At 41.6% G+C, this 105,999-nt stretch overlaps 5 protein-coding genes across 5 annotated transcripts; all 5 read left to right on the forward strand.

The window, feature by feature from the left end:
* Positions 1 to 4,547: 4,547 nt before the first annotated feature.
* Positions 4,548 to 12,309, forward strand: LOC134406597 (vomeronasal type-2 receptor 26-like). Its single transcript, XM_063138103.1, has 4 exons — positions 4,548 to 5,366; positions 7,643 to 7,870; positions 9,976 to 10,102; positions 11,408 to 12,309. Exons 1-4 carry the CDS (start codon positions 4,548 to 4,550, stop codon positions 12,307 to 12,309), a joined length of 2,076 nt encoding a protein of 691 aa, XP_062994173.1.
* A 6,364-nt stretch (positions 12,310 to 18,673) lies between these two features.
* On the forward strand, positions 18,674 to 27,216 carry LOC134406564 (vomeronasal type-2 receptor 26-like). Its single transcript, XM_063138048.1, has 4 exons — positions 18,674 to 19,492; positions 22,872 to 23,099; positions 24,438 to 24,564; positions 26,312 to 27,216. The coding sequence occupies exons 1-4, from the start codon at positions 18,674 to 18,676 to the stop codon at positions 27,214 to 27,216; spliced, it is 2,079 nt and encodes a 692-aa protein (XP_062994118.1).
* Positions 27,217 to 40,150: 12,934 nt separating this feature from the next.
* Positions 40,151 to 51,084, forward strand: LOC134406549 (vomeronasal type-2 receptor 26-like). Its single transcript, XM_063138025.1, has 4 exons — positions 40,151 to 40,969; positions 43,121 to 43,348; positions 48,516 to 48,642; positions 50,183 to 51,084. Exons 1-4 carry the CDS (start codon positions 40,151 to 40,153, stop codon positions 51,082 to 51,084), a joined length of 2,076 nt encoding a protein of 691 aa, XP_062994095.1.
* A 9,730-nt stretch (positions 51,085 to 60,814) lies between these two features.
* Positions 60,815 to 65,449, forward strand: LOC134405801 (vomeronasal type-2 receptor 26-like). Its single transcript, XM_063137054.1, has 4 exons — positions 60,815 to 61,636; positions 62,549 to 62,770; positions 63,746 to 63,872; positions 64,548 to 65,449. Exons 1-4 carry the CDS (start codon positions 60,815 to 60,817, stop codon positions 65,447 to 65,449), a joined length of 2,073 nt encoding a protein of 690 aa, XP_062993124.1.
* A 4,895-nt stretch (positions 65,450 to 70,344) lies between these two features.
* LOC134405802 (vomeronasal type-2 receptor 26-like) lies at positions 70,345 to 84,334 on the forward strand. Its single transcript, XM_063137055.1, has 6 exons — positions 70,345 to 70,556; positions 71,077 to 71,368; positions 75,628 to 75,759; positions 77,670 to 77,897; positions 78,466 to 78,592; positions 83,433 to 84,334. The coding sequence occupies exons 1-6, from the start codon at positions 70,345 to 70,347 to the stop codon at positions 84,332 to 84,334; spliced, it is 1,893 nt and encodes a 630-aa protein (XP_062993125.1).
* Positions 84,335 to 105,999: the final 21,665 nt, after the last annotated feature.

Genomic DNA, 105,999 nt, shown 5'->3' on the forward strand with positions numbered 1-105,999 from the left:
CAACCTGGTGAAATCTCCATTGGTGCAATTGTATCCATTTTCTATTATGTTTCTCCTGATATTTCATTTGCGAAACACCCTTCTGAGGAGTTCCTTGACTTTCCATTGTATGGAATTATGGTTATTTTCAACCACATACTATGATTATGGGTTTAATTTTGCTTTTTAAATTTGGCTAAATGTTGTTTTCATCTATCTGTCATCTAACTAATTACCTTCCTCTAAATTATCTATCCATATATGTATTTTCCCCTCTTTCTGAATGGATGGGTAGGTGAAGCTGGATGGATCGACAATGAGTTTTGTTAATACAATTAATGAAATGCTAAAAATCAATACATAGGGAAAATTGGATGTGGCATTTATTTCATGAACTGCATTGATGCAGAAGATTTTAAGAAGTGTAAATAATGGCTGAAATTAACCAAGCAGAACCAGGATTGCAAGGGATGGGTGCAACGTAACAGACCCTGACACTAGGCCTTCACATAAACCATTCTCAGGCCAAGAACCAACACTTGAAAACCTGAGGGAGGGTTAAATAAAACCTTTCCCCTAGCTATGAGGGAAAGTGGTTTAATATGGGATCTCTCAAAATATATTGTGGGAATACTCTGGTGTGGGTGTTTAATAACTGTAAGGCAGGTAAATAATGCCAAGCTGACACACGATATTGGGTAGCTAACAAAATAAAAATAAGTTTGTTGTTTAAAAGCTTTAAATCAAAATATAATACATTCAATCCTAATCTAAACTCCCCACACACCAACCACCTCACTCTCTTCACACCAATCCTCAGTCCCTAGAATTATTTAATTATTGATTTAAAACATGTGTATCCCACCCTATATCACTAGGATCTCAGGGAGGCATACAGATAAAATCATACAATATAAAACAATAAATATACACAGCTAAAAACAAATTAAACCATGAATCAAGTTAAAACCAGTTTATAATTTAAAAGCAGTAAAAACAGTTAAAACAATGTGCAAACTTTGTGAATTTAACCATTAAAGGCTTTGTTAAAAAGCCATTTTTTTCACTTGGTGATGGAATCCAAACTCTTCTTACTCTAAAACTAAACAACTCTCCTCACACACACTCAAACGGACCTACCTCACAAACACTCTTCTAGGGTGACCATATGAAAAGGAGGACAGGGCTCCTGTACCTTTAACTGTTGCATAGAAAAGGGAATTTCAGCAGGTGTCATTTGTATATATGGAGCAGGAGCTATACTAGAGTGACCAGATTTAAAAGAGGGCAGGGCACCTGCAGCTTTAACTGTTGTGATGTTTAACTGTTTAACTGTTAACTTTAACTGTTTTCACTGTCTAGCTCCTTCCTATCTCTCCTCTCTCATCTCACACTATTGCCCCGCTCGTGCTCTTCGCTCTTCTGATGCCATGTTTCTCACCTGCCCAAGGGTCTCTACTTCCCTTGCTCGGCTTCGTCCATTTTCTTCTGTTGCCCCTTATGCCTGGAACGCTCTTCCAGAACATTTGAGAACTACAAGTTCAACCGCAGCTTTTAAAGCTCAGCTAAAAACTTTTCTTTTTCCTAAAGCTTTTAAAACTTGATTTTGTTCTGACTTTATACTGCTAGTTTTACCCTACCCTGTGCCTGTTTGGTGCATTCTCTTCCCCTCCTTATTGTTTTATTATGATTTTATTAGAATGTAAGCCTATGTGGCAGGGTCTTGCTATTTACTGTTTTACTCTGTACAGCACGATGTACATTGATGGTGCTATATAAATAAATAAATAAATAAATAATAATAATAATAATAATAATAATAATAATAATAATAATAATAATGAAGCGGAACTTTCACCAGGTTCTCCATATATACAAATGACTCCTGCTGAAATTCCCTTTTCAATACAACTGTTAAAGATACAGGAGCCCTGTCCTCCTTTTCATATGGCCACCCTACCTTATATACTCTTTCTCCCCACCTATTACATCATAAACCACATCCACTCAGTTCTAACATTCCATACTTACCAGACATACTAATCTAGACATATACAAGGTAATCAGTTGTGGGGTAATGCCACAGTGTGAGAGCAGGTTGAACATCAAAGGTAGGCATAGTTGGGCCCCTGACAATGGCCCATACCAGAGCAGGGGTCAACTGACAAGGGCACTCTAGGGTAGCTCTTCCTATTCCCCATTGCATCCTCCTTGTTCCCCTGCCTCTCACTCTGGCCCAGACAACATGGCACTGTGAGAAGGTAGAGAAGCAGGTTCCACTGCCTGCTTGTTCACCGGTTCTCTACTTGTCAAGGAAGCAAGTGATAGCGATGATGAGAAAGAGGATGAGGAGCAATAGCAGCTACCGACAATTGTAGAAGAAGGTAGATTCACTGAGAGAGGTGGGGCCCTAAGGGGCAAATATCCTCCAACATCTAGAGTCAGCACTTTAGGCAAATTTACCCCCTTCTGCTTCTCATGGTCCCAATGAAAATATGCTAGCTGAATCGGCTATCTGCATAGAAATGGAAACCTCCTTTGTTGTCAGTGAGTGGAAAATAATATACCTATCCCTGATAATTGGCAAATCCCCTCTTCTTGCACAACTCCATTCACCACTGCCCAACTACTTAAACAGGTGCTGCTAAACTTCAGTGAGCATTTTCAGGGGGCTCTTGGGTTGGGCAAGTAGAGGATAGTAGGGGAAGATCAGTTTCCAACTACCCATGTTTGGAGGTGGGTCTCAGGATTTAATGTATGGCTGCTACTATGAGTCCTAAACATTTCAAATGTGAGATCTTGTATAAATGTCTATAGGTACATTCCATCCAATGTAAGCTATAATAATCAGAGTAGACTACAAATGTGATCAAATGGTTTGATAGTATGCATCAATGTCTTGTAAAAGGGGTATCTAACTCTATTTGCAGTATTTTTGCAAAGTTCTACCAGCACATCTTGGCATTGGTGTTTGCCATACATGAGATCAATGAGAATCCCAAGATCTTGCTCAATGTCACTGTTGGGTTTCACATATATGATAGCTTAAATAATGCAAGAATGACATACCGTACCACTCTGGACCTGCTTTTCAAATCACATGGATTGTTCCCCAACTACAAATGTGGCACCCAGAAAACCCTAATCGGAGTCATTGGTGGACTTGAATCTGAGACCTCCTCACTAATGAAAGACTTCTTAGGTCTTTACAAGAATCCCCAGGTAGGGTCTGTACTTGATCTCCTCCCTATGTTTCTCGGACAAGACAGTTAAGCTTTGCTGTTGTGAAAAATATTGGCTGTACTGCAAGCAGAAAGTAAACACATAACGTTGTAAGTGTGCTCAAATACTCTGACTTGAATGTTAAACTCTCCAACTATTTTCATATTATGTATTTCATAGGTTTGTTGGTTTATTTATTTATTACAAATCACTTGGGAGGTACACTGTACCAAGTAGTGACAAATATGGGATGCTTCTGTTAAGTAACATGGCTCAAGTAAAACACAGGGCTCATCTCCACCAAACAGGATATTCCACTTTGAAAGCAGTATGAAAGTGGTATATAAAAGGCAGGAGCCACACTACTGCTTTATAGCAGTATTAAAGTGCACTGCATGATCTAAACTGCTGCTTTATAGTGGTACTGAAGTGCACTGACAACTGTTGGGGCCCATGATACATCTACAGCAAGCAGGATATAACACTATGAAAGTGTCATGGACCCCAACAGTTGTCAGTGCACTTCCATACCGCTAGAAAGCAGTAGTGTGGCTCCTGCCTTTTATATACCACTTTCATACTACTTTCTCCGCTGTGGCACCCCGGTTGTGGAATGAGCTCCCTAGAGAGGTCCGCCTGGCGCCTACACTGTACTCCTTTCGTCGCCAGCTGAAGACCTTTTTATTCACTCAGTATTTTAACACTTAATTTTAACTTAAATTTAAATTATACTGTTTTAACTCTGTATTTTAACCTTATATCAATTTTGCTGCGTGGTTTTATCCTGGTTGTGCTTTTTATATTGTATTTTGTATTTGTATTTTTAACTTGTTGGTTGTTTTATGATGGTTTTAATTTTTGTGAACCGCCCAGAGAGCTTCGGCTATTGGGCGGTATAAAAATGTAATAAATAAATAAATAAATAATAAATAAATTTCATAGTGGAATATCTGCTTGGTGTAGATGAGCCCACAATCTATTTATCACTTCTCTTCCCATAACATTACCTCAAGCCATTATTATTATTATTATTTATTATTGCAAACCACTATCAAATAACGTTGTCTTAGAGAGGGAATACATTTGTACATGGTTTAATATAATTCCTTGACATGTTTTAATAACTTGAAAGGATTATTGATTTTTTTATATAAGTAGGCTTGGGGATAACCTTCTGGATAAATTGTTGGGATAGAATGTGCACAAGAATCAATGAAATGAATACTTATATCCCGTCTCTTGAATTCTGCATCCCATCTTTACCATCTTTTCTTTTTAAATAGTTTTCTTATGGTTCATTTGGACGAGCAATGAGAGCAGAAAATGATCTCACTTCATTTTACCGAATGGTCCCAAATGAAGAATTTCAGTATCAGGGAATAATCCACCTACTTCTGCATTTTGGATGGAAATGGGTAGGGCTCATCACAACAGATAACGATGCTGGAGAGCATTTCTTTCAAGTCTTGGAGTCAATGTTTTTTCAGCATGGAATCTGTTCAGACTTCAGACAACTTTTCCCCAAAAATCTCCTTCCCTCTGGCATAATTCACATTTTCCATCTCTTTCTCAGTTATATCCCACAACTCACACAGAGCAAAGCCTGTGCAATTATCATCGATGGTGAAAACACCACTATTACCTGGTTGATGGGTATTCTATTTGCAAAAATGCTGGATTCTCTAATGGCTGTCAATTATAGTAAGATGAAACCTGCAGGGAAAGTGTGGATCATGACAGCTCAAATTGATATCATGTTGCATACCTTTCTAAAGGGTTTTGATATGCAAGAACTCCATGGTGCTTTGTCCTTCACAATTCATTCAAAAAGGGTCCCAGGCTTTCAGGAATTCCTTCAGACTATAGACATTTCTGGGGCCAATGGAGATGGTTTTGTCAAGGGTTTCTGGGAGCAAGTCTTTGACTGTTGCATTCCAAATTCCCATGCCCCAATGAACTTGATTGAACCCTGCACTGGGGAAGAGAGCCTGGAGAACCTTCCTACATCTTTTTTTGAAATGAGCATGACTGGCCACAGCTACAGCATCTATAATGCTGCATATACTCTGGTGCATGCTTTCCATACTATGTACACATCAAGATCCAATACCAGAGCATTGAAATATGTGGACAGATTGGGACCTCATACTGTGGAACCTTGGAAGGTAGTGTCTCCTTAAAGCACAATATTTGTTTTAATAACTTGACATAGACTGGATATTATAATATTGACCACTACATTTCTGTAGAACTTGAGTACCCTCTTTCATTTCTAAAAAATTCAAGTGCACTAGTTCTGCAGTGTGGAACTCTCCTCCATTCCCAGGTGGCAAATCTGTATTGTCTACTTTCAAGATATGCTGATCTTCTCAAGAGCTATTTTAGATATAGCATGTGTTTGGTATTTTTTGTGCAAGAAGAAAATGTATTTTAAATATGTGCAACTCTTTTCTTACCTCTATTAATAAATGTTGTGCTCTGCTGGAAAGAGAGAGAGAGAGAGAGAGAGAGAGAGAGAGAGAGAGAGAGAGAGAGAGGTGTAGTGGCTATAGTATCAGACTGGGAGTTGGGAGAACTGGGTTCTAGTCCCCACTCAGCCATGGAATCCAACTGGGTGTTTTTGGGCCATTCACAGACTCTCAGCCCATCCTATTTCACAAGGTTGTTGTTGTGAGGATAAAATGGAAAGGAGGAGGAGGAGAATTATGTACACCATCTTGGGTTCCTTGGAGGAATAAAGGTGGGGAGTGCTCAGGATGCCAAAATAAATTCTTCCCAGTCTCTCCCCCATCCCAGATATTGATTCCTTAAACACCAATATTTAATGAAATAATAAGAATTTAATAAAACAAACAAACAACTAGGCTTATGCCTACAACACCCAGCATGCCTTGGGCAGAGCTCTCAGCATGCCTTGGGCAGGAGGCCAGACTTACCAGCCTTTGGTGGCCATTGTGAATGTACAGGCCTTCTTAGTTGTGAATGTACAGGCCTTCTTAGTTATGGATTTCTTTTTCCAAGACAGGCTTGCCTAGTGATTGCATTAATGACTTTCCATTGCCAAGTGATTAAAAAAAATAATCCCAAGGCCTTTTAACTTAATGAGATTTTTTATACTGCATTTAACTAAACCACAACATTCCCAGACAGATGCAGGAATTTCTGAATAAAGTTTATGTGTTTGTTTAGGTAAAAGCCTGACAATACCACTGAAAGAGAAGAGTGAATGGAGGAATGACTGATTGCTGAGGCTAGAATGGAATGGTGGGTGGGGTTAGTGGCAGCTGGAGAAAGTCAGTTACAAGGAGAACAAAGACAGTTAATGAGAGGTCAGGAAAGTGGGAGCTGAGTTAGGATTGAGACTTAGGCCTTAGCTAGACGAGAGGTGATCCTGCGCTGATACTCGGGCTCAGGCAGGGATCAAGCCTCCCTTGCCCCAGGATAATGGGCACCACTTTTGGCCCGATTTTCCCCACGGTGAGCCCAAGACCGTGAGCATGTAGCCCGTTCCGCCGCTTTTCCAGGCTACGTGCGATTATTCGTGTGTAGCCGGGAGAAGCTGTGCACGGGGCACAGTGCTCCCCAGGAGTGCTATGCCCATTGGGGGCAAGGTGGGGGTATCAGGGGCAGGGTGGGGGGATTGGGGAGAATGATTTTTTTTTAAAAAAAATACTTACCCGAGCGCACAAGCGTTTGTGCGCATCCGGCCCCTTTAATTTTTATTTAAAAATGGAGGACGCAATGGGTTTTTCCTTTAGCCCATTGCGCCTCACGTGTAGAGAAGGGCGAGATCCTGCAATACTTGCATCGCAGGCTCCCCCCTCGTCAGGTATGGATTTTAAGGTAGGTCTAGCTAAGGCCATAGTGACCTGAACGCTGTGCCCAGTCTGTGCCTTTTCCCGGCTACTCGCGAGTAAGCGAGTAGCCACAAAAAGCCATGGACCTTGCTAGACGTTCCGCAGCCCCGGCTGCAGAAAAGGCGCGCCATAAGCGACTTCGCTTATGGTGCGTTAGGGGAGGTTTTAGCGCGGCCTGAGCCCGGATTCCCCTGTGCATCATCTGGACACACAGCAGGGAAACCGGGCCTCACAGTGCGCTAAGACCTCATCTAGCAAGGCCCTGTGTCATGGCATATTAAACTCTACGATTCTATGCTTCTATGATTTTATGAATCTATGGTCTAGTATACCTGCTACCAAGAGCGTGAAGACTACTTTCCACTACCTTGGCACAGTAGCCACTCCCCCAACTGGTAGTGTCCTTACCAGTGTAGAAGAATAACAAAGTGCCAATAAATCATAATACTAACCCCCTCCACCTCTCATGACTGGAGGGTTACGATTGCACTCTACATTCATCTGGACAGATATATGAAGATTAAGATGTGAGATTATTACACAACTCTTTAGACTCCCTTGACTTTTCTCTCTTCTCTGCATAGCTTCACTCTTTGTTTCGGGGGATCTCATTCAACAACAATGCTGGAGATGAAATTACATTCAATGAAGGGGGAGAACTAGCAGCTGGATTTGATATTATGAATGTGATTACTTTCTCCAATAACTCCTATGGCAGGGTCAAAGTGGGCTGGCTGGATCCACAGGCTCCTCCTGGCAAAAGGTTCACCATAGATGAGGAGAAAATTCAATGGCATGGAGACTTCATTCAGGTGTGGAAACTCCCTACTTTCAATTTAAGCAATGCCATTCTTCATGACTAGTGTAATTCTTGGGGTTGCATGTTGTGGTGACAAGTAGCCCTCGCTTTCAAAAGAACCCACAATCCCACCCGCTCAAGTTCCTCTTCCTTTCAAATAAACAGTGAATGAATACACACATCACTATAAGCCACCCTGAAAATGAATCACCATGGGTTGTTCATTGGCTCGCCAACCCAACAGACCATTGGGCTCTGTGCGGCTTGTCATGGCTTGTCCTCCCACACACATCATCTCATCAGCTCTCCAGTCATCTCCCCTGCCTGTCCACTGGAATGTCCTGTTTCCACCTCATCTGAGGTAACTTTTCTGACCTCAGAGGGCACAGCATGCATGGTTCTGCCCATGCTGGCTGCAAGGGCACAGGGCAGAGAGGTCGATCTCTGACTTCCCATTCCAAGATAGGAGCACTGTCTCTGACCAGAGAAAAGTTTCTCTGAGCAATTCTATGGTCCCTGGGACACTCTCATTAACCACAGCATTGCTCCCTAAAATACATTAAAATAAAACTTTTGTTACAGATGAAAATTAAGAACTCGCAGTACCATAATTAATAGGACAGAAACAGTCTGTCACTGAAGGTCTGGGTAAAGAGATGGTGCCACAGTTGGCACCTCCTGAATAATGTGGGAAGGGCATTTCAAAAGGTGGGCAACACCACAGAAAAGGCCCATTGCTGCATGGCCACAAGATACCAGTACACATGTTGTGGTGCAAACAGCATGGTGTTCTCCAATCTGAATGATCACTGAGGTTTACAGCAGGGAAGGCAATCCTTAGTATTTACTGGGACAGGATAGAAGAGGGGGAAATATCAATGTTGCATGGAAGGTGTCTGGATTACAGGCTAGGCATGGATGAATTGGATTATCTCTATTATTATTATTTATTTATTTATATAGCACCATTAATGTACATGGTGCTGTACAGAGTAAAACAAAAAATAGCAAGACCCTGCCGCATAGGCTTACATTCTAATAAAATCATAATAAAGCAATAAGGAGGGTAAGGGAATGCACCAAACAGGCAGTATAAAAGTCAGAACAATTCAAGTTTTAAAAGCTTTAGGAAAAAGAAAAGTTTTTAGCTGAGCTTTAAAAGCTGCGATTGAACTTGTAGTTCTCAAATGTTCTGGAAGAGCGTTCCAGGCGAAAGGGGCAGCCGAAGAAAATGGACGAAGCCGAGCAAGGGAAGTGGAGACACTTGGGCAGGTGAGAAACATGACATCAGAGGAGTGAAGAGCACGAGCGGGGCAATAGTGTGAGATGAGAGATGTTACTTCCACATATATTCATCATAAATCCATTCAATCTCATTTTGGCATCAGGCCGTGTAATTTCCCCCCAAATCCACATTTTGTACACCAGGGATGGGGAAAATTAGGAATGTGGCCTACTGTACCCTGCAAAGTTCCCAAACTGCCCCATGACACTTTCCCAGGCCAAGCCAAGCCACCCCTCCCTATTCTAGCACAATTGTTATCCCCTTTACAGTGGATTTGAGGGGGCAGTTTGGAACCCTCAATCCAATAAATTACACTTCCTTACAGATGCTGTAGTTGCAATCTGACTCTTGGTACAAAAAAGTCTCGCCTGTGCTATACTCATTCTCCAAACAAATGCATTTTAATGTAACTTCCCATTAATGTACATGTTTTTGTAGGCAATGTTTGACCAGAGAACAGCATCATAAAATTGGCAGAAGAGCACAATCTAAAGGATTTGTATTCCAATCTACAGATTAGGATGTTCAAGTTACATCACTTTGTTTGCTTCCATATAAGGAAATGGAGCTGGGGGAAGGCATGGATTCCCAAAGATAATGTGGTCATGGCTGGCCCAACATCACTGGGCTTTGTGAATCACCCTCTCCTCCATACATATGCCCATTACTCCATGCATCTTTGGAATAGAGGCAAAATCCACTCTCTCCCATTGCATGAAGCTGGCCCAAAGGATCAGTGTTATGGTCCCAAGTCATCACCCCTCGTATTTACCAGTAGATTATTTGTAAATCATACACACACACAATGTCTGTTCTCACTTTTCCCTTTGTAGGTCCCACCCTTCTCTCTCTGCAATGACAGGTGCCATCCTGGTTACTTCAAGAAAAAGAACGAGGGAGAGAAATTTTGCTGCTACGATTGTGAATCATGTCCGGAAGGGAAGATTGCAAACCAGGAAGGTAGGAGACACATTGTCAAGAAAAATGAACCTGATTAAATAGTTAGACAACTGTGTGGGAGGGATGACAAGAGGCACAATCACAAACATCTTCAAAGGTGTCTTATTGGTAGACTTTGGTGCCCCTGGAAACTGTGAGAAAGAGGTTTTCTTCAGCCGTTTGCTTAGCAGTTTGGAGAAATAAGTGGGTACTTGAAACAAAAATTCTCACAAATTCCTCTGCTCTTAAGAGAAGATGCTTTCCTATTCTATGTGTTAGTTTATAATTGACTCCCCTGAAAGTTTCCCATCCCATGCTACAAGACACAAAAGGCTGAGGAGTTCTAGACACTGGGAAATGGATGCTTTGTCATTTCACACATCCTTTTTGTCTTCTGATTTTTCTTATTCTTCTTTTATTGTCCCGATGGACACTCCTTTTTTAAAAAATATTATATAAGACATTGGAGCTCATAGATCCTGTTGTGGGCTAATTGGGGAGGGGAGAATGGAAAACCTTGTAGAAGATAAAAAGCCAATCAAATTCCAAATTACCAAGGTGGTTCCATAGGTAAAGTTGGCATCAGCCTAAATAGACCAGTTGCTGAGGAACATGTGTGGAAGGGTGCTGTTACACCATGTCCTGCTTGTGAGTCATAAGAACATAAGAAGAGCCCTGCTGGATCAGACCAAGGGTGCATCTAGTCCAGCACTCTGTTCACACAGTGGCCAACCAGCCATTGGCTAGGGATGAACAAGCAGGACATGGAGCAACAGCACCCTCCCACCCATACTCCCCAGCAACTGGTGCACACAGTCTCTGGTCGACAGCTATGTGAACAAAGTGCTGCACTAGACAGACCCTTGTTCTGATCTAGCATGGTTCTTCTTATGTTCTTGAAGTCAATTCATAGGCAAGGAAGGTTTACTCATCCATAGAAAAGATGTTTAAAACCCACAAAAACCTTCATATCAAAGGAATCAAGCAAAGTGAGCCATGATCCTAGCCCTCTGAAATGAGAGGTGTGTGTGTGTGTCAGTATGGGGGTGAAAAATAAATGAACAGTTTATTGGTTCAAATGGTTTGAGAGAAAGCTGAGAGGGTTTTATTGATATGTATTTTGTTTACATTGAATTAGATTGACTGGAAAGCAATGGAGACTTTTTTCATTGTTCATGTCTTGGGGAAATAGAGGTGGGAGAGGGCAGATAGCAATAACTAGAGGTTACTAAAGTATATAATGTTAGGGTGATTCTTTTCCCCAACTGCTACCTCTCAGTCACAAAACCTCATAGTTCTAATATTAGTTTATCCTTTCCCTTTCAGATATGGATTACTGCATTAGTTGCCCAGAAAACCAATATCCAAACAAGGGCAAAGTCAACTGCATTCCCAAAGTTCTAAACTTCCTTTCTTTTGAAGAACCTCTGGGCATCAGTTTAGCTTGTTTAGCTCTTTTCCTCTCTGTCATCACAGCTGCAGTGCTTGGAATATTCATTGGACATCGGGACACTCCTATCGTCAAAGCCAATAACAGGAGCCTCACTTACATTCTCCTCATCTCCCTCCTTCTTTCTTTCCTCTGTACTTTGCTCTTCATTGGGAAGCCCAATAAGGTGACCTGCCTCTTTAGACAAACTGCATTTGGAATCATCTTCTCCATTGCTGTATCTTCTGTTTTGGCCAAAACCATTACAGTGGTTGTGGTTTTCATGGCCTCCAAGCCAGGAAACATTTTTCAAAAATGTATAGGGAAAAGATTAGCACATTCAATCGTGTTGTCCTGCTCCCTTATTCAAGCAGCTATATGTGTGATTTGGCTGAGCACTTCTCCTCCATTCCCAGATTTGGACATGCACTCCGTGTCTGAAGAAATTATTGCAGCATGCAATGAAGGGTCTGTTACCATGTTTTATTGCATTCTGGGTTACATGGGCTTCTTGGCCATAGTCAGCTTCACAGTGGCTTTTCTAGCCAGGAAGTTGCCAGACACTTTCAATGAAGCCAAGTTTATCACCTTCAGCATGTTGGTCTTTTGCAGTGTTTGGTTGTCCTTTGTTCCAACTTATTTGAGCACAAGTGGAAAATACATGGTGGCCGTGGAGATCTTCTCCATCTTGGCTTCCACTACTGGCTTACTTGGCTGCATCTTTTTCCCCAAGTGCTGTATCATTGTGATAAGGCCTGATTTGAATAAAAAGGATCAGCTAACCAGGAGAAAATATTAAAGTTTCTTACAATCACTCTTTTTTCAATTGATGCCAATGTTTTGTTTGTACAGTATGTACTTGTAACAATTTTTAGAGCATAAAAGTGTACAAAGAATCTTCCAATGCAACTTCATCCCATCTTGTGTAATGATACTTCTCTGACACAAGTGTTAGTCAAAGGCCTCTACTTGAGAATAGGTGGAATAACAATGTAAAAGAACTACTTACTGGCAACAGCAGACCACATAACAATGTTCCAAAGAAGGTGACCAGAACATACAACAAACCCAGATGCAAACACACACACACCTGCAATCTTTTCTGGAAATACTATGACAAAAAAATAAAATTTGGGGGGTAGATTCAATTTCTCATCTTCCAAACTGATACATGCCATCTTCTGGCAGCAATACTCTACTGAATGGAATACTGAACTCGGCCATGAGAAAATTGTGGGATTTTCCCTGGTATAAATATGCTCAATGGCAAGTCTCTTTCACAGACCTTAGGTGGAAGCCTTGTACGTGCTTATGGACAGCTCTCCCACCCACACACCCCTAAAGCAGCTACTTACTCAGATCCCCATCTAGTTTGAAGCAGTTGGTGAGTAATTATGGTTCCGAGAAATCCAGGGTGCTAAATAATCCTCAGACAGTCAGCAGCAATAGCAGCTGGGCTATTACAGTCTAATGGAAAATCAATATTCCAGGAAACATGTGGTTTCCCCCATTTCATTGCTGCACCCATTTCATGCAGTTGAAAAACTAATAGTGAAAGTTTGGGGTCTGGAAACAAAGCCCTATGAGGAGAGACTGAAAGAACTGGGCATGTTTAGCCTGGAGAAAAGAAGATTGAGGGGAGACATGATAGCACTCTTCAAATACTTGAAAGGTTGCCACACAGAGGAGGGCCAGGATCTCTTCTTGATCATCCCAGAGTGCAGGACATGGAATAATGGGTTCATGTTACAGGATGACAGATTCCAGTTGGACATCAGGAAAAACTTCCTGACTATTAGAGCAGTACGACAATGGAACAAGTTTCCTAGGGACGTTGTGGGCTCTCCCACACTAGAAGCCTTCAAGAGGCAGCTGGACAACCATCTGTCAGAGATGCTTTAGGGTGGATTCCTGCATTGAGCAGAGGGTTGCACTTGATGGTTTTATAGGCCCCTTCCAACTCTACTATTATATGATTCTATAACATGAATCATAGGGCACAAAAATTGTACTTAGCCTAGGGTTCCAAAACTGCTTGAGATGGCCCTGTACTCTCTAGCAAGAACCAGCTACTTAGCAGGGATACCGTAAAAGGACCAGATCCTACACAAACCCGGAGGGCAGTTCTGCCCCCATAACTACTCTGAAATCACTACTGCTGTGTTGTCACCCTCAACATTAATGGTGGATGCTGCTACATTTCATTCATTCATTCATTCATTTTCAACTTCATGTATTAAAAGATAGTGTTTTAATATGAAGTGAGTGTTTCTGGGACTCACATCTCAACTCACAACTGCAGATCTAATCTCAGCCAGGCATTTCCTCACAGCTGATCAGAATGGGGGTGGGGGTGGGAATAGTTGGATTCATATGCTGCAACATGATTTTTATCTTCACACTCACAGGCACGAAATATATGAAAACACGTTTTCATAGCTGAATACTTAAACAAAGAGCTTGTGGGAATTATGTGGAGTGGGATTTGGGGGTGTATCTTCCAAAAATGTCACAAGCACATTCTGCTGATTTTGCATAAGACCTGACATGCTAATGCATATATATGCAAATTTAGAAAGAATTACTAGGATTTAAATTTCACATCAGGAAGTAAATTAATTTCCCATTCAAATCAATTCAAATACTTTGCACCCCAACACAGAACAACCAAATAACTTCGCCTTGTATCATAATTAATTTATCTCACTTTTTAAAGCTTACTGGGTTGTTGGCTTGCAGCTGTGCTGCTGTCATGGACCAGTGACACTCTGATCCATATGTGAAACAGAGAGCTGACTTCATTTTGCTGTTCCCCTCCAATGATTCTCTCCATTGCTGCCAGGTGGAAATCCTTATTTTCCCCAGGTGCCTTCACCAACATCCTGTGGGTCCCTTGCCATGGGCTAGTAGTTGTGGGGTGGGTGACCTATATAAGAGAGGGGGGAAGGAGGGAGAGATTGATCACAAAGTTTAAAACGAAACAAAAAAACCATGTTGACTACAAAACAGATTTGCTAATATAAAAAAGAAGGTTTTACATCTGAATTGATGCAACTCTCATGTGATGAAAAGCAAAGCCGTAGAAGTAATCTGGAAGCAAAATAAACAGAATTAAGTGCATCCAGCTTGGCCATGTCCCTATTTCATCCAATTTGCTTCCCAGTTATATCTTACCTTCTTATCAAGACCTCAGATCCTCTCTTATAACACCACTCATACAAAAAATTCCAGGTCGGTCAGATGAATTCTACCTAGAGTATCTCTTGCCAGACCTGAACTTTCAGGTCACAGCTAAAGTGGCTAGATTTTGTGCAGCAGCCATAAACTGTCATAGAGAGGTGATAAATTAAAATTGTTAAACATTCTACAGTTGGGTTTTCTCCTGTTGGTGCTTGTATATTTTGACTTTTAATCTCTCAATTTGCACTGAAGGGCCAGGGCCAGGCCGGGGCCGGTTTCTGGACATGAGCAGAGTGCCTCCCCTCCCTCCCTCCCTCTTAAGGGTGATGTCAGGATGGGGTGCCTTTGGGCATGTTCAGAATTCAGCCTCTCATAGTCATACCACTGTACTTACTTATGGTTTTAAGACCATGCATGGCGGATAGGCAGAGGCACCGCAAATGGTTACAGCCCATTTATGGGGGCTGTTTCCTTTTACGTGGTATTGGGTTGACTGTTTGAGACCGACCTTAGGAGTTGGGATTGTGAAAGATATGCAGCGGACACCCACCTGCATACTCACAATGGCCACCAAAGGCTGGTAAGTCTGGCCTCCTGCCCAAGGCATGCTGGGAGTTCTGCCCAAGACATGCTAGGAGTTATGGTGCAAGCTTAGATTTTTTATTAAATTCCTTACAGATACAAAACCCCAAAATGCATAGTTTTTAGAATTTTCTGGTACATTGTGCAGCCGGAACTCTCAGTGTACCAAACCTCAAGTTTATAACTCATCTGGAAGTGGGTAAAAAACATATCTGGACATACATCCCAGAAACATACTTTCAGCTTTATAGATAGAGATAATTGAAGCTGCCTGAGAATCTGTCCATTTCCTGTTTGATCCTATCCTGTGATTGATCCTGAACTCCCCACTCAGTTGCTATGTAACTTTTACAGAACAGAAGAACATTGTGCTGGAGTCAGACAAACATGTTTGTTTCAGTGAACTTGCAACTGATGATACCTCAAGGACCCCAAGGCTTCACAGTAATGATTGTCTCCTCTGTAATTATCAACATCACTTCTGTTAAGTCATCTAATGAAAATAGCAAGTCTTTCCGAGGGAAACTAGAAAAATAGCCATCTGAAATGGTTATAAAACATTCTATATGTCTTTGACAGCTAGGATTTGGAAATGCAAAGAGGCAGAGCTCTGTCAATTTGAATAGTTTTTACCCTTTCCTTGTGTATACCAGTGGTTACTCTCTATTTGAATGTAACATATTTGGACACAACTGAACTTAAAGATCAGGTTTTGAAGTTAATTTCAGAGCTGTAATGCCAGAGAGATCTGATATCCAACCTCACTTTTTTAATGCTAATGCTGTAGAGAAACGTATGGGAGATTTAAGAGGAGACTTTGATATTAGCATGCTGATGTATCTGATGCTACTGAAGCTCCTGTACCTCACCCGTGAAGTCCATGGTATTACGTGCTCTGGAAATCATCCTCTGCATATTCCACATGAGTGGCAGCATCCAGGGGAAATCATCATTGGTGGAATAGTATCAGTTTTCCAATATGTTGCTGCTGAAATTTCATTTCGCAAACACCCTTCTGAGGAGTTGGTAAACTTTCCAGTGTATGGAATTATTGCTGTACTCAACAATGTTTTGAGTTCATACTTGTTTTTAAAAATTGACTAAAAACTATTTTGTAATTTTTTTAAAAAATGTGGGTTTCTACCTCCCTACCTATGTGAATTGATGGATGCATGGATGGATGGATGGATAGAGATAGATAGATGTGATTGATACCATTAATGAAATACTTCCGAATAATTAGAGGTGTATTTATGGTCTTTGGCTTCCTTAACAATTCTGAGAAAAGGGTCAGAAACTACTCACTATACATTCTCCAGCCCTAGCCATTTATTTGCTTAATACTTTAGAGAATCATGTGAGTATGGAAAACAAAAATGTTCCAAGGTATCCCCAGCCCAAAACATTTCAGTGCTGCGGTTAGCCTGGAAGACGACCTGCCTTGAATTGACTTTTCCTGAAATATTTCTCTGCTTTGCTAAAAAGCCCAAAATGATGAGAGGTTCTTGAATGTGGAAGAAGGCAAAATGACCTTTTCCCAGTCCTCCCATTGCTCGGATAGACCAACGGATCACTGTCACCTGTGGGGAATGGAATAGAATAGACCTTCTGTGAGTATAAAAGGGGGTGCCTCTGCCTGATTGTTTCCCAAATCCCCCTTCCCATTCAGCCCCATATACAACTTCTCGCCCACTTCAACAGGTAATGCCTATAGTTTGGGAAGCATTCTTAGGGAGTGCTGAGAATTGGGGATAAGTCAGCTTCCAGTTACCAACATCTGCAAGTTGAGCTCCAGATACAACATTAGGAGATCTACATTGTTTTAAAACATTTTATATCGTACTTCAGAAATACCTTTCAAATATACATGTTTGTCAGTACAATCCAACCAATGATTACTATTCTACATTTCGTTATGAAGCTAAACCTCTCAGAGCAAGATTAGACTAGATAAGGGATCAATTAGTTTCATGTTATGCTTAAAGGTACTGCAAAAGAACATATAACTCTCTCCTCAGCGTGACCACAAAGTTCTACCAGCACGTTCTGGCCTTGGTGTTTGCCATCAAGGACATCAATGAGAATCACAACATCTTGCCCAATGTTACTCTTGGGTTTCACATATATGACAGCTTGCATGATGCAAGGATGGCCTGCCGTACTGCTCTGGATGTGCTTTTCAAATCACAGAGATTTGTCCCCAGCTACAAATGTGGCATCCCGACAACTCTAATAGGAGTCATTGGTGGACTTGACTCTGAGACTTCTTCACGAATAAAAGACATCTTAGGACTTTATAAGAATCCACAGGTACAATCTGTATTTGATTTGCTTCCTACATTTCTGGCCTGGGAGTGGTTGCTGTAAATCCTATGGAATATATGAAGGCCAGAAATTAAACACATAATTTTACACAACTTTTCAAATCCCTCAACCTGAATTAAAATCAATTAAAATCAATGACTACTTACAGTTTCTTAGATGGACTCGTGCAATAAGTAGTGGGAAGCATTTACTCTCTACCACATTCATTTACATACACATTGCTCTTGCTTCAGGTTCTTATAATGATTTGGATCAACACTACTGACTTCTGTGTAAATACATATAATTTGGACCAAGCCATTAATGCCAAATATAGAGCTGCTTCTGTTTATCATGGTTTATCATAGAAAATAGAATTATCCACCTCTGAATCTACTTTATTCCTTCACTTTTCCCAACCCAACCTTACAATTTTCTTTAATGCATGAAAGTTCTGGAGGGGAGTGTATAACGTAATGTTTTATAACTCCTTTCAAATTAGATTGGATGTCCTTCTGGTTGAACAGGTGGGATAGAAGATGGTAAATGAGGAAGTCAATTGGAAGATGCTAAATAAGGAAGCCCCTGCCAAAGAAAGTGAGGCAGGTGGCTACTAGGAGGAGGGCTTTCTTTGGTGTGGCACACCAGCTGTGGAACAAGCTCCCCTGAGAGGTCCGCCTGGCGCCTACACTGTATTCTTTTTGTCGCCAGCTGAAGACCTTTTTATTTTCTCAGTATTTTAATACCTAATTTAACTTAAATTTAAATTTTCTGTTTAAATTCTGTATTTTAATCCTATATCAATTTCTGCTGTGTGATTTTATCCTGGTTGTGCTTTTTATGTTGTATTTTGCTTTTGGGTTTTTAGATTATTGGTTGTTTTATCATGTTCCTCATGGTTTTAATTTTTGTGAACCACCCAGAGAGCTTCAGCTATTGGGCGGTATAAAAATGCAATAAATAAATAAAAATAAATAAATAAAAAAGTACTTTTGTTCCCTCTCTAAACTTATGTACACCTCCATTTCTTAAAGGTTTCTTACGGTTCATTTGAATCAACAGTAAGGGATGAAACTGAATCAATTCCCTTTTTCCGCATGGTCCCTAATGAAGAACTTCAGTACCTGGGAATAATCCAGTTACTTCTCCATTTTGGATGGAAATTCATAGGTTTCATCACAATGGATAACGAAGGTGGAGAGCACTTTTTGCGGACCTTGGAGGCACTGTTTTCTCAGAATGGAATCTGTTCAGCATTCAGTGAAATTATTCCAAAACATATTGCTCTTATTAGCACGCAGGAAATGTTGGATCTCTATCTCAATAATCTTCCTTCTTTCATGACAAGCAGAGCCAATGTAGTCATCATATATGGAGAAACAACGTCCATTGCATGGCTGATAGGTATTCTGTGGATAAGAATGTTGACCTCTGAAACAAGTGCTGAATATGAGGAAATGAGATCTGTCGGAAAAGTCTGGATTTTGACAGCTCAAACTGAGGTCACATTATCTATCTTTACCAAGGCGTTTGATATGCACATGCTCCATGGTGCTCTTGCCTTCACAATTCACTCAAAGAAAGTTGTAGGCTTTCAAGAATTTATTCAGACCATCCACCCTTCAGCAGCAGAAGGAAATGGTTTTATCAAAGATTTCTGGGAGCAAGTATTTGACTGTTCCTTTCAAAAGTCCAGGGACCAAACAGAATTAATGGAATCCTGTACTGGGAATGAACGTCTGGACAGTGCACTTGCACCTATTTTTGAAATGAGCATGACTGGCCACAGCTACAGCATCTATAATGCTGTGCATGCTCTGGTGCATGCTTTTCAAACCATGTACAAACTGAGGTCCAATACCAGAGGAATGGAAGTTGTGGACAGAATGTCCCCTCATGCTGTGGAAACTTGGAAGGTAATATCTCCATACAAACAAAGATCTGTTTCCATAATTAGATTACCTCATGTTAGCTTGACATGTTGTTGTCGGTATTATATTGACCTCCATATTTCTATAGGACAGATTCCTCCTTTTAGTTCTGTTATCTTTAAATAAACCGTACTTCACATTCCAGATATTGTTTCGTTTAACTCCAATATTTACTTATTCTCCAAAGATCAGCAACAACTGCTGTGAAAAGTCAATTTAACCCCCCTTTCATAGTTTTTTTTTAAAGTAAGTTATTATTAGTCCACTAAGCATTTCACACTTTAATGATGTGAATTCTTGAATTGTTTTTTCCTGCTTCAAATTTTTTAAGGTTGCTATGCTGTACATACTGTGTTTGCAGGCATACAGTTGAATTATCGAGGTTTACTTATTATTCAGTTCAATAGATTATTATTTTTTTGCCTTTTTTAACTGATTATATGGCTCCTAAGGATTGCTGTAACAATTAGACTAGAAGATGGAAACAAACCAATAAGGATGCTTACACTGTGATCTGTGATGAGACTGGGATCTTACATCTGCTTCATAGTTATTTTATTACCATTTGTCATTACTCTTATTGCAAAGACTCACTTTCACTAGGCATTCCATGTCAGCAGTTCTGGGCATTTTCCAATACCCTCCAACTGGAAAGAATGGGAGAGTTGAATTAAGAATGCTGGCTCTGAATTTACATAGTAGGTGGTCCTGCAGTGACTCTACATCAGATGAAATGTATAATAGTTTGACAGGTAGTGATCATTATAATATTGGCCACCATTTTTCTAAAGGATAGTTCCCTCCTTTTGTTTTAATCCATCCTTTACATTCCAGATATTGTTTCCTTTAACCCCAATATTTATTTATTCTCCAGAGATCATTTTAAGAATTCTCTGCAATCCTATGAAAAATCAGTTTAGCTCACTCTTTCATAGGATTGGTTTTTTTTCTTTTTCATGTAAGGTATTCTTATTAGGGCTGTGCACTGCTTTGGATCCGAATCCCGAATCCAAAGCAGATTGGGGTGATTCAGACCTCTCTAAAACATATCCAAGGCAGATCAGCGAGGTCTGAAATGATCCAAGACAGATCAGATTGGTCAAAATTGATTTGGATCGATATGGAGATTCTGACATTTTTTTCAAGGACTACACGTGGGAATTTACGAAAATGCAATCATCTCCATTATTTTTAAAGGTAAAGACATTAAATTTGGCACCATAATAGCACTGAAGGAGGGCTTTAGTCATGCCAAATATGAAGCACATTGGTTTTATCCCTGATTTTTAGGGTGTTTTTTTTAAAAAAGGTTTTAAAATTATTATTTTTAAAATACACTGTACATATATCCAGTCAGACTAAACAAAATAAATAATCAGCATTCAGCAAATTGTTGGAGAGGTTGTGGTGAAAAAGGAACGTATTTACACATGTGGTGGGAATGTAAATATGTGCAAAAGTTGTGGAAGATGGTGTTTTCTGAGATTGAAGAAATTGTTGGAATGAAAATAGAAGAAACACCAAGGGTTGCATTACTCTCACTACATGAAGATTTCAAAGGTAGTAAAGAAATTAAGGAATTGATAACGAATTTGCTGACTGCAGCAAGGTTGATTGTAGCTAGGAACTGGAAGATTCAAGGGGAATATAAAGAAATATGGGAGATTGCTATTAATGATAAATTGACATGTAATATTAAAATGAGAAAAGGTATAACAAAAACGAATGATTTTGAGGGAATCTGGAAACAGTTCCTAGTATTTGTGTTGTCTAAGGGAAGTGGGAAACCACCAGCTGAAGAAACTACGAGTTTTTGGAAAGAGGAATAAGGTCCCGAGGTGGAGGTAGATTAAGTTTGATTATGTTAATAGACTAAGCGAGAATATTAGATTTTAATGTATCGCAATATTATTGTATTAGGTTGTTTTTCTTTAATTGTATGTATTATGTTTAAGTAAAAAAATAATAAAAAAAATACACTGTCATTTTTAAAGGCAAAGACATGTACCTTGGCAACATGATAGCACCTATGAAGGGCTTTAGGCATGCCATATGTGAAGCACATCCCCTGTTTTTTAGGATTTTAAAAAAGATTTCCCCCACAATATTACTCCACCCATATTGCTTCCAACCTGGTAGTGTGTATTGCAGTCAGACTTCCCCTGGTTCTTATCTGAATGGGAAATGATGAGTTAACCTCAAAAGACACAGAGATTAGGAAGGCACAGTGTGTTCTGATTCTTGATTAGATAAGACACCTTCTGAAATTGCTCTTTGCACAAGGCTGCTTTGTTTCCTTGAAAAATCACATTTTTAAAAATTTATTATGACCAAACTGCTACACAGATCTTTCTGAAAATTTGCAGACATGACAAGTTATAGCCATTTATTATTTCTCCCAATGCAAGCCAATAGTGAAAAATCACATTGTTAAAAATTCATTGAGACCACACTGCTGCATGGGACTTTACACACATGACAAGCATGACTCCATCTGTTACCTCAACAAGTTTCATGTTCCTATCTTTAAAATTAAAAAAAAATATAGGCATTTATTTCTCCCAATGCACGGCTAAAGGGAAGATGTTTGATCCAAATCTAACTTAGGCTCCAGGTCTGAGGAAGATCAGGGGAGGTCTGGATCAATCCAAGGCACATCGGGCCAGATTCAAAAGATCCAAATCAGGCTCCGAAGCTGATTAGGGGGTCTGTGCACAGCCCTAATTTTTATTCCACAGTCATTTTAATGAACTGAATTCAATAATTCTTTTTTCCCCTGCTGCATATTATTTTATGGTGCAATCCTATACATATTTGTCATGAATCTTACACCAATAAAGGCAATAGATGTGAGGGCTCAGTTTGGTTATGCTTTCCAGCGGAGTGGATCTGGGCATTTTCCATTACCCTCCCACTGGAAAGAATGGTGGGGGTGGGGTTGAATTAGGAATGCTAGCTTGGAAATGGCATAGTAGGTGGGCCTACACTGGACTTAAACCAGGTTAACTGAGTAGAATTGGATGTAGCAGATACCTAGGTAGTTACTCCCCTCTATACCTCTAGAGCATCATATTTCCTGGTTTTCCACCAGCTACCACAGGTGAGTGTGGTAGTTCTACATCTGCCCACCCTGTTGTAAATCATGGGAGTTGAGAGATAAACAGCAGGTTAGAATGGTCATTACACAGTCAAAGGTCAGTATGCCAAAATTATCCATCAGAAGCACTTAAGCTTCATTTTCTCCTCCTCCAGCCCTCCCCATCAAGGAGTTTGGGCTGTGCTTTGAATTCAAGTGCATGAAGAAAGAAAGAGGGACTAATCCAAGACCTAATAATACCTTTGATTTCTTTCTCTTCCCAATTAGCTTCACACTTTTTTCCAAAGGATCTCATTCAACAACAGTGCTGGAGATGAAATCATCTTCAATGAACATGGAGAATTAGTAGCTGGATTTGATATTTCTAATTTGGTCACTTTCCCAAATAACTCCTACATCAGAGACAAAGTGGGAAGGCTGGATCCACGGTTTCCTCATGGTGCCATCTTAACCATTAATGAGGAGAGAATCCAGTGGCATAAAGTCTTCATTCAGGTGTGGGAATAACTACATTACTTCTCAATTGAAACAAGTCTGACCTATACCTTTCCCCCCAATGAATGCCTTTTATTCCTAAGCAACTTTCCATAACACACATTTTGATGCAAGTTTTGATTTGAGACCTTCATAGAAATGAACAATACAGTAACTGAGTTCAAATCCACAGAATAGAGTGTGAAAGTTAGATGATGATGCTTCAATAAGCACAAAAATGCATTTCTTATCCCAATTCCACACATTGGTGAATAACAGAGCAGAGATGTTTGCCATTATGCATTGCTTGTGAAATGCTCGGAGAGGTCCCTGCAGCCATAGAGTTGATGAGCAATAGAGATGATGAGCCATTGATAGTGAAGGCTATTAATGGCTACTAGCCCTGATGGTGGCATGCTACCTCCAGTATTGGAGGCAGTAAGCCTGTGTGCACCAGTTCCTGGGGAACATGGGTGGGAGGGTGCTGTTGCACCATGTCCTGCTTTGCTGGTCCCTGGCTGATGACTGGTTGGCCACTGTGTGAACAGAGTGCTGGACTAGAGGGACCCTTGGTCTGATCCAGCATGGCACCTCTTCTGTTTTTGTGTTCATCTGTCCAGTTATAATTGTCTTCAGGGATTGAATGAAATCTTTATTGCTAAAAGTGATAAGCCATCACATTTGATATAATTAGATAGATAAAATACAAATAAGAAGATGAGCTAATGTAAATGCAATAACAATAGTGAGTTAAATTATTCACATCTTTGAAATGTATACATTATTCTCTCATTGATTAAAATGTATTTGCATGCTGTAGACCATGTTTATTGTAGATTTTTTGGTCCATGAATCAAACTGCAAGCTGTCCATGTTCTGTTTGAAAGGTACAAACTTGTTAAATCCTCATTTAAAAGAATAAACTACAATGAATTTCTCATATATCTCTAGAGGCATGGATGGCTTGAGATAATGTAGGATACCTTTACCTACATATACTTTTTTTTTTAGTTCATGAGTCACAGGGAAAGTAGACTGCATCTGAGTCCTTCTGCCTGGAAAGTGCAAACTGGTTAAATCATATTTTTTTAATAAATAAATAAAAATAAACTACAATTATTTTCTCATACTTCCTGAGTTTCATAACTGCACTTTGTGAAACACCATTATCATCCTTACCTATGAACATATCATCATACACCTTAGTGGTGAAGGGGAAATCTACTCTCTCCCACGACAAGAAGAGTGTAAATATTGTGGTTCCATTTCACCAAACTTCTTATTTACAGACAGAGTATTTTCAAACAATATTTCTCAAATGTGATGTCAGTGCTCACTTTTGCCTTTATTCAAGGGTAGTTGCCTCCCTTCTCTCTGTGTAATGACAAGTGCCATCGTGGTTATAGCAAGAAAAAGAAGGAGGGCGAGAAATTTTGCTGCTACGATTGTGAACCATGTTCGGAAGGGAAGATCGCAAATGAGGAGGGTAGGAGATACATTGTGAAGAAATATATCAGTTGAACTAATTAGACCATGAAGTGGGAGTTAGGCAGAGGTGTAACCAGAAAGATGCTCAAATGTCTGCAATTGATGGACTTTGGGCTCCATAGCAATTGTGAGAAAGGAAAGAAAAGGAACCTCTCATGCAAGCACTTGAGTCATTGCTGACTCCTAAACGGACGCCTGCTTTCGCTGACATTTTCTTGGCAGATTTTCTAGCGGGGTGGTTTGTCATTGCCTTCCCCAGTCACAGTTACCTTTCCCCAGCTAGCTGGGTACTTATTTTACCGACCTCGGAAGGATGGAAAGCTGAGTCGACCTGAGCTGGCTGCATGAGAACCAGCTTCCGCAGGGATCGAACCCAGGCCATGGGGAGAGTTTCAGCTGCAGTAACTGCGGATTACCACTCTGCGCCACACGAGGCTCCTAACTGTGAGAAAAGAATTAAATAAATGGGTTCATTATACATTATCCAATTCTCTTCAGTTATTTGCTCAGTATTTTGGAGAAAGAATTTCAAGCAACTGTTATTGATAGACTTGGTCACTTTGGTAGATTTTCCCAGCCCTGGTGCTATGAAATGTCAAAAAAGGTTTCTTTATTTTTCTTATCCAAAATATAAAAATGTTCAAAAAACTTTCAACAGTTTGACAGAAAAATTTGACTGCAGACAGAGACAGAACGAACAAGATTGCGGTCTTGTAAAAAACATCTATAAAGTTTCAAATTTATAATTACTTTACTGTTACTTTCTACTGTTAGTTTTACCCTACCCTGTGCCTCCTTACCCTACCCTGTACCTGTTTGCATTCTCTTCCCCTCCTTATTGTTTTACTATGATTTTATTAGATTGTAAGCCTATGCGGCAGGGTCTTGCTGTTTACTGTTTTACTCTGTACAGCACCATGTACATTGATGGTGCTATATAAATAAATAATAATAATAATAATAATAATAATAATAATAATAATAATAAAAATAATTCATTTCATTTTAAAGCTCCTGATGAAGGATCTCCAGATCCAAAACATTGAGCATTGTACAAGTTTGGTTGAAAGTTTTTTGAACATATTTATATTTCAGATAAGAAAAATAAAGAAACGTCTTTTGACATTTCATAGCACCAGAGCTAGTCACCTCTTTTTCTCATAGCCTTTTTGTGGTGCTTTTCCCCCTCTTTTTCCACAAAAGATTTTCCCAGCCACCATTAGAGTTGAAGGGGAAAACCCTTCTCTTCCTCCCCCCAGCGACCACCAGTGCCTTAAAGGGCCTCTTAACGCAAGTGTTAAGAGGACGTTTCAGTCACTGATTGGTGTGGTGGGGAGGGAAGGGAAGGGACATTTTCCAGGCCTCCAGAAAGTGCACTGATTCCCCCTGTCACACCATTAACATGGCTGGGGAAATTTGTGCATTTTCCAGAGGCACAGAAAGTGCAATTTTCTGTGCCTCTATCCTTTCTCTTGCCCTTTGGGGCTGGGTTTTATCAAATTTATCAAATTATCAAGTTTTCAGCATGGTGGTGTGTGGAGGTCAGCAATCCTGGGATATTACTTACATTTCTGGATGTCATATGGAAACCAATGCAGACTTCTTTCATGTTCCACCCTCTTCCATGTATGGGGAGGGAAGGGGTCCACCAGGAAAGTAAATTTAATTAGGATAGATTTTTACGTTTGCTATAAAAATAGCTTTCATGATCTTAGTTTTACTACTCCCACATTTCTGTATTTCAGATACTGATCGTTGTGTTAGCTGCCCAGAAGACCAATATTCAAACAAGGGTAGAGTTCACTGCATACCCAAAGTTCTGGCTTTCCTTTCTTTTGAAGAACCTCTGGGCCTAAGTTTAGCTTGCTTGGCTTTTTTCCTTTCTCAGGTCACAGTTCTAATGCTTGGAATATTCATAAAACAACGTGACACACCCATTGTCAAAGCCAACAACAAGACCCTCACCTATATTCTCCTCATCTCCCTCCTCCTTTGTTTCCTCTGTGCTTTGCTCTTCATTGGAAAGCCCAGTAAAGTAAACTGTCTTCTTCGGCAAACTGCATTTGGCATCATCTTTTCCATCGCTGTTTCTTCGGTTTTGGCAAAGACCATAACAGTCATTATGGTTTTCATGGCCTCCAAGCCAGGAAACATTTTTCGAACATCGATGGGGAAAAGATTAGCACATTCAATCATGTCGTTCTGCTCCCTTATTCAAATAGGTATATGTGTGGTGTGGCTGAGCACTGCTCCTCCATTCCCAGATCTCGACATGCACTCCGTGTTTGGAAAAATTATCTTGGTATGCAATGAAGGCTCTTTTATCATGTTTTATTGTGTTTTGGGCTACATGGGCTTCTTGGCCATGGTCAGTTTTACTGTGGCCTTCTTGGCCAGGAGGTTACCTGACAGTTTTAATGAAGCCAAGTTCATCACCTTCAGCATGTTGGTCTTCTGCAGTGTTTGGTTGTCCTTTATTCCAACCTACCTGAGCTCTAGTGGAAAATACACGGTGGCCGTTGAGATCTTCTCCATCTTGGCTTCCAGTGCTGGGTTACTGGGCTGCATCTTCTTCCCCAAGTGCTACATCATTGTCATGAGACCTGATTTGAACAAAAAGGCTCAGCTAAATAGAAGAAGGATTGAATGATTCTAATAATCACTATTTTCTCAGATGATATTTATTTTTCTTCGAAGTGTATGTACAGATTACAATTTCCATATGGCAGCCATGTCAGTCTATTGCAGGAAAAGGAGAAAAATATATAGAGCTTTTGACACAATTACAACTTAAAGTCACTCAGCTTTAAAAATAATAATATATTCCTTATGCTGGACAATGAGATCTACCTCACACAGCTCTTCCTCAGTAGGCCTGTGCTCTCGTATATGCAGTCCCTCCCCTAAATGAGGAAGGGCTACTCACTAGTAACATAACAAGGAAACAAACAGAGAGACAAGACCCTGCAACAAATCCAGATACCAGCAATGTCCATATATCTTCTCCCAGATCGACCAGCCCATCTTATAAACCTGAAATTAAATTATATCCTTTATACCGGATAAAATGCAGTATGATCCATGAAAACTCATGCCATAATAAATGTTTATTATTTAAGGTGGCTCAAGAGTCTTTCTTGTTTAACACAGAAATAGTAAATGGGACTGCACAAAGACTAAGGCCATAGCTAGACCTAAGGTTTATCCCAGGATCATCCCGGGTTCATCCCTGCCTGAGCACTGGATGCCCTGTGTGGTACTTAGGTGAACAGGTTTGAGCCCAGGACAACCCTGGGATAAACCTTAGGTCTAGCTACAGCCTAAATGTGGGGTATTCCATTGAACTATCCCCATCTACTCCTCTCCTGTGTCCTGGAGAAATGCATCCATTATTATAGTGTCTGTCGATTGAAAATCTGATATTCTAATTTGGGGGACGATAACACATTCCTAGCACTTCATTAGTTTTGGGCCCCTGCATTGTCACCCACAGCACTTCTGTGGAAGAGTTTTCCATGTTTAGCTGCTGTAGTCTACTTGACACAATGCCCTCTTTGATGTACAAAGCATCACCACCACCAGTATGCCCTTCCCTGTCCTTCCTGTAAAGTTTATATCCAGGGATGACCCTATCCCACTGGTTCTCTCCATTCCACCAGTTTTTGTAATGCCCACTATGTCCAGGTTTTCCTTTGAAACCGAACACCACAATTCTTCCATTTTGGATTGGAGGCTTCTAGCATTTGCATAGAAACACCTATACACTGTGTCCCTCCCAGATGTCTCTTCCATATCCCTTTTTTCCTGTTGCACTTTAACCTCTTTGATTGTCTATCCTGTTCTATCATGTACTCATGGCCTATTTGCTCCCTTTCTACATTGGGACAATCAGAAACATGTTTTCAGATTCATCTCCTTCAGAGGATTTAACCCAAACTGGATGTTTCCCAGTTCCTGTCTGTTTTCCCCCAGGTTTTAGTTTAAAAGTTCCTCTGCCACCTTTTTTATGTTTAGCACCAGTATTCTGGTTCCAGTTTTGTTTGTACATCCCTTTTGTACAATCCTGGCTTGTCCCCAAATATTCCCCAGTGCCTAAAAAATTTGAACCCTCCTCTCTGCACTATCATCTCATCCATGCATTGAGACTTCTCAGCTGCACCTGTCTAGTTGGCCCTGCATGTGGAACAGGTAGAATTTCAGTGAAAGCCACCTTGGTGGTCCTGGATTTCCACCTCCTGCCTAGATGGTACATGATATCTGCAACCTTCGCACCAGGCAGGCAATTTACCATGCAGTCTATACACCCATCACAAACCCAGCTGTCTATGGCCATAGCTAGACCTAAGGTTTATCCCAGGATAATCCCGGGTTCATCCCTGCCTAAGCGCTGGATGCCTTGTGTGTCACTTCGATGAACAGGTTTGACCCCAGGACAATCCTGGGATAAACCTTAGGTCTAGCTACAGCCTATGTGTCAGTGACTGGATCTCCCACTACCAAAATCCCCCTCCCCCCCCCAGAGACACATCCTCAGTGCAAGATGATATTTGCATGTCTCCTGAGGAGTGGGAGACACCAAAATGGATGATGTTGTTCTTTTTGTTGTCAGAATGAGCTGCTGTTGTCCTTTACTTTAATTGCAACCATAATTTAAAAAATGCCCTGCTCAGTCACTATTGACTCTTTTGGAAAAGATAAGACAGGTGTCCATATTTAACCTTCATTTTTTTTTTTTACCTGTACTGCTTCTTTCAGCTTTAGTAATGAGATGACAAGAACATAATTTGTGGATAGAGCATTGGTGTGGGGAGGAAAGATTCAAATTCCCCCTGGGCCTGTTTAAAGTTGGCTTTGGGCCTATTGGGTTAATAGATGCAAATGCTTTGCCCCACATGTCTCAGCCAAATGCATCCTGACCTAACCAGGGGTTGGACTAGATGACCTTCAAGGAACATTTCAACGCTATCATTCCATGAGCATGGCATTGGTTGAAATTCATAATGGGGAATGGTAGTTTCAGTTGCAGATGCTCCAGATGTTTATTCCAGCAAAGAGTCACATCTGGGACTTGGGTCCAACATTCTGCAACTGACAACCTTCCAGTTCCAAGGTAGTGGTAAATCTCTACATATAAAGCGGAACGTATGTGTGTGGGATAAATGTCTGGAAATGTTTTACCTCTTCCATATGAGTTAGAAACTTGAAATTTGGAACACTGATAGGTATGGCTGTACAATAACAATCTAAAAACTCTAAATATTGGGTTTTAAGTATTTTAAAGAATTTTATAAAAACAAACAACTAGGCTTATGCCTTCAACTCCCAGCTAGCCAGACTTACCATCCTTTGGTGGCCATTGTGAATGTGCAGGCCTTCTTAGTTGTGGCACCCTGCTTATGGATTTCTTTTTCCAAGACAAACTTGCCTAATGACTGCATTAACGTCTTTCCAGTGCCAAGTGATTTTTTAAAAAAAAAAAAAAAATCCAAGGCCTTTTAACTTAATGAGATTTTTTATGCTGTTTTTTTCTGTAATAACTAAACCACAACATTCCAAAATAGATGCAGGAATTTCTGAATAAAGTTTATGTGTTTGTTTAGGTAAAAGCCTGACAATACCACTGAAAGAGAAGAGTGAATGGAGGAATGACTGATTGCGGAGGCTAGAATGGAATGGCGGATGGGGTTAGTGACAGCTGGAGAAAGTCAGTTACAAGGAGAACAATGACAGTTAATGAGAGGTCAAGAAAGTGGGGGCTGACATAGGATTGAGACAGTGGGCTCATCTACAAGCAGGATATTGCCCTATGAAAGTGGAATATAAAAGGCAGGAACCACATCAAGCAGGATATAGAAGTATGAAAGCGGTATATGGTATGTGTCAATGGGCCCCAACAGTTGTCAGTACATGACTTCAATAATGCTATAAAGCTGTAGTGTTGCTCCTGCCTTTTATATACTGCTTTCATAGTGCAATATCCTGCTTGGTGTAGATGTGCCCATAGTAATGTGGGGCTCATCTACACCAAGCAGGATATTCCAATATGAAAGTGGTATATAAAAGGAAGGAACCACACTACTGCTTTATAGCAGTTTTGATGTGTACTGCAGGATCTGCAAAACTGCCTTATAGTGGTACTGAAGTGCACTGACAACTGTTGATGTGCCCATGACACATCTATACCAAGCAGGATATAACACTATGAAAGTGGTATGAATGTGGTATATGGTATGTGTCAATGGGCCCCAACAGTTGTCAGTGTACTTCAGTACCACTATAAAGCAGTAGTGTGGCTCCTGCCTTTTATATACCACTTTCATACCGCTTTCATAGTGGAATATCCTGCTTGGTGTAGATGAGCCCCTGGTTTGCACATAGTGTCCTGGTTTGCAAACCCATGCTTTATTTAAAATCAGCCATTCTACATGTCTGTACTACACCTCCCAGCATGCCTTGGGTGGCCTGCAGGTGCCTGTGTCCACTGAGAGATGCTTCCCTCCTCTCATTGTGATGCTGTTCCTCGATAGAGCATTAAGGAGTTGCATCGCCAAAGAGGGGAGGCAAGCGGCTATCAATGGATAAGGCTAGCTCTGGGCAAGTCCTGATAGGACTGCATTGGCCTGCACTTCTCACCAACCAAGTGCTCCATTAGGAGCCTGTACTGAAGGGCCAAGGCCTGTTTCTGGACATGAGCAGAGTGCCTCCTCTGCCTCGCTCCCTCTTAAGAGTTATATCAGGATGGGGTGCCTTTGGGCATGTTCAGAGTTCAGCCTCTCCTCGTCACACTGCTGTATTGAGTTACGTTTTTAAGACCATGCATGGAGGAGGCACCACAGCAGCCCATTTATGTGGGCTGTTTCCTTTTACGTGGTATTGGGTTGACTGTTTGAGACCGACCTTAGAAGTCGGGGTTGGGAAAGGCACACAGTGGACACCCACCTACATATGTGCAATGGCCACCAGAGGCTGGTAAGTCTGGCCTCCTGCCCAAGGCATGCTGGGAGTGTTGGGGTTAGGTTTTTACCCACAGAAGGAAAAGGACTCTAAAGAGTTAAAAAGATGTCCTTGGCCAGATTGTCTCTGCCAGGAGAAGTCCAGTATGAAGCAGATTCTTCCCTGGCCTACGTGCGGTACGAGAAGTACAAGATGAAGAGACTATTGGTTAATTGGGCCAAGGAGAAAAGTGTATTTAAGAAGTCCATGTTGTAAGGCTTCTTACTGCTATGACATTATCTTCACTGCTACGTTGTGTTGCTGTACTGTTGGTGAAAGGACTGTATATATGACCATTTATTCTGTAAGTAATTTATTTAGTGTCAGTAAAAGTTTCTTACTGACCAAAGACCGTGAGTGCTCCTTTTTGTTCTTAACTCCAAGCTGAAACCATTTCCAGCTCCACGCTGCTGCTGCTATCTGCACTCTGCTATATTTTTGGGTAAGCAATTACCACGATAGGGAGTTGTGTTGCAAGCCTAGATTTTTTTTATTAAATCCCTTACAGATACTACCCCCCCCCCCCAAATTTGGAGTTTTAGATTGTTCTGGTACATTGTGCAGCCAGAACTCTCAGTGTGCCAAACCTCAAGTTTATAACTCCTCTGGAAGTGGGTAAACAACGTATCTGGACATAAATCCCGGAAACATACTTTCAGCTTTATAGATAGAGATAATTGATGGTGCCTCAGAATCTGTCCATTTCTGGTTTGATCCTATCCTGTGATTGATCCTGAACTCACCACTCAGTTGCTATGTAACTTTTACAGAACAAGAGAAAGTTGTGCTGGTGTCAGACAAACATGTTTGTTTCCGCGAAATTGCAACTGATGATACCTGAAGGACCCCAAGGCATCACAGTAATCATTGTTTCCTCTGTAATTATCAACATCACTTCAGTTAACTCATCTAATGGAAACAGCAAGTCTTTCCAGGGAAAACTAGAAAAATAGCCATCTGAAATGATTATAAAACATTCTATGTGTCTTTGACAGCAAGGATTTGGAAATACAAAGAGGCTGAGCTCTGTCAATTTGAATAGTTTTCCCCCTTTCCTTGTGTACACTAGTGGTTACTCTCTATTTGAATTTATCAAAAGATATTTGGACACAACTGAACTTAAAGATCAGGTTTTGAAGTTAATTTCAGAGCTGTACTGCTAGAGAGAGCTGATATCCAACCTCAATTGTTTAATGCGAATGTTGTAGAGAAATGCACGGGAGATTTAAGAGGAGACTTTGATATTAGCATGCTGATGTATCTGATGCTACTGAAGCTCCTGTACCTCACCTGTGAAGTCCATGGTATTACGTGCTCTGGAAATCATCCTCTGCATATTCCACATGAGTGGCAGCATCCAGGGGAAATTATCATTGGTGGAATAGTATCAGTCTTCCAATACTTTGCTACTAAAGTTTCATTTCACAAACACCCTTCTGAGGAGTTGGTAAACTTTCCAATGTATGGAATTACTATTGTTATCAACAATGTTTTGAGTTCATACTTGTGTTTAAAAATTGACTAAAAATTTTTTTGTTCTTTTTTAAAAATGTTGATTTCTACGTACATACGTGAATTGATGGGTTCCTGGATGGATGGATGGATGGATAGATATAGATAGACAGATCGATCGATCGATCGATCGATCGATCGATCGATAGATAGATAGATAGATAGATAGATGTGTTTGATACCTTAAATGAAATGCTTCCGAATAATTTGAAGTGTATTGATGGCCTTTGGCTTCCTTAAAAATTGTGAGAAAAGGATCAAAAACATGTTCATTATACATTCTCCAACTGTAGTCAGTTATTTGCTTAATACCTTATATAATCATGTGGGCATGGACAAAAAAAAATATGTTCCTAGCTATCTCCAGCCCCAAACAAGACTGCTGCCGTTCCAGTGCTGGCCAGCTTGGAAGAGGATCTGCATTACAGACCTGTGTGGATATTTCCTTTTCTGTCCCCCTGAATTGCTTTTTTCTTGAAATGTTTCCTGGCCATGCTATGAAGCACAAAATGATGAGAAGTTCTTGAGAGAGGAAGAAGGCAAAATGATCTTCTTCCTGTCCTCCTCTTACATGGACAGACCAGCAGATTACTTTCACCTGTGGGGAATGAAATGGAAAACACTTTCTGGGAGTGGAGAAGGTGCCTCTGCCTTATATTTTCCCAAATCCCCCTTCCCATTCATCCCCATACACCACATTTCAACCACTTCAACAGGTTTCCCACAGGTTTGAAGAGCATAGATACATGGGTAGATAGATAGAGAGTATTCATTGACATTTCTGAAAAAACGTGGGAGTGAAGATTAGAAGTGTAATCAAGGAGGAGTTTCAATGCTGATATTGATGGTCTTTGGCTTCTTGACAATTGTGAGAAAAGGGTCAAAAAGTACTCACTATACATTCTCCAACCCTAGCCATTTATTTGCTTAATACTTTAGAGAATCATGTGAGTATGGAAAACAAAAATGTTCCAAGGTATCCCCAGCCCAAAACATTTCAGTGCTGCGGTTAGCCTGGAAGACGACCTGCCTTGAATTGACTTTTCCTGAAATATTTCTCTGCTTTGCTAAAAAGCACAAAATGATGAGAAGTTCCTGAATGTGGAAGAAGGCAAAATGACCTTTCCCCAGTCCTCCCATTGCTTGGATAGATGAATGGATCACTGTCACCTGTGGGGAATGGAATAGAATAGATCTTCTGTGAGTATAAAAGGGGTGCCTCTGCCTGATTGTTTCCCAAATCCCCCTTAACATTCAGCCCCAAATACCACTGCTCAACCACTTCAACAGGTAACCCCCAAAGTTTGGGAAGCATTCTTAGGGAGTGCTGAGAATTGGGGATAAGTCAGCTTCCAGTTACCAAAATCTGCAAGTTGATCTCCTGATACAACTTTTCTACATTGTTTTAAAACATTTTATATAATACTTCAGAAATATCTTTCAAATATACATGGTTATCAGTAGGGCTGTGCATGGACCCCCCAATCTGGTCCGGATCCCAATCTGAAAGTTCCAGACTGGGTCTGCTACACCCTGTGTCGACCTGCCTATGGTCTTCTCCACTTCACTGTGGAGCTCCGCTTCGGAGCTCTGGGTTTTCCCCCCATAGACTTGCATTGAAATTCAAACATGTTTAACTTTTTTTACTGTAAATGTTACAAACCTCAAAATCAGCAGCATGAGAGCTTATTCATGTATCCACCTTCATGCCCAGATGGAAGCAAATCTGAGCCTCCACTGATTTTGGGGAAATTTTTGAAAATCCTACGCCCCATTTTCAGAAATGGGATTTACTCTGACATTTTTACAGATACAAACTTGCAAATGGGTACCCTCACAGATGCCACCTAGATCCACATTCATGGCATGTTTCAAGCAAATTTTAGTATGCTCTGATTTTTGGCATTTTTTTTTTCATTTTAAATATCACCCCCTAACCCCAATTCACACCCCTTTTGAGAACTCCATCAGTTTTCATGTTACAAACCTCAAAATTGGCACCATGAGAGCTTATCCATGTATACACCTTCATGCTCAGTTCGAAGGAAATCCAACCTGCCACTGAATTTTGGGGAATTTTTGAAAATCCTACACCCCATTTTCAGAAATGGGATTTACTCCGACATCTTTCCATACTTGCCCATAAGGATCCATTGCAAAGCGCTTGCCCATAGCAATCAATAATAGCACAGAATTCTCCATAGAAAAACCATAGGGATACATTGCAAAGTGCTTGCCCATAGCAATCAATAGGACAGATGATTTGGGGGAATTTGCGATGCTTCACCAGTAGGGGTGTGATCCGCTTCTCATAGGATCAGAGAAGCAACAGCAAATTTTGCTGATCCGCCTTGGCCTGAGGTAGAGGAGAAGCGAGTTGGGGGCTGGAGGAGCATGGCACAGAGAAGCAACCATAGGTGGAGCGCTCCTCTTTTCTAAGAGCGATCCACCCGCCATTTTGGATTTTTTCACCCATAGGATTGCATTATGGAAAAGATTAGTGGATAACTTTTTTGTTTTTAAAGCTATTTGAAACTTGGTGTGCTTAGAGAGTCGTGGGTGGGGGTCATTTTGAGCCTATTTTCAGCGCTCTGCATGGTGCGGTTTGCTTGCTATAATTTTCTAAAAAAATAGGGTAAAAAAGCGGGAAAGGTACCTTTTTGAAGTGCTGAGAGGCAGATTCAACTCCCAGTCATGATCACCTGATGAAGCATCCTCCAATCCCGAAGTTAGAGGGGAGGATAGGCAAAACGGGATACTTAGTAATTTGGGATACTGGGAAACTTCTATTTCTTAGTCTCTGAATGGACTTTTCCCTGTGTTTTTTTAAACAGTAGCCCCACCAAACGCACAAACACAACCTGAAATCATATACTAAGCAAATAAATAACAGATAGGAAACACAGCACTGCTACCCACCCTAACCTTGGTGAACAACTGAATAGATGTGGTGCAAGGAGATGAGGTCCCCTAGGGCATGTGGATGTGCCCAGTGCACTCCTTGGAGGATCATCAGAGCCCTCCAAAGAGTAACCAATGGAGGGAGACTGGAGTGGAGAAGCTAATGCCTGTCATGAGTTGAAATGACAGGTAGCTTCTTAAAGACTGGTACTTACTTAGGGCCAGTCAAATTGGCATATACCCTTCCCCCTGGGCACGTCCACTTCCCTCTTACTGGTAAAAGACAGACATAGCCTTTTTTAAAAAAAAATTCTTGTTGTTGTTTATTCAGCAACACTGCTGCTTTTAATTCCACCCCAACTTTTTTTGTTTATTTATTTATTTATTTATTCCATTATATATATATATACACCCCATAGCCCAAGCTCTCCTGGTTTTTCCTCTTCAGTGAAGTCAGGCAGGCTTTCATTGTGGTTCAACTCCTTATGGTTGTTGTTGTTATCATTATTGCTATTAATATTAATTAGTACTTCTATTATTAACGTTACTATTGTTGTTGTTTAATAATGGCTATGATCACAGTGCAGTCAATCAACTCTGAAGCAAGGATCACAAAGCTTTACTCTTATCCTCCTAGCCTCCTAGTTATGGGATGCAAAAGAAAAGGCATCTCTCTCTGTGCTGCTCCCGCCTCACAGGGATGGTTTGCATTACTGACTTTGAAACAATCCTTGGCTCACTTCCTTGTGCCCCCATAAATATCTCTGCCTGCCTCTCTGCCCGCCTGGTGCCTGGGAGCTGCACTACATGATGGGCTTTGTGGTTCGTGCCCACCAGCCTCCGGCATGCTTGCTGCCAGTCCTCCTCCTCTGTGCCCGCCTTGCAGGGTTGGTTTGCAATGCGTTACTGCTGGCTTAGAAACAAACAAACAATCCTTGCCGCACTTCCTTGTGCCCGCCGCGCAGGGTTGGTTTGCAATGCATTACTGCTGGTTTAGAAAGGAACAAACAATCCTTGCCGCACTTCCTTGTGCCTGCCTCACAGGGTTGGTTTGCAATGAGTTACTGCTAGCTTAGAAAGAAACAAACAATCCTTGCCTCCTCCTCTGTGCCCGCCTCGCAGGGATGGTTTGTGTGTGTCTTGCTTTGACTCAGAGGATAAGTCCTTCCTGCGCTCACTTAGACTTTTTGAAGTTCCAAATAAATTTTTCAAGTGTGGAAGAAGATTTATATTTAGCGTTATTTACTCCCCAATTCATGGCATGTTGGGATTTCCTTTGAAATGGCCCCATTGAGCTGTCTGTAGCTTTAAATCATTGAGATACTGGGGTGTCCGATTTTCAAAAATTCCCCCAAAATCAGGGGAGGCTTGGATTTGCTTGAGGCTTGTCATGCCTGTATGTATGTGCATGAGGTATCATGGTGCCTAATTTGACCTTTCTAACATGAAAATTGATATAGTTCTAGCATGGGACTTGATTTGGGGTGAGTTAAAAGGTTAAAGCCCCACCAAAAATCAGAGGATGATGGGATTTGCTTGAAACTTGCCATGAATGTGGATCTAGATAGCATCTGTGAGGGTGCCTGCTTCAAAGTTTTTTATCTGTCAAAATGTTGGAGCAAATCCCATGTCTGAAAATGGGGTGTCTGATTTTCAAAATTTCCCCCAAAATCAGGGGAGGCTTGGATTTACTTGAGGCTTGGCATGCATGCATATACATGGATAAGCTATCATGGTGCTGAGTTTAAGGTTTCTAACACTAACAGAAAAAAAGTTGTAGGCTTTTTTGGATTTCAATGCAATCCTATGGGAGGAAAAAGCGGAGCTCCGATCCGGATCCGGAGCTTCACAGCGAACTGGAGCAGACTATAGGTGGAGCTGAGTGGAGCAGACCTGATCCTGAAGTTGTGGATCTGGAAGAGAAGCGGATCGGGGGTCCATGCACACCCCTATTCACCAGCCCCCGACTGATTTCTCCTCCACTCCGCTATTGCTTCTAAGAAACGAAGAGAAGCAGAGTGCAGCTCTAGTTATCAGTAGAATCCAACCAATGATTACTATACTACATTTTGTTATGAAGCTAAAACTCTCAGAGCAAGATTAGACTAGATAAGGGATCAATTAGTTTCATAATATGCATAAAGGTACAGCAAAAGAACATACTGTATAACTCTCTTCGCAGCGTGACCACAAAGTTCTACCAGCACGTTCTGGCCTTGGTGTATGCCATCAAGGAGATCAATGAGAATCACAACATCTTGCCCAATGTCACTCTTGGGTTTCACATATATGACAGCTTGCATGATGCAAGGATGGCCTGCCGTACTACTCTGGATGTGCTTTTCAAATCACAAAGATTTGTCCCCAACTACAAATGTGGCATTCCAACAACTCTAATAGGAGTCATTGGTGGACTTGACTCTGAGACTTCTTCACGAATGAAAGACATCTTAGGACTTTACAAGAATCCACAGGTAAGATCTGTATTTGATTTGCTCCCTACTTTTCTGGCCCCGGAGTGGTTGCTGTAAATCCTATGGAATATATGAAGGGCAGAAATTAAACACATAACTTTACACAACTTTTCAAATCCCTTAACCTGAATTAAAATCAATTCAAATGAATTACTACTTTCAGTTTCCTACATGGGCTCATGCAACAAGTAGTGGGAAGCATTTACTCTCTACCACATTCATTTACATACACATTGCTCTTGCTTCAGGTTCTTATAATGATTGAGACTACTACTGACTTCTGTGTAAATATAATTTGGACAAAGCCATTAATGCCAAATGTAGAGCTGCTTCTGTTTATCATGGTTTATCATAGAAAACAGAATTATCCACCTCTGAATCTACTTTTTCCCTTCACTTTTCCCAACCAAACCTTACATTTTTTAAAAAAATGCAGGAAAGCATTACAGGGGAGTGCATAATGTAGGGCTGTTCACAGACCCCCCCAATCCGCTCTGGATCCAGATCCAGACCTCCCAGATTGGGTGTGCTCTGCTTCAGATCAATCTGCATCTGCTTCGCTCCACTCCGTTGCAGATCCAGATCCGGATCTCCATTTCCCTCCCCCCCCATAGACTTCTATTGCAAATGTAAATCACCTATAACTATTTTAGTTTTCAAGTTAAAAACATGAAAATGGGCACCATGATAGCTTCTAAATAGATTCTTAGTCATGGCCACTTTGAAGGAAATGGGATCATCCCCTGATTTTTTGGGAAATTTTAAATGATTTCCCCTATTTACAGAAATGCAGTTATCTCTGTTATTTTGTAAGCTACACACATGTAATTGGGCACCATGGTAGCTTACATGTAGGACCTTAGGCAAGGCTACTTTGAAGGAAATCAGATCATGCTCTGATTTTTGGAGGAGTTAGTTAGTTTTATCTCTAACTAACTCCTCCAAACAGAGCTCCAGAAAATTTTGCTCCTCACTGACCGAAGTCCTACCCCACAAACACAGAGAAAGAAAAGTTTCCCTGTATGCCTCTGGCTTAGTCCCACCCTCCAACATTGGGATTGGAGGATGCTTCACATGGGGTGATCACTTATCAGCATGATTGGGAGATGAAGCTGTCTGTCAATGCTGAAAAAAGCTTATTTTCCCCTCCTGCTTTTATTCATTAAATAAAAATTCATTGCAACCCAACTGCTGAACAGATATTTCTGAAAATCTACAAAAATGTCCCCCTATGAGCAATTTCTAAGCTCAGTAATTTTCAGGACTCTATCTTTAAAAAGTTATAGGCATTTTTTTCGCCCAATACAATTCAATACAAAAACCGTTCAAAATGGCGTCCACAGCTCCGGATCGAGGCGAAGCAATCCAAAATGAACTGAATGGCTTTGCTTTGCTCTGGAGGTCCCCAAAAATGAATCCGAATTGAAATTTAGCGGGTCCCCACTGTGTCGCTCCGCTACGGACTTGGGGATCTGGAACAGAGTGGAGCACAGCCCTAGTATAATGTAATGTTTTATAACTCAATTCATATTACTTTGGATGTCCTTCTGGATGAACAGGTGAGATAGGAGATACTAATTAAGCAATAAATTAGTACTTTTGTTCCCTCTCTAAATTTATGTACACCTCCATTTTTTAAAGGTTTCTTATGGTTCATTTGAATCAACAGAAAGTGATGAAACTGAATTGATTCCCTTTTTTCGCATGGTCCCAAATGAAGAACTTCAGTACCTGGGAATAATCCAGTTACTTCTCCATTTTGGATGGAAATTCATAGGTTTCATCACAATGGATAACGAAGGTGGAGAGCACTTTTTGCAGACCTTGGAGGCACAGTTTTCTCAGAGTGGAATCTGTTCAGCATTCAGTGAAATTATTACAAAACATATTTTTGTTATGAGCATACAGGATATTTGGGATCTCTATCACAATAATCGCCCGTCTTTCATGACAAGCAGAGCCAATGTAGTCATCATATACGGAGAAACAACATCCATTACATGGCTGACGGGTTTTCTGTTGATAAGAATGTTGACTTCTGAAGTAAGTGCTGAATATGAGGAGATGAGAACTTTTGGGAAAGTCTGGATTATGACAGCTCAAATAGATGTCACATTAACTACCTTCCACAGGGGGTTTGATATGCAGATGCTTCACGGTGCTCTCACCTTCACAATTCACTCAAAGAAAGTTGAAGGCTTTCAAGAATTTATTCAGACCATCCACCCTTCAGCAGCAGAAGGAAATGGTTTTATCAAAGATTTCTGGGAGCAAGTATTTGACTGTTCCTTTCTAAATTCTGTGGTCCAAACAGAATTAATGGAATCCTGTACTGGGAATGAGCGTCTGGAAAGTGCACTTGCACCCATTTTTGAAATGAGCATGACTGGCCACAGCTACAGCATCTATAATGCTGTTTATGCTCTGGTGCATGCTTTTCAGACCATACACATACTGAGGTCCAATACCAGAGGAATGAAAGACGTGGACAGAATGTCCCCTCATGCTGTGGAACCTTGGAAGGTAATATCTCCATACAAACAAAGATCTGTTTCCATAATTAGAGTACCTCATGTTAGCTTGACATGTTGTTGTCAGTATTATATTGACCACCATATTTCTGTAGGACAGATCCCTCCTTTTAGTTCAGTTATCTTCAAATAAACCATACTTCACATTCCAGATATTGTTTCGTTTAACTTCAATATTTACTTATTCTCCAAAGATCAGCAACAACTGCTGTGAAAAGTCAATTTAACTCCCTCTTTCATAGATTTTTTTAAAAAGTAAGTTATTATTAGTCCACTAAGCATTTCACACTTTAATGATGTGAATTCTTGAATTGTTTTTTACTGCTTCAAATTGTTTTAGGTTGCTATCCTAATGCATACTGTGTTTGCATGCATACGGTTGTATTATCAGTGTTTACTGATTATTCAGTTTGATAGATTTTGTCTGTGGCTTTTTTAACTGGTTGTATGACACCTGAGTATTGCTATAACCATTAAGAACTAGCAGATTACCCTCCAACTAGAAATAATGGGAGTGTTGAATTAACAATGCTGGCTCTGTACTGACATAGTAGGTGGGCTTGCATTGGACCTACCATAGGTGAACCATATAATAGATTGACAGGCATTCCAGATATTGTTTCCTTTAACCCCAATAGTTATTTATTCTCTAGAGATTTTTATAAGGATTCTCTGCAATCCTATGAAAATTCAATTTAGCTCCCACTTTCAAAGAATTGGTTGGTGTTCCCCCCCCACCACCACCACCACCCAGGTAAGCTATTTCTATTCCACAGTCATTTTAATGAACTGAATTCAAGAATTAGTTTTTTTTCCTGCTGCATATTCTTTTATGTTTCAATCCTATACATATTTGTCATGAATCTTACTCACACCAGCAAAGGCAATAGATGTGAGGGCTCAGTTTGGTTATGCTTTCCAGCTGAGCGGATCTGGGCATTTTCCATTACCCTCCCACTGGAAAGAATGGGAGGGTTGAATTAGCAATGCTGGCTCTGAAATGGAATAGGTGGGCCTACACTGGACTTATACCAGGTGAACTGAGTAGAATTGGATCCAGCAGACACCTAGGCAGTTATGCCCATCTATAGGGTGACCATATGAAAAGGAGGACAGGGCTCCTGTATCTTTAACAGTTGCAAAGAAAAGGCAATTTCAGCAGGTGCCATTTGTATATATGGGGAAACTGGTGAAATTCCCTCTTCATCACCACAGTTAAAGCTGCAGGAGCTCTACTAGAGTGACCAGATTTAAAAGAGGGCAGGGCACCTGTTGTGATGAAGAGGGAATTTCACCAGGTTCCCCATATATACAACTGACATTTACTGAAATTTCCTTTTCAATACAACTGTTAAAGATACAGGAGCCCTGTCCTCCTTTTCATATGGTCAGCCTACCCATCTAGTCCTCTAGAATATCACGTTTCCTGGTTTTCCTCCAGCTACCACGGGTGAGTGTGGTAGTTCTACATCTGCCCAGACACAGCAGTCCCAATGTGTCTTAAATCACAGGAGCTGAGAGATAAACAGCAGTTAGAATGTTCATTAAACAGTCCAAGCAGTATGCCAAAATTATCCATCAGAAGCCAGGGTAAACAACACATGATTTAGGGATGCACAGAAGAATGGTCGAAGTCTTTCCAGGTTCAGGTATAGTCCAAGTGGAGTCAGGGAGCTGGCAGAAATGCTACTGGGATAGAGCACCAGGAACAACAATTGCTTCCAGCAAACACACAGAATGAGGCTTGCTTTACATTGTGCTGATGATGATTGAGTGAGGCCAGCTGTGCTGGGCTGTGGCTTTTCCTTGCTCATGTGCTGGGCCCCTCCGCAAACATTCCGAAGTCCACCTGTTCTGCTTTCCTCCTTTATCCCAAATGGTGTTATCCCATAACACCATCCCTGTAATCTGGAGGTGTCCCTGCCCAGCAGATGAGATTGGTGGAAGGGCACAAAACCTACATTCACACACAACACCAGCCCTCCCCATCAGAAAGTTAGGACTGTGCTTTGAATTCATGTGTAATGGTGCATGAAGAAAGAAAGAAAGAAAGAAAGAAAGAAAGAAAGAAAGAAAGAAAGAAAGAAAGAGGGACTAATCAAAGACCTAATAATATCCTGGATTGCTTTCTCTTCCCACCTAGCTTCGCTCTTTTTTCCAGAGGATCTCATTCAACAACAGTGCTGGAGATGAAGTCACCTTCAATGAATGTGGAGAATTAGTAGCTGGATTTGATATTTCTAATTTGGTCACTTTCCCAAATAACTCCTACATCAGAGACAAAGTGGGAAGGCTGGATCCACAGGTTCCTCATGGTGCCACTTTAACCATTAATGAAGAGAGTATCCAGTGGCATAAAGTCTTCATTCAGGTGTGGAAATAACTACGTTACTTCGCATTTGACACAACTCATAATCATACAAAGCCAGCTTCAAACCCATCTTCTTTTGTGAGTGAGTGACAATATGAACATGACAACCAGAAGGAGAAGATGTAGCCTTGGTTTGTTCTTTCTTAGATGTCTGAATCCTCAGCATTCAGCTTAGATATTCTGAGTGTACTGGGATCTCCTACACTTTAACCTTCTTCAACGTGTACCAATTAGTGCCCTTAGGAGAGACACATTAACAATGTTCAGAAACATAAAAGGGTACCACAGAGAAGATGGTCAAGAACTATTTTCCATTGTCACAGAAATTAGGACCCAAAATAATGACTGTAGGTTACAGCTACCTAGATTTCAATCAAATTATAAGGAAAATCTTCCTGGTGGTAAGGTCTGTATAACAGTGGAATTATGATTCAGTCTACCTACAGAGGTTGTGGGTTCTCCATCTCTGGAGGATTTTAAGATGAGGCTGGATAGCTACCTCTCATGGATGGTTTAACTGGTTTTCCTGCACATTGCAGGGGGTTGGACTAGATGATTCTTGTGGACCCTTTAAGCTCCACAATTCTGTGATTCTATTATTGTACTTTCAAATGTTTTTCTTGCATGATTTAGAATATATTATTTTTATTGTTTGGGCTTCTTCCATGCATCAGACTCCAGGCTTGGTCTGAGAGATGAGGCAAAATCCCTCCCTGTGCTCTCATTTCATGTTGAAGCCCTGACTCCCAACCAAGAAGGGCATTTATTATTGATTGATTGGTTTGATTTGATTTATACCCCACCTTTCTACCAATAAAATTGGCCCTCAATGCAACTTACTATTATTAATGAGCTAACTGGGGGGAAAGGTAACTGCGACTGGGGAAGGCAATGGCAAACCACCCCACTACAAAGTCTACCAAGAAAACATCAGCGAAAGCAGGCATCCCTCTAGGAGTCAGCAATGGCTCAAGTGCTTGCATGAGAGGTTCCTTTCCTTTCCTTTCATTTCCTATCCCAACTAAGATGGGGGTTACTTTTGTGCCCTCTCTACTCCTTATCTGCAAAGTAGCTGAGGATGGTAGGCGGCCCACATTTCATGCCCAGTGTGATGTGCTCAACAGGAAGATGATGATGATGATGATGATGATGATGATGATGAAAATGCCTCTTCCTCAGATGATCTCCATGGATCAGGAGAGCAGCAGTGGTGAGAATGATGTGTGTGTGTGCACATCTCTCTCTGTGTTTGTATGATCAGAATGGTGTGCACAAATGGAGTGTGTATAATTAGAACAATGTATGTGTATTTTACTGTTGGTGTGTGAATTGCTGCCTATGAGTGGCTTGAATGAGCTGTGTGTGAGACAGAGCGATTGGAGGGTGGCCACTCACACATTGAGCTTTCCCCATCTCACTGCTGACATGTGACATCTGATACTTTCCTGATAGGAATCCATCTCTTGGGCAAAAAATTCTTCCCCAACCCTGTCCTATACCATTTCCCCCAATGAATGCATTTTTACCCTAAGTAATTTTCCATAATGCACATTTTAATGAAAGTTTTCATTTTAGACTTTCATAGAAATACAGTAACTGTGTTCAAATCCACAGAGTTGGGTATGCAGGTTAGACAATGTTGCTTAAATATGCAGACAAAATTCATTTCTTATCCCAATTCCACACATTGGTGACTAACAGAGCAGAGATGTTTGCCATTATGCATTGCTTGTGAACTTCTCAGAGAGCTCCCTGCAGCCATAGTGTCGTAGAGTAGATGTGCCACTGATAGTGAAGGCTATCGATGGCTGTTAGCCCTGATGGTTGCATGCTACCTCCAGTATTCAAGGCAGTAAGCCTCTGTGCACCAGTTGGTATGGGACATGGGTGGGAGAGTGCTGTAGCACCATGTCCTGCTTTGTTGGTCCCTGGCTGATGGCTGATTGGCCACTGTGTGTACAGAGTGCTGGACTAGATGGACCCTTGGTCTAATCCAGCATGGCACCTCTTGTGTTCTTATCTGTCCAAGAGAAGCTCTGTGTCCATCGGGGTGGGGGGTGGGGGGAGTGGGGTTGTTTTTTTTTTAAAAAAAAACACCCACTTACCTTCTGCACACGAGTGCTCATGCGCTCTGTCTTCTTTAACATAAAAGTGGCTGCTGCTATGTTGCACGCCACATGTAAACCATGGTGATGATCTCATGATCATAAAATTGTGAGGTTGCCTCCCTCTGAACCCCCTCATCTAGCTGAGGCCTTGCTTGCAGCCAAGGCAAATTTTGCAACCAAAGCAGTAATAAATACTAGTGGTGTGCACTCCACCCAGGAATTATATGGTAACCGTGAACTTCCATGGAGCATTCAATCTTCCAGAGCAGAGATTGTCCACTTCCAAACCCATCAATTAATATCAGAATGGAGACATAGGTAATTGGAGCTTCTAAAGTCTTCGGAATTATCCTGCTCTCTCTCTCTCTCTCTCTCTCTCTCTCTCTCTCTCTCTCTCTCTCTCTCTCTCTCTCTCTCTCTCTCTCTCTCTGTGTGTGTGTGTGTGTGTGTGTGTGTGTGTGTGTGTGTGTGTGAGAGAGAGAGAGAGAGAGAGAGAGAGAGAGAGAGAGAGAGAGAGAGAGAATGAGAATTCAATATCTCCATATTTGGAAGACAGTAAGTGGGGTGAGGGGTAGCTTTGATATTGACATCTGTTGCTTACCAATTAGGAATAGCCACAGCACTGTCCCTGACTGTGTTCTCCTCCAATCACAGTGTTTGGGGGAGTGGGAAACACTAACTGGCTACTGATTTTGGCCAGGTGCGAGAGAGAGAGAGGGAGTGTGTTTCTGTTCAGAGTCATAGAAGTAAATCATCCACATTTCTATAGTGTGGAAGTGCTACTGGGCTGGCTGGCTGGCATGGTGAGTGAGAATGCTTCTACACCTAAGTCAGGCACAGGCAGGCTCTTTTTTTCAGTGACTTGGTGCAGGGGTGGGGTTTGTCCAATAGATCTAGAGGGCACCAGGTTGGAGAAGGCTGGAGTAGGGAATTAAAAAAAAATCCTAAAAAATCAAGGCATGAATGGATCTGATTGAAACTAGTCAAGGATAAGGTCCTACTTTAGAGCTATCACATTGCCGTGTTTCATCTTTTTATCTTTAAAATTTTCACAAATGTAAGCATTTTTGTTAATTTCTATTTAAAAACTCCCAAAAATCAAAGAATGAACAACTGATTCAAGCTTGGCAGAGCTAAAGCCCTTCTTACAAGCTATCAGTATGCCAAGTTTTATCTCTTTATCTTTAAAAATGAGGGAGTTGTAAGCATTTCTGTTAGTACCATTTACTGAAATACGGAACGGTTCTTCGAAGGGTAATTCGACAAGGCGGAGAGAGAGGCGGAGCACTCTGAAATTGAGGCATAGAATCACTTCTATGGAGACCCAGATCAAATTTTGAGGGAGAGAAGACCCAATTTGCACACCCCTAATAAATACATTATTGCCAGCCAATGAGATACAGATTTACTCAAGTAGGCTGACCATATTTCGGAAACCAAAAGGGAAGACAATATGGCTGCCCTCAAGGATGCGTGCCCACCCCAATTTGCCCACCCCCTCAATGTGGGGCCAGCTTGACATGTCCGGCCTCCAAGGGGGTGTGGCCTTGGTTCTTTGTCTAATTCTACACTTCACAATTAAGACAAACTTGTTCTACATAATATGTTAATATTAAAATCACTGAAATAAAAAACATGTGAGACATTCAATGTATCAGAAATTAACATTTATTTTTAGTTGCTGTACAAATTTTAAGACTTTTCTTCCTCCCTATGTGTCCTGGAATATTTTTAACTGAATCTGTAAAACAAGGCTTAAATGCACACACACACACACACACACTTAAATGGAGCATCTTTAAAATTTAAAGGTACTGCCGGAAGAGGAGTCCTAGTGAATTAATCAGCTTTGGGACTGACATAGTTTTGCTACTTGACATTATTTACTATATATGAAACCTTGCACATGAGCACATTACTACACTTCCCAGGTGCACTCTCAGTTTATTTAAAGTCAGACAAATGGCACATATAAAAACAAGGAAACTTTTTCATTGGTGAGAGTATTATATGCTGTTATACTGTTCGCCACTGATTTTATATACCTGTCTTGTAATGCTAGATGGAAAGTATCTCATTCTAGCCTAAAAGTGAAATATAACCCACCAACAACATTTTACAGCTCTTCACTGCCCTTTATCTCATTGCAGAGTAAGTTTTATCTGACCACACTTGAAACAGAAGACAAATGCAAGCTTTAAACAGGCCTTTTGTTTAATATGAACAAGCATCTTTTCTTCTTACAACTAAAGCAGACAAAGACCACAGCTAGACCTAAGGTTTATCCTGGGATCATTCAGGGTTCACCCCTGCCTGAGCACTGGATCCCCTGTGTGGCACCTAGATGAACAGGTTTGACCCCTGGACGATCCAGGGATAAACCTTAGGTCTAGCCATGGCCATCGATGAACAGGTTTGACCCCTGGATGATCCAGGGATAAACCTTAGGTCTAGCTATGGCCAAAGTAAAGTAGGCAAAACTGAAACCAAAGCCAACCCCAGCAACTCCCAATATGTTTAGGGATGGGGAATGTGTGGGCCTCCAGAAGGTGTTGGAGTGCAACTCCTATCATGCCTGAGTATTGGCTATGCCTTCCAGGACTGATGGTAGTTGCAGTCCAAAACCAAGGTCAGGGCCAATGGGTGGATTCCTTTCTTTGGTCCCTTTCATCTGCCGATGTGGTAATTGGATCCAAAGGAATTCCCACTCGCTCCCAATCCAGCCCCATCAGAAATATTATGAAGAGTTTGATTGCTGCAATATTAGAACAGGCCACTGGGGGAGACATGGTTTTTTTTTCTGAAGATAAAGGGGCCACAGCTAGCCTTATGTTACTGGGCTTCATACCATAGCCTCACCATCCATGCCTATGCCTTAATGACATTGAACTTATGGGAAGGAGGCAAAATCCTCTCTCTACCACCACACAACAATGGCCAATGAGCAACAGTATTCTTCTTTCATGACATCACCCACCATATTTAGCAATAGTTTATTTTTAAAGCAATATTTTCCAAGAATCAAGGTAGTGCTCACTTTTTCCATTATTCAAGTATAGGCACCTCCTGTCTCCCTCTGTAATGACAAGTGCCATCCTGGAGACAGCAAGAAAAAGAAGGAGGGGGAGACATTTTGCTGCTACAATTGTGAATCATGTCCAGAAGGGAAGGTCGCAAACAAGGAAGGTAGGAGATAAATTGTCAAGAAATACTCATCTGATGAAATATTTAGACAATTAAGTGGGAGTGATGACAGGAGGTGCAATCAGGAAAGGGTTCAGATCCCTGAAATTGATGGTAATGATGTCATGGGCACCTGACCGGCTTTGGAGGTGTGATGGACTACTATGTGTCCACCCCTCAGTACCCAGTATGGTGCCATTCATCCCCACCCCCAGAGCCTCCATTGTGCACAACTCTGATGGATCCAAAACTTCAACAAAATCATCTCATCTCCAATGGCTAGTTCTTCACCCAGCAAAGTACAAAAGACATCACAAAAAAGTATATCAAAGCACTCACCCAATATTAGGTCTGTTACTGTTGGATGTATGGGTGTAAATCAGGCAGCTTTAGAAGGAAAATGGAAAAGAGAGAGTGAGGATCTCCAAGCTTCCTAGACTGCCCGCTAATCTGTATTGACTTTCCTTTTATTGCTGGACTGGTACTCTTATGGTTCCTGACCTCACTTCCCACTTATTTGTGCTCTTGTCTGTTGGAGAAGAGACAAATCTTTAGGTCTCCTTCCATCTTGAGTTGGGGACACTCCTATACCTAATGTATTTCCTGCAATGAAATGAAAGCTTTCTTTAATAATAATAATAATAATAATAATAATAATAATAATAATAATAAATTTATTTCCCACCTCTCCACTTGGATCGAGGTGGGGAACAACAGTGAATATAAAACACATTAAAACTGATTAAAAACATAGCATACATGATTAAAGCATCCTTAAAACATTCTAAAATTTCACTGGGTAGGCCTGATGAAATAGATCAGTCTTTATTGCTTTTTTAAATGCTAAAAGACTGTCAAGTTGACGAATCTCCTCTGGCAGGCCATTCCACAGTCTGGGAGCAGCAGAAGAGAAGGTCCTCTGGGTAATACCCATCAGCTTAGTTTTGGTTGACTGAAGTAGATTCTTCCCAGAGGACCTGAGTGTGCAGGGCAGATTGTACGGGAGAAGGGTTTTCCGCAGGTAGCCTGGACCCAAACCATGTTGGGCTTTAAAGGTAATAACCAACACTTTATACTTTACCTGCAAACTAATTGGAAGCCAGTGAAAAGCTTTTAAAACTGGTGTAATGTGGTCACCCCTAGGTGTACCAGTCACCAGCCTTGACACAGAACCTCCAGTGTTATTTATCAAGGGTAAAAAGTACTCCTTTAGCCAAGATTCCACACAACTCAGCCCTTGTCAGGTTCTTGCTGTTCTGCTAATGGTTAGTTCCTCCACCAAATGGGATGGCTTTGGTGAATTGGGTGGAGAAGGTAGTCTAGGCCTCTGAAATGGGTTTGGAAGTGATTTTCAGTGAGGTGATGAAAAGTTTAAAAAAAAAACAAAAAAAACCTATTTTGATTTGTACAAGTTCAAACAACATAGAATTATATCACATAGAAAGCAATGCAGGCTTCATATATTTTCCACCCACCTTCATGTCATCTACCAGTCATACAATAATAATCACAGCTTTAATATTGACATTTTATTCTGTTTCAGATATGGATTATTGCATTAGCTGCCCAGAAGATCAATATCCAAACAAGTTCAGAGTTCATTGCATTCCCAAGGTTCTAAATTTCCTTTCTTTTGAAGAACCTCTGGGCACCAGTTTATGTTTCTTGGCTCTTTTTCTTTCTCTGGTCACAGCTTCAGTGCTTGGAATATTCATTAAACAATGCGACACTCCAATTGTCAAAGCCAATAACAGGAGCCTCACCTACATTCTCCTCATCTCTCTCCTTCTGTCTTTCCTCTGTGCTTTGCTCTTCATTGGGAAGCCCAATGAGGTGACTTGCCTCCTTCGACAAACTGCATTTGGAATCATCTTCTCCATTGCTGTATCTTCTGTTTTGGCCAAAACCATTACAGTGGTTGTGGTTTTCATGGCCTCCAAGCCAGGAAACATTTTTCAAAAATGGATAGGGAAAAGATTAGCACATTCTATTGTTGTATTCTGCTCCCTGGTTCAAGTGGGTATATGTTTAGTTTGGATGAGCACTTCTCCTCCATTCCCAGATTTGGACATGCACTCAGTGTACGGCAAAATTATCGTAGCATGTAGTGAAGGCTCTGTTATCATGTTTTATTGCGTTCTGGGCTATATGGGCTTCTTGGCCATTGACAGCTTCACTGTGGCATTCCTAGCCAGAAAGTTACCAGACACTTTCAATGAAGCCAAGTTTATCACCTTCAGTATGTTGGTATTCTGCAGTGTTTGGCTGTCCTTTGTTCCAACTTACCTGAGCACAAGTGGAAAATACATGGTGGCCGTGGAGATCTTCTCCATCTTGGCTTCCAGTGCTGGCTTGCTGGGCTGCATCTTTTTCCCCAAGTGCTACATCATTGTCATGAGGCCCGATTTGAATAAAAAGGACCAGCTAAGCAGAAGGAAGCATTAAAGATTCTTATAATCAAACTATTTGCTCAGTTGATATTTCTTTCTCATAGGAAAATGATTCAAGACTATAATTCACCAAAGGACTGAAGCAGGATAAAGGATTATTATGACATAAACATGTATTAATTGTCTGCCCTAATGCCAGTGTTAGCAGCAGCAATTGTACTTTGAATGGCAATTGTCAACAATGTGATTGTCACTGCTAGTTCTGTCTGCATTTAACTTCATTCTCATCTCAATATTTATAATTCTTCAGATGGGTTACCTATATATGCAGGCTTCTCAAGGTCAGTGTGGCAGCATTGAGGTGGCAGTGCAAAGCTTCTTTTTTAGGGGCTGGAGGGATAGAATGAGGGGGTGGTGTAAGATGTGCTTAGACTCACTGTTTCCATGCTGTTTACTGTTACCAGTAAGCTTTTTTACATCTAGACATGTTTGTAATGTGTGGAATATAAATGTTATTTTGTTAAATTTAACAGCTAGAGACTTAAACTTTGACTTGATTACTTTTAGCTGTAGGTGTCTCTTAACTTTTTCATGATTTTTATAGGTCTATGTTACTGGAAGATCATTGTACTTTGGCCTGCATCTGTATTTCTAAAAGTATACAGAGACCGTTCTTGTGTTCATATTTCATGTTACTCAAATTTGCAATGAATTATGTTTGTTTAATTGTATTTGACTTTTTATATAAAAAAATAAAACTTCATTGTACATTGCTATAGAAGATAGCCTAAGTCTTTTTTTAAAAAAAAAACTTTGTTTAGATATATAAACCGCAGACATTGAATTACAATGAAAACTGTAGTTATTCCTGAATTCTTCATGTCAAGAGCTTTCCAATGAAGTGTGTTTCATGAGAATCAGTCAACAAGAAGGCAGAGAAAAAGGAATGACCATATATATATATATATATATATATATATATATATATATATTGTATATGTGATAGTAGGTGAGCTTGTGCAAGAACTAAATTCCCTGTTGAAATATTCCATCTGTTCCCCCTTGTGTACTGCTGCCATTATGAAATTGCCTGTCAATGGAAACTCTGATGTTATCATGGTTGGAAAACTGTTCTCAATGGGGTCGTCACTGATAAAGGGAGTAAATCAGGTCCCAGGTCTTTCAGCATATCCCTCATGCATCTACAGCTGCTGATCAGCTCCTGTGCATGGCCAGCAGCTATATTTTTTGGGTGGGGTAAGAGAACAGCACACTTCAAGGAGGAGAGGAGAGAGAGAGACCCAAAGTCATCAGCTAACCTTTCAATGTTGCCTTGCTACTGCTGCACTCATGACCTCAAACCTCAATATACCCCTGAGAACTGGAACAATGTTGCTTGTGCTTTCTTTCTACTCCAAGCAAACTATATTGAGAACCGCAGCATCATATAGTTTGAGGAGCTGGCTTTCCCTACAAAAGGGTAACCCTTTTTAGAGATGGCCAAACTCACCCATGTCTGATCCGTCAGATGGGCAGTGCTTTCTTCATTTGAGGCTCGGCTCAGCAAGTGCTCAGCCGCCATCCACCCTTGCTCCAGAAATTACTCAGTTCCCAAAATTGCCTACGGGAGCCTTCATTGTGCACAACAATAAACGACCCAGAAATGACACATCCACCCCTGTTGTTTTAATGGTGGCCGTATAGGGCCTATTTACGCAATGAGGGTGATATGAGTAAATTCCAGAGTGAGTGCAGATGGGTGCTAATCACTTGTCAGGTGCCTGATTGGGACCGTGTGTGCGTGTGAATACAGTGGGTAGGGTCTGTCGGACTCCCGGACACAGCCAGTGTCAACTTTCTCAGAAACCTCCTGTTGTCTTGGGAGACAATGAAGAGGCCTGCTAAGTAATCCACAAAGTTTTATTTAAGCAATAAACATCTCTTCCCACCTGAAGAGAGTCTAATCTCTTGGAACCTAGGAAGGAAAGGAAAGGAACCTCTCGTGCAAGCACTGAGTCATTACTGACTTTTGGAGGGACGCCAGCTTTCGCTGACGTTTTCTTGGCAGGCCTTATAGCAGGGTGGTTTGCCGTTGCCTTCCCCGGCCATTATTACCTTTCCCCCAGCTAGCTGGGTACTCATTTTACTGACCTCAGAAGGATGGAAGGCTGAGTCGACCTGAGCCAGCTGCCTGAAACCAGCTTCCACTGGGATCGAACTCAGGCCATGGGGAGAGTTTCAGCTGCAGAAACTGCTGCTTTACCGCTCTGAGCCACACGAGGCTCACCTTGGAACCTATCCCCTAGGCAAAACTATGCAAACTAAGTGAGGCAATTTTCCTTTCAAAAAGAACAGAAAGCCTTTTCCCAAAACACGTTAACTTCAGAGAGGCTAGTTCTGAGGCAGCTTCTGATGCGATGCGATGTGAACCGGATCAACTTTCTCTCGCCTTCCTTTTGCTCCACTTGTTTTAGCCTGCAGCGCACCCTAGGATCAGCTAGCCTGTTGGTGCTCTCTCCTTCAGAAGAATGTGGGCTTCTCACTGCCTGTGTATGATTTGCTCTTGATGAGATAAGCTCTGGAGAGAGTTCACCACCAGCTGAAGAAGAAACCATGAGAGCTTTCTCCCCCACTGGTCCAGGCTGGCCTGTGTCTGGCGCCAACTCCTCTACTTCCTAGTCTGATTCTGATTGATTACCTGAAACACCTTCTTCCAAAACAGGGGGAGCAGGGCTAGACATGACAGTCAGCCACCCATGACATCCCTAGCTGAAACTAGTGGACCAGTTGACCTGGAGAAAAGGATATGACCTCCCATCAATAAAGGGCATCCAAGATGGCTGAAGGAAAGGCCACCAGCATGGGTAGGGAATGGAAAGAGAAGGCTGGAGGAAGGGGCAGAAGACCATCTGCACTCATAGAGCAGCCCGGTTAGCAGGCAAAGACTGCAATGGGTGGTGTCAGCACCTGGCCCCAATTAGGTGGCCTGTGGTTTTGACAGGCCTTTGCTGACAGATAAGTTGACAACATGACAATATAATATTGCTGAAATACAGTTATTTGTGCCACACAGATCCTTTATTTGACACTGAAAGTCAGTTTATGGCCCCGTTCAGACGACACGCTAAACCATGCTGCTTAACCACAAAATGGTTAATGGAATGTATTGACCTTAATGCATTCCATTAACCATTTTGTGGTTAAACAGCATGGTTTAGCATGTTGTTTGAACGGGGCCGATGACTCCAGCTAACAGGAACAGGGAGCTTCTGATAATGTGCAAATCTTTTTTAAGGCAGTGACCAGGATTGGAGAGTATTTTTTCCTGGGTGCCTTTTTATAGTTCCCATATTTATTTATGTATTCATTCATTTTATTCAAAATCTTTGTATCTTCAACATCCCCATACAAATGCACACACACCTTTGCACCTCAATAGGCCAGTTAAGATGGGTTGTAAAAAAAGGGGGGGGTTACAAAGGGGGCAGAAATCTCTCAGGCCATCCTCTAGACAAGTCCAGTAATTGAAAGGGGTCTAGATGCTTTCAACCATCCCAAACATCCTTAGGGTGAAGTGGGACATAGGTGTTTCTTGAATCACATTCCTCATCTGACTCTGGAGTGCAGCAAGAGAGGCAGGAAAGGAGAGATCTATGCCAGGATGAGGGCACAGGTTCAGAGGGCACTCAACCTTGGCACATCCCAGAAAGATACAGATTGTGTGTGCCACCTGCCAGGGATTTCTATAGCTCATATCCTTTCCAACACTGATTTTCACTTTTCTGATTTGCTGTACTGATGTATTTATTTATGTATTTATTTATTTATTTATTTATTTATTTATTTATTACATTTCTATACCGCCCAATAGCTGGAGCTCTCTGGGCGGTTCACAAAATTTGCTCTGCAAGGTTGGAGGGCCTATTAAAATGGTCCATCCCCAGAGGCTAATGGACTCTGACGGATTCCAGAGGGCTCTGGAGGATTTTCCTGCTGGTATGGCAGGTGCTCCTGTCGAAGCCCAGGTTGCTCTGTGGAATGCAGAGATGACTCGGGTGGTTGACACGATCGCGCCCAAGCGCCCTCTCCCTCTGAGCAGAGCCCGGCCAGCTCCTTCATCAGTTCTGCTACAGTTGATTCATCATGGAATAATAATAAAAAAAAGAGCAGAAGTGTTTATCTCCCCTATAATTATAACATCACTATAATCAATTCAATGGTTTTCCAGAGAGAAAAAAATCAAGCAAGCCTGAAATATTTATGGGTCTCCCAGGGTCATAATAACAGCTAACATTCAGGTGATAAGAGAGGCAGGGTTCTGTCATTTTGATCAATTCCCCTCTTTCATTATATCCGTCACGCTTCAAAAGCTGTCTTCTAATTGCCATGCAAGCCATGCTTTTGCTACGCCATTGAGGTCATTGATCGAGAGGAGACATGCCTCTTTAATAAGTTCACTGGCAGAAGCAGCTGCAGCCTACATGGTTCAAATGTATTTATTTTTTTCTATCTTTATTAAATTTTTATTCTGCCCGATAGCCAATGCTCTCTGGACAGTTCCCACAAGCCAGACTAATGGTAGCCATGATATTGATGTAGAGACTGAGACAGGATGCCAGATGTTTAGAAGGGAGTTTGCCATCAGGATCGTGCTGCTTCTAATGCTACTGCTCCCGAGCATGGTATGCAAAGTGCCTACTATTAAGTGTGATGGAAATAAGGCTGCACAGATTCCACATGAGTGGTACCAGCCAGGTGATCTCCTCATTGGCGGGATGGTGTCTCATATCCATTATGAAGCCCGTGATGTTTTGTTCCACAGACAACCTTCTCATAAGTCGTTTAACCTTCCACTGTAAGGAATTCTCTCTCTAGCCTCTCCATGACATTTCTTTATATGTGTATGTCTGAAATCTGTTTGTTGTTGCGGGGGGAGATAAAAATAGATCTTTAGAAAGAATGGATGAATTGTTTCAGATTGGCTGACACTCCCATAGGGTGTGGGGCATGTTGAAACTTCCTTCCTCCATTCCAAAATAAAACAAGGGGGTATATGAATATAACTCTGCAATACTATATTAAGTTCCACATTAACACTGGTCTAGCTGGGTAGTTTCAGAGCCTGGGTTTTATGATTTTATGCAGAGTCCTTTAGACCTGTATCAACATTACTTCAGTTGTGATGAACATAATTAAAATTTATCTTAGAACATAAGAAGTGCCTTGTTGGATCAGACCAAGGGTCGATCTAGTCCAGCACTCTGTTCACACAGTGGCCAACCAGCCATCGGCCAGGGATGAACAAGCAGGACATGGTGCAACAGCACCCTCCCACCCATGTTCCCCAGCAACTGGTGCACCCAGGCTTACTGCCTCGAATACTGGAGATAGCACACAACCATCAGGGCTGGTAGCCATTGATAGCCCTTGCCTCCAGGAATTCATCCAACCCCCTTTTAAAGCCATCCAAATTGGTGGCCATCACTACATCTTGTGGTAGTGAGTTCCATAATTTAACTGTGTGCTGTGTGAAGAAGTACTTCCTTTTATTTGTCCTGGATCTCCCACCAATCAGCTTCATGGGATGACCCCAGGTTCTAGTATTTTGAAAGAGGTAGAAAAATGTCTCCCTATCCACATTCTCCATACCATGCATTATTTTGTACACCTCTATCATGTCTCCCCTAAGCCTCCTCTTCTCCAAGCTAAACAATCCCAGCTGCTGTAACTTTCTCTCATAGGGGAGATGCTCCAGCCCCTTAATCATTTTAATTGCCCTTTTCTGCACTTTTTCCAGCTCTATAATATCCTTTTTTAGGTGTGGTGCCCAGAATTATACACAATATTCAGTATTCGCACCATCAGTTTGAATAAGGGCAGTATGATACTGGCCATTTTATTTGCAATTCCTTTATGACAATGACAACAAAACTTTGTCAGCAACTCTGATTAAAATATTGGATTATGTGCAACCCCCCCACCCCACCCCATTTTAAGCTCCCTTAAATCATCATGATGGCTGCAGGAACAAAATGAAGTTTCCTTCTGCTTTCCACATGCCCTCATTAGCTGCCACACCCTGGGGTGCTGATCAGAGTCAGGATGGGGAACTGATGAAGAAGGAGGGGAGAACAACCCATGGTAAGCTTCATCATCTGTTAGACTCAACGTGGGTTGTTCTGATGACAGCCCATACTGGGAAACTGAGCAGATCCAGCTGGAGGACCAAGGGAGAAGGATTGGGATAAAAACCCATGGTAAGCCTGATCATCTGTCATATTCACTGTGGATTGTTCCAAGGACAACCCACACTGTGTGGCTTATTTGCAGGGTGAGTTATCACATCATGCAAGCTCACCTTTTCTGTGTAGCATTTTCAGGGGGCTGGAGGGCTTTTTTTTTTTTGGTAAAGAGGGGTACTGTGATAAAATGTTTTTGTCCACTTTTCAACTCTCTCACGTAAAAGCAAGTCACTTTCTTTGCAGTGTGGTGACAAAATTCTACCAACACATCCTGGCCTTGGTGTTTGCCATTGATGAGATCAATGAGAATGATAAGATGTTGTCCAATCTCTCTCTTGGGTTCCACATCTATGACAGCTACTCTGATTCAAGGATGACCTACCATGCCACTTTGGACTTGCTTTTTAATTCACATCAGTTTCTCCCCAACTACAAATGTGGCATCCAGAAAAATGTGGTAGGAGTAATCGGGGGACTTAGCTCTGATACCTCTTCACTCATGGCAGACATCTTAGGTCTTTACAAGATTCCACAGGTAGGGTCAGTGCATGGGAGTTGTGGGGAATCCCTCCAAACTCCTGTATCATTCACTCTTCTTTTCTCTTTCCTGTAGTAATTTGATAATTTGTAAGGATAGAGTAGTATTGGGGTTGTGGGGGGAGTAATAGGACCTAAAATATGTGGAATATTATATATATATATATATATATATATATATATATATATATATATGAGAGAGAATGGGGAGGTTGCAAAGATTGATGGTTGGATCTGGATTTACTCATACCTGGAGTAGTTCCATAGATTTCAGTGAGTATGCTTTAAGCATAACTAAAACTAGGTCCAACTCTCTCTGTTTTATATGCATAGAGAGAGATTGCTCCAGTGGTGAGAGGAATAAACATCAACTGGAATCAATGACCAAGTGTGCGTCCATGTACATGTGAAAAAGGTGGGGGATATTCTCCTAAAAAGAAGTAAGTTGGGAATGAGGGGTAAGATGCCAAATGCATTCCACAACCCAGTGGTGGCTGGTGACTCCACTGTCAGTGGGGCTGTGAATACATGCTAGGACTCAGTCAGAATGAGCCAGAACTCTAAAGGAGCTATCCAAGGTGATGAACCCTATCTCCAAAATGAGTTCAGTTCAGCACCTTGGTTAGCTCTTTTAGCATTCTGGCTGGTTCTAGCTAAAACCCAGAATAGATTCACAGCCTCACCAAAATCGGAGCCACCAGCTTCCACTGCTATAGCCAGAGAGCTTTCAAGCAGAAGTTTCAGGCATGCCCACTGGGTATGAGGACGAGGATAGGGAAATGCTCATCTGGGAAATTGTCTTGCCATTATCTATCCTCCTTAGTGGGCAGAGGTCCATGGCAGCATAACACTGACACCCATTCTGTTTCCCATAGCTGCTGCCTGGAACACCTTGTTTATAGATGGACAACCTCTGAAACTTTATGTGTAGGTTTAACCCTCCTCCTTCATCCTTACTAGCATTTCTTGTTTAACCCACCATTGACTCCTTTTCTCTGCCCAGACTGAGGCCTTAGCTATACCTAAGGTTTATCCCGGAATCATCCCGGGGTCATCCCTGTTCATGTAAATGACATTGCTCATTCAATTTGATAGAAAAGAAATTGCTTTTGAAAAGAAATTCAAAACAGAAGAAATTTTGGAGAAATTTTCATACATTTGGTCCAGAGCTTTTTTGTTTACAATTCTTATGAGATACCTGAGGAGTGTGTGAGAGTGCCCTGTCTTTCATTCTACAGTCACCTGACAGCCTGCAACCTTCTTGGCTTCCCACGCTTCCCATCCAGGAAGTGGGTGTTGTTGGGTTTTTTGGTATCTTAGAGTTTTTTTTTTTTTTTTTTTTTTTTTGCAGTGTCAGCACACACAAAAAAGATCCTTTGGAGGAAAAAGCGGTTCTACAATCTTTGCCAATGGCGAAGCTTACTTGTGAGAAATATTTGCAGAATTTCTCCTTCCTCTGGAGAAATTTGGTGAAATCCACCCCCCATTTCTCTATCTATAAATGGGTTTGGAGAATTTTGAGAGGCCAGTTGCACACAGCTCTACTACTAGGTGAATCTACAGCTGGCTGGAGAACTGTACTCCAAGAGTGTTTATCAATAGTTCTACATCAAATTGGAGAGAGTTGTGAAGTGGGATGCCACAGAGTGCAACTTGGGTCCTCTAGCCTTCAATGTTTGTGTTAATAATTTGAAGGAAAATGTGGAGGGGGAGGGATGCTTATCAAATTTGCAGATGACAGAAAATTGGATAGCGTAGTCAATACTTTTTTTTAAAAAAAAAAAAAAAGCAAAATGACCTTGATCTCTTAGAAAACTGGACAAAAATATAACAGAATGAAATTTAACAGATGCAAGTGCAAAGTTCTTTGTTTAAGGGAAAGAAACAATTACACTTGTGTGAGATGGGGGATACCTGACTTGACAATAGTACATGTGAAACGAATCTTGGACTTGTAGCCAATAGCAAGCTAAGTATGAATCAGCACATCAGTGTGATGCAGCTGCAAAAAAGGCAAATCAATTTTAGGTTGCACCAACAGAAGTATAGTTTCTATATGATGGGAAGTCATGGTTCCACTCTAGTTTGTGATGGTCAAACCTCATCTCAAATACCATGTCCAGTTCTGGATGCCACACTTTCAGAAGGATTCAGGTACATTGGCAAAAGCTCAAATAAGTGAAATAAAGTTGATCAGGGGACTAGAAATTGTATCCTCTGAAAAAAGATTAAAGAAACTGGGAAGGTTTTGCCTTGAGAGAAGAGAAGAATGTGGGAGGGATATGATAGCACTTTTCAAGTACCTAAAGGGTCAGAACACAGAAGAGGGCCTCAACTGGTTCTTTATCATCCAAGACTGGAAGACACAAAATAATGGGCTTTAGTTTCAGGAACACAGATTTTGGCTGAACATCAGGAAATGAGTTCCTTGTGGTCAGAGCAGTCAGCAAATGGAACCAACTGCCTAAGAAGACAGTAGGTTGTCTGTCACTAGAGGCATTTAAACAGAGACTGGACAGACAGCTATCAGGGCTGTTTTAAACTGGAGTCCTGCACTTAGCAAGGAGTTAAACTTGATGGCTTAAATGGCCCCCACTATATTTCATTACAGTGAAATATCATTTTCTCTGAACTAGATTGAAAATATACAGATGGTGCTAACTCCATGTTTTAAATGAAATGTTTAAATGACCTTGCAAATTTATGATTCCACATAAGCCACCTTGGGGATCCTTCTGAATTTAAAGTAAAGAAAACAATAATAGCGCAATCCTGTGCATGTCTACTAAGAAGCAAGTTCCATTGATTTCAAAGGGACTGTTTCTCAAGGAAGTGTGTATAGGAATGCAAACAAAATAAATTAAAATATAATGAGCAAATCAGATACTCCTCACATTGAATATCTGGCCTTTCTTACTTTTTCTTTTTTCCTTTTCTATTTAGATTTCATATGGCTCCTTTGAACCAGCAATGAATGATCAAACCAGTTCCCGTTCTTTTTACCGCATGGTCCCCAATGAAGCCCTCCAATACCAAGGTCTAGTCCAGTTACTTCTGCATTTTCAATGGAAATGGGTAGGGCTCATCAGTACAGATGACAATGGTGGACATCATTTTTTGCGGACCATGCAGCCACTGCTTTTGCAGAACAAAATCTGTCTAGCCTTCACAGAAAGGGTTCCAAAAAAGGTGAATGCATTTAACAACTTACATGAAATATTTTATAACAAGCAGAACATTTTGACAACTTTCATGATGAGCAAAGCCAATGCAGTTGTGATACATGGAGAAACGTCATCTATTTCATGGTTGCAGTTCACCATGAAAGCAAAAGGGGTACTTCAAATATTTTCTCAGAATAATGGGAAGGCATCTGCAGCAAAAGTATGGATTACAACAGCCCAAATCGATTTCACATTACATACCTTTCAAAGGGTTACTGGCATTGATATGCAAATGTTCCAGGGTGCTATCTCCTTTACAATTCAATCAAAGGAGCTTCAAGGCTTTCCAGAATTTCTAGAGCTTGTACATCCTTCTTGGGCCAATGAAGATGGTTTTATTCATGATTTCTGGGAACAGGCATTCAGTTGTTCTCTTTCAAAGTCAATTTTAGTTTTCATAGGTGGAAGATGTACCAGAGAAGAGATGCTGGAGAGTCTTCCTGAATCTTTTTTTGAAGTGAGCATGACTGGTCACAGCTATAGTATCTATAATGCTATCTACACCATTGCACATGCCTTACACATCATGTACTCATCTAGAGCCAACCACAGATCAGTGGAGGACAGAGGCAAAAATTCTCTTCAAAATCTGGAACCCTGGCAGGTAATGTTTCCTCATGCTACCTATGATAAATGTCAATTGTGATGAACAAGGTATTGGAGAATGGTGCTACGTGGAGTAGTCAGTACACCATTGAATGCTAAAACCAAACTATAATACATTAGAGGTGATGCTTGGAATAATACATCTTGAAGACCTCCAGAAATATTGGCCTACAACTTCCATGCTTCCTCACCATTGACTGTTGGCTAGGGTTGTTACAAATGGTAAGGAATGCCCCTAGGCACACATCCACATTATCAACTGTTATGCAGTTGTGTGCCTAGGGGCACTTCTTACCATTTGTGATTACCAACTGCAGCCTTAATGTTTATTGGCTAGGGTTGTTAGCCTAGTAGGACAAGACATCTGGGTGATCACAAGTTGTCCACTCCTAGCATAAATAGTATATATATATATATATATATATATATATATATATATATATATATATATATTATTCATGGTTGTGATATTTTTATTGGGACTCCCCCATGCAGGAATGGTAAGATTAATACGTCCCTTTCCAGCCATTAATCTGCTCCAAAAATGGGGATGCATTCCTTTCATGGAAAGCTGTTTGAACAATCTTAATGAGCGCATTACAGAACTTTATAATATAAACTTATATACTGTCACAAATTCTCACCTCCCATAATGCAATGGATTGAGGACCTAATAACATTATCAACTTATATAGACACAACTTGCAAGTGGATATATGGATATCTTGTCTGCTTTCCTTGAAACTTTTGTATAACTCTCTCCCTTTTGGGGGGTGGCAGAGATGATACATATGATGGAAATGATGATAATTCTATATATACAATGTATGGGTTGGGTTTTTTTTGCTTTCATGATGGGAAAAAAAAAGAACATTGTAGATGGTTTGGTTATCTCGCTCTCTCCATCCAGCTCTACTCATTGATTCAGAGGATCTCATTCAACAACAGTGCTGGGGATGAAATTACATTTAATGAACATGGAGAGTTAACAGGTGGATTTGATATTACGAACTTGGTCACTTTCCCAAATAACTCCTATAACAGAGTCAAAGTGGGACGGCTGGATCCTCTTCCAGGCAAAGGATTTGCCATTAATGAGACAAGAATCAAGTGGCATAAACACTTGACTCAGGTGGGGAAAAACTGCATTGTCTCAGAAATGTCACCCGTGGGTTGGTGCCTGACATGTTGCCATCCCATGGGCTTACCCCTTTTGGAGTAGGGTGACCTTTTGGCATCACTCCAACACAGGCCTCAAGGCTCTGAGTGAGTGAGGGTTGTTGGCCTCAAAGGTAACCCTTAGCTCACAAGCTAGGCCACGGGGCTCAAAGCTGGGAGCCTCAGGAATTTACCCATCCCGCAACAGTGCCTGTGGATGCTCACCGCCCCAGAACCCCTCTCAGGATGCCCTTACCTACCGCCCTAACGTCGTGACCAAATCATGAAGTATGAACCAAATTAACCTAATTAATACTCCCAGGCTGTCTTACAGTATGGAGTAGGCGAAAAAAAACTCATGAGCAAATTAGGTCATGGGCAAAAAATCCCTACTTGGCCCCCTAGTGGCAACCAGCAAAGCTGCACCCATTGGAGTTAGGGTTGGGGAAGCTGGGAAACCAAATTATTTTTTAAAAAAAAAACACTTACCTTCAGCGCACAGAAAGCCGCAGAAATGGGCCACAAGTTCCGCAGTCTTGGGCTCAGCCCGGGACCACGGAAAAAGCGGGCCCAAAGGGGAGGACTCTATCCCGGGGCAAGGGAGGGATGATTCCTCCCTGATCCTGGGATCCCCTGTGCATCATGTGGACGCACAGGGATGATCCCAGGGTTTGCCCCAAGATATAGCTTGGACTAGCTAAGGCTAAAGTTGGATTGCTAAACTAGTTGTACCATTGATCAGGCCAAGAACAAAAATGCTAATTTTCTAGTGTTTGCACAATGCTCACTACAACAGGTACTCCCCCAGCTGAATGTACCACCTAGGACTTAGGGATCTAATATTCCAGGTATTGGCTTGCCTTTTTACTGGCAGATCAACTAATGTGAGATGATGAATTCTCCAGACATTTTCTTAATACTAACTTTTTTTGTGGGGGGTGGGGAACAGGTGCCACCTCTTTCTCTATGTAATGACAAATGCCATCCTGGTTCCAGCAAGAAAAAGAAGGAGGGGAAGAAATTTTGCTGCTATGATTGTGCGCTATGTCCAGATGGGATGTTCTCAAACCAGAATGGTAGGATGTACTATATTATTATTATTATTATTATTATTATTATTATTATTATTGATATTATTATTATTAAGATATATTATATTTTAGAAAAATGCAAGGAGCTTTTCTTTAGGGAAGTCACGGGCATCTGGCTGGGGCTTGTGGCCTGGCAATTCCTTGCCAGTTTGGCCCTCTGGGCACCAGTTCATGGATCCATCTGCTTGCCCAACTTAGCATGTGTGTGGTGATATCTATTCCCTCATCAATCTGCCGTTTTGTATAAAACTGGTGGCTCAGCTTTTTTTCCTGTAAAGAACAATTCTTGCACATGGCAGCTATAAAGGGGAAACTTAGGCAAAATTGCAGGCATAAATGATCTAAATAGACCATTTACACCAGTGATTTTGCATAAATGGCCAGCCAGAGCTTGTTTTAATCAGTGGCACATGATGCCTGGAATTTCCCAAATTTCCCAATGAGGTGCAGCTTACCATGTCTTTGGAACCAGGGCAGTATGGTTTGTTCTTTAACCATGGTGGTTAAATTTGATTGTAAACCAGGATACTATGTTACATGAACTTCTAGTTAGGAAGTTCCTACAATTAAGAACTTTTTAAAATAATAATAATAATAATAATAATAATAATAATAATAATAATAATAATAATAATAATTTGTTTTATGTTTGTTTTCCAGATATGGAAACTTGTTCCAATTGTCCAGAAGGTCACTATCCAAACAAATTCCAAGATCAATGCATTCCTAAGATTCCAAATTTCCTAGCTTTTGAAGACATTTTGGGCATCATTTCAACTTCTTCTGCACTTGTATTGTCTCTGATCACAGCTCTGGTGCTTGGCATTTTCATCAGGCACCGGGACACTGCCATAGTCAAAGCTAACAACCGAAGCCTAACCTACATTCTCCTCATCTCCCTCCTCTTGTCTTTCCTCTGTTCATTGCTCTTCATCGGAAAGCCTAATAAGGGGACCTGCCTTCTTCGACAAACTGCTTTTGGCATTGTCTTCTCTGTCTCCCTCTCAACCATCTTGGCAAAAACCATTTCTGTGGTTCTGGCATTCATGGCTACTAAACCAGGATCCCAAATAAGGAAATGGGTGGGGAAAAGACTGGCATATTCCATTGTACTGTCCTGCTCCAGTATTCAAACATGGATCTGTGCTCTGTGGTTGGCAATGTCTCCTCCATTCCCAGATTTGGACTTGACCTCAATGACTGAAGAAGTTGTCCTGTTATGTAATGAAGGTTCAGTTCTCATGTTCTATAGTGTCTTGGGGTTCATGGGCTCCCTAACTGTTGTGAGCTTCACTGTGGCCTTCCTGGCCAGGAAATTGCCTGACAGTTTTAATGAAGCCAAGTTCATCACCTTCAGCATGTTGGTCTTTTGCAGTGTGTGGGTGTCCTTTGTTCCAACCTATCTCAGCACCAGAGGAAAACACATGGTGGCTGTGGAGATTTTCTCCATCTTGGCTTCCAGTGCTGGGTTACTGAGTTGTATCTTTTTCCCCAAATGCTACATTATTGTACTGAGGCCAGAGTTGAATAATAAAGAGCAACTCATGCAAAGAAAAATATAAATAACAGAAGAATGTGTGTTTCCTTAACGTTCTTAGTATCCTACACAAAAATATAAAACTGGTGAAAATGAATTTTGACCCAAATTGCCCATCTAGATTTTATTCTGGTCTAATTTCCAATTCATTCTCCTCACATAAATGAATAAATGAATAAACAATGCGATACTAAATGACCATTCCATACTGATTGCAATAACCACTGAAAAGTTATGCAACAGTTGTTACATTTCTTGCTTGGGATATAATCTCTACCTATAAAACTGAAAGTATGTGTCTGGGATGTATGTCTGGAAACGTTTACCCTCTTCCAGATGAGTTAGAAACCTGAAATTTGGCATGCAGATAGGTCTGGCTGTACAATGTACCAGATACTGTAAACCTAAAAACACATAATTTGGGGGTTTAAGTATTTTTTTTAAAAGAATTTAATTTAAAAAACCTAGGCTTCCACTTACAATTCCCAGCATGCCTTGGGCAGAACTCCCAGCATGCCTTGGGTGGGAGGCCATTGTGAGTGCACAGGTGGGTGGCCGCTGCATACCTTTCACAACCCAGTCTCCTGAGGTCACTCTCAAGCAGTCAACACAATTCCACATAAAAGGAAACAACCCACATAAATGGGCTGTGTCCATTTGCAGTGCCATGTGTACTTTTAAAAACATAACTAGATACAACAGCATGACTTTGAGAGGATGAACTCTAAACATGCTCAAACACACCCCGTCCTGATATCACTCTCTTCTCAGAGTCTGGGGGAAGTGCATGTGCAGCCTTTACCCTTAAGACAGAGGGAGGGAGGGAGGGGAGGCACTCTGTGCATGCAAAGAAACAGGCCTGATGAAAGAGGGAGGTTCATAGGCAGGCCCCAGCCCTTCAGTACAGGGTCCTGATGGAGCACTTGATGGGTGAGAAGTGCAGGCCGAGGCACTCCCAGCAGGACTAGTATACTAACTAGATACTAACTAGTATACTAGTTAGTATACTAACTAGTTAGTATCTTTTACACTATCTGTTTAAACTGTAAAAGGTCCTAACTAGTATCCTAGTTAATATACTAACTAGTTAGTATCTTTTACAGTTTAAACAGTCCTCCTGAGGATAATACAGAAAAAGAGTTTCTACATTTTTTGGATAAACGAATTTTGACAACAATACAGTTCCTGATGAAGGACCTAAGGGCCCAAAACGTCGAGCTAGTGTACAATCCGTCTTGTTTGAATTTACATATCATTTTTTATTGAAGAAATCTTTATTAAATATTTCAACCCTTACTTAGCACCAGAGTACACATCTCCCTTTTTCTTCTATTGGGAATTTAGCTTAGACCTCTGCCAAGGTCCTGGCCCTCTCAGCAGCTCTCGATACTATCAACTATGGAATCCTTCTGGATTGTTTATCTGGATTGAGTTTGGGAGGCACAGTTTTATAGTGGTTCCTGAACTTCCTGGAGGAGGAGTCTCAGAAGATGGTAGAGGAGGACTTCTGTTCCATTCAACAGCCATTAGCCTGTGGGGTGCTACATGAAACTGCAGGGCGAAATTATCAGGAGGTTTGAGCTCAAATGCCATCAGCGTATGGATGATGCTCAGCTCTCCCTCTCCTTTTTATCTGCACATCCCAGGGACACTGTGGAATTCTTGAATGAAGACTGTTTTGGAAGGGATAAGGGTGAACAAGCAGAAACTTAATCCAGACAAGACAGAAACATTGTGTGTTGGGAAACCAACTACTTTGGATCAAGGTTTACAATTGGTCTTAGATGGGTTTGCACTCCTCCTAAAGCACCAAGCACAGTCTGGGAACCCTTTTTGACTCTGACCTAACTGGGGAAGCCCAGGTGGCTGCAGTGTCCAGGAGTGCATTTCACCAGCCTACATTGGTGCCCCAGCTGTGGCCCCATCTGGAGAGGATGGGCCTTGCCTTAGTTATCCACACACTAGTGGATAACTAAGTTCAACCGCAGCTTTTAAAGCTCAACTAAAAACTTTTCTTTTTCCTAAAGCTTTTAACACTTGATGTTGTGCAGACTTCTACTGTTACTTTCTACTGTTAGTTTTACCCTACCCTGTGCTTGTTTACCCTACCCTGTACCTGTTTGCATTCTCTTCCCCTCCTTATTGTTTTACTATGATTTTATTAGATTGTAAGCCTATGCGGCAGGGTCTTGCTATTTACTCTTTTACTCTGTACAGCACCATGTACATTGATGGTGCTATATAAATAAATAAATAAATAAAATAATAATAATAATAATAATAATAATAATAATAATAATAATAATAATAATAATAGTGGCATCCAGGCTGGACTATTGTAATGTCTTGCCTATGAAGATGGTTCAGAAACTTCAGCCGGTGCAGAATGCAGGGTGGAGGCAGGATGGTTTGATCACATAATGCCTATATTGTGCCAGCTGCACTGGTTACTGGTGTGTTTTAATCCCAATTGGAAGTTTTTCCTCCTAAACCTTCTCCTCATCTCTCATTCTCTCTTACTGTCAATGATGTTACACTTACTCCAGTCAAGGAAGCTCATAGTCTTGGCTTTATATTTGATTCCTCGCTCTCCTTTATTCCTCATATTGAGGCAGTAGCTAAATCCTGTCGTTTTTTCCTGTATAATATTGCCAGGATTCGATCATTTTTGTCTGTCTCTTCTGCCAAGACTCTTGTTCATGCATTGGTTATTTCTCGGTTGGACTACTGCAACCTTCTTCTCACTGGCCTTGCTTCTTCTCACATCAGTCCGTTGGTTTCTGTTCACCACTCTGCTGCTAAGATCATCTTCTTGGCTCGCCGCTCTGACCATGTTACTACACTTCTGAAATCTCTTCATTGGCTTCCAATTCACTTCAGAATCCAATTTAAACTTCTCCTGTTGACCTACAAAGCTTTTCACGGTCTAGCTCCTTCCTATCTCTCCTCTCTCATCTCACACTATTGCCCCGCTCGTGCTCTTCGCTCCTCTGATGCCATGTTTCTCGCCTGCCCAAGGGTCTCTACTTCCCTTGCTCGGCTTCGTCCATTTTCTTCTGCTGCCCCTTATGCCTGGAACACTCTTCCAGAACATTTGAGAACTACAAGTTCAACCACAGCTTTTAAAGTTCAGCTAAAAACTTTTCTTTTTTCTAAAGCTTTTAGAACTTGATTTTGTTCTGACTTTTATACTGCCTGTTTGGTGCATTCTCTTCCCCTCCTTATTGCTTTACTATGATTTTATTAGAATGTAAGCCTATGCGGCAGGGTCTTGCTCTTTACTGTTTTACTCTGTACAGCACCATGTACTTTGATGGTGCTATATAAATAATAATAATAATAATAATAATAATAATAAGTGCTGGTTTTGACCTTTAAAGCCTTAAAAGGTTTGGGATCAAGTTCCTTAAAGGACCAACTTCAGCCATATCAATCTGCTAACACTTTAAGATCAGAAACAGAGGCCCTTCTCATTTGCCCACCTGTATGAGCAGCTAGCTCATACAGATCACACATAAGAGGGCCTTCTCTATAGTGGCCCCACACCATTGGAACAAGTTGCCACTGGAGTTCCACTATGCTCCGTGACTGCAAGTTTTTAAGAAGACCTTAATTATTTTACCTTGGCCTTCTCTTGGTATGACTTCTGTCATTGCTGCTATTGTTGCTGGTATTATTGTTGGCTTTTTGTTGTTTTATTGCTATTTTACTGTATGTTATGTTTTTATTGCTTTTAATATTTTAACTGTTTTTATGTATTTATTACTATAAAATGCCTTGGGAAAGCTTCTGCCCTGAAATGTGGTCAAGAAAGAAATATTTTAAATAAATAAATAAATAAAGTCCTTGTATGGTAGGGTGAGAAGTTTCTGGCACTCCAGACATTTTGGCCTACAACTCCCCTGAGTTCTAGCCAGCATAGGCAATGGTAAAGGATCATGGAAGTTGCTGGCCAAAACATGTGTAGGGCCATAAATTGCTCACCATTGTTAACATTGTACACGTGATGGATGGGCCAGTTTTAATACCCAGCAATTTTCCTATGAATTCATCAGTTGTTGGTGGTGGTGGTGGCGTTTTTAATTAATTTACATAGACTGTAGTGCAGGTTTGGGATTAGGGGATCTAAGATGTTTTGCTTTGTATTTTCCCCATTTAGCATTTGCTTCTCCCCCCAACCAAGAAAGGGAAAACTCAATTGTAGGAATGGCATTTCTATTCCAAGCATGTCCACAATCTCCTTAATTTAATTCTAGGACACACTGTAGGACATCCTGAACTTATCTGTTTATGTCAACCCCTCCCTCCAAGTGCAGTAGATTTCCAGCAATGGATCAGGATGGGCTAAGTGACCTCGGAGGCCCCTTCCAACAATATGATTCTCCTTGCTCTTTCCTTCCCCACCAATATGGAGCAGTAGAACATAACAAGGAGATCAGACCAATACAATTGCTTCAGCAGTTCTGCTTCTGGTGCTGCAGCACAAGAGTCCACAACAAATGAGAGCAGTAGTTATCTTCCTTGTAATTATCAAAACCACTATAATCAGTTCACCTGGATTAAACCTCCCCCGATGGCTTTCTAGAAAGAAAGAAATTGCACGAGTATGAGATAAGTATATGCCTCCTAGTGGGCCATTGACAGCACCAATTCAGGAGGAGACAGAGGCAGGGGCTCTGTCACTTTGAACAGTTACCCTGTTCTGTTGTATAGGTCAAGCTTCAAACAGTGTCTCTCAGTTGGCATTCATGCTTTCGTAGCTCAGTGGAGGCTGAGGATAGAGATGATACTTGTCACTTTAAGAACTGCACCAAAGGATCAGCTGTCATCCACTTTATTCAAATCAGACTGATAGCAACTGAAGTTGATGTGGAGAGAGACACAGGAGACCCAATGAGTAGAGGGGAGCTTACTATCAACATGCTTCTGTTTCTGATGCTGCTGAAGGTCTCACACATTGTGTACAAAGTCCATACTATTAAATGCACCGGAAATAACCCTGCATATATTCCACATGAGTGGTATGAGCCAGGCGATTTCATCATTGGTGGGATGGCATCTCATATTCATTTCTTTTTCCCAAAAAATTTGTTCAACAAGCACCCTTCTAAGGAGACGTTTAAGCTCCCAATGTAAGGCATTCTTTTTTCCACACCCCACCCCTAAAATGATCTTTAATTGTGTCTTAGTGGTCTGTTATATTTGTATGGCTGATTGCAAAATACTTATGGGGTGGATGTAATAAGAGATCTTACTTTTTTTTAAAAAAAAATGTAGGTGATGTTGGAGGGGCTGCCCGCTACATAGAATCAAGCAAGTCAAAACCACCATCCACTATTGCGAAATGAAGACTGGGGTTATGTGAAAATATCCTTCCAATATTTTATTAAGCCCTCCTGTTATCAAATGTCCTTGCTACCTGTATGTCTGAATGCACTTTCAGACATGCAACCTTGACCTTTGAAGGGATCTTTTAACATTGAGCACTGAGTGTCCTGAAGTTATGCACCTTAAGGAGACTTTTAGAGACACAGAGGTTCATCAGATGAGCATTTTATTGCTTGCTCACTACTTTCTCTACTGTGATAAAATGATTTTGTGCACTGTTTAATTCTCCAGAAAAACAAAAACAAATAAACACTTTATTTGCAGTGTGGTGACGAAGTTCTACCAGCACATCTTGGCCTTGGTGTTTGCCGTTGATGAGATCAATAAGAATCCCAAGATCTTGCCCAATGTCACTCTCGGATTCCACATCTATGACAGCTACTCTGATTCAAGGATGACCTACCGCACCACTCTGGACTTGCTGTTTAACTCCCATCAGTTTCTCCCCAACTATAAATGTTACATCCAGGAAAATGTAATAGGAGTCATTGGGGGACTGAACTATGATACCTCCTCACGCATGGTAGACATCTTAGGTCTTTATAAGATTCCACAGGTAGGAGTGAGTGGGAGCCATGGGGATACCCTCAAACTCTCCCATAATTTATTCGTCTCTTCTCTTTGGCAGGAGCATTTTTTGATTTGTAAATGTAGAGTGGTATGGCGGGGAGTGGGCAGGGGTGAAAAGGAGCTGAAATTTGTTGAACTGCCTCAGGGTATCATTTGGGTATCCATATATAGGCATGAGGGGGCAGAACTTCTAAGGTTGTGGGTAAGGTCCAGGTTTTATCATACCTGGATTAGTTCCATTGATTTCTTGTCTCTGCTTTAAGTATGACTAAAACTGAATCCAATACTGGCCCTTTCTACACCCAAGGGTTATCCCAGGAAAATAGAGGGATCATCCCTGCCTGCTCCTGGGATCCCCTGTGTGTCATTTGGATGCACACGAATGATCCAGGGACAATCCTTGTAGAAATGGCCACTGTCTGCTTAATGCACATAGAGGAGGATTGCTCTAATGCTGAGATGAATGAATATCTAGAGAAATCATTGAGAAGATGTTGTTCTAAGAAAAAGCAACTTAGGAATGAGGTATAATAGCCCACAGACGTATCCTAATTAGAGTGCTTTCAAGCTTATGTTTTAAACATGTATCCTGCCACATGAGGATGATAGCCAAAGTGGGGCCATCTTTGCTTAAACTGCATTGCCTTTTGGGTATGTTGATCGAGTCAGTGAAATTTTTCTGCCTAGGTTCATATTAAGATGTGCTTATCTGTACCAAAAGAATACTATGAAGCCTGGTACAGTATCTAGAGTTGCTAATGAGCAGACATTCCGGTGCTGCCTTATCAAAGACCATGTCATTGCAGTTAATCAATCCAATTAGTAAGTGCACCTAGCTCAAACCAACTCCAGCCAAGGCATCTGGCTTCACTCAAGATGGAGCATCACGTAGTTAGAGATGTCAGTTAAGAATCTCTTTGTCCGTTTGCCGATATAATGGAGGAGCTCGTAAGCTCTGGGTGTGGCTCTCCTCGGCACGAGCTAAGAGAGAGCTCACCCGTTCAGGTGAATGTACCATATTCAAATAAAACAGCGTTGGACTGGTCTGAAGTTTCTGTGCCTCTTAGTGGGACAATTGGTCCGTCCTCCTGGGAGAACGACCCCGGTTTTGGGGGAACAAGGACAAGGGCAGGAAAATGTTAAACTAGAAAATTGTCTTGCTTCTTTTTACCAAACTTAGCTGACAAGTACCAGTATTTTGATGTCTCTCATACTATTGGAAGAACCTGGGGTCATCCGATGCAGATGATTGGTGGGGGATTCAGGACAGATAAAAGGGAAGTACCTCTTCACACAATACATAGTTAAACAATGGAATTCACTACCACAAGATGGAGCGATGGCCACCAATTTGAATGACTTTAAAGGGGGGATTGGATAAATTCATGGAGGAGAAGTAGTAGTATCAATGGCTACTAGTCTAATGGCTATGGGCTACCTCCAGGATCAGAGGCAGGATGCCTATGTACACTAGTTGCTGGGAAAATGGGTGGGAGGGTGCTTTTGCATTAATGTCCTGCTTGTGGCTTGACTGTGGGCAGTTGGTTGGTCAGTGTGTGAAAAGACTAGATAGACCCTTTGTCTGATCCAGCTGGGCTCTTCTTACTTCTATGGCAGAGTCAAATTCCCATCCATTCTGTTTCTCTTAAGCCTTAGCTAGACCTAAGGTTTATCCCAGGATCATCCCGGGGTCATCTGTGTCCATGTAAATGACACACAGGGGATCCCGGGAGGAGGCAGGGATGACCCCGGGGCGATCCCAGGATAAAGCTTGGGTCTAGCTAAGGCCTTAGCTGCTGGCTAGAACAACTTGTTTATAAATATATGTCATCCTGGATATTCAATGCAAGTACATTCCTTCTTTTTTTCCTTTTTTTTTTTACCTTTTCCTGTTTACCCCACCATTGACTCTTTTTCTCTCTCTGAGTTGGAATATCTTGTATCTAGATTTTCACCTTATTGCTTCGAGATATGTTTATAGGTTCACTGACTTGAGATGTATCTCAAAGCACATCAGTATGGTGATAGGTAGGGTTGTTACCATCCAGAGAGCCCTGATTTTTAACTTAATAACAGGTAGGAAGTCAACATTTAGGACTACCTCTTTGCCCAGCATTTAGAACTACATCTAAATGCTACACAAAATTTCTCCTGTGGAATTGACACTGTTAAAGGCAAATATTTCCCCTTTTTCATGATCTATTTCTCCAAGTATAAATGGGATTGTCTATTTTTGGTGCTTATTCAGGAAAAAAAAGTACTTCCCTATTTTGAAGGGCCTGCTGCTTACAGATGATTTTTTTTTAACAAACTACTTTATTTGAAATTTTAATAAAGACTTTCATCCTAAACTTATTTCATTGAATGTAAGTGTTACTCAAATCAGTGCTTCTGGTTTGTTTTATTACACATAAATAAAGTTCTATCTGGGAATATTTTTTAATGGGGATTGACCTCTTCAAAACATACTTCATCCATTCTCTGCCCCTTTCCCTAAGTTCCTTCTGGTTTGAAGAAGCTAAATGGAATTATATATTTTTCTAAGCTAGAAAGAAAATATAGAGACAGTGGTAATACAATTTCTTGATTGAAATGTTTATTACTATTTTATGAATCCATATAACCCATACTAGATGTCCTTCCAAATTCAATGACAGGGTTTAAAGTAGGGGTGTGCACGGACCTCCCGCTCCGCTTCTCTTCCAGATCTGCGATTTGCAGATTGGGCCACTCCACCCTGCCCTCGCTCCACCTATGTCCGCTCCGCTCCGCTGCGGAGCTCTGGATCCGGATCAGAGCTCCGTTTTCCCCCCCCCATAGGCTTGCATTAAGCTAAAAAAGTATAAAACTTTTTCTGTTAAAGTTAGAAACCTCAAGTTTGGCACCATGACACCTCATGAATGTATACACATGCACGCCAAGACTCAAGGCAATCCCATCATCCCTTAATTTTGGGGGAATTTATGAAAATCGGGCACCCCATTCACATCCCTTTCGATAGCTCCGTCAATTTGCATGTAAAAAACCTCAAACTCACCACCATGATAGCTTATCTAGGGATACATATGCACGCCAAGACTCAAGGCAGTCCCATCATCCCCTGATTTTTGGGGAACTTATGAAAATCGGGCACCCCATTCACACCCCTTTCAATAGCTCTGTCAATTTGCACGTTAGAAATCTCAAACTCACCACCATGATAGCTTACCCAGGGATACACAGGCATGCCAAGACTCAAGGCAATCCCATTATCCCCTGATTTTTGCAGAATTTATGAAAATCGGGCACCCCATTCACACCCCTTTCGATAGCTCCATCAATTTGCATGTTAGAAACCCCAAACTCACCACCATGATAGCTTATCCAGCAATACACACACACGCCAAGACTTAAGGCAGTCCCATCATCCCCTGATTTTTGGGAAATTTATGAAAATCAGGCACCCCATTCACACCTCTTTCGATAGCTCCGTCAATTTGCACATTAGAAACCTCAAACTTGCCACCATGATAGCTTATCCAGGGATACACATGCACACCAAGACTCAAGGCAGTCCCATCATCCCCTGATTTTTGGTGAATTTATGAAAATCGGGCACCCCATTCACACCCCTTTTGATAGCTCCGTCAATTTGCACTTTAGAAACCTCAAACTCGCCACCATGATAGCTTATCCAGGGATACACATGCATGCCAAGTTACAAGCCGACGGCGATGGCAGCAGAGCCCGGTAAGGGACAAAAGGGGAGGGGGGGCCTTACCTGCATCCGTCCGCAGTCCATCGGCTTCTTCAATTGAGCCCGCGGTTCAACCAGGAAGTCTGGGCCGCAAGGGCAACAGCGACAGCAGCAGGGCCCGGTAAACCCCACTTACCTTTCCGGCTGAGCTCCGGATCGTGGCGAAGGATCCGCCTTCACCTCGATCCTCTTCGTTACGCTCCACCGCCCCCCCCCCAATCCTCTTCGCCTCCGCCTTAAGGGCAGGCGAAGCGCCCCGCTCCGCTTCTAATTCGCTGGTCCGATTAGAAGCGGAGCACATCCCTAGTTTAAAGTAAGTAAACAACAGAATAATTAAGAGTACAAATCTTATGCATAACTCCACTGATTGAATTCAGTGGAGTGAACTCCCAGAGAAATGTGAATAGCATTGCAGCTTAAATAGATGAGAATAATGATTAAGAATGACATCAAATTTTCCCGTTGCCCTTATGAAATTTCAGGGTTCTTCTTCTTCTTCTTCTTTTTAGATTTCATTTGGTGCCTTTGAACAAGCAATGAGTGATCATACCACTTTCCCTGCCTTTTACCGAATGGTCCCCAATGAAGCCCTGGAATACCAAGGACTTGTCCAGTTACTTCTGCATTTCCAGTGGAAATGGGTAGGGCTAATTACTTCAGATGATGATGGTGGAGACCGTTTCTTACGGACTATGGAGCCACTGCTTTTGCAGAACAGGATCTGTTCAGACTTCACAGAAAGGTTCCAAAAAAACTTGTATTTTTACCATAGCATAAATGAAATGCTCTTTAACAGAAAGGGGATTGTGCCAGCTTTCATGATGAGCAATGCCAATGCAGTTGTAGTACATGGAGAAACGGCATCCATTACATGGTTGCAAGCTGTTATACTGGGAAGCAGAGTACTTCTGCTCGTCTTTCCTCATTATAAGGAGATGGTCTCTGCATCAAAAGTATGGATTACAACAGCCCAAATTGATTTCACATTAAATTCTTTTCTAAGGTTTAGCGGTTTTGATATAAAAATGTTCCATGGTTCCATATCCTTTACAATTCCAGCAAGAGAGCTACAAGACTTCAAAGAATTAATTGAGCTAGTAAATCCTTCTTGGACCAATGAAGATGGATTTATCCATGATTTTTGGGAACAAGCATTTGGTTGTTCAGTTTCCAGTTCCACTTCGGGTTTCATAAGTGGAAAATGTACTGGAGAGGAGATGCTGAAGAATCTTCCTGGGACTTTTTTTGAAATGAGCATGACTGGCCACAGCTACAGTATCTATAATGCTGTGTACATGATGGCACATGCCTTACACATCTTGTACTCAGCTACAGCCAACCACAGAACAATAGAGGGCAAAGGCAGACTGTCTTCCCAGAACATAGAATCCTGGCAGGTAAATTTTCCTCACAGACAAAAGTCAATGTTCATGACCTGGATAGTGGATAATGGTCTGGCATTGTGAAAATTCAAGGTCTACTGAGGCAAGGTGATAAACTCAGGCCTAGAGGCCTGGAGTTTTTCTGTTGGGAGGGGGTACCCTTGAGAGGAGTAGTTTAATTCCTTCCATTAAGATTCATTCCCTGGTTAAGTTTCATTTCTCCAGTTCAGTTTCATTTTTTTTCTAAAGTGGGAATTGTGCTTTCTGTTTTCAGGGGAAAGGATGAACCACTTGCCCTCTTGATCGCTGTCCTCCTTGGCTAATTAAGGATGACCTGCATGCTATGTGTAGGTCCAGGGTGTGGTCAATGCCTCATTGTGTGAATGGGTACCATCTAAGCCTGCTTCATTGCTTACAATGATGCAGAGTATTATTATTATTATTATTATTATTATTATTATTATTATTATTATTATTTCCCACCTTCTCCCCAGTACTGGGACTCAAAGCGGTTTACAAGATTAAAACATGTACAATTAAAACATATAAATATAAATTACAAAAGTTAAAATAGAATTAAACGTACAGTAAAATTAAAAATGTGTTAATTTTTTTTAAAAAAAGTAACAGATTAAAAGGGGGGATCCAATACATTAGCCCAGGTCCAGTGTAGTTCCAAAAGTCTGCTAAAACAAAAAAGTTGTTGCTGCCTCCGTAACTGTAGCACAGAAGGAGCCAGACTAGCCTCCCTGGGAAGGGAGTTCCAGAGCCTTGCAGCAGAATCATTCCCAAAAAACCACCAAGGACCTTGACAAGATCAGTAGCTCTATCTGCTGGAAAATCACCCAGGGCATTCTGGAACCCATCAAGAGCCATAAGGGTAGATCATCTTAATAGGTCCCTCACCCCATCTTCTACAGTTCCTTCCTTTCCTTGTCAAATGTGAATGTCATAGAGCTATCAGGTGGGATACTTAGAATAGACTCACTGAAATCAGAACTAAAATCCAATTGATTTCAATAGGTCTTCTCCAAGTTTGACTAAGCCCATCCCTACAACTGCTACCTAAAGAGGGATACTCGGCTTTCATGAAAAGCTGTTTGAATGATCTTTAAAAGAGTATCACACCTTCTTTTAGATAATTGTATCCTTCTCTTCTCTCCAACTAGCTCCATTCGTTGATACAGAAGGTCTCATTCAACAACAGTGCTGGAGATGAAATTGCATTTAATGGTTGTGGAGAGTTAACAGGTGGCTTTGATGTGACAAACTTAGTCACTTTCGCAAATCACTCCTTTGTCAGGGTCAAAGTGGGAAGACTGGATCCTCATGCTATTCCAGGCAAATTATTAACCATTAATGAAAATAGAATTGTATGGCAGAGAGCCATGACTAAGGTGAGAAACCTACTATCTCACAAATGTCAATATTTATGGTGATCCAATTAAATATGTCAGTGATAGATGTAATGAAAATGAAGAAAGCATTTCTTTGCACAACATATATACTATATGAATTTCACTTCAATAACCCTATTGCATTGGCAAACAGAAGAAAAGGAGTAAAGCAATATGGTGGCCATTCCAGTTGACAAAAGCTACAGGAACAAAAATGCAACATCCAAAGATGACATTTTCTGACTGATATGGACTAACTCAGAAAAATATTGCCCATTATTACTTTCATGTGAAATCTGAGACAATTCTCAAGTTATTGGCCTTAGATAGAATGCTAAGGTAGTTGTACCATTGACATGATTCAGTATGGGAATATAAATCTTCTAGTGCTCACAGAATGCTTAGTACAACAGATATTCCTGTTGTACTACATATGTACTAGATATTCCTGTTGTATTCCTGTTGTACCTGTTATACAACAGATATTCCTGCTGTGCATGTCGAGATGTAATATTCCACATTTTCCAAACATTTTCTTAATAGTAATTTCTTTCAATCTTTTGGACAGGTGCCACCTCTTTCCCTCTGTAATAACCCCTGCCATCCAGGTTACAGCAAGAAGAAGAAGGAAGGGGAGAAATTTTGCTGCTATGACTGTGATCCATGTCCAGAAAGGATGTTCTCAAACCAGGATGGTAGCAGATATGACATTTTATCAAATTATACACATTAGTAATAGAAAATCCAAGCAACTCTTTCTGTTGTTGACTTTTGGAGGTTTTTCTGGTGCTATTTTTTTCTCATTTATTGAAGGGGGGGGGCAGCTAAAGTTCCACCATTGTAAGTCTCAAAATTCAGCAGTTAAAAAAAAGACACCTGTTGAGCTAATAACTTGAAACTTAGGCCTCATCTACACCATGCAGGATATTGCACTATGAAAGCGGTATATAAAAGGCAGAAGCCACACCAAGCAGGATATTCCAGTATGAAAGTGGTTAATGGGCCCCAACAGTTGTCAGTGCACTTCAATATCGCTACAAAGCAGTAGTGTGGCTCCTGCCTTTTAGATACCGCTTTCATACGTCTTTCATAATGCAATATCCTGCTTGGTGTAGATGAGGCCTTGGTCTATCTGACATACCTGATGAGTTTACAATTGTGCAAAATTTCAAAGCAATCTGATAAAAAGGACACAGACTAAGGTCACAGAATGATTAAGTAGGATTTTAGTACCTCTGCACAATTCAGGTATGAATGCTTGTAGGCAGATTCCCACAAGCATCTGAATGTGTGTCCATAAAGTATGAATGGACACTCAATGTAAAATATAAACACCCCTTTTATGTAACAATGTAAATTGTTACATACATTCCCCATCCCTCCAAACGTTGGAGGCGGCATCCAAAAGTTTTGAACTTCAACTCCCAGGATTTTTTACCTTTGCCATTGTTGGATGAGGCTGATGGGAATTGAAATCCAAAAAGGTCTGGAGGTCACTAGGTTGGTGAAGGCTGATGTAAAATGTACCCTCTTTATAGGAGCATAACCCTTCTCAGTCTTCTAAACACCTCCTTCCTCTCGGGAGAAGATGAGAATCATGTAAATCATATTGAGGATCTTGTTTGAGGAAGAAAGGTGGGACAGAAATACAGTATTAAAGAATTACAATCTGAGCACTTATTTATTCAGGCATTGTTGTTATATATGTCAATCTCCCATAATTTCTCTTAATCATGCCTGTTTGTTCAGATCTATTAACATTTCTAGCAACATGGGGACAGTATCAGCCCCAGGTCAGTTTGGCACACATTAAAAACTAGGGATGTGCTCCGCTCCGATTAGGAGCGTAGAAGCAGTAGCGGATTGGCCTGCTCCGCCTTACCCAGAGGCGGAGTAGGAGCGGACCGCGGACCCCCTAGAAGCAAGGCGAAGAGAAGCGCCCATTTTTCGGAGCTCCAAGTTCAGGCGGAGCGCTCCGGTCGCCATCTTGAAAACATTTCGCCATAGGATTGCATTGCGGCAAATAATCGCGCATAACTACGTTGTTTTTGAAGCTATCGTTCTGGAAATTCTTGTGCACAGAGAGTCGTGGATGGGGGTCATTTTGAGACCACTCTCACCTCTCTGCGTTGTCTGGGTCGCGGGCTATATTTTTGTGAAAATCGGGTCAACCGCGCGGCTCAAACTGCGTTTTCGGCTTTTCGCCCATAGGATTGCATTGAGGGAAAGAATCGGGGATAACTGGGGGGGGGTTTAAGCTATCGTTCTGGAAATTCTTGTGCACAGAGAGTCGTGGATGGGGGTCATTTTGAGACCACTCTCACCTCTCTGCGTTGTCTGGGTCGCGGGCTATATTTTTGTGAAAATCGGGTCAACTGCGCGGCTCAAACTGCGTTTTCGGCTTTTCGCCCATAGGATTGCATTGAGGGAAAGAATCGGGGATAACTGGGGGGGGGGTTTAAGCTATCGTTCTGAAAATTCTTGTGCACAGAGAGTCGTGGATGGGGGTCATTTTGAGACCACTCTCAACTTTCTGCATCGTACGGGTCGCGGGCTAGACGTTTTTAAAAAATCGGCGGGAAAAATACCTTTTTCAAAGGGCTGAGGGGCAGAGTCAGCTCCCGGTCATGATGATCCCAAAGTTGGAGGCGGGCATAGGCAAAACAGGTAACTTGGGATTCTGGGAAACTTCTCTTTCTTCATCTGAACGGGCTTTTCCCCGTGTTTTTTAACACAGTAGCCCCACCAAATGCACAAACACAACCTGAAATCATATACTAAGCCAAGAATAAGAGATAGAAACACAGCACTGCTCCCCACCCTAACCTTGGGGAACAACTGAATCGATGTGGTGCAAGGGGATGAGCTCCCCTAGGGCATCTCATCGTGGACGTGCCCCCACTCTCTCCTGCACTGGAAGGCCATTAGAGCCTTCCAAAGAGAGTAAAACGGTGGAGCAATGCCTATCATGAGTTGAAGTGAATGGTCACTTTTCAGTGGTGGAGCAATGCCTGTTCTGAGTCGAAGTGAGCGTTTTACTTCTTCTCAGAGCTGTGGCTGTCAGTGTCTTGAACTGGCAGCTACTTCCCCCTCCCCCGGGCACGTCCCCCTATTGCTGGTAAAAGACAGATATAGCCTTTTAAAAAAAGTTCTTCTTGTTGTTTATTGAGCAACACTGCTGCTTTTAATTCCACCGCTCCTTTGTTTATTGATTGATTTATTCCATTTTATATGCATTACTGGCTTATCCTTGGCTCACTTCCTTATGCCCCCAGAAATGCCAGCTGCATGCCTGCCTGCCTTCCCTCCCTCCTCCCCTGCCCACCTCGCAGGGATGGTGTGGGGGGGGTGCCCGATTTTCAAAAATTCGCCAAAAATCAGGGGATGATGGGATTGCTTTGAAACTTGGCATGCGTGTGTATATCCCCATGAGGTGTCATGGTGCCAAACATGAGGTTTCTAACTTGAACAGAAAAAAAGTTGTATAATTTTTTAGCTTTCAATGCAAGCCTACGGAGCTCCGGGCGGAGCGGAGCGGAAGTGGGCGGAGCAGGGGCGGGGCGGAGCGGCCCGATCCGGAAAATGGCGGATCTGCAAGTGAAGCGGAGCGGGGGGTCTGTGCACACCCCTATTAAAAACTAAGCCTCCACCAGCCGGGTACATTGTGCTAAAAAAATAAAAATAAATCCTATACAACCCTCAATGACAAGTGAACAACTCATCTTACTCTGTCTTCCAGGTTGATGGTGCCAAGCTCATAACATAAGAGAGAAAACAGTTCTGATTGGACTCAATGGCCTTTTAGGCCCCTTCCAATTCTACTATTCTATGATTCTATGATTTTAAGAAATCCCACTCATCTGTCTGCCCTCTGAGCTCATGTGGCCCTTCGTCCCATAAGGGCCATGTACAAAATGTCCTCCCAACTAACACAATGGGGGATGGGGCAATAAATATTGCATTATTAAGCAAATACTCCAGTTATTTTTGGAGCTTTAGCATTTTTATGGCAATTTTCAAAGATTTGTAAAGCAGAGTACAAGTTATATCCCACAAATGGTTTTCATGTAAAAGTGGGTATCCATGAGCTTTCCGTAGCCAGGGTGCCACAACAGAGAAAGCCTCTCCCATATCCCAACACAGTGTATGGTTCACGTTGGTGGGACGTGGAGGAAGGCTCCTCCAATAGACCTTAAGTCTCAGCCAGGCGCGCACACACACACACACACACACACACACATATATATATATATATGAGAAAGATTGAGTTAAAAGAACCTGAAAGAAAAGTGAACTGCTAGGCTGGGATGGGACAAAAATGATCTCTTCTGTAGGGCTGTGCTCTGCTTCTCATCAGAGTGTGGAAGCAATCGTGAGGTGGCCTGATTTGCCTCCGACAAAGGCGGAGATGAAGCGGGTTGGGGGGCTGCGGATCGAGGCAAAGAGGATCGAGACTAAGCGGATCCTTTGCCTCAATCCAGAGCTCCAAAAAAAAAGGAAGTGGAGGCTTACCTGGCGCTGCCACAGTCTGTGCAGTGATGGTGGCAGAGCCAGGTAAGGGGGCAGAGGGATGGGGCTTACCTGCCTCTGTTGCGGTCCGGTGGCAGCTTCAACTGAGGCTGAGGCTCAAACCAGAAGACCAGGTAAGAACCGCAGTCTGTGCAGCGACAGAGCCAGGTAAGGGGACAGGGTCTTACCTGAGTCTGTCGCATTCCGGCAGCGGCTTCACCTGAGGCCGAGGACTCAATGGGAAGACCAGGCCGTGATGGACACAGGTAAGGGGGAAGGATGAAGGGGACCTTACCTGCCGCCGCTGCTGCCACCGCAGTCCATGCGGCGACGGTGGCGGAGCAAGGTAAGGGGGCAGGGGGGAAGGGTCTTACCTGAGTCCGTCGCGTTCCGTCAGCAGCTTCAACTCAGCCCGAGGACTCAAATCAGAGGACCAGGCCGCAGCATGGTATTCCTGTTTAAGTCCTCGGGCTCAGTTGAAGCAGCCACCAGACTGCGATGGATGCAGGAAAGGGGGATGAGGGAGGGGGCCTTACCTGGTGCCACCAGCACCGTTGCGGAGCTCCGATTCAGAGCCGGAGCTCCGCAGCAGAGCAGAGCGGCCCATAGGCAGATTGATGTGGGGTGGAGCGGGCCTGATCCAGAATTTGCAGATTGGGTGCAGAGCAAATTGGGGGGTCCGTGCACAGCCCTACTCTCCTGTATGAATGAGCTTGCTTGTAGAGAGATTGATTTTTTTAATCAAAATCACCTTTGTTGCCTTCAAGTTTTTTGAACTGCTGTTTGAATTATTCTCATTTCACTGCATACACCCCTTCATTTAAAAAAAAAAAATGGAAGGAAGGAGTCAAAGACCATGAGATAGTTCATGAAAGAAATGCCAGAATTGATTGTCTTTTTGAAGCATCTTGGACAGATGTTTTTTAAAACTTTTGTGCTGAAAATTATCAGGCTAAGTGGATAGCTCTTAACCTTGAGAACAGATTTTGGTTCTCTTAAAATTGACTTTCGTTTGTTCATTTTCAGACATGGAAACTTGTGTCAATTGTCCAGTTGATCACTATCCAAATAAATTCCACGATGAATGCATCCTTAAGAATCCAAACTTCCTAGCTTTTGAAGACACTTTGGGCATCATTTCAACGTCTTTTGCACTTGTATTGTCTCTGACCACAGTTCTGGTGCTTGGCATCTTCATTAGAAACAGGGACACTGCCCTAGTGAAAGCCAACAATCGAAGCTTGACCTATATTCTCCTCTTCTCTCTCCTCTTGTCTTTCCTCTGTTCCTTTCTGTTCATTGGAAAGCCTAATAAGGCCACCTGCCTTCTTCAACAAACAGTGTTTGGCATTGTCTTCTCTGTGTCACTTTCAACCATCTTGGCAAAAACCCTATCTGTGCTTTTGGCATTCATAGCTACCAAACCAGGATCCCAGATGAGGAAGTGGGTGGGGAAAAGGTTGTCATATTCCACTGTTCTCTCATGCTCTGTTATTCAAACATGGATCTGTGCTCTGTGGTTGGCTACATCTCCTCCATTCCCAGATTTGGACATGACCTCAATGGCTGAAGAAATTGTCCTGTTGTGTAATGAAGGGTCAGCCACCATGCTCTATTGTGTCTTTGGCTACATGGGCCTCTTGGCTGCTGCCAGCTTTACTGTGGCCTTCCTGGCCAGGAAGTTGCCTGACAGTTTTAATGAAGCCAAGTTCATCACCTTCAGCATGTTGGTCTTTTGCAGTGTGTGGGTGTCCTTTGTTCCAATCTACCAGAGCACCAGAGGAAAAAACATGGTGGCTGTGGAGATCTTCTCTATCTTGGCCTCTAGCACTGGGTTACTCTGCTGCATATTTTCCCCCAAATGTTACATTATTGTAGTGAGGCCTGAATTGAACAAGAAAGAGCATCTAATGCGAAGAAAGATATAACTAACAGAAGAGTGTATGGTTTCATTTATTGTATACTAACAAGAATAAAAACATGGCATTAATGGTAACTCATCAAGATTTGAATATGTGCTATTTGCCTGCCCAACCATTCCATGGGGTCAGGAATTATTTTCAAATGAATAAACTCTGCAATTGTGGAGCGGAGCAGAACGGAGGCAGGTCGTCCCAAAGGGGAGCGGAGCTGATCTGAAAGTTGTGGATCGGGATCCGGAGCGGATTGAGGGGTCTGTGCACTGCCCTAATATTGAATATACAAATATTAAAACACATTAATAAAATGAGTGATACAAAATCATTAAGAAACTGAGCAGTAAAGTTGTCACTACAAAGGTTATGATCAGCTAGTCATAAGAGAACTGGTGAGGATGACCAAGTTCAGGACCATCTGTAAACAGGACAATTTAGTTATGGGATGGAAACTCACGAGATTTAGACTACATGTTACTACACAGTCCCCCCTGCCCATTTATGGTCTATGGTACCAGTCAGAATCAGTCACCTGCTGTTTCTGGTTTTCATTGCCAGAAAGGTATCCAGTTATAATGTAAATTGCTGGTAGAGGAGGAAATGCTAAACACCCCCAGTCCACGCCCCTCCCCACACTCTAGGGTCCTGGTTCATATTAGGCCCCAGTGCTAACATTTGAGCAGTGGAGGCTGATGGCTCTAATTTCAGTGGCTACGAATCTTCTCTGGGTTTTAGTCAAAACCATCCAGAACTCTAAAGGAGCTATTCAAAGTGCTGAACCTATTTTGTGGTTAAGGTTCAGCACCACCTCGGGTAGCTTTTTTAAGAGTTCCTGCTGACTCACCCTAAGAATAATACCACAACATGGGTTCCACAGCTATTTGCCATTGACCATATTGAGGAAAACATATTTTTTTAAGAACATCACTTAATACGTTTCAGCATAATTAAAAAATGAGATCATTTTTGTTCAAGAATTACTAGTCCTGGAATACGTAAAAAGATCTTCCATAAATGGCATTTGGTATTGTAGGTTATTGTGAAGAACACCATACAAAAGGTGTTTGTACCTGCCCCCTCCCAAAAAAAATGAAAAGGCCCGGCTCACAGGATTGGAAAGTGGATCTGTTACAGTTTAGAACTGAATGTAACATGTAAGTGTAAGTGCTCTGTCAGACTAATTTAGGGGATTTGTGTGCTTCTTCCTCAGCAGATTCTGAGGAAGCTTGATGGCTCAGGGTCTATGGGTGGTCTTCTCCTACACATGGCCCCGGATAGCCCCACATTGATCTGCTAAGGAAGATCAATCCTTAGCAGATCTGCTAAGGAAGATCAAGGTTCACCTCACCACCTTGTCTGGGCCTTGCAGCTTTGTGTGAGTGAGTTGAACAGGCCTTAATCAGAGGCCCAGTCCCTATTCTTGTGGATCTCATGGCTTTGAAGGACCATGTCTGAAGAAGCCTCTTTTCTCTTTCAAAAATGCATCAGAATGTTCAGAAATGTTATTTTTTTGGTGGGGTGACACACACACAAATAAACTTGCTCTGAAACAGCATATTATGACATTATTATTATTATTATTATTATTATTATTATTATTATTATTATTTACATTTATATATTGCCCCATAGCCAAAGCTCTCTGGGTGGTTTGACTATGTCCAGCAGGACCTGAAATGACCAGATAGAAACAGCAGGGGGAGAGGGGAGAGAGCTGTTACCTCAGTGAAAGAAAAAGAAGATTGGCAATTGATGTGGTGGGAGTGAAAGAATGTGAAGAGTTAGAGTTGGAGGTCATGGCTGGCAAAGAGAGAAGATAAAAGAAATTCTTCATTAGACAGAGTGGGATGTGTTGACATAAGCACCCAGGACACTACAGAAGAGTGAGAACAAAACATTTGAACCAATTATTGTTAGCAGAAGTCTCTTCCTAAAATAACTGTGGCCTAATCTACACCAAGCAGGTTGTTCCATTATGAAAGCAGTATATAAAAGGCAGGAGCCACACTACTGCTTTATAGTGGTACTGACGTGCACTGACAACTGTTGGGGCCCATTGACACATACCATATACCGCTTTCATACCGCTATATCCTGCTTGGCGTGACTCCTGCCTTTTATATACCGCTTTCATAGTGCAATATCCTGCTTGGTGTAGATGAGGCCTCTGTGTGACATACATTTATTCATTTTCAGACATGGAAACCGGTGTCCATTGTTCTGAAGGTCACTATCCAAATAAATTCCACAATGAATGCATACCTAAGATTTCAAACCTTTTAGCTTTTGAAGACACTTTGGACATCTTTTCAACGTATTCTATTCTTTTATTGGCCTCATCTACACCAAGCAGGATATCACACTATGAAAGTGGTATATAAAAGGCAGGAGCCACACCAAGTAGGATATAGCAGTATGAAAGCGGTATATAATATGTCTCAATGGGCCACAACAGTTGTCAGTACACTTCAATACCGCTATAAACTAGTAGGGTGGCTCCTGCCTTTTATATACCACTTTCATGGTGGAATATCCTGCTTGGTGTAGGTGATGCCATTGTCTCCACAAAAGAGGAAAAGGTCAGTTGTATGTTTGGCCTTTCTATTCCAAGCACACAAACTTAATCATTGATTCCATTCTAGAAATCATTGTGGATAAGCATGTATGGATTTTGTTAAATTAATTCCATCTGTGTTTTGCATAGCGTAAGACATGTTTCGCTCTATCATCTGCTCATTGACAGCGGTGGATTTTTTTGTATGAGAATTTATTTTGTTTGCAAATGCACATTTGCACTAGTGTGCCCTTGCTTTCACACTTGCACTAACACACCTCTCAAGAATTTTTTTTAAAAAAGGTCCAGCAGGTCCAGGAAAAAAGCAAGTCTGAAGGTAAGATTCATAAGGATCCTGGCCCATTTGAATCTTTTTCAGACCATTTCAGAGTCATTTTGAACTTTCCTATTTATGTGAACACCCATTCCAAGTTTAGTGGATTTCCTGCAATAGCACGGGTTGGACTAGATGACCTTTTTGGTCCCGTCTAACTCCACCATTCTACCTGCTATTTCCTGCCTCACCACTAATCAGCAATCAAATGTAGAGGGAGATGAGACAAATACGTTTGTTTTGGCAGTTCTGCTACAGTTGTTGCATCATGGAGTCCAAAAACATTTCAGAACATTTTAGATGCCCTGTAATTAACAAATTAGTATAATCAATTCACCTGCAATGTTCTTTCTCCAATGGCTTTCCAAGGGGGAGAGTGTAGTCACGCAAGTCTGAAATATATGTATACCTCCCAGTATGTCATTGAAGCACCGATTCAGGAGGAGAAAGAGGCAGAACTTTGACACCTTAAACAGTTACCCTCTTTCATTGTATAGGTCAAGCTTCACAGGGTGCATTTCAATTGGAGCTCAAGCTTTGGAAACACAGTTGGGATTGAGGATAGAGCATTGGTAGAGTCAGCTGCCATCCATCTTGTTCAAATCTTCTTGTTAATGTAGAGAGAGGCAGAAAGAGAGAAAGTGAGAGGCAGAAAGAGAGAGAGAGAGAGGACCAAATGTGTCTAGGGGAGATTACTATCAGGATAGTTGTGTTTCTGATGCTGCTGAACCTAAGTGAATTTTGGCAAGAACATGCTATTAAGTGCACTGGAAATGACCCTGCATATATTCCACATGAGTGGTATGAGCCAGGTGATTTCATCGTTGGTGGGATGGCATCTCATATCCATTACTTTTTCCCAAGTCTTTTGTTCATCAGACATCCTTCTCAAGAGTTGGTTGAGCTCCCAGTGTAAGCAATTATTTTCCCCACCCTCACCGGACCCCTGAAATTATCTTTAATTTTATTTTAGTGAATCTTTATACTTGTATAACTGACTGCAAATTACTTAGTATTTGTGGGGGTGGGGGCATAACTGAAATTGTATAATAAAGAACATAATGGTTAGACGTATTGAAGATGAATACAAAGTAATTCAAGAATATGAGACACGGCGGTCTCAGCAAAGTCAAAAGTGATGATCTAGCAAAATGTAGCGACCTTTTCCTTCTTTCCCAAAGGACTCAGTTAATGAGTATGGGCTCATCTACACTAAGCCAGATATTTCACTATGAAAGCAGTATATAAAAGGCAGAAGCCACACTACTGCTTTATACTGGTACTGAACTGCATTGACAACTGTTGGGGCCCCTAACACATCTACACCAAGCAGGATATAACACTGTGAAAGTGGTATGAAAGTGGTATATAGTATGTGTCAATGGGCCCCAACAGTTGTCAGTGCACTTCAATACCACTATAAAGCAGTAGTGTGGCTCCTTCCTTTTATACACCACTTTCATAGTGGAATATCCTGCTTGGTGTAGATGAGCCCTAATTTTGCTGGATATAGTCTTTCCTTACAGCCAGTCAGCTCAATCTTTCAGATCTAGAATGGTTGAGTACTGTGATAAAATGATTTTTGTGCACTGTTTAACTCTCCTGTGAAACAACAATTCACTTTCTTTGCAGTGTGGTGACAAAGTTCTACCAGCACATCCTGGCTTTGGTATTTGCCATTGATGAGATCAATAAGAATACCATGATCTTGCCCAATGTCACTCTTGGATTCCACATCTATGACAGCTACTCCAATGCAAGGATGACCTACCGCACCATTCTGGACTTGCTCTTTAACTCCCAACACTTTCTCCCCAACTATAAGTGTGGCATCCAGGAAAATGTAATAGGAGTCATTGGGGGATTTAAGTCTGATACCTCCTCACTCATGAAAGACCTCTTAGATCTTTACAAGATTCCACAGGTAGGATCAGTGCATGGGAGTTATGGGGATATAACTCACTCTTCTCTCTTTTCCCCCCCAGTAGCATTTTGCCAATTTACACTGCACTTTGGTTAAAAGGAGCTGAAATATGCTGAAGTGCATCAGTATATCATATGGGTATCCCAATATATGTATGGGAGGAGGATGTTACAATATTGTGAGTGAGACCCAATTTTTATCATACCGGGCATAGTCTCATTGATTTCATTCTGTCTGTTTTAAGTATGGCTACACCTGGACCCCAAGCTGTCTGCTTAACATGCATTGGCCATTTCTAAACCTGCCTTTTTTCAATGGATCATCCCGGGATTATTCCTGTGTATCCAAGGGCATGGCTAGATGGGGCGATATCCCAAGGATTGCCCTGGGATCATCCCTGTGCATCCACATGATGCACAGGGGATCCCAGGGGCAGGGAGGGATTACCCCTCCCCTTCCCCGAGATAATGGGCAACACTTTCATCCCGACTTTTCTGCGGTCTCGGGATGATCCCAAGACCATGGGAGGTGTGGACCGCTGTCCTGATATTGTCCCGGCTCCTCATGAGGAGCCAGGAACCTGGCATGGGGCACGGAGCTTCTCAGGAGCTCCATGCCCATCGGGGATGGGGTGGGGGAACAGGAGGGTGTTTTTTTTTAAAAAAAAAACTTTTCAGTGGAGCGCTCAAGAGCTCATTTCAAAAAAGAAAATCCAAAATGGTGGGTGTGATATCCTCTTCCTCTCAGGACATCACGTACCACATGTAGACTGAGGGGGAGGATTTTGCGATCACCATATCGTGAGATCGTCCCCCTCTACCACTCTTGTCTAGACATGCCCCAAATGACATGCAGGGGATCCCGGGAGCAGGGAGGGATAATCCCTCTATTTTCCTGGGATAATCCTTAGGTGTAAAAAGGGCCATAGTAGAGTATTTCTCTAATGGTGAGATGAGTGAATACCAGGTGTGCATCTGTGTGTATGTGTGCATGTGTAAAAATGAGAGATATTGTTCAAAGAAAAAGAAAGTTAAGGATCAGGTATAAGAGTTCAAGCATAAATAAAGCCAGACTGCTCACTTGAGGGAATGGTATTAAAGGCAAAACTGAAGTACTTTGGCCACATAATGAGAAGACAGGATACCCTGGAGAAGAGGCTGATGCTAGGGAAAGTGGAAGGCAAAAGGAAGAGGGGCCGACCAAGGGCAAGATGGATGGATGATATTCTGGAGGTGACAGACTTGACCTTGGGGGAGCTAGGGGTGGCGACAGCCGACAGAAAGCTCTGGCGTGGGCTGGTCCATGAAGTCACGAGGAGTCGGAAGTGACTGAACGAATAAACAACAAACTGCCACATGAGGACAAGGTCAGGAAAATATCAGTCCAGAAAATTGTCCTGCCACTCTTCATCCAACCTAGCTGGAAAAAGTCTATGGCATGGTGAAATCCATGTCCGTCCTGCTTCTGTTAGCTGCTGGCTAGAACATTTCTTTACAAATAGATGTCATCCTAAATATTCAGTGCAATTGTACCCCTTGTCATTCACCCCTTTTTACCTTTTCCTCTTTACCCCACCATTAGATAAAATTGTTCCCACTATGAAATTTCTGATTTTTATTTTAGGTTGCATATGGCTCGTTTGAACCTGCAGTGAATGATCAAACTGATTTGCCTTCCTCTTTCTGCACGGTCCCCAGTGAAGCCCTGCAATACCAAGGAATTGTCCAATTACTTCTGCATTTTCAATGGAAATGGGTAGGGCTCATAGGTACAGATGATGATGGTGGAGATAGTTTCTTGCGGACCATGGAGCCACTGCTTTTGCAGAACAAGATCTGTTCAGCCTTCACAGAAAGGTTTCAAAATTATTTGCATATTCCCCTTAACATAGATGACATTATCTATAAGAAAGAGGGTATTATTCCAGCTTTCTTGATCAGCAGTGCCAATGCAGTTGTAATTCATGGAGAAATATCATGTCTTAGATGGTTGCATTCTGCTATACAGCTAAGGAGGATAATTCCACTAGTATTTCCTGAGTATAAGGAGAAGGTGTCTGCAGAAAATGTATGGATTATAACAGCCCAAATCGATTTCACTTTGAATGCCTTTCAACGGGTTGTTGGTACTGATATGCAAATATTCCATGGTTCAATCTCCTTTACATTCCGATCAAAGGAGCTCCAAGATTTCCAAGAGTTCCTTGAGCTTATAAATCCATCCTGGGCAAATGAAGATGGTTTTATTCATGATTTTTGGGAACAAGCATTTCGTTGCACACTTTCAAACTCAATTTTTAGTTTCATTGTTGGCCCATGTACCGGAGAGGAGATGCTTCAGAGCCTTCCTACATCTGTTTTTGAAATGAGCATGACTGGACACAGCTACAGTGTCTATAATGCTGTCTATGTTGTGGCACATGCCTTACACATCTTGTATTCAACTAGAGTTAATCATAGAACAATCAAGGCTGGAAGCAGACTGTCCCCTCGAAGTGTACAACCTTGGCAGGTAACTTCTCTTCACTGACAAAAGTCAATTGTGGTGACCAAAATATTGGACCATAGTGTGACATGCAGTAGTCAGTATATGATCAACCAATAGAAGTCAAGCTATTTTACAATAAAACCAGAGCTAGCACCAATGTCTTTTTCTTTTCTTTTTTGTGTATTTCATAGAACCGATTTTTACTGAGATTCCCCCCGCCCCATCAAGGGGGAGAACGGTTAATACTTCTCAGCCATGATTTAACCAGATATGACATATTCACAGTTATGGGACTTTGAAAAATATATATTCCCCAATGGTATCTTTAGTTGCAGGCGGTATTCGCAATAAAGTAAACCGCCCAGAGAGCTTCGGCTATTGGGCGTTATAGAAATGCAATAAATAAATATATAAATAAAGTTGAACCTGGGGAGGAAACTATTAGACATTCCCATCCTATGGGAGTACCCTATATAAATCAGACACTGACCAGCTCTATCTTATTTTGTTTTAAGACATAGCATCTACCTACATCTTTAATGAGCTGTATTGTATATCTCTAATAATGACGAAGCAGGATCATGGAAACCTTGTCTTTCCATATTATAATCCTGTCACCACACTATACCCCCATAAAAATTTTGAAGTCCAGAGATTTTATCTGCTGATATGTGATCTGGAGGTATTGGCTTAACATAATAACTTGGGTAGACATTCTGATTCTTTTTGAGGAGCTATTTTCAAAATGGCAGACCATTTTCTTTAGGTTTTCTTTAGTTTTTGAATTGCAGAAGTAACTATCTTGTGTTTGGTATCAAATTATTGGGGTTCAGGGTCAAGGAGTTCAAAGTATATGTTATTTTAATTGTTGGAGTACTCCTTCCACCATTTTCCCAAAATGGCACTTAAACGTCTCATTTTCTTGACAAAAACACATTCAAATGTGATTTTGGCTTTGAAGTATTTGGGGTTTTTTGGGTCAAGGAGGTCAACAATTGCATTAGTTTTGATGGGAAGGCAGTTCTTCCACCATTTTTAAAAATGGCACCCAAACTTTTATTGATATATGCAACTATATTTAATGATTTTTTTCTCTTTTCAGGGTTGGTGAAATGAAAAATATGAAACTATGACTGAAATGGCTGGAACTAGTGTATGGGTTTATAGTGTAGGGATTAGATTATTTATTTATTTATTTATTTATTTTAAATTTCATAAACAAAATAAAATAAAATAAACTTGAACATGATATTCATCCCCCCTTCTGCTATCTTACAGGAAGTCAATGATCATTTTAGAACTATTACAAAAATACATTGCCAGCAACAGTAGCCTCTAAAGAGAGGAGCTTATGTGTCGTAAAATTAATCGAGTCATACTTTTAGTCTGCAATGGTGCAAGAACGTTTGAATGGATTAGCAGTTTTTACCATTAATATTGACAAGGCAAAAGTGCTTGATTTTTCTGTTGTTGATGATGAATTTACCCAAAGAAAAGCACGTAAAGCATTTCTGAAGGTGAAGAAGTGATGCCTTATATACATCTTGAATAAAAGTGCTTTCCATTACCATTTTTATAAATCGTTCTAGTTCATATGTATTTAGAACTGATTAAAAATACTTAATGAGCAGTTTGAAATGGGGCCTACATTTCCCATCTGGCCTGGGCCCTATTGCCAGCTTTGCCCGGTGCTGTATGCACCAAGCCTTGCTATACCAATTCACTAGCGTGATGCCAGCCAAATCCTTCCAATATCTAACCATTACCATTCTGGCAGCAAAAGAGATTCTATCAATGTCTTAAATAAAAAGTTTTCATTATTGTCCTGGAAGAATCCAATCAATGCTAAGAGTAGACCCATGAAATTACAACTAACATAAGTCCCATTGATTTCAATGGCTCTACTCTAAATATGATGAAGTCTGAATCCAACCTTGTATATGTATCACCATTTCTCCTTCACGGATCTTTGCAACACCTTCGAGTACTGGATTTACAGTGATAAAAACATTACTGGGAATATTGCAACTGTTTGATTCTCTTTCCCTCTTCATCTAGCTCCACTCATTGATACCTACAATTTCATTCAACAACAGTGCTGGAGATGAAATTACATTTAATAAACATGGACAGTTAGCAGGTGGCTTCGATATTACAAACTTGGTCACTTTCCCAAACAACTCCTATGTCAGGGTCAAAGTGGGAAAGCAGGATCCTCACGCTGCTCCAGGCAAAGGATTTGCCATCAATGTGGACAGAATCAAATGGCGAAGAGATCTGATTCAGGTAGGGAAACAACTGCACTGTCTCACAAAGGTCAATAGTCATGGTCATCCAATGAATTAAAGGGCTGATAGATGTAAAGAAGGCAAAGGAAACTTTTCTTTACACAATACATATATAATCTGAAATTCACTTGAAGACTGTGTTGCGCTGACAAGTAGGAGAAATTGCTTTCTAAAAGGAGTGAATCTATATATGGAGAGTGGGCATTCCAGTTGAGAAAAGCCATGATAAAAAAAAAAGTCAAGATCCAGAGAGGACATTTTCTGAATAACAAGGACTAATGGAGAGATTAGAGGTCATTTCTTCACCTGCCTTGCCCCCCGGGATTGTCCCGGGTTCATTCCTGTGCATCCAAATGACACACAGGGGATTCCTGGAGCAGGCAGGCATGATCCCTCCATTTTCCTGGGATAATCCTTAGGTGTAGAAAGGCCCAGATACTGTTGTCCATTTCTTTCACGTGAAATCTAAGGGCTCATCTACAGCAAGCCAGATATTGCACTATGAAAGAGGTATATAAAAGGCAAGAGCCGCACTACTGCTTTATAGCAGTATTGAAGTGCACTGACAACTGTTGGGGCCCTTTGACACATACTATATATCTCTTTCATACTGCTATATACTGCTTGGTGTGGCTCCTGCCTTTTATATACCGCTTTCATACCACTGTCATAGTGGAATATCCTGCTTGGTGTAGATGAGCCCTAAGAAAAATATCTTAATTTAATGGCCTTAGATGCATTGCTAAATCATTTGTGCAATGCCAATAATAGGAAAACAACTGCACTGTCTCACAAAAATCCATATTCATGGTCATACAATGAATTAAAGGGGTGATAGACATAAAGAAGACAAAGGAAGCCTTTCTTCACACAATTCATATATAATGTGAAATTCACTTTAAGACTGTGGCCTTATCTCTACACCAAGGAGTTATTGCACTATGAAAGCGGTATATGGTCCATGCAATGGGCCCCAACAGTTGTCAGTGCACTTCAATACCACTATTTATTTTATTTATTATTGCATTTTTATCCTGACTTTTTTCCTCCAAGAAACCCAAGGCGGTGTACATAATCCTCCTCCCCTTCTACATTTTATCCTCTTAACAACAACCCTGTGAGGAGGGTTGGGCTAAGAGTCTGTGACTGGCCCAGAGTCACCCTGTGGGTTTCCATGGCTGAGTTGGGACTAGAACCCAGATCTATATCCTATGAACCTATGCTATATCCCACTTGGTGTGTCTCCTGCCTTTCATGTACCACTTTCATAGTGAAATATCCTGCTTGGTGTAGATGAGCCCTAAGAAGTTAATGGTCTTAGATGCATTGCTAAATCATTTGTGCCATGCCAATACTAGTTTTCTACATTCCACAGGCTGATGAGCCCCCTAATCATCTCACAGGCCCTGCTCTAAACTAATTTGGCGGGGGGGATTCTGTTGTGAAAGAAGTAAAGAAGAAAAACTGTCACTGATCTCCAATCTGATTGAGTTGCATTTGTCTCATGGAAAGTCTCCTTGCACCCAAGCAAAGCAATATAGAAATGTTTCAAATGAAATGCTTGGCGCAACAGATATTTGTGCCACTGAATGTGCCACCTGTTCTCTTAGAGATGTAATATTCCTTGTTCTTGGCCCTCCTGTTTACTGGTTGATCACCTTTTGTGAGACAAGTTCTGCAAACATTTTCTTAACGGTAAGTTATTTCAATGTTTTGGACAGGTGCCACCTCTTTCTCAGTGTAGTGACAACTGCCATCCTGGTTACCACAAGAAAAAGAAGGAAGGGGAGAAATTTTGCTGCTATGAATGTGGTCCATGTCCAGATGGGAAGTTCTCAAACCAGAAGGGTAGGACATGTGATGTTATGTAGAAATATACATTTCATTTTTTCCTCTTTATTTTTTGCGATGGAGCCAGATGAGGTGCCTTCGCCCCTGCCCCTTACCTGGCTCTGCCGCCGTCACCGCACAGACAGTGGCAGCGCCAGGTAAGCCCCCACTTACCTTTTCTTGGAGCTCTGGATCGAGGTGAAGGATCTGCTTGGTCTTGATCTGCTTGGTCGCGATCCGCAGCTCCCCAGACCTGATCTGTCTCCGCCTTTGTCTGAGGTGAATCAGGCCGCCTCGCTATTGCTTCTCTGATCTGAAGCGAAGCGGAGCAGAGCCCTAGTGTTTAGCATAACCCCATTTCGTCTTGTGAACATCTGTTTTCTCTCAGGGAGAAGATGAGAATCATGTAAACTGCCTTGAGAATTTACTTAGATGAAGAAAGGTTGGATAGGTACAATATTAGAAGAATCAGGAGTTTAAAGTATAGATAACTGACATTTGTAACCATCAGTTATAGTTATTAGTGCATACTTTTAATGTTTACTATTTTTAATTGTTGTAAACCACCCAGAGAGCTTCGGCTGTGGGGTGGTATATAAATGTAATAAAATAAACAAATAAATAAATAAATACTTATTTTAACTTAGCATTCCTCAATGTTCTGAAAGGTAGCTTATAAAATCAGAATGGGTGTACTTAGCAAGAGAGGCAACAACTTGCACCTGATGAGGTCCTAGCTTCCTTCTTTGGTATTTTAAACAAACCATCATGACAAGTTTCACATTGGCCTGGTTCAGACAACACGCTAAACCGTGCTGCTTAACCACAAAATGGTTAAGGGAATGCATTTTGTGGTTAAGCTATTGAAACAAAAGGCTTTTTGCCAAGGTCTAGGGGTTAAGAGAGAGAAGTTAGAGAGCTGGGAATGGTTTGATAAATTGGGGACAGTGTAAAATCCAGCATTGAATGGAATGGTTCAGAATGACTCATTATTATTATTATTTTCAAAAAAGCACATCAAAACTAATGTCATGTGTTAGAGACACCCATGCTGTTATGTGTAACTTTGGTTTATTTCTTTCAAGTTGCCATTCCGGGCCATTTTCAAGAATATGAACTTTGCCTGTAATAATTATCAGTGCATGGTTTCTGTGGGTATTTTATGACTTATTGGATCTCCCCCAACCAGTTACATGTGATGGTGAATTTCATTGATTTAGCTCAATTGGAAATATTTTTCCAGGCTATTTTTTTTTCAGAATATGGACTATTGCACAGAATGGATATCATAACATGGTTTTTGTGGTTATTTTGTGGCTCCTTGCATCCCTCCCATACAGTCATGTATGACTGGTGAATTTGCTTGGGTAGGATTCAGCACCTTGGATAGCTGCTTTAGAGTTCCAGCTGGTTCTGACTGAAACTCAAGAATGGATTCACAGCCTCACTGAAATCAGAGCCACCAGCCTCCACTGTGGGAAAGGGAGGGGAAACAAGAGGGTACACTTACTTATTCATAACTAAGACTGTTCTGAACTTAGACAAACATATCTATTAATTTACACACATGTACCCAGCTAAGAACGTGTGCATCTGTGTTGGGAATTCTTCAGGAGTGTTGTATCGGTATTGTGCCAGTGCTAATACATGTAAAGATCTGTTGTAAGGTGAATGAAAAAGACTTTGGTGAATGAAATGTTAATATACATAGGATGAGGCAAATACCTTTGTTAGTTATTAAGCAAATACTCCAGTTATTTTTTAGAGTGTTATCTCTACCTATAAAATTGAAAGTATGTGTGTTGGATGTACATCCAGAAATGTTTACCCACTTCCAGATGAGTTAGATACTTGAAATTTGGCAAGCTGATAGGTCTGGCTGTATAATCTACCAGTAAAATCTAAAAACACAAAATTTGGGTTTTAGGAATTTTTTAAAGAATTTCATTTAAAAATAAAATAAAAAAACGCCTATGCTTACAGTAAGCCTACAATTCCCAGCATGTTGGGTGGGAGGCCAGACTTACCAGCTTTTGGTGTCCATTGTAAGTGTGTGTGCAGGTGGCCACTGCATGCCTTTCACAACACAAACTCCTAAGATAGGTGTCAAGTAATCAACACAATTCCACATAAAGAGGTAAGAATTGCGGTACGTCCTCCTGCCCCCCATGCAGGGTTTTAAAATCATAACTAGATCCAAAAAGTATCATAACTAGATACAAGAGAGCTTCGGCTGTGGGACGGTATATAAATGTAATAAATAAAATAATAATAAATAAAAGTATGACTTTGAGAATAGACACCTGGCATTTCTCTTTGAAGCATCTTGGGCAAATGTATTTCAAACCTTTCATGGTGAAAGACATCCAGCTAGGTCCACTCCTGGCAAAGAAGTTCTTAATCTGGGGAACAGTTTTGGATTCTTTTTAATTAACATGTGTTTGTTCATTTTCAGACATGGAAACCTGTGATGATTGTCAAGAAGGTCACTTCCCAAATGAACTCCAGAATGAATGCATTCCTAAGATTCCAAACTTCCTAGCTTTTCAAGACACTTTGGCCATTGTTTCAATATGTTTTGTTCTTTTATTATGTCTAATCACGGCTCTGGTGCTTGGCGTCTTCATTAGGCACCAGGACACGGCCATCGTCAAAGCAAACAATCGAAGTCTCACCTACATTCTCCTCATCTCCCTCTTCTTGTGTTTCCTCTGTTCATTTCTCTTCATCGGAATGCCTAATAAGGTCACCTGCCTTCTTCGCCAAACAGTGTTTGGCATCGTCTTCACTGTGTCACTTTCCACCATCTTGGGAAAAACCATATCTGTGGTTTTGGCATTCATAGCTACCAAACCAGGATCTCAGATGAGGAAATGGGTGGGGAAAAGATTGGCATTTTCCATTATGATCTTCTGCTCCAATGTACAAGCATGGATCTGTGTTCTGTGGTTGACAACATCTCCTCCATTTCCAGATTTGGACATGCATTCAATCGCTAAAGAAATTATATTCTTATGTAATGAAGGTTCAGTCCTCATGTTTTATTGCATCTTGGGCTATTTGGATCTCTTAGCCTTTGTCAGCTTCACAATGGCCTTCCTGGCCAGGAAGTTGCCTGATGGTTTTAATGAAGCCAAGTTCATCACCTTCAGCATGCTGGTCTTTTGCAGTGTGTGGGTGTCCTTTCTTCCAGCCTACCTCAGCACTAGTGGGAAAAACATGGTGGCTGTGGAGATCTTCTCCATCTTGGCCTCCAGTGGTGGGTTACTCTGCTGCATATCTCTCCCCAAATGCTACATTATTTTGGTGAGGCCTGAGTTGAACAATAAAGGGCAGCTAATGCGAAGAAATAAATAACAGAAGAGTATATGGTTTTATTGGCTGTATACTAACAAGCTTAAAAAAACAGGAAATTTCTCCCAACCCCTAAAATTACAGCAGTGAAGTGGAGCAACTGGGTTGGGTATCCTGGTGACAATATATGTGGGGTAATAATAACAATTTGATGGCAATAATGATAAAACAATTTAAAATTATTTAATTTTTCTATCTAATTAAAACAATGAAAACAAATACACAATGTATAGTATAACATTTAAAAGTGTATAACATTTCAAAACTGATACCAAATGTGTTGCCACCAATGGTCTTCCTCAGTGGTAAAGTAAGCATAGGCCTGGTTCAGACAACACGCTAAACCATGCTGCTTAACCACAAAATGGTTAATGGACTGCATTAAGGTCAATGCATTCTATAAACAACAAATTCTGATAACCATTTTGTGGTTAAACAGTATGGTTAAGTAAGCACTATTGAAGTGTTAAAACCTGTAAATACAATGACATCATTATATTGAAAATGAGGCAAAGGTTCCAGTAGTCTCCAGTCAAGCCATTCCATGGGGAGAGGGAAATATCTAAAGCTATCCCAGAGAAGAACAGAAAACTTTTACCAGAGGTAGTAGCCATTGTATGTACCCAGAACATATTTTTAAATTGATCCAAAAGACAGGAGCAGATTTTTTCCTCCCTCTTTCCATCTAGGATGGGAGACATCTTTTCGCCCATGGGGCAAATTGGCAGAGAGTTGGGGCGAGGCCGCGCTGCAACTAGCACGGGCTGTCACCCCTAGCTAGTTGTAACATGTGACGGAGTAAGGGAAAGCCCCATCGCGACCTCCATTTTTTTATATCTTAAAGGGGCCATGTGCGCAGGAGCGCACCAACGGAAAAGTAAGTCATTTTTCCCCCAAAAAAATAAAGGGTTTCCCGCTCCCCCTGCCCCTGACTTCCCCCCCACAATGTCTGATGCCCCCCCTGCCCGCTCACTCGCTCGCCCGTCTCCGCTCGCCATGCCCTGACCCCGTTCTTCTTCCCCCCGTCCGCCATGTCTGATACCCCCCTGCCCACTCACCAGCCCACTCGCCATGCCCACCCGATCACCCGCCTGCCATGTCTGATGCTCCCTATGCGCCTGTGATCTCCCCACCCTGGCTCTGCTCTTCCCCCCCCCCAACCTGCCGGGTCCACTCTTTCCCCCAGCCCCCATCTCCCCCCGTGATTCCCCCCCCAGCCCGATGGGCACAGCGCTCCTATGGAGTGCTGTGCCCAGTGCGTGGCTTCTCCCGGCTACTCGCGAGTAAGCGAGCAGCCGGGAAAAGCCACGGAAGTAGCTAGACCTGTGGAAAAGCCAGGCCATAAGCGGATCCGGTTATCCCGGGTCAAGGGAGGACTTAGCTCGACCTGACCCCGGGATCCCCTCTGCGTCATCTGCATGCACAGCAGGGAGCCCGGGCCTCACACCAGGCTAAGTCCTCGTCTAGCAACGGCCTTAGAGTCTTTAGCTCTCTCTGTGTTAGCTCTGTATGTTAGCTCTTGGTGTGTAAAGTACTTGAGTTGTGGAGAATTTGAGGTTCAGTGTAGAGAGTGGTGTCTTTTGAGGGTGGTGTGCAGATAGTCAGTTCATGTATATTAATCCATACTGATAATAAAGTAAGTTCAAGAGTGAATGTGTGAGAGGAAGGAAAGCGCGTATGAGAAGAGTGAAAGGATTAGATGAGAGGTTTTAAAAATTGTTTTTTTTAAAAAAAATAATGTTTTATTATGAAACAAAACTTGTGAACTTTTAAAATAAAATTTTAATCAGTTTGTTTCAACTACCACAAAAAACCCACATGTCTGTTTGGCATTTATCATCTGCAGTTATTTACATTTAAGACCCACTCTGACAATAATTCACCTCGGTACACATAATTCACAGTGCTTTAATTTACTACTGAAATCCTTCCAATTTAACCCCTTTCTCCACATAGTTTAGAGGAAGGCAGTGGTTGTCCCTCGCCTCAGGCTCCTCAAGTGGTGGGGCTTAGCTTGAGCAGGGAGTGTCCGCGGCCAGGCCTGTTGTTGAAAGCCTGTGTCATGGCAGCCACCAATTTGGGATGGGTTTAAAAGGGGGTTGGAAGGATTCCTGGAGGAGAAGGCTATCAAGGGCTGCTAGTCTTGATGGCTATGGGCTAACTCCAGGATCAGAGGCAGTAAGCCTGTAGTTGCTGGGAAAATGGGTGGGAGGGTGCTGTTGGTCCCTGGTCAACAGCTGGTTGGTCACTGTGCGAACAGAGTGCTGGACTAGATGGACCTTTGGCCTGATCCAGTATGGCTCTTCTGATGTTCTTATGTTAGCATCTTATTAGACATGATGCTTCCTCATCATCATATTCTTAGCATGAACTAAAGTGCCAAAGTCTCAAATGGATTGTCACTATGGTTCTGAAATATTCCAAGCAGACTGCATAGAGCTGGATTCTCCTAGTGCTGTCATCCATTTTAATCTGTCCTGATAGCAGCACTGATAGCTGCTGAATCCAATAGTGTTCGGGGCCTCGGGCATGCAGACCTACACCCCTTTTTACCAAACTAACAAGAATACAATATTAGGAACTTTGGTCCAGGTGGTGGAGCATCACCGTAAATTTCCCAAGAAGGGAAAACAGAGTTGAGACTTCTGGAATTAGCCGAGAAACGTGTTCTATTAAAAGGCTAATCACATAGAAAATTATGTGCAACTTTCAGTGATTGGTAACAGTAACCCATAAAGGAGAGTGAAAGAGCAGGTGGAATGGCATCATGCAAAATATAGCAGTGCAGACAGAGACCAAATTCACCTTTCCTCAGTTTGCTAAGAGGGACAGAACAAATGAGGACTGGAAAAATCCTCCTCAGCAGGTTCCAAACAAAAGGATAGGAGTCTCTTTCATTTCCAAGCTTACTACCAGACAGAAGTTCAAGGACTCTGGGGGACCAGGCATTCCTATGCCTCAGTAGCAGCTCCACTAGGCAGTAGAGAGCCAGTGTGGTGCACTGGTTAGAGTATTGGACTAGGACTTGAAAGATCTAGGTTCCAGTCCCAATGGAGCTCTGCCTAACCTATCTCACAGGATTGTTGTGAGGATAATGGACCATGTAAGGCAGGTTGAATTCCTTGCAGGAGGAATTCAACACAGGATATAAATGCAATAAATAAATAAAGTGTGGTTGGGATGCTAAACAGTGAGTTTGTTCCAGGGACAGTTCTAGAAAACACACTTAATCCAGGAGTCCAAAGGCAATTATGGGTTTTTGAAGACAGCACCAATGCTTTCTACGGACAAGGCATTTCCTGGGCTATCAAAAAACATATAGATCCAGGGCTACCTTTTGAAAAGGCTGATAGTAGCCATTTGATGGATGAATAGGCAAAAGGTTACAACTAGGGAATAGAGGACTCGCAGGGCGGGTTTGCCTAAGCCCTGCTGGCCTAGCTCTGTTCCAAGGAGCCAGGCTTCTGTGAGTGCTTGGGAGGCTGTGCAAGCCTCCTGAGCCCTCAGCAAAGTGCAATTTCTGGGGCCTCCAGAAAGTGTGCAATTCCCCAGGCGTGCCATTCGCATGGCTGAGGGAATTCCACACTTTCCGGAGGCCCCAGAAAGCATGGTTTGCCTTCCCCCCACATGCCAATCAGGGCCTTAAAGGCCGTCTTAGGTTAAGAGGGCCTTTAAGGTCCTGATTGGCACAAGGGGGGAACATGATTTCCTCACAGCTGGGGAAATTGCATATCTCCCCCTCCACTGTAATGGCTGCTGTCGCCATTAGAGTGGAAGGGGGGAAACACATGGTTTCCCCAGCCTTGTCCCCCCCACTGATGAGCATCTTAAGGGCCCCCATTGGTGCAGGGGGGTGGAGAAAGAGAGAAACACAATCTCCCCAAGGCTGGGGAAATCGTGTGCTTTCCCCCTCCACTCTAATGAAAGCTGGCATTAGGGTGGAGGGAGAAAATATTCAATTTTCCCAGTCCTGGTAAAATTGTGTATTTCCCTCCACTGTGTTAATGGTGGCTGCCATTAATGCAGCAGGGGGAAAGGAAGGGGGCACGGGTTAGGGTGGAACCATGCCTGACTGCTCTCAAAGGCTTGAGAGCAGTCAGGCACGAGCCTTTCCTGGTGCTGGCCATGTCCGCTTGGGCCCACGAGGGCCAGACATGGGGGCATCCACTGCTCTCACAGTCCCAGGAAGATTTTCACCCCAACACTAGTCACAGCTGTGCACTTGTCTCTCACTTTGTCAATTAGAAGATGTTGCCTTGATTGCACAATGGTGCAGATAAGATTGACTTCAGTACATGCAAGAGTTCCATGTCCATTGGCAAGAGTACCCACTTCCTCTTTGATTCAATCCTAGAGGTTATGGTAGATCATTCTGAAGTTACAACAGAGTTACTAGCTCACTACAGAGCAGCAGAAAGTTGTTCTGACATTTAACAAATATGTTTGCTTCAGCAGCTGTGCTTGTCAAGATGCCACATGCTGTCCAAAGTTATGATCTCCCCTGTAATTATTGCAATCACTGTAATTCACCAGGTCAGTCCTCCAGGGTCAGTCCTCCAGATGGCAGTAGAGAAAGAAATTTAGCAACAAAGTCTTAAACAGATATTCAAAAATAAAGCCACCATTCCATTCACAGCTAAGATTAAAGACGACAGTCAGGCTGAGCTTTGAACAGTTTCCCATCTTCCTGGTATAGGTGAGGCTTCGAAACCATAACTTTCAATGGACATTCAAGGCATGGCTTTGCCAGTAGGATAATTTCTCTCCTTAAAAGGTGTTTTGGCAGAGATAGCAGCCATCAAAACCCAGCTTGTTCGAATGAAGCTAGCGAGAGAGATGATTCTGTAGAGAGAGATGGGAGAGGCAAAATCAAGATGGATGCTTGCCAGCAGAGTTCTGGTGATGGCACTGCTGCTCCTACACAGAGAAATCAAAATGCAAACTTCCAAGTGCAGTGGAAATAATCCCCTTCATATTCCACACGAATGGTTCCAGAGGGGTGAACTCCTCATTGGTGGGATCACATCTCATATTCAATATGTGCTCCCCAATATTTTGTTTGAAAAACACCCTTCTCAGGAAGCATTAAACTTTCCATTGTAAGGGAACCAATAAAATGAGGTTTGATTGTATTTCAGTTTTCTCATGTTGTTTTGACTGATATGTTTCTTCATCATTTTGAAAAGCTGTGGTATTTATCATCATCATCATCATCATCATCATCATCATCATCCATGACATCTTCCCATGACTAGTTACCTGATTCTTTTAATTGAAGATGCCAGTCACGAAACCATTGACATTGTCAAACATGTGCTCTATCAATGGGCTATTAACCATCCCCAGATGAATGAATTTACATTACCCTTGGTTGAAGGTTAATGGTCAAGAACAGTGTTTGTGCAGCAAGCGAGTAACCACGAGGAGCCAGGAACTCGGCACAGGGCACAGAGCTCTTCAGGCGCTCTGTGCCCATCAGGGGTGGGGAGGGGATCGGGTTTCTTTCTCTTATTTTTACCTTGTAATTTTCACTGGAGTACTCCAGCTGTTTTTGTTTTTGTTTTAAAAAATGGCCACCGTGACAGGTGCGATGCCCAGGATGTTGCGCAGCCCATGTGGAGTTTGGGGGAGGATCTCACGATTAGCATATTAGTAGATGAGAATGAGAGAGAGAATGAGAACAGCAATCCTGTTTATTTATTTTAAAGAAAATAAATAAACAGGATTTTATTTATTTTATCCACTACTTCTTCTTCTTCTTCTTCTTCTTCTTCTTCTTCTTCTTCTTCTTCTTCTTCTTCTTCTTCTTCTTCTTCTTCAATATCATAATGAGGATAAGCCAGGAAAGAGAGCAGCACCAACAGTATTCTAGCCTTTACCCAGTTACCAGGCTGCAGTGCCTCCATAAGCAACAGTTAATAATTATAAACCTACATTAATAATTATGAACCTACATTAAGAACCTACATTGATGGAACATATCACCACTGGACTCTCTTCTCGTCCCTGTATTTAAATGTATAGAGGCTGACTTTAAATTCTTTATACATTTGGATGTTTGTCTTGTTTCCTCCCCCCTTCTCTGTTAAATAAATCCCATTTCTTGTTTTAGAAGTTGTTCTCTGTTTTTTTCTACACCTGCTACACTATTTGCTAGTATGGGGGGTCAGCATTTTCCTTCCTCATCCACTACTGTATAGCAGTGGTCTCAACTGGTGGGTCAGAAGTTCAGTAGAGATGGGTCATGGCAAAGCTGTTGCTGCCATGTTGGACATGGAGAAAATTATGAAAGTGGGTCCTATGCTGCAGGTTGGGAGTCCAAGGTGGGCCTTGGGGCTGGACCAAGTGAAGACTACTTGTATATATTAACACAGGTCCCAATGGTGCCTCCAAATGTAATCCACTTTCTCTACCAGCAAGCCTGTGGAAAAATTATTATTATTATTATTATTATTATTATTATTATTATTATTATTATTATTATACAGAAAGGACAGTGGAGGAACCAAACCATACATCCAAATGAATGAACAATTTAAAGTAAGTCTCTTAACAATAAAGTGGAAGGAAGGGAGTCCAATATGCTATCTTATGAGCATAATCCAGGAAATGGCAGCCATGGGAATATTTCCCTAGTTTCCAGTGCAACTTCAGTGTAACTAGGAGAGGGCTAGGTTGTGCCCTCTCCTTTCAGTCAGTGACCAAACTCACTGCATAATTTTTATGTGAAATTACAGCAAGTCACTTTATTTGCAGTGTTGTGTCAAAGTTCTACCAGCACATCCTGGCCATGGTCTTTGCCATTAATGAGATCAATGAGACACCCGAGATCTTGCCGAACCTCACTTTTGGGTTTCAGATCTACGACAGCTACTTTGACTCAAAGATGACCTACCGTACAAGCCT

Source organism: Elgaria multicarinata, chromosome 11 (genome assembly GCF_023053635.1).
Source record: "Elgaria multicarinata webbii isolate HBS135686 ecotype San Diego chromosome 11, rElgMul1.1.pri, whole genome shotgun sequence".
Taxonomy (NCBI): Eukaryota; Metazoa; Chordata; class Lepidosauria; order Squamata; family Anguidae; genus Elgaria; species Elgaria multicarinata.

Excerpts from the sequence above, each read along its gene's own strand:
- LOC134405801 (XM_063137054.1), top strand. The coding sequence starts at position 60,815 with ATGGTCCCCAATGAAGCCCTCCAATACCAAGGTCTAGTCCAGTTACTT. Across the intron at positions 62,771-63,745 it reads GGCATAAACACTTGACTCAG|GTGCCACCTCTTTCTCTATG; the intron begins GTGGGGAAAAAC and ends GGTGGGGAACAG. Across the intron at positions 63,873-64,547 it reads GATGTTCTCAAACCAGAATG|ATATGGAAACTTGTTCCAAT; the intron begins GTAGGATGTACT and ends TTTGTTTTCCAG.
- LOC134406549 (XM_063138025.1), top strand. The coding sequence starts at position 40,151 with ATGGTCCCAAATGAAGAACTTCAGTACCTGGGAATAATCCAGTTACTT. Across the intron at positions 40,970-43,120 it reads ATGCTGTGGAACCTTGGAAG|CTTCGCTCTTTTTTCCAGAG; the intron begins GTAATATCTCCA and ends CTTCCCACCTAG. Across the intron at positions 48,643-50,182 it reads GAAGGTCGCAAACAAGGAAG|ATATGGATTATTGCATTAGC; the intron begins GTAGGAGATAAA and ends ATTCTGTTTCAG.
- LOC134405802 (XM_063137055.1), top strand. The coding sequence starts at position 70,345 with ATGCTTCTGTTTCTGATGCTGCTGAAGGTCTCACACATTGTGTACAAA. Across the intron at positions 70,557-71,076 it reads GAGACGTTTAAGCTCCCAAT|TGTGGTGACGAAGTTCTACC; the intron begins GTAAGGCATTCT and ends CTTTATTTGCAG. Across the intron at positions 75,760-77,669 it reads TGCATTTCCAGTGGAAATGG|CTCCATTCGTTGATACAGAA; the intron begins GTAGGGCTAATT and ends CTCTCCAACTAG.
- LOC134406597 (XM_063138103.1), top strand. The coding sequence starts at position 4,548 with ATGGTCCCAAATGAAGAATTTCAGTATCAGGGAATAATCCACCTACTT. Across the intron at positions 5,367-7,642 it reads ATACTGTGGAACCTTGGAAG|CTTCACTCTTTGTTTCGGGG; the intron begins GTAGTGTCTCCT and ends TTCTCTGCATAG. Across the intron at positions 7,871-9,975 it reads GGCATGGAGACTTCATTCAG|GTCCCACCCTTCTCTCTCTG; the intron begins GTGTGGAAACTC and ends TTCCCTTTGTAG.
- LOC134406564 (XM_063138048.1), top strand. The coding sequence starts at position 18,674 with ATGGTCCCTAATGAAGAACTTCAGTACCTGGGAATAATCCAGTTACTT. Across the intron at positions 19,493-22,871 it reads ATGCTGTGGAAACTTGGAAG|CTTCACACTTTTTTCCAAAG; the intron begins GTAATATCTCCA and ends CTTCCCAATTAG. Across the intron at positions 24,565-26,311 it reads GAAGATCGCAAATGAGGAGG|ATACTGATCGTTGTGTTAGC; the intron begins GTAGGAGATACA and ends TCTGTATTTCAG.